Genomic DNA, 121,979 nt, shown 5'->3' with positions numbered 1-121,979 from the left:
CACACCCTTCTTCCCCTCGGGGCACATTCTGGACTTTCAGGTCTCCGGGCTGGTGGTGACTGGGGTGTCCTTGTTGTTAAATGAGCCATGGGGTGCAAGTTAGGAGAACAGGAGGCAGATGATGATCAGTCTCTCCTTTACTAATTAGATGGTGGGGTCACAGTACATGCATTAGGCACAATTCTGAAGTATTTCCCAGAGTAGGCTTTTTCCTCAAAGGCTGTATATAGGAGGTAGCTATCATAATGGTGGTCCAACCTGAGTTTTTCTATAAACACTGGCAATCTTCCATAGTGACTAAAAGCATGCGATTACTCCCAATAATTATCTGCAATGCCCATCGGCGGGGTGCAGTCCTAGATTGGAGGGCCAGTCTATCTCATTAGTGTGGCGGGCTCCAGAAGCAATATAATCCAAACCACTAGCAGTAAAGTCTGAAGCTGTATGCGTGTGTTACTTTTACTGACTCAGTCCAAGCACATCCCTCATGGTCCTCAACCTTCTGCAGTAATTCCATGCCTATTTCCCTCAGAAGTTAATCCGTAGCAAAGTTACCTTTTTGGCCACTTTCACCCACAGGAATAGTGTTTTCCTAAAGCAGGATTCTGTCTTGGCCTATTTGGCAGCGGCACACACTAGACACGTCCTCTCTCTTGCTTGATCACCAGCATACTTCCATTACATTACTTATCCTGTACTGATCCTGAGTTACATCCTGTATTATACTCCAGAGCTGCACTCACTATTCTGCTGGTGCAGTCACTGTGTATATACATTACATTACTTATCCTGTACTGATCCTCAGTTACATCCTGTATTATACTCCAGAGCTGCACTCACTATTCTGCTGGTGCAGTCACTGTGTACATACATTACTTATCCTGTACTGATCCTGAGTTTTACAGCAAGACACGGAGGCTCATATTGCTTTCTCCTTCTTTACTGTCCACCAATAGCAGCAAAGGGAAAAAATTTACATACAGGAAACAACCATAGTAACCAAGGTCCCCCCTCTATGGCCCCTATAATAGGCCGCTCTTCCTCTGGACCTTCCTCTTTCTTTGCTGCTGCCACCAGTTAAGTGCACCTATAGATTCTGTTATGTCTCTATTATGGTTTTGTATTTGTGATTACCTTGTGCGCTGCCCCATACCAGGGTGACTAACCCTTGCTGACAGCGCTCGCTTGTGGGTTTCGGCCCATTGATTGCCGTTTTGTGGTGTTTTATTTTTCCCTGATTTTTATTTTCCTTCCTGTGCGTTTTCCCCTGCGCTTTTGCTTACTCCGGTTACGGCGCTTCCCTTGCATTACCTTCTCGGTCCCCATGCTTCTGCGGTCGGAGGCGGGGCCTTCCTCTCCTCGCTGCTGCGGCGCCATCCCTGAGGGCGCTTCCAGTGGATCGACCGGCCGCGAGATCTCGGCGGCCATTTTACATGCTTATGTGCCGCGATTCTCGCGGGATTTTGACCTGCTTCCTTTCCCTCTGCGCTTCCGGCCTCTGCACATTACTCCGGTCTCCGGCTCCTGCGCTCTGCTCCGTCCTGCTGCCCGTTTTATGCGCTTGCATCGCTATTTAGCTGCGTTTTCTCAGGTTTGATTATAAGTTTAACTAGTTCCCAAATGTGCCCCCTATATTGGCCGGCCATTCTACAGGGATACTATGTCTAACCCTGCCCAGACTCCCACCAACAATGTTCCCCCCTCCTCTCCTGAGGGTCAGAGAACCACTGATGTGGATGCACAGGCGCTTGCCCTGCAGCGCTCTGTGTCTGATGCCATCATGGCGGCCATGGGCTCCATGTCTAGTATATTATCTCAGAGCATTACTCAGGCGCTATCTGCCCAGCCTTCTAGAGTAGCTCTGCAAGACTCTATTACTACACCAGAGCCTACCTTTACTGAACCTCCTGTACCACAGGAGACCTTGACTGGTGCGCATCCTGCCACCCAAGATTACGTGCATAGTTCACGAAAAAGGGCCTCATCACGCCAGGCAGAACGGGCGTGAACATGGAAGTGCGCTAGAGCACAATCCCCTTATGAGTCTGACTCGGACAGAGCATCGGACGAGGAGGCTTTTGCAGATGTGGATTATGTGTCAGAGGAGGATGTTGCTCCCCCAGTTCAGGGCCCCTCAGTCTCCGCTACTGCGGCCTCCTCTGCCAAGGACGTAGCATCCTCCTCCGCCATTAACCGATCTGATGCACTGCTAGATTCTGCGGGCGAACCTATATTCGATCCCGAGACCTTGCATCACCCTCGATCGGCGGAGTGGCTTCCCACTGAACATGTGGGTAGATATTTGGAGCACTGGGTGCGTCACCCTCTAGGCCACTAGTCCCCAACAAAGTATGTGACACTCCCGTTGTGGATCCAAAAATGTCACAATTCCTGGCCAAAACTGGTTGGAACCCCAAAAAGGGCCTGGACTCAGCTCTACGCAGCTGCCAGGATAAAGTATTAGATATTTTTGGCCCGCTGGCCAAGATTTTTGAACTAGCCGAGACTGCTAGGACTGAGGGCTCCCCGATAGACCCTGAAGAATTGCGGGGTTGGACCCAAAGGGCGATCTGCATAGCCGGGAACGCCAACACCTCTTTGGCAATTGAAAGGCGCAAAGCCATTTTATTCAAAATTGACCCCAAATTGTCTAACTTGGCGCTCACAGAAGCTGGTAAGGACGCCCAGGGGCTCCTATTCGGCGACTCCTTTATCAAGGATATGGGCCGATATGTCGGTACCTTCACCGCGCTAGACAAAGCCCAGTCATCTATGCGCAGGGTATTCCAGGGACGGGTCTCTAATCGGGCCGGCAGTAGCAGGGGCCGCCTGTCCGGCCGTACAAACTTTCAGGCCCGTGGCGCAGGTAGAGGTTCCTTTGGACAGCGACCTCCCTTCCAGGAACAGCGCAACCCCTCACCCTTCTTCTCGACCAGAGGAGGCCAGTGGCGATCTCGCTCTTTCAGAGGCAACCCCAACTCTCGCAGACCCTTGGGTAAGTCTTCCCCAGATTGGGGATTCTATGGTCCCTTGTGTAGGGGGCAGACTCCAACTTTTTTCTCATGCTTGGGGCCTCATCACATCAGATCCATGGGTACTGACCACGGTCAGGGGCTTCCACATAGAGCTCACGGGGTCCCCGTCCCTGGTTCCCTCCCCCCCCACCCATACCGCTTTCGCGCCCAGATTGCGCACTGGTAGACACAGAGCTATTCTCTCTCCTACAAAAACAGGCGATAGAGCGGGCCCCTTTTTCAGAATGGGGTGTCATCAGCAACATATTCCTCGTTCGGAAAAAAGGGGGTCAGATGAGACCGGTCTTCAACCTTCGCGCTCTGAATACGGTGGTACGCTACCGTCATTTCAAGATGGAGGGGATTCACCTTCTTCGGGACCTATTGACTCCTGGGGACTGGATGGTAAAGCTGGATCTAAAAGATGCTTACCTGACGGTCCCAGTGGCCACTCGTTCCAGGGATCTTCTCCGGTTCTGGTGGAGAGGAGAGATCTGGAGGTTCACCTGTCTCCCATTCGGGCTGTCTTCAGCTCCTTGGTGCTTCACCAAGCTTCTGCGTCCAGTCGTATCGTGGTTGAGAAGTCGTGGTGTACGCCTCATCGTTTACCTGGACGACATCCTCCTGTTGCACGAGTCCAGTGTGGGTCTGCTAGAACATCTGCAATGGACAGCGGACCTACTGACGGGCCTCGGTTTCCTCCTCAACACGGAGAAGTCATGCCTCCTCCCATCACAGCGGATGGAATTCCTGGGCTTCATGGTGGATTCGATCTCGGAATCCCTCAGTCTTCCGATGACGAAGTTGCGTGCGATCCGCAAGGAGTTGAAGCATGCTCTTCTCATTCCCCACCTCTCGTTGCGTCACCTGGCCCGATGTTAGCTTCATCGATTCAAGCTGTGTTTCCGGCCCCATTGCACTACCGTGCTCTCCAGCGACTGAAGATCGCGCATCTTCGGACTGGTGCCTCCTTTGCGGACGTGGTGGTCCTGGACTCGGAAGCCCGAGAGGAGTTGAGTTGGTGGATCGCCAATCTGGAAGCGTGGAACGGCAGGGCGATCTTCGGATTCCTTCCAGAGTTGACCATCAAGTCGGATGCGAGCCTCCAGGGTTGGGGCGCTCATTGCGACGGAGTTTCCACGGGAGGATCCTGGTCGGCAGAGGAGTCCCTCCTCCACATCAACGCCTTGGAGCTCCTAGCCGGTTCGTTTGCAGTCAGGAGCTTCTCCAACGGGATCGCCAATGCGTGCATCAGACTGCGGATGGACAATATCTCGGCAGTCCGATACGTCAACCGGTTGGGCGGTACTCACTCGGCAACCTTGGCCCGGTTAGCCAAGGAGTTTTGGTCATTTTGCCTCTCCAGGGACATCATGGTGCAGGCGGAATACTTGCCGGGCCTAAGCAATGTTCGTGCGGATTGGAACTCTCGCTACCTGTCGGACGGCAGCGATTGGCAGTTGGATCCGGAGGTGTTCTCAGCGATTTCGGACGTATGGGGCCCGATGTCCATCGACCTCTTCGCTTCTCGACTCAACAGGCAACTCATCCGGTTTTTCAGCTGGCGTCCGGATCCGGAGGCAGTGGCGGTGGATGCTTTCCTCCAAGATTGGTCTGTATCCCGCCTTTACGCTTTTCCTCCGTTCTCGATGATTCCGAGGACACTCCTTCAGGTTCAGCGACATCTGGCGGACTTGGTGTTGGTGGTTCCGTTCTGGGGGTCTCAGGTCTGGTTCCCTTCGTTGCTGAGGATCCTAGTGGAAGTACCTCTGCTTCTCCCGTCTCGTTCGGATCTCCTTTGCAACCCTCAGGGTCTACACCACCCACTTCTCCTCGACGGCTCTCTACGGCTGCTGGCATGCCGGATCTCCGGACAACTGGAGCTGTCGATGGCATTTCGGAAGCGACTCGACAGTTACTGGACAACGCATGGGCTCCCGGCACCAGAAAGTCTTATCGGGCAGCCTGGAGAAATTGGGCTAGCTGGTGCGTGGAACGGAACTTGGATCCCGTTTCGGCGCCTGTAGCTCACCTGTTGCAGTTTCTCACCTCACTTTTTGAGGCGGGAAAGGCATACCGGACCATCAACCTTTTCAGGTCAGCTATTTCCTCTACCCATCTAGGTTATGAGGGCGTCCCTGCAGGTCAACATCCTTCGGTCTCTCGTCTGTTGCGAGGTTCTCGGTTGGCGCGTCCTCCTCTGCCTCGTTTTTCTACTACCTGGGACGTCTCTCTGGTCCTTTCCTTTTTATCCTCTTGGCCGGATAATTCTGCCCTTTCATTGAGACAATTGTCCGCTAAATTGTTGGCTTTGTTTTGTCTTATTTCTTGCAAAAGGGTCTCTGATGTTCGGGCCCTTGATTATGACGCTCGCTCTTTCACCCCGGAGGGGGTCACTTTTAACATTTCGCGTCGCACCAAGACTAACATCAGGTTTGTCTCCTACCCCAGTTTCCCTTCATCTCCGATTTTGTGTCCTGTGGCTTGCCTTAGGGAATACGAATCCAGGACTAGGGCCCATCGGTCGTCCGCCATATCTCAACTGTTCCTTTCTATCCGACATCCTTCTGGGCCGGTTTCTAGCCCGACGTTGGCACGCTGGCTTAAATGGGTCATGTCGCTAGCTGGTATAGACACTTCCGTCTTCACTGCCCATTCTGCGCGGAGTGCTTCTGCCACCTCTTTGGCGGTTTCAGGGGCCAGATTGGAGGACGTTATGCACTTGGCTGATTGGTCTAATGTCACCACGTTTAGGGAATTCTATTTCCGTCCTCAGGCTCATTTGTTTGCTTCTATTATAGAGCGGCTTTGAACTTGCAATATGAGCCTCCGTGTCTTGCTGTAAAACTCAATGATTTTCCTAGTCTACAACGTAAAGTCATAGTTTTATTAAAGACACGGAGGCGAGTATTGCCCACCCTGTTCCCTCCCTTGGGTCTCCTCGCGATTTTATTACAGGGGTTTTTCACTTTTAGCCTCATTGTAGGATAGATCTTCTTAAGGCCTCATGCACACGACCGTTGTGTGCATCCGTGGACGTTGTGCCGTTTTCCGTTTTTTTTTCGCGGACCCGTTGACTTTGGGTCCGTGGAAAAATCGGAAAATGCACCGTTTTGCAGCCGAGACCGTGATCCGTGTATCCTGTCCGTCAAAAAAATATGACCTGTCCTATTTTTTTGACGGACAACGGTTAACAGACCCATTCAAGTCAATGGGTCCGTGAAAGAACGCGGATGCACACAAAATTGGCATCCGTGTCCGTTATCCGTGGCCGTAGGTTACTTTCATACAGACGGATCCGTCTGCATAAAAGCTTTTTCAGAGCTGAGTTTTCACTTCGTGAAAACTCAGATCCGACAGTATATTCTAACACAGAGGCGTTCCCATGGTGATGGGGACGCTTCAGGTTAGAATATACTAAAAGAACTGTGTACATGACTGCCCCCTGCTGCCTGGCAGGCCCGCCCCCTGTAGTTAACACATTGGTGGCCAGTGGGCCCCCCTCCCTCCCCTGTAGTTAACTCTTTGTTGTCCAGTGCGGCTGGCCCCCCCTCCCTCCCCTGTAGTTAACTCGTTGGTGGCCAGTGGGCCCCCCCTCCCTCCCCTGTAGTTAACTCTTTGTTGTCCAGTGCGGCCGGCCCCCCCTCCCTGCCCTGTAGTTAATTCGTTGGTGGCCAGTGGGCCCCCCTCCCTCCCCTGTAGTTAACTCTTTGTTGTCCAGTGCGGCCGGCCCCCCCCTCCCTCCCCTGTAGTTAACTCGTTGGTGGCCAGTGGGCCCTCCCCCTCCCTCCCCCTCCTAATTAAAATCCCCCCCCCTATCATTGGTGGCAGCGGAGAGTACCGATCGGAGTCCCAGTTTAATCGCAGGCCCGCCCCCTGTAGTTAACACATTGGTGGCCAGTGGGCCCCCCTCCCTCCCCTGTAGTTAACTCTTTGTTGTCCAGTGCGGCTGGCCCCCCCTCCCTCCCCTGTAGTTAACTCGTTGGTGGCCAGTGGGCCCCCCCTCCCTCCCCTGTAGTTAACTCTTTGTTGTCCAGTGCGGCCGGCCCCCCCTCCCTCCCCTGTAGTTAATTCGTTGGTGGCCAGTGGGCCCCCCTCCCTCCCCTGTAGTTAACTCTTTGTTGTCCAGTGCGGCTGGCCCCCCCCCCCCCTCCCTCCCCTGTAGTTAACTCGTTGGTGGCCAGTGGGCCCTCCCCCTCCCTCCCCCTCCTAATTAAAATCCCCCCCCCTATCATTGGTGGCAGCGGAGAGTACCGATCGGAGTCCCAGTTTAATCGCTGGGGTTCCGATCGGTAACCATGGCAACCAGGACGCTACTGCAGTCCCGGTTGCCATGGTTACTTAGCAATTTGTAGAAGCATTATACTTACCTGCGAGCTGCGATGTCTGTGTCCGGCCGGGAGCTCCTCCTACTGGTAAGTGACAGGTCTGTGCGGCGCATTTCTTAATGATCTGTCACTTACCAGTTGCCATGGTTACCGATCGGAGCCCCAGCGATTAAACTGGGACTCCGATCGGTACTCTCCGCTGCCACCAATGATAGGGGGGGGAGATTTTAATTAGGAGGGGGAGGGAGGGGGGAGTTAAAAAAGGGGGGGGGTCTGCCCCCTGCTGCCTGGCAGCACCTGCCAGGCAGCAGGGGGCAGTCATGTACACAGTTCTTTTAGTATATTCTAACCCGAAGCGTCCCCATCACCATGGGAACGCCTCTGTGTTAGAATATACTGTCGGATTTGAGTTTCACGATCTAACTCATATCCGACAGTATATTCTAACATAGAGGCGTTCCCATGGTGATGGGGACGCTTCAAGTTAAAATATACCATCGGATTGGAGAAAACTCCGATCCGATGGTATAAAAGTGACTCCTGACTTTACATTGAAAGTCAATGGGGGACGGATCCGTTTGCAATTGCACCATATTGTGTCAAAGTCAAACGGAATCCGTCCCTATTGACTTGCATTGTAATTCAGGACGGATCCGTTTGGCTCCGCACGGCCTGGCGGACACCAAAACGACTTTTTTTTCATGTCCGTGGATCTTTCAAAAATCAAGGAAGAGCCACGGACGAAAAAACGGTCACGGATCACAGACCTACGGACCCCGTTTTTGCGGACCGTAAAAAAAAACGTCGTGTGCATGAGGCCTAAGATTGTTATTATTATTATTGTCATTATTGTTATTATATTTATTTGAGTTATCATTATCTTTAATGTTATTTATTACGATTTATATTGTTTTCAGTCCTTCAATCCCAACTGTGTCTATTTGAGTACGGGGATTCCGGACGCGTTTAGTCCTGACGTATTTGTTTCACCTGGACCTATGGTCTGTTCTCTTTTTCAGGTTGAAGGTCGATCCAGTCTAAGATGCCGTACTTCCGGTTAATTTCTCTACCACAGTTGGGCCAGGTTGGCTAGTTAGATACGCTTCGTTGGCGTTGGACTTATCCGTTCCAGTTGCAGTTCGGAGTTTTCGTTGAGGTGTTCGTGATGTTGGCACCAGGATCTCAAAGAAAGAGGAAGGTCCAGAGGAAGAGCGGCCTATTATAGGGGCCATAGAGGAGGGACCTTGGTTACTATGGTTGTTTCCTGTATGTAAATTTTTTCCCTTTGCTGCTATTGGTGGACAGTAAAGAAGGAGAAAGCAATACTCGCCTCCGTGTCTTTAATAAAACTATGACTTTAGGAAAATCATTGAGTTATATCCTGTATTATACTCCAGAGCTGCACTCACTATTCTGCTGGTGGAGTCACTGTGTATATACATTACATTACTTATCCTGTACTGATCCTGAGTTATATCCTGTATTATACTCCAGAGCTGCACTCACTATTCTGCTGGTGGAGTCACTGTGTATATACATTACATTACTTATCCTGTACTGATCCTGAGTTACATCCTGTATTATACGCCAGAGCTGCACTCACTATTCTGCTGGTGCAGTCACTGTGTACATACATTACATTACTTATCCTGTACTGATCCTGAGATACATCCTGTATTACACTCCAGAGCTGCACTCACTATTCTGCTGTGGAGTCACTTTGTACATACATTACATTACTTATCCTGTACTGATCCTGAGTTACATCCTGTATTATACTCCAGAGCTGCACTCACTATTCTGCTGGTGGAGTCACTGTGTATATACATTACATTACTTATCCTGTACTGATACTGAGTTATATCCTGTATTATACTCCAGTGCTGCACTCACTAATTTGCTGGTGGAGTCACTGTGTATATACATTACATTACTTATCCTGTACTGATCCTGAGTTACATCCTGTATTATACTCCAGAGCTGTACTAACTATTCTGCTGGTGCAGTCACTGTGTAAATACATTACATTACTTATCCTGTACTGATCCTGAGATACATCCTGTATTACACTCCAGAGCTGCACTCACTATTCTGCTGTGGAGTCACTTTGTACATACATTACATTACTTATCCTGTACTGATCCTGAGTTACATCCTGTATTATACTCCAGAGCTGCACTCACTATTCTGCTGGTGGAGTCACTGTGTATATACATTACATTACTTATCTTGTACTGATCCTGAGTTATATCCTGTATTATACTCCAGAGCTGCACTCACTATTCTGCTGGTGGAGTCACTGTGTATATACATTACATTACTTATCCTGTACTGATCCTGAGTTACATCCTGTATTATACTCCAGAGCTGCACTCACTATTCTGCTGGTGCAGTCACTGTGTACATACATTACATTACTTATCCTGTACTGATCCTGAGATACATCCTGTATTACACTCCAGAGCTGCACTCACTATTCTGCTGTGGAGTCACTTTGTACATACATTACATTACTTATCCTGTACTGATCCTGAGTTACATCCTGTATTATACTTCAGAGCTAAACTCACTATTCTGCTGGTGGAGTCACTGTGTACATACAGCCAGGTCCATAAATATTGGGACACTGACACAATTATAACATTTTTGGCTCTATACACCACCACAATGGATTTGAAATAAAACGAACAAGATGTGCTTTACCTGCAGACTGTCAGCTTTAATTTGAGGTTATTTACATCCAAATCAGGTGAACGGTGTAGGAATTACAACAGTTTGCATATGTGCCTCCCACTTGTTAAGGGACCAAAAGTAATGGGACAATTGGCTTCTCAGCTGTTCCATGGCCAGGTGTGTGTTATTCCTTCATTATCCCAATTACAAAGAGCAGATAAAAGGTCCGGAGTTCATTTCCAGTCTGCTATTTGCATTTGGAATCTGTTGCTGTCAACTCTCAAGATGAGATACAAAGAGCTGTCACTATCAGTGAAGCAAGCCACCATTAGGCTGAAAAAACTAAACAAACCCATCAAAGAGATAGCAAAAACATTAGCCGTGGCCAAAACAACTGTTTGGAACATTCTTAAAAAGAAGGAACGCACCGGTGAGCTCAGCAACACCAAAAGACCCGGAAGACCACGGAAAACAACTGTGGTGGATGACTGAAGAATTCTATCCCTGGTGAAGAAAACCCTTCACAACAGTTGGCCAGATCAAGAACACTCTCCAGGAGCAGTGGCGTCGCCACGGCTCCCCCTACATCACGCTGTGCCCTCCCAACTGAGCGGCTGCTGCCAGGCACAGGGAGATGAGCGCTTCCATTGCGCTCATCTCCATAGTCATCTGCCTTTGCTGCGGCGGGGCAGGGGAGGGAGAGGCGTGTCCCTTCCCCTTCCTCTGATAGGCTGCCGGCACTAGGCGGCAGCCTATCAGAGGCCGGCGCAGGCGGCGCGATGACGTCATCACGCCGCCTGAGCCATACAGCGTGGGACACAGGCCGGAAGAGGCTGCATCGCTGACATGGAGGTAAGTGTGTTTTTTTTTTTTTTACAATAGTTTTACAGGCACATTAGGGGGGCTCTTGTTACTGGCACATTGGGGGGGCTTATTACTGGAACATGATAGGGGGAGCTTATTACTGGCACATGATGGGGGGCTTATTACTGGCACATGATGGGGGGCTTATTACTGGCACATGATGGGGGGCTTATTACTGGCACATGATGGTGGGCTTATTACTGGCACATGATGGGGGGCTTATTACTGGCACATGATGGGGGGCTTATTACTGGCACATGATGGGAGGCTTATTACTGGCACATGATGGGGGCACTTATTACTGGCACATGATGGGGGCACTTATTACTGGCACATGATGGGGGCACTTATTACTGGCACATGATGGGGGCACTTATTACTGGCACAATATGGGTGGGCACTATAGGGGCATCTACTGAGGCCACAAAGAAGGGGTATTTTATATGGGGGACACTGAGGGCATCTACTGGGGCATTTTATACTGGTACATGATGGGGGGGGCACTAGGAGGAAAGGGGGAGAGGAGCACTATGGGGGCATTTACTGGGGGCACTATATAGGGGTATTTAATACTGGGACATTAGCTCAACTGGAGGCATTACAAGGGGGTATTTTTTGCACTGTCACATTATAAGGAGAATTATTTCTACGGGGGGCATTATGGTGGGCTTTATTACTCCCACATGGTATGACCCCCTAGTAGCAGCACCAGCCTCTCCCTGCTCTGATATCCCTCTGCCCATTCTCCAAATCCTTATTATGAAATCTTTCTTATTAGGATAAAACACATCAGCTCCGCCGAGCCCCCCAGCCAAGTGTTGAAGTGGTGTCCGAGAACCCCAAGGGTCAAGCCAAGTAACTGTAAGTTTTCATGTGAAATATGTTTATTATACACATATAGTATACACTATGCCACACAATATACAGTATACCGCTACACTGTGCCCCACAATATACAGTATACCTCTACACTGTGCCACACAATATACAGTATACCTCTACACTGTGCCCCACAATATACAGTATACCTCTACACTGTGCCCCACAATATACAGTATACCTCTACACTGTGCCCCACAATATACAGTATACCGCTACACTGTGCCACACAATATACAGTATACCTCTACACTGTGACACACAATATACAGTATACCTCTACACTGTGCCACACAATGTACAGTATACCTCTACACTGTGCCAAACAATATACAGTATACCTCTACACTGTGCCAAACAATATACAGTATACTGCTACACTGTGCCCCACAATATACAGTATACCTCTACACTGTGCCACACAATGTACAGTATACCTCTACACTGTGCCGCACAATATACAGTATACCTCTACACTGTGCCACACAATATACAGTATACAGCTACACTGTCCCACACTATATACAGTATACTCCACAGCTGCACTCACTATTCTGCTGGTGCAGTCACTGTGTACATACATTAATTATCCTGTACTGATCCTGAGTTACATCCTGTATTATACTCTAGATCTGCTGCCACAATTCACCTGGTTTTAGAGTAGAAATCTTCCAGTACCGCCTGCTTGTTCAGTGTCTGCACTAAGTTTGCTCTGGTGATTTGCAGTCTAGGAAGTGTTAAGAAAGTTCACAGTTCAGACAGAAACCGTCTGTGGGTATAATATTGCAGAGGTGGTAAATAAACATCTCAGTAGTCACAGATTACCACCCTAAGGCCCCCTGCACACGAACGTGTGCGCCCCGTGATCGTGCTGCGGCCCTCAAAATGCGGGCCGCAATGCACGAACACAGTCCGTGGGACAGCCACAGCGGATCGCTGACCCATTCACTTGAATGGGTCCGCGATCCGGCCGTTCCGCAAAAAGATAAGACATGTTCTATCTTTTTGCGGAACGGAAGTACGGGACAAAACCCCACGGAAGCACCTGTGTATTGTGAATGGGTCCGCATCCGTGATGCGGAATGCCCACGGAACGGCACCTGTGTATTGCGGATCCGCAAATGCGGTCTGCAATACGGCAACGGGAAGCACAGTGTGCAGGGGGCCTAAAAGATAGCCTTTATTATATACCATTAAAACAAAAACTCCAATAAACTCAAATAATAATATTAAGAAAATGATGAAAAAGAAAAAAAAAGTATGATATAAGTGAGTAAATACTCAACACTTCAGGACAACAGTAGGCAGGTGTGGGCCAAGTATACAGTTGCAGGAAAAAGTATGTGAACCCTTTGGAATGATATGGATTTCTGCACAAATTGGTCATAAAATGTGATCTGATCTTCATCTAAGTCACAACAATAGACAATCACAGTCTGCTTAAACTAATAACACACAAAGAATTAAATGTTACCATGTTTTTATTGAACACACCATGTAAACATTCACAGTGCAGGTGGAAAAAGTATGAGAACCCTTAGATTTAATAACTGGTTGAACCTCCTTTGGCAGCAATAACTTCAACCAAACGTTTCCTGTAGTTGCAGATCAGACGTGCACAACGGTCAGGAGTAATTCTTGACCATTCCTCTTTACAGAACTGTTTCAGTTCAGCAATACTCTTGGGATGTCTGGTGTGAATTGCTTTCTTGAGGTCATGCCACAGCATCTCAATCGGATTCAGGTCAGGACTCTGACTGGGCCACTCCAGAAGGTGTATTTTCTGTTTAAGCCATTCTGTTGTTGATTTACTTCTATGCTTTGGGTCGTTGTCCTGTTGCAACACCCATCTTCTGTTGAGCTTCAGCTGGTGGACAGATGGCCTTAAGTTCTCCTGCAAAATGTCTTGATAAACTTGGGAATTCATTTTTCCTTTGATGATAGCAATCTGTCCAGGCCCTGACGCAGCAAAGCAGCCCCAAACCATGATGCCCCCACCACCATACTTCACAGTTGGGATGAGGTTTTGATGTTGGTGTGCTGTGCCTCTTTTTCTCCACACATAGTGTTGTGTGTTTCTTCCAAACAACTCAACTTTGGTTTCATCTGTTCACAGAATATTTTGCCAGTACTGCTGTGGAACAGAGTAGCAGCAGTAGCTAAACTTTCTCCATTTATAGACAGTTTGTCTTACCGTGGACTGATGAACAGCAAGGCTTTTGGAGATACTTTTATAACCCTTTCCAGCTTTATGCAAGTCAACAATTCTTAATCGTAGATCTTCTGAGAGCTCTTTTGTGCGAGGCATCATTCACATCAGGCAATGCTTCTTGTGAAAAGCAAACCCAGAACTGGTGTGTGTTTTTTATAGGGCAGGGCAGCTGTAACCAACACCTCCAATCTCATCTCATTGATTGGACTCCAGTTGGCTGACACCTCACTCCAATTAGGTCTTGGAGATGTCATTAGTCTAGGGTTTCACATACTTTTTCCACCTGCACTGTGAATGTTTACATGGTGTGTCCAATAAAAACATGGTAACATTTAATTCTTTGTGTGTTATTAGTTTAAGCAGACTGTGATTGTCTATGGTTGTGACTTAGATGAAGATCAGATCACATTTTATGACCAATTTGTGCAGAAATCCATATTATTCCAAAGGGTTCACATACTTTTTTTTGCAACTGTATTATACTGTGGGCTCTAACCTTAGAGCTGGCCCTATATCTCTTATGTCCTGCCTATAAACGGAATAGCTGCCCCGATAGGGGCGATCCCGTATCAGGAGCCTCCTGAAGGCCCTAGGATGGCCCTGAATGGGAGGAGATGCTACCAGCTAATATATGCTAACTCAGGATCACTTCTATGGGGCCTGCGTTGCGTGAAAAATGCAGAATATAGAACATGCTGCAATTTTCACGCAACGCACAAGTGATGCGTGAAAATCACCGCTCATCTGAACAGCCCCATTGAAGTGAATGGGTCCAGATTCAGTGTGGGTGCAATGCGTTCACCTCACGCATTGCATCCGCACAGAATTCACGCCCGTGTGAAAGGGGCCTAAAGGTTACAAGAACAGCGTAAAATCACAAAAAGTCACACAACTCTTGTGCAACAGTAGAGGGGCGTGCTTCAAAAAATTTCATTTTTTTGTAAGAGTTCTGGCCATAGAGAAAGCTGCCAAACTTTTCGGCTTTATCAACAGGAGACAGGACCCAAAATATAAAGAAGGAGACGGATCTTTGATGTTGGCTTCAATCCTCCTGGCAGACAAACGAAGATGACACCTGAGAAGCTGCGAGGATTCCAGACCCCGGCACTTTATATTCAGAATTTACCGGTAATATTTTATTATTATGATTTTAGAAGTATGCGCCCCGGGCTCTCACACGAGGGACGCGCAGAGCAGCACCTGGACCTGGGGGCTCCGTAGGAACATGTTCTCAGAACACAGCGTTTGTGGATATTACACAGAATAAAAGGTCATCGCAGAGCACACGTACAGTTGCAAAAAAAAGTATGTGAACCCTTTGGAATAATATGGATTTCTGCACAAATTGGTCATAAAATGTGATCTGATCTTCATCTAAGTCACAACAATAGACAATCACAGTCTGCTTAAACTAATAACACACAAAGAATTAAATGTTACCATGTTTTTATTGAACACACCATGTAAACATTCACAGTGCAGGTGGAAAAAGTATGTGAATCCCTAGACTAATGACATCTCCAAGAGCTAATTGGAGTGAGGTGTCAGCCAACTGGAGTCCAATCAATGAGATGAGATTGGAGGTGTTGGTTACAGCTGCCCTGACCTATAAAAAACACACACCAGTTCTGGGTTTGCTTTTCACAAGAAGCATTGCCTGATGTGAATGATGCCTCGCACAAAAGAGCTCTCAGAAGATCTACGATTAAGAATTGTTGACTTGCATAAAGCTGGAAAGGGTTATAAAAGTATCTCCAAAAGCCTTGCTGTTCATCAGTCCACGGTAAGACAAATTGTCTATAAATGGAGAAAGTTCAGCACTGCTGCTACTCTCCCTAGGAGTGGCCGTCCTGTAAAGATGACTGCAAGAGCACAGCGCAGACTGCTCAATGAGGGGAAGAAGAATCCTAGAGTGTCAGCTAAAGACTTACAAAAGTCTCTGGCATATGCTAACATCCCTGTTAGCGAATCTACGATACGTAAAACACTAAACAAGAATGGATTTCATGGGAGGATACCACAGAGGAAGCCACTGCTGTCCTAAAAAAACATTGCTGCACGTTTACAGTTTGCACAAGAGCACCTGGATGTTCCACAGCAGTACTGGCAAAATATTCTGTGGACAGATGAAACCAAAGTTGAGTTGTTTGGAAGAAACACACAACACTATGTGTGGAGAAAAAGAGGCACAGCACACCAACATCAAAACCTCATCCCAACTGTGAAGTATGGTGGTGGGGGCATCATGGTTTGGGGCTGCTTTGCTGCGTCAGGGCCTGGACAGATTGCTATCATCAAAGGAAAAACGAATTCCCAAGTTTATCAAGACATTTTGCAGGAGAACTTAAGGCCATCTGTCCACCAGCTGAAGCTCAACAGAAGATGGGTGTTGCAACAGGATAACGACCCAAAGCATAGAAGTAAATCAACAACAGAATGGCTTAAACAGAAGGAAATACGCCTTCTGGAGTGGCCCAGTCAGAGTCCTGACCTTAATCCGATTGAGATGCTGTGGCATGACCTCAAGAAAGCAATTCACACCAGACATCCCAAGATTATTGCTGAACTGAAACAGTTCTGTAAAGAGGAATGGTCAAGAATTACTCCTGACCGTTGTGCACGTCTGATCTGCAACTACAGGAAACGTTTGGTTGAAGTTATTGCTGCCAAAAGAGATTCAACCAGTTATTAAATCCAAGGGTTCACATACTTTTTCCACCTGCACTGTGAATGTTTACATGGTGTGTTCAATAAAAACATGGTAACATGTAATTCTTTGTGCACTATTAGTTTAAGCAGACTGTGATTGTCTATTGTTGTGACTTAGATGAAGATCAGATCCCATTTTATGACCAATTTGTGCAGAAATCCATATCATTCCAAAGGGTTCACATACTTTTTCCTGCAACTGTATGTTATCCTGAACCATGGCAGGGCCATCCTAAAAAATAACATAGACATAAATACAGCTTATGTTTAGGAGTGACCCCCATGTTCTAATTGTCACGACTCACCCTACTTTAGGGGCAACCATGGTAGCCTCTACCCCCAGCCCTGGGCGACTGCTCCCAGCCTCCACTACTCCTGTGAACGATACCTCAGAGCTCCCGTGTGCACTTAATTTCTGTGATTACAGGCCTCAGTGAAACATCAATGACATTTTGGAGGCGAGGGGGGCACAGCGGGGGGCTGTCACAACCTGTTTGCAGGCTCTTAGGCTTGTGCAACCTGCATCAAGATCAAAAGCAGTAAATTGGCCTTGAATGTGTGACAGGGTGTCAGCGTACGTCAGACGCAGCAGCGGATTACTGTGATGTCTCACTCAGCATTGCCAATCGTAAGCTGTCTCATGGAAGGGGGGGGGGGGGGGGTAACCTAGTGCCTCAATCACCCGGTAGCTCAGAATGATAAATATTGTTTAGGCTACCTTATATTGCTAAATGCCAAATAAAATTTGGATAAAAAAAAATCGGACTAATATATAATCAAAATAATATATGATACATTTGAGAGGTAAACAGAATTAGATCGTTTTCTAGAACTGACTTTTGCAATCACAAAGTACAGGGTTTCCCTTTACTATTTTGACGTGCATTTGCCCCAGAGCTCACCCTTTGCATTGCAAAGATGCAAAGAGTAAAATCTGCCCTGAAAATGCGCAGAAACATGTTGCAGATCTCAAAATCTATAATGCAGATAAATTTCCAAACCGTGTAGATGAGATTTTGAAAATCTCAATAGCTGGTTCTGTATTACACCACACGTAACACGCGCAGTGTGCATATACCCTTAGGCTACGTGCACATGACAGTGCAGTCCATGCAGATTTTCCACATGGATTTTCGTGCAGATTTGGCCTCATGCACACGACTGCTGTGTGTCTTGCGGTCCACAAAACACGATGATGTCCGTGTGCGTTCCGCAATTTTGCGGAACGGCACGGACAGCCTTCAATATAACTTGTCCGGACAAGAATAGGACAGGTGATTTTTATTTTTTTGCAGACCACGGAACGGAGCAACGGATGCGGATAGCACACGGAGTGCTGTCCGCATCTTTTGCGGCCCCATTAAAGTGAATGGGTCCGCACCCGAGCCGCCAAAACTGCGGCTCGGATGCGGACCAAACAACGGCCGTGTGCATGAGGCCTTTATCTGCATTTGTGCGCCAAATCCACATGTGTCACTTGCAGATTTTTATGCAGATTCACCCCAGGTTTCACCTTTTGCGATGCAAAGTATGAAATGTGCGCTGAAAATCTGCACAAACAATTGACATGCCGCAAATTAAAAAAATCTGCACCACAAGCTAATTACCTTGTAGAAAATTTTAAAAAATCTCATTAGCTGGTTCTGGGGTGAAATATGCACCGTGTGCATGTACCTTTACTGCAGCCAATCATTAATGCAGATTATTGGCACAATTCGTTACTGATCATAGCCCATCTATGCAGCAGATTTTTCCAATAGATAGTTACTTTTTTTCCTTTTAGTAATAAATGACAAAATATTATTCTGCTATTTTTTTTTTCAAAAAAATTCAATAATTAGAAAATTGTTTAAAACAAAAAAGTTTTTTAATTTTTTTTAAATCATCTGTAAATGATATAGATATTGTAACAAAAGAGAAATAAAGAAACAAATAAATATTTTTATTCCTTTTTTTATTATTTCACCTATTCTTTTCATCTTCTTTTAATTAGAATGCGAAGATGTGAGATACATGATTACATTAGCGTGATAACCTCGATAGAACTTGAAATACGCTGACTACATTCTGCATGCCTAAGGGATGTGTACAGCATAATCCACTGAGATCACAGGTTCCTTCTACCAATCCATGTGGTGCTCTGGGGTCAGGTGACCCAACGACGGCGGTAGGATATATGGACTATACGCTAGATTTTTACAGTGTATTATATATTATTCCATACAAAAAGTTCACTTGTGCTTGTGGGCCCAGGATGGGCTCTGGAAGACCGATCCCTCGCCCTGATAATTATGTGAAGGCGGCTGCGGGACCAACATGTATATGTAAGACACCCTTCATATTAATTATATTACAGCATTCGTAGCACCAGAGGTGGAAGCGTCAGTAAACGTTTCTCCATCCTCTACTGCTATACAATCACATCTACTAAGCGTGCAGTTGATGTGTAGACGTATGCCAATGTCTAAAGTCTCTTTGTGCTTTAGGTTAAAGTTGCAGTGTGGCGCAAAAGCTTCTGTATGTGTGAGTAGCAAGCGGCAGTTGTCCTGGACAGTTGCCCTAAGGACATTGTGGTTTCTACACAAGAGTCCATCACATTATCACCCTTCTAGACATGGTGGTGACATTGACGCTCAGTTATCAGAAGAAGTCCTCTGCTCTGGATGGAAGACTTGAGTTTAGCTGCCAAATCTCCGGATGGACCAGCAGCTCCTCTACATTATCTCACCTTCGGACTTCTGCGCCTGGGATAGACCAAACGCCAACCACTGAAGCCACCACAGATGACTCCGACTCACATGCTCCTCAGAGTCTCTCGTTCAGGCCGCAGGGTGAAACACAACTTGCTGTCAGGAAGGAAAATCAGAAATGAATGGTGAAGGAAGATACATGGGTCTAGAGGAGAGAATCACCTCCATAGAACACAACGGGGGAATTCTTACAGAGAAACTGTAAATCAATGCATCCAACGCATTGTAAGGACTGGAGAACAGGTGACAATGACTTCTAAACACCACCCAAGCAGCGGTGAATGACAGCAACAAACTGATAATATAATATTAAAGGGCAGATCTCCACACATCACACAATCTGCAGCAAATATCCTTCCTGGACTTTTTGGTCAAAACTTCAATTCAGATGTTGACTTGATTCATTGACTTGTCCTGTCCTGGAACAGAAGGGTCACTGCGTCACCTCTGGTGTGAAAGCTAGGGCTGTTGAATTTCGTCCGGGTGTGTCTGCAGCTGTGATTATGCAGGACTAGATCAGAATCCTAAGCGCTGATCGGTTTCTCCCGAATTGTGCACCTGTGAATGGCCAGGACGCGTCAGCTGGACCTTAGATGAGGAATGTGCTGGGGAGGGGGGTAAGAATGTGCTTCCATTATAGGATTTGGAAAGTGAATATTTAAATTCTCCCAATACAAAAGAGGAGTCAGAGTGCAAAGTGCACAGCCTACAATGTGGCCTCATCGCCGTCGAGAGGAACCCTGAAAAAAAGACCTCAAGTGCGTGGAAGAAAACGGCGGCAGAAAGAATAGGATTAGCGGGATAGTACCATTACTCCAATGCCGCGCTCAGCATTCCTGTATGCTGCGGAGCCTCTCACTGCCTCCATTGTCTGTCCAGGCCCTTCACATTTAATTTATGTTAATCTGTTTGTCCTAAAAGTGTCTATGAAAAGAGGAGACGAATCCTGTGAAAAGAGGAATCCCAACTAATGTGAAGGAAACCCCAACTAATGGGCAGCATGGTGGCTCAGTGGTTAGCAGCGCTGGGGGTCCTTGGTTTGAATCCGACTGAGGACAACATCTGCATGGAGCTTGTATGTTCTCCCCGTGTTTGCCTGGGTTTCCTCCGGGTGCTCTGGCTTCCTCCCACACTTAGATTGTTGACCCTATTGGGGACAGTGTGATGCTAATCTCTCTAAAGCGCTGCGGAATATAGTCACGCTATATAAATGTGTAAAATAAATTAAAAAATAATGACTATCGTTTCCATATTTACAGCTGGCACCTTTTATACATTGCTTTGTGATCCTTACAGCACGGCAGTGGCATAGCGGGAAAGGGAAGGGGGGGCGTTGCCCTGGGCGTCAGGCAGTATAATGAGGGTGATGGAAGTCTATGGCTCCCATCCCCTCCGTTCTGCCTCATAAGCTTCAGGCCAGGCCTGAAGCCTATGAAGCAGTAGAATGGCGCAGGAGATCGCGATTACATCACCCTGACCTCCTGCGCCGGGTGTCACGTGATGACGTGGCGCAGGAGGGCACGGTTCTGTGTTCCTAACCGCCTGCGCCGGGAAGCCCGAGCAAGACTACAAGAGGCGATGAAGAGATGTGAGTATTTTTTTTTATTTTTTATGTAAGTACTAGGGGCAATACTGGGGGCACTATGGAGGCAGAAGAGATACAAAGGAGGCCGCTATATTTAGAAAGAATGGGGACCGTTATATATTATACAGAGGGGCCATTATATATTATAATTATACAGAGGGGCCATTATATATTATACATAGGGGCCATTATATATTATAATTATACAGAGGGGCTATTATATATTATACATAGGGGCCATTATATATTATAATTATACAGAGGGGCCATTATATATTATACAGAGGGGCCATTATATATTATACATAGGGGCCATTATATATTATACATAGGAGCCATTATATATTATAATTATACATAGGGGCCATTATATATTATAATTATACAGAGGGGCCATTATATATTAGTTATACAGAGGGGGCCATTATATATAATAATTATACAGGGGGACCATTATATATTATAATTATACAGGGGGACCATTATATATTAAACATAGGGGCAATTATATATTATAATTATACAGAGGACCCATTATTAATGGACCCTCTGTATAATATATAATGCCTCCTGTATAATTATTATATATAATGGCCCCTCTGTATAACTAATATATAATGCCCCCCCTGTATAATTATTATATATAATGCCTCCCTGTATAATTATAATATATAATGGACCCTCTGTAATATTAGGATATATAATGGCCCATTATATATAATAATAATAATAATAATATTACAGAGGGGGCCATCAATTATAATAACTAATAATAATCAAACTCTGCAAAGACGACACGCGGCTGAAAGAAGGTGTCATGACGGTCCTATCTCCGAATGAAGATGTTGAGGCAAGTCTACATCACAGGAGATGTCACTGGATGGATGAGGTATGTGGTGCTGTATTCTCCTGTATATTTTGTAGTGATGTATGTAATGTCCAAACACATATTTGTTTCACGGTAGCGTTGGGGGGTGGATTGAGAATTTGGCCCACCCTGCCGCATCCTGGCCCCAGACTTCAGGTCACACTGTGCGTGTTCTGAATTCTGGGGTCTCACACCCATCTACCACATTATCTGTACTCCGAGAGTTATCACTGTGTTATCTGTGGTGTTACATAGGACTGCAGGTAACATCTACTGCATTATCTGTAAAAAGAGGCGTGTCCACAGGTTGGGGGGGGTGCAGGGGTGCAATACTTGGCTTGCCCCAGGTGCTGGCAACCCATGCTACGCCACTGCAGCACGGTATGAATTCCTTGTACATACTCTCCATCTAGCAAGCGCCATATACCCCTATTTATCCATCTTTTTATGAGATGCCCTTTAATTTGTTAAAAATGCAACACATAAAAATACATACAGTTGCAAGAAAAAATATGTGAACCCTTTGGAATGATATGGATTTCTGCACAAATTGGTCATAAAATGTGATCTGTTCTTCATCTAAGTCACAACAATAGACAATCACTGTCTGATTAAACTAATAACACAAATAATTAAACTAATAACACAAATAATTAAATGTTACCATGTTTTTATTGAACACACCATGTAAACATTCACAGTGCAGGTGGAAAAAGTATGTGAACCCCTAGACTAATGACATCTCCAAGAGCTAATTGGAGTGAGGTGTCAGCCAACTGGAGTCCAATCAATGAGATGAGATTGGAGGTGTTGGTTACAGCTGCCCTGCCCTATAAAAAACACACACCAGTTCTGGGTTTGCTTTTCACAAGAAGCATTGCCTGATGTGAATGATGCCTCGCACAAAAGAGCTCTCAGAAGACCTACGATTAAGAATTGTTGACTTGCATAAATCTGCAAAAGGGTTATAAAAGTATCTCCAAAAGCCTTGCTGTTCATCAGTCCACGGTTAGACAAATTGTCGATAAATGGAGAAAGTTCAGCACTGCTGCTACTCTCCCTAGGAGTGGCCGCCCTGTAAAGATGACTGCAAGAGCACAGCGCAGACTGCTCAATGAGGTGAAGAAGAATCCTAGAGTGTCAGCTAAAGACTTACAAAAGTCTCTGGCATATGCTAACATCCCTGTTAGCGAATCTACGATACGTAAAACACTAAACAAGAATGGATTTCATGGGAGGATACCACAGAGGAAGCCACTGCTGTCCAAAAAAAACATTGCTGCACGTTTACAGTTTGCACAAGAGCACCTGGATGTTCCACAGCAGTACTGGCAAAATATTCTGTGGACAGATGAAACCAAAGTTGAGTTGTTTGGAAGAAACACACAACACTATGTGTGGAGAAAAAGAGGCACAGCACACCAACATCAAAACCTCATCCCAACTGTGAAGTATGGTGGTGGGGGCATCATGGTTTGGGGCTGCTTTGCTGCGTCAGGGCCTGGACGGATTGCTATCATCAAAGGAAAAATGAATTCCCAAGTTTATCAAGACATTTTGCAGGAGAACTTAAGGCCATCTGTCCACCAGCTGAAGCTCAACAGAAGATGGGTGTTGCAACAGGACAACGACCCAAAGCATAGAAGTAAATCCACAACAGAATGGCTTAAACAGAAGAAAATACACCTTCTGGAGTGGCCCAGAGTCCTGACCTGAACCCGATTGAGATGCTGTGGCATGACCTCAAGAAAGAATTTCAAACCAAACATCCCAAGAATATTGCTGAACTGAAAGAGTTCTGTAAAGAGGAATGGTCAAGAATTACTCCTGACCGTTGTACGCGTCTGATCTGCAACTACAGGAAACGTTTGGTGGAAGTTATTGCTGCCAAAGGAGGTTCAACCAGTTATTAAATCCAAGGGTTCACATACTTTTTCCACCTGCACTGTGAATGTTTACATGGTGTGTTCAATAAAAACATGGTAACATTTAATTCTTTGTGTGTTATTAGTTTAAGCAGACTGTGATTGTCTATTGTTGTGACTTAGATGAAGATCAGATCACATTTTATGACCAATTTGTGCAGAAATCCATATCATTCCAAAGGGTTCACATACTTTTTCTTGCAACTGTATACTTAAATTCAGCAAATTGATAATTAAAGGGAATTTGTAGCCAGTTTTACGCTGCCCTAGTGAAAGAGACCCTGATTAAAATGCTGGGTTAGGCCTCATGCACACAACCGTGCCGTTTTTGCGATCCACAAACCGCGGATCTGCCAAAATCGGAAGACGCCCTTGTTGCCTTCCGCAATTTGCGGAACGGAACGGGCGCCGGCAATATAAATGCCTATTCTTGTCCACAAAGCACGGACAAGAATAGGACATGTTATATTTTTTTTGCAGACCACGGAACGGATCCACGGATGCAGACAGCACACCGAGTGCTGTCCGCATCTTTTGCGGCCCCATTGAAGTGAATGGGTCCGCATCCGAGCCGCCGTTTGCGGATCCAAACAACGGTCGTGTGCGTGAGGCCTTACAAATTATTTTTGGCTCAGGCATTTTCTTAAAATCTTTATGGGGTGACTCCCAAGCGACCCAAGTGTTGGAGTTCGTTCAGTGCAATGCCCAAGCTACGGAGTCCTCGTATTCATGAGCTCCCTGCGCTCCTCATCCCCAGAAACTGACTTGCAGCTCATGAATATTGGGACTCCAGGGCTTGGTTCATGCTGGGGCTTCTCGTCAGAGGTTTTAAGATATCGAGCTGGCCAAAAACAGTAAATGACCCAGCATTTCAATCACCATTTTATGCCGCCATCAGACAGAGCACCACAAATCCGGCGACAGATTACCTTTACTAAGTGTATAATGAAAAGTTCCACAATTTGCTAATAGACTTTAGGGGAGATTTATCATTCAGTGTGCGCCAGAAGTGGCTTTTTTACGCCGCCCTCAGCACATTTCCAAAAGGTGGAGAGGCAAGGGTGGGAAGGACGTGGCCAGCTGCTGCAACAAATTTATCTTCATTTACGCCAGTTTTCGGGCACAAATGAAGTCAGAAATATAAGGCCCCTTTCACACGGGCGAGTATTCCGCGCGGCTGCATTGCACCCGCACTGAATCCGGACCCATTCATTTCTATGGGGCTGTGCACACGAGCAGTGATTTTCACGCATCACTTGTGCGTTGCGTGAAAATCGCAGCATGCTCTATATTCTGCGTTTTTTCACGCAACGCAGGGCCCATAGAAGTGAATAGGGCCGCGTGAAAATCGCAAGCATCCGCAAGCAAGTGCGGATGCGGTGCGATTTTCACGCATGGAGCTAGGAGACGATCGGGATGGGGACCCGATCTGTATTATTTTCCCTTATAACCTGGTTATAAGGGAAAATAATAGCATTCTGAATACAGAATGCAAAGTAAAATAGTGATGGAGGGGTTAAAAATTAAAAAAAAATAACTCACCGAGTCCACTTGATCATGTAGTTGCGGATCTCTGTCTTCTTCTGTAATGTTGAGCTGCCAGCTAAGGACCTGTGGTGACGTCACATCACATGATCCAATCACATGGTCCCTCACCATGGTGATGAACCATGTGATTGGACCATGTGATGAGCACAGTGACATCATCAAAGGTCCAATTCCTGTGCACAGCAAAGAAGAAGACAGAAGAGATGCCGGCTATGCTATCAAGTGGATTAAGGTGAGTTAAATTATTATTTTTATTTTTTTTTAACCCCTCCAGCCTTATTGTACTATGCATTCTGTATTAAGAATGCTATTATTTTCCCTTATAACCATGTTATAAGGGAAAATAATACAATCTACAGAACACCGATCCCAAACCCGAACTTCTGTGAAGAAGTTCGGGTTTGGGTACCAAACATGCTGATTTTTCTCACGCGCGTGCAAAACGCATTACAATGTTTTGCACTTGCGCGGAAAAATCGCGCATTTTCCCGCAACGCACCAGCATCTTATCCGGGCAAAAAACATGACGCCCGTGTGAAAGAGGCCTAAGGCAGCTCTGACCTGCTGCAGATTTCTGTTTAGGTGCACAAACTGCTGGAGGATGCACATAATTTATGATGAGGCCTGTGCGTTATCATAAATTAGGTGCATCCTCTGGCAGCGCAGGGGATATCAAGACCTTTGTCTTTACACCTTACAATTTTTAAGATCTCTGCTTACTGTCAATGAATGGAAACATCGATGGTTTAATCTTATTGTATGGACTTGTTGCTACCACCTTTAGACTTCATTTATTTCAATACTGAACTGGAAAATGATCTTTATGGTGTATTGGATGTGCATTGGAATTATCGCATATAAAGATTTGGCATATCTAGAATAAGATGTGAGTGCTTTGCTACTTTCATAATACGTGATTTGAAAGAGGGGAGAGAACTTTCAGTAGTTGCTTTAATACCCTTGCAGTACGGTTTCTATTCCAAGTTTACAATCAGGAACTGTATATCTATCCTGACCCTAAAACCCGCTGGTATAGGGGACTGAAGGTCTGTTGCAATGTATCAGTGCAAGTAATAGCCATCAGTCTGGAGTCCAGGGCAGGAGACCGATATGTGCTGCTGAGGATTATATACGTTTTTACATACAATAAACTGGAGAAGTATTAGGTCAAGAAGTATTATCACTGACTGCAAGCAGAGATCTTGTCAATGGTGAGAAATTTAAACACAGTCTATTAGAAAGTGACAAAACATTTCATTTTAAACTAGTCAAACTTTCCATAAGACTACACTGGCCTTTTAAGAAACACAAATGGCAGAATTCACAAAAGTGGCGCTGTAACAACATTTAAAGAAACGTGTAATGGTCTGCAGGGGACCTCACTGACTTCTATGGGAGAGTTTTCTGGGCATGCTCTGTGGCATGTGCAGAGGTCATTGTACAAGGAAAGAATAAAGAAGATTTGTGAATGGTGGATCCTGTCTTATCTATACACAGAGGTGATATCATTACAGGCAGGTTTAGAATGACAGATAAGCAGATTACTGCAGTAAAGTGGATCTGCACAGACCAAGAAGTGGCGCCTATTATTAGGCTTAGAGGCCAGGGCGAAAATAGCAGGATTTTATAGCTTTTGTTTAACTATAGATTGGAGGTCACTGTGTGGGGCCTGGGCTTTTAAAATGTTTGTCCTTTCTTTTTCATATCCTTTCTCTTCATAAATAGCAGCCACAATCAGTTACACCTCTTTTGTGGACCCTTCACCACTACATTTACTGGTAGATACACAATTGTGGATTCCAGCTTTATGTCAGACATTTTATCGATGCGTCAGGGAAACGGAAATCCACAATGGAACTCACCTCGTTCCCAGGAGACGGTTCTGACCTCCGGTCAGAGGTAGAGAAGAGATTCCTAGAGAACAGCCACCACAACACAGCGATACAACCACAACACAGCGATACAACCACAACGTCATGGCAAAACCACAATGCCATGACACAACCACAACGCCATGACACAACCACAACGCCATGACACAACACCATGACACAACCACAACACCATGACACAACCACAACGCCATGACACAACCACAACACCATGACACAAACACAACATCATGACACAACCACAACACCATGACACAACCACAACACCGTGACACAACCATAACGCATATACTCAAGGCAGGCTTTAACTGCACAACACCGACACATGCACATTGTGCCGCTGACTGACCTGGGGAGCTGGAGGACGGACTCACCGTCAGGAGTACCTCCTGGTTATCTGCTAGCGCCTGCTTAGCCAAGTACCGTTCTCTCTTCACTTTAATCTCCACCGACACAGGAATATCAGGGACAATCCAGTCGATACAACGGAGACTGAAGAAGACCACATGCTAGAAGGACACACACAAAATGGAGTCAGAAGTTGCAAACACTTGAAGATCTCCCTTATACTGACTAACGGCGCCAAGAAATTAATTTAACGGATTATAAGTTCTCCTAGGATCAGATGTTACCAGAGACTGATTCAGTGGCAGCCATTTAATGGTAGAGCTGGTGCCCAACCAGTTAATGTCAAAAGGACCTCAACTATGGGACCTTGACTTTGAGATCAAAGTAGTAATGGAGACTCACCTCAAACGCAATGATGAATCCGAGCCTCACAGCGAGGAGCTTCCAGTAGAAGAGCGTGTATTTCCCATCTTCATCCCGGAAAGCTTTGTACCTGCAGAATAAAGGGCAGGATGCAGGAAGAGCCTATCAGGTTATATAAGGTATATTTATATATACAGAAAGAACGAGCCAGGACTTCTTCTCAGCAATACCTGTGAAGGATGTCACCTACCGGACTCACCTACACAAGGTGTGGTTTGCTGCAACGTAGCTGTGCGGAGAGTATGACAGACTGAAATTTAGGTATCCTTCCAGGTGACTGTCATACTCATACTGGTAGAGGAGACGTGGGAGAAAATCTGAGGTGAAGGCAATGAGAAAGGCCTGCAATAAGAAAAAAAAGGCGGGATGTCCTGATGAACTTCACCTTGGCGGCACACGTATCACTATGAAAGGCACCGGTTACTTACATTGACTATAACAGAAAGCTGAGAAAGTGCCTCCAGAATAAGAAACCAGACTCCTATATGTTGCGCCCGCTCTGCCACTGGACGCCGATATTCACACACAAACTTCTGGGCATCAAGACGAATCTCAACCCAGTTGTTGAGCAGGGCGAAAAGAGGAGCGAGCGGGAAGGCAGCCACGAAAATGGTGATAAAACCAAACTGTATGACTGGGACATAGAAATACCTAGGTGATCACTTGGCCCATACAATGACCGACGGCAGGGTATCTACAGTGCAGTGATGTCAGTGTAATAGTTATGCACACAATGACCTCTGAGCAAATGCCAACTTCATCATCAGTGCCTCTAATCCCCCTGGAAGACTGCATAAGACTCTGGTTCATCACTCACCCATCTCCAAGTACTCCTCAAAGAGACCCTCACATTCAATCAGCTCATAATCCTCTTCCCAGCGTTGAGGTTCCTCCAAGATCTGGGTTCCTCGCACCTTAGCCAACTGCCTTCGCTGCCGCCAGGATTTCACTTTTCTGTTCAGAAATATAATGGGGGTTAGTTTCGCTATGGCGTGGGAGGGTATGTTCATTAAAGTTGACAGCCTCTTTAAGTAATTTGAGACAACAGAAATGTTTCTCATGTTTACAGTTGATTTTTTTATTTTATTTTTCACAGGCAGGAAAGGATCACCTAGGGGTGGGCGATATGGCCTAAAATCTATATTGTGATATAATTTGAAGCATGTGCGATATACGATATATATCACAATATATTATTTTCTATATTGGGGGGTTAAACTTTTTTTTTTTTTTTACTTTTTATTTAATAACTATTAGCTCCTTAGGGGCTAGAACCCTTGTCATATTCACCCTAATAGAGCTCCATTAGGGTGAATAGGACTTTACACTCTGCCTGCTGCCCTGTGCATAGTGCACACAGCAGCAGGGAGTTTCCCTTGGCAGCCAGAGCTTCAGTAGCGTCCTGGCTGCCATGGTAACCAATCGGAGCCCCGCGATTACACTGCTGGGGCTCCAATCAGAAGCGGCCACTGCACCACCAATGGGTGAGGAGGGGGGACCCTGGGGCCACCGCCACCAATGATTTAATCGTGTGGAGGGGGGGCCGCAATTAATATAATACTTAGAAGAGGGGGAGTAGAAGGGAGGGGCTGTGGCCACTGCGCCACCAATAAATATAGTTAATGCCTGAATACAAACGTAGCCTGCGTGTGCCAGCCATATCCCATACCCGGCCTCTATGACTGCACGCTGCAATCCGCCGCAATTAACCCCTCAGGTTCTGAGGGTTTAATTGCGGAGGATTGCAGCGCGCAATCATAGAGGCCGGGTATGGGATATGTCTGGCATACGCAAGCTACGTTTGTATTCAGGAATTCATTGGTGGCACAGTGGCCACAGCCCCTCCCCTCCTCCTCCGTTCTCATTGGTGGCGCAGTGGCCACATTCCCTCCCCTCCTACTCCTACTCAGTTCTCATTGGTGATCAGCGGCAGCCGCACACAGTGGGTAGGGAGGGACTCATTCCTTCTCCACTGTGCCGAGTCAGGATCGCATGGTGCGTGCTGAGAGCGATACAAACGCATGCCATGTTCTACCGCGATATGGCGATACAAACGAAATCTCTATCGTTGGCCAAATTTATATACACTGCTCAAAAAAATAAAGGGAACACTTAAACAACACAATGTAACTCCAAGTCAATCACACTTCTGTGAAATCAAACTGTCCACTTAGGAAGCAACACTGAGTGACAATCAATTTCACATGCTGTTGTGCAAATGGGATAGACAACAGGTGGAAATTATAGGCAATTAGCAAGACACCCCCAATAAAGGAGTGGTTCTGCAGGTGGTGACCACAGACCACTTCTCAGTTCCTATGCTTCCTGGCTGATGTTTTGGTCCCTTTTGAATGCTGGCGGTGCTTTAACTCTAGTGGTAGCATGAGACGGAGTCTACAACCCACACAAGTGGCACACGCAGCTTATCCAGGATGCACATCAATGCGAGCTGTGGCAAGAAGGTTTGCTGTGTCTGTCAGAGTAGTGTCCAGAGCATGGAGGCGCTACCAGGAGACAGGCCAGTACATCAGGAGACGTGGAGGAGGCCGTAGGAGGGCAACAACCCAGCAGCAGGACCGCTACCTCCGTCTTTGTGCAAGGAGGAACAGGAGGAGCACTGCCAGAGCCCTGCAAAATTACCTCCAGCAGGCCACAAATGTGCATGTGTCTGCTCAAACGGTCAGAAACAGACTCCATGAGGGTGATATGAGGGCCCAACGTCCACAGGTGGGGGTTGTGCTTACAGCCCAACACCGTGCAGGACGTTTGGCATTTGCCAGAGAACACCAAGATTGGCAAATTCGCCACTGGCGCCCTGTGCTCTTCACAGATGAAAGCAGGTTCACACTGAGCACATGTGACAGACGTGACAGAGTCTGGAGATGCCGTGGAGAACATTCTGCTGCCTGCAACATCCTCCAGCATGACCGGTTTGGCATTGGGTCAGTAATGGTGTGGGGTGGCATTTCTTTGGAGGGTCGCACAGCCCTCCATGTGCTCGCCAGAGGTAGCCTGACTGCCATTAGGTACCGAGATCAGCGGCAGCCGCACACAGTGGGTAGGGAGGGACTCCTTCCTTCTCCACTGTGCCGACTCAGGATCGCATGGTGCGTGCTGAGAGCGATACAAACGCATGCCATGTTCTACCGCGATATGGCGATACAAACGAAATCTCTATCCTAATGCAAGACAATGCTAGACCTCATGTGGCTGGAGTGTGTCAGCAGTTCCTGCAAGACTAAGGCATTGATGCTGTGGACTGGCCCGCCCGTTCTCCAGACCTGAATCCAATTGAGCACATCTGGGACATCCTGTCTCGCTCTATCCACCAACGTCACGTTGCACCACAGACTGTCCAGGAGTTGGCAGATGCTTTAGTCCAGGTCTGGGAGGAGATCCCTCAGGAGACCGTCCGCCACCTCATCAGGAGCATGCACAGGCGTTGTAGGGAGGTCATACAGGCACGTGGAGGCCACACACACTACTGAGCCTCATTTTGACTTGTTTTAAGGACATTATATCAAAGTTGGATCAGCCTGTAGTGTGTTTTTCCACTTTAATTTTGAGTGTGACTCCAAATCCAGACTTCCATGGGTTGAAAAATTTGATTTCCATTTTAAAATTTTTGTGTGATTTTGTTGTCAGCACATTCAACTATGTAAAGAACAAAGTATTTCAGAAGAATATTTAATTAACTCAGATCTAGGATGTGTTATTTTTGTGTTCCCTTTATTTTTTTGATCAGTGTAGTTTATATCGCATATCGTCTATATCGCCCACCCCTAGGATCACCTTAACCCCTTCCTGATGAGCGATTTTCTTTTTTTTCCATTTTCCACTCCCTGCCTTCCCAGAATTTATTTTTCGGATCACATAGCCGTATGAGGGCTTGTTTTTTGTGGCACCATTTATTAATGCATTCAATGTAGTGGGAAGTGGGGGATTACTGTTCTGACGGATCAGAGGAAGGGCAAAATAATCAGTGACGTCAACAAACTTACTGCTGACACCCTCTCCACTCTGTCAGGGGGGCTCTACCTGTATAAGCGTTTAATAGAACAGGTTCTGTAGACATCTATGTGGAATCAGCTGACGACAGTACAGTAGGATCTTGGGCCTCTGCACGGTTCTTTATAACTGGCTCTAACATCGACCTGGAGTTTTTTGGTCAGTTTTGGCCCTGTAACTACCAAAACTTTGTGGGGTGAACTGTAGTTTTTATTGAAACCATTTTGGGATGTGCATGACTTTTTGAACACTTTAAAAAAAAAAAATTCAATGGCGTTTTAGGACGCAGGTATGCTAATGATGTTTATTTTTATATTTTTAATATGGGGAAAAGAGGCAATTTATTTTATTTTCTAGATTTTTTAAAACTTTTTTTCAGCTTTTTTTTAACTTATTTTAAGTCCCCCTAGGATACTTTAAAGGGGTTATCCAAGGTCTAACACATGTACCCCCAATGCCCGGACCCCTCATATAGATTATACTTACCTTGCTCCCCGACACCCACGTCGCTCATGATCCCCACATGGCTGCCGTTGCATCTCCCACTCGCATGGATCAAAACATCCAGCGAGCCTCCCTAGTAGAGATGAGCGACAAAGTGGAATTCGATCCAAATTTCTGGAAAAATTGGATTTGCACCGAATCCGAATTTCCTCACACTTCGTGGTAACGAATAAAATTTTTTCTTAAAATGGCTGCTGCACATGTTAGGACATGGAGCAAAGAACTCTGGGAACGAGGGATCACCCATAATGCCATTCATGCAGCCAATCAGCAGCTAGCCAGCCCTGTGATGTCACAGCCCTATAAATAGCCTCAGCCATCTTGGATTCAGCCATTTTCCAGTGTACTTAGTGCAGTGAGAGAGGCCAGAAGGCGCTAGGGAAAGTGCTAGGAAAGACTTGAAAACTTTTATTTTGCTGAATAGAAGTTCAGGGAAAGAGCATTAGAAATGTAGGGAAAAGATAGGGAGGAATTATTCCACAGTATTGAAGCAGAACAGGGTTCAATAGGGGAGTGTACAGCCTAGGTAATAGGAACAATCCTATTACACCTTGCTGCACTAACTGGGGATCCAAATTGCCATTATACTGCTGCTTTCAAGTTTGCAATAGATGATACCTCTGTAATTCCAGCAAACCTTTTTTTATTGGGGTGCAAGTGCTGTGTGATACAGCCATTAACAGGGTGTATTACTAGGAAATATTTATACGTCTTATTTAGGGCTGAAATGATTACTCGATTTAATCGAGTAATTTGACACAAAAAAATCCTCGATGCTAATTTTTTGCATCGAGGATTCGTTTGTGTCATGTGGCCACGTCGCGGCAGTGACGCGCTTGCTATTACTCACTGCTCCGTGGTCACCTGCTGGGGACATGGCTAGGAGGGGGCGATGGTGGCACTAGGGGTTAAGCTGGTAGCACTGGGGGAAAGCTAGTGGCACTGGGGGGCAGCTGTGGGGGCAAGCTGGTGGCTCTGGGGGGCAAGCTGGTGGCACTGGGGGAACCTGGTGGCACTGGGAGGCAGCTGGTGGCACTGGGGGCAGCTAGTGGCACTGGGAGGCAAGCTGGTGTCACTGGGGGCAAGCTGGTGGCACTGAGGGGCAGCTGGTGGCACTGGAGGGCAAGCTGGTGGCACTGAGGGGGCAACTGATGGCACTGGGGGGAGCCTGATGGTACTGGGTGGCAGCTGGTGGCACTGAGGGGGCAGTTTATGGCACTAAGAGGGCAGCTTATAGCACTGGGGGACAGCTGATGGCACTGGGGGACAGCTGATGGCACTGAGGGGACAGCTGATGGCACTGGGGGGCAGCTGATGGCACTGGGGGGGGTAGCTGATGGCACTAGGGGAGGAAGCTGATGGCACTGGTGGGGCTAATGAGTTTTTGTAAAGAAAAACATTCTTTTAATTAGTTTTTTGTCATTAGAGTGCTCGATTAATCGTTTGATTAATCGATAGAATACTCGATTACAAAAATAGTCGATAGTTGCAGCACTAGTCTTATTTGCCCTTGTGCGGTGTAGTTATATGTTCTAAAAATGGAAACTTTGCATGCACTTCAGCCACTCATACACCGCCAAGCACACCCTCCTTGAGCTGCAGTGGCAGAACAGGGTCCCCCAACATAGGCTGATATGTGACGTTTACACCCGTTGGAATTCCACCCTCCATATGTTGGACCGACTATACGAACAGAGAAAGGCCATAAACTATTTCTTAATGAACCAAGCGGACAGGAGTCCTCCCCTGTGTAACTTTGATGTCAGCCAGTGGCAGCTCATGCGTGACACCTGCCGGCCCTTTGAGGATGTCACATTATTTGTCAGTCACCAGGACTACAGGATGAATAACGTCATTCCACTGCTTCATATCCTGGAACAGATGCTGGTACATCTGGCTGGTCAGGGGACTGGAGACGTGGCATCTACATCTCACGGCCACATGAGCCCTGGGGGGCTGAACTGGAAGAGGAGGACATTGGAGCACAAGCAATGTGTAATGAAATCGGTGGTTTTTCTACACAGGTGACAGGAGAGGAGGAGCAGGAGCAGCCAGAGGAGCAAGAGGGAGATGAGGAAGACGAGCAGCGGACCCAGACACACCGTTGCAGTATGCAGTGGAGATGGAGGCAGGGAGTCCCTCCAAGTCACTTGCGCAAATGGCCTGCTGCATGCTTACTTGCTTGGGTAGTGACAGCCGAATTGTCACCATTCGGCAGAGGGATGACTTCTGGCTCTCCACCTTGTTGGGCCCTTGCTACTGGTCCAAAATGGGAGCCTTTGTTACACCCACTGAGAGGGAGGACAAACTGAACTACTATAGAGACATCCTATGTTGTCAGTTGGCTGCTGCATATCTGACCGGGGGGGGGGGGGGCGGCGTTCTCATTCCACTGCCATGGCTGCTGTGGCGGAGTGGAGGGGTAGGAGCAGTACCAGCTCCATCAGCAGCAGCTTGAGTCGATGATGAGCAACTTTCTTAACCCGTCTAGTGAAGAAACTACTCACCAGCATCAGCAGCTAGACCTAGTGCAGAACCTGAACCAGCAGGTGGTGACATACTTGGACAGCACCCTGCCACCCCACATTGAAGATCCGCTGGACTACTGGGCAGCCAAACTGGATTTGTGGCCGCAACTGGCTGAGTTTGCCCTGGAAAAGCTGTCCTGCCGGCCAGTACTGTGGCATCAGAGCAGGTGTTTTGTGCGGCGGGGGCCATAGTTACCCCAAGGAGAACTCGCCTCTCCACCCAAAATGTGGAAAGACAGAATTTTGTCAAGATGAATCACGCGTGGATCAGCCAGGATTTCTACCCACCAATGCCTGATGCATCAGATTCGATCATCCATGCTGCCTCACCCAAACCTTGACAAAAGAGACCGGTTTCTTCTGGCTACTTGCCTCAGCTACTATTCTGATGCTGCCACCCACCTGATGCCACACATCTGATGCTAAGTGCTCCTTCTTACACACACCATCGTCAGCGGGTACTGTTATTGCCACCCACTTCCCCACTCTGTCACAGGGTCACTGTGGTCTCCTGATGCTGCTGCCACCTCACCACTCAGGTCTCCTCATGCTGTTGCTGCTGCCACCGCCACATTTTGTCATTGTGCCACTCTGTGGCCTCCTCATGCTGCTGCTGCCACTTCCACACTATGTCACCTCGCCACTCTGTGGCCTCCTCATGATGCTGCCACCTCCACACTATGTCACCTTGCCACTCTGTGGTCTTCTCATGCTGCTGCTAAATCAACATTACGTCACTGGGTCACTCTGTGGCCTCCTCATGCTGCTTCCACCTCCACACTATGTCACCTTGCCATTCTGTGGTCTCCTCATGTTGCTGCCAACTCACATCTCTGTCTCTGGGCCACTAAGTGGTCTCCTTGTGATGCTGCCACCTCCACACTCTGTCATTGTGCCACTCCTTGGCATCCTCATTCTGCTGCTGCCACCTCCACACTATGTCACCTTGTCAGTCTGTGGCCTCCTCATGCTGCTGCCACCTTCACACTATGTCACCTTGCCACTCTGTGGCCTCCTAATGCTTCTGCTAAATCAACACTATTTCACTAGGCCACTCTGTGGCCTCCTCATGCTGCTGCTGCTGTTGCTGCCACCCCCACACTATGTCACCTTGCCACTCTGTGGTCTTCTCATGCTGCTGCTACCTCAACACTATGTCACTGGGTCACTCTGTGGCCTCTTCATGCTGCTTCCACCTCCACACTCTGTCATTGTGCCACTCTGTGGCCTCCTCATGCTTCTGCTATTGCCACCTCCACACTATGTCACCAGTCTGTGGCCTCCTTATGCTGCTAAAAAAAACAAGATGGCTGCTCACCATTATACATACAAACAATAGAGCTAAGAAATGGTGGTCATTCTAAATAAAAGTGGTACAATACCGACTATAAATGAGTCAATGGAAGCTCTTAGCGCACATATTTGCTCAAACATGTGTCGGGCAGATCTACCAGGCGTCAAGGTGGCTTCCGCAGATGGGTCCCTAACACTAAATATACTGCCTCTCTTTGGACTTACTTAAGCCTACAATATTCATGCTGCTGTCACCTCCACACTATGTACCCTTGCCACTCTGTGGCCTTCTCATGCTGCTGCTAAATCAACACTATGTCACTAGGCCACTCTGTGGCCTCCTCATGCTGCTGTTGCTGCCACCTCCACACTATGTCACCTTGCCACTCTGTGGCCTCCTCATGCTGCTGCCACCTCCACACTATGTCACCTTGCCACTCTGTGGCCTCCTCATGCTGCTGCTGCCACCTCCACACTAAGTCACCTTGCCACTCTGTGGTCTCCTCATGCTGCTCCTAAATCAACATTATGTCACTGGGCCACTCTGTGGCCTCCTCATGCTGCTGCTGCCACCTCCACACTATGTCACCTTAAAACTCTGTGGTCTCCTCATGCTGCTGCCAACTCACAACTCTGTCTCTGGGCCACTCTGTGGTCTCCTCATGCTGCTGCCACCTCCACACTGTCATTGTGAAACTCTGTGGTCTCCTCATGCTGCTGCTGCCACCTCCACACTATGTCCCTTTGCCAGTCTGTGGCCTCCTCGTGCTGCTGCTAACTCAACACTATGTCACTGGGCCACTCTGTGGTTTCCTCATACTGCTGCCACCTCAACACTATGTAAATGGACCATTCTGTGGTCTCATCATGCTGCTGCTGAATCAACACTATGTCACTGGTTCAGTCTATCCCCCTCATGCTGATGCTGCTGCCATGTCCACACTATGTCACCTTGCCACTCTGTGGTCTCCTCATGCGGCTGCCAACTCACAACTCTGTCTCTGAGCCACTCTGTGGTCTCCTCATGCTGCTGCCACCTCCACACTCTGTCATGGTGCCACTCTGTGGCCTACTCATGCTGCTGCTGCCACTCCCACACTATGTCACTTTGCCAGTCTGTGGCCTGCTGCCACCTCCACACTATGTCATCTTGCCACTCTGTGGCTTCCTCATGCTGCTGTTAAATCAACACTATGTCACTGGGTCACTCTGTGGCCTCCTCATGCTGCTGCTGCCACCTCCACACTATGTCACCATGTCACTCTGTGGTCTCCTCATGCTGCTGCCAACTCACATCTCTGTCTCTGGGCCACTATATGGTCTCGTCGTGATGCTGCCACCTCCACACTCTGTCATTGTGCCACTCTGTGGTATCCTCATTCTGCTGCTGCCACTTCCACACTATGTCATCTTGCCAGTCCGTGGCCTCCTCATGCTGCTGCCACCTCCAGACTATGTCACCTTGCCAGTCTGTGGCCTCCTCATGCTGCTGCTAACTCAACACTATGTAAATGGGCCACTCTATGTTCTCCTTATGCTGCTGCCACCTCCACACTATATCACCTTGCCACTCTGTGGTCTCCTCATGCTGCTGCTAAATCTACACTATGTCATATTGCCACTCTGTGGTCTCCTCATGCTGCTGCTAAATCAACACTATGTCACTGGGTCACTCTGTGGCCTCCTCTTGCTGCTGCCACCTCGCCACTCTGTGGTCTCCTCATGCTGCTGCCAACTCACAACTCTGTCTCTGGGCCACTCTGTGGTCTTCTCATGCTGATGCCACCTCCACACTCTGTCATTGTGCCACTCTGTTGCCTCCTCATGCTGCTGCTGCCACCTCCACACTATGTCACCTTGCCAGTCTGTGGCCTCCTCATGCTGCTGCTGCCACTTCCACACTATGTCACCTTGCCACTCTGTGGCCTCCTCATGCTGCTGCCACCTCCACACTATGTCAGTGGGTCACTCTGTGGCCTCCTTATGCTGCCACCTCCACACTATGTCAGTGGGTCACTCTGGCCTCCTCATGATGCTGCCACCTCCACACTCTGTCATTGTGCCACTCTGTGGCCTCCTCATGCTGCTATTGCTGCCACCTCCACACTATGTCACCTTGCCAGTCTGTGGCCTCCTCATGCTGCTTCCACCTTCACACTATGTCACCTTGCCAGTCTGTGGCCTCCTCATGCTGCTGCTGCCACTTCCACACTATGTCATCTTGCCACTCTGTGGCCTCCTCATGCTGCTGCCACCTCCACACTATGTCAGTGGGTCACTCTGTGGCCTCCTTATGCTGCCACCTCCATACTATGTCAGTGGGTCACTCTGTGTCCTCCTCATGATGCTGCCACCTCCACACTGTCATTGTGCCACTCTGTGGCCTCCTCATGATGCTGCCACCTCCACACTGTCATTGTGCCACTCTGTGGCCTCCTCATGCTGCTATTGCTGCCACCTCCACACTATGTCACCTTGCCAGTCTGTGGCCTCCTCATGCTGCTGCCACCTCCACACTATGTCACCTTGCCACTCTGTGGCCTTCTCATGCTGCTGCTAAATCAACACTGTCACTAGGCCACTTTGTGGCCTCCTCATGCTGCTGGCACCTCACACTACGTTACCTTGCCACTCTGTGAATGGTCAAAAATCTGGCAACGAATTTAAAAAAATCTGGCAACTAAAATGTAATGTTGATAAGTGCAAGATAATGCACCTGGGGCGTAAAAACCCAAGAGCAGAATATAAAATCAGTGATACAGTCCTAATCTCATTTTCTGAGGAAAGGGATTTAGGGGTCATTATTTCAGAAGACAATGTCATAGAGCAGCAGGAAATGCTAGCAGAATGCTTGGGTGTATAGGGAGAGGCATTAACAGTAGAAAGAGGGAGGTGCTCATGCCGCTCTACAGAGCACTAGTGAGACCTCATCTGGAGTATTGTGCTCAGTACTGGAGACCATATCTCCAGAAGGATATTGATACTTTGGAGAGAGTGCAGAGAAGAGCTACTAAACTAGTACATGGATTGCAGGATAAAACTTACCAGGAAAGATCAAAGGACCTTAACATGTATAGCTTGGAAGAAAGACGAGACAGAGGGGATATGATAGAAGCTTTTAAATACTTAAAGGGAATCAACAAGGTAAAAGAGGAGAAAATATTTAAAAGAAGAAAAACTGCTACAAGAGGACATATTTTAAATTCGAGGGGCAAAAGTTTAAAAGTAATATCAGGAAGTATTACTTTACTGAGAGAGTAGTGGATGCATGGAATAGCCTTCCTGCAGAAGTGGTAGCTGCAAATACAGTGAAGGAGTTTAAGCATGCATGGGATAGGCATAAGGCCATCCTTCATATAGGATAGGGCCAGGGGCTATTCATAGTATTTAGTATATTGGGCAGACTAGATGGGCCAAATAGTTCTATTTTTCTGTGGCCTCCTCATGCTGCTGCCACCTCCACACTATGTCACCTTGCCACTCTGTGGTCTATTCATGCTGCTGCTGCTGCCACCTCCACACTAAGTCACTTTGCCACTCTGTGGTCTCCTCATGCTGCTGCTAAATCAACATTATGTCACTGGGCCACTCTGTGGCCTCCTGATGCTGCTGCTGCCACCTCCACACTATGTCACCTTGCCAGTCTGTGGCCTTCTCATGCTGCTGCTAACTCAACACTATGTCACTGGGCTACTTTGTGGCTTCCTCATGCTGCTGCCACCTCAACACTATGTAAATGGGCCACTCTGTGGTCTCCTCATGATGTTGCTGCTGCTGCCACCTCCTCACTATGTCACTGGGCCACTCTGTGGTCTCCTCATGCTGCTGCTACCTCAACACTATGTCATTGGGCCACTCTGTGGACTTCTCAAGCTGTTCTCCCACCATCCCCACTCCATGACTGGGCCACTATTTTGCCTTTCTTGGCCTGGTTGACATCATCATTTATTTGACCCTTCTTCTGATCTATCAGAAGGAAGGAAAAATGAGACGCACAAGGGATCCTGTCTGTGTAGCAGCTATAAGGCCTGTATGGTCCATCAGAATTGGCTTATGATTTGGTAGCCAAAAGCATTAGTGCGTACAAAACACAGAAGACATGCAAATATTTCATTCAATATTCCATCTCTGTTTTGGATCCACTCCTGTTTTTTTTGGCTTTAGCAATACTGATGGATTACTGACCAAATGCTGACCGAGTGAAGGCGGATACTCAACAGACAGGATCCGTTTTTTGGGGTATTACTGTTCTGATGGATCAGAGGAAGGGCAAAATAATCAGTGACGTCGGGGGCTCTACTTGTATAAGCGTTTAATAGAACAGGTTCTGTAGACATCTATGTGGAATTAGCTGACGATGGTACAGTAGGATCTTGGGCCTCTGCACGGTTCTTTATAACTGGCTCTAACATCGACCTGTAAGGCTGAGTTCACACTGGAGTTTTTTCGTCAGTTTTGGCCCCGTAACTGCCCAAATAAGTGAAGTGTGCAGTTATTCTAAGAGCAACGACTGTCATACGTCATACTGACTCACAGTATTGTTTCACTACCACAGCAGACTCCCTATGCGTGTTAACCTACAAAAAACCTCTCTGTCTATAGTTGACAGCACAACGTTCCACCTGGAGTAACATACAATGTCATAACAAAAAAGCCAGTGGAAATATTATATCCAAATTAATATCACTTTATTATATATAAAATATGGAGAGAAAGGGCAAGATGAAAAAAGTTATACAGAGAAGCAAAGGGCATATATACCACTGGACTATCGTGTATCCCCACAAGGCTGATAAGCACTTATCGGGTACCAGGTTCGTACTGTGACACGCAAACATCCAATATACACCAAAGAGGTGTGTAGCATACCATATCCACACCCCGATGGGGAATTACACAATACACTGCAATTACCTAAAAAAAGACCTCGACGCGCGTTTCACCTCAGCGTCTTCGTCAGGAGGTATGAGGTGAATCCAGGTACCTTACCCACTTATGTTACCAGTATATATACCCTACTCTTTCATTTCTTCATACCTCCTGACGAAGCCGCTGAGGTGAAACGTGCGTCGAGGTCTTGCGCTTAGGGCTTGTATATCCATCTGGGCTTGGTCATGTCTTCAGGTACGTCCCAGGTTTTAAGTGTATATTGAGACATCAATTTAGACACTGCCATATACAGCTTCCATATTGGGCCTATGCTATTGATTAGGCGATACAGACACATAATTGTGTGCCTGTGTGTAAAATAGGCTGTTGATATTTTGGTACCAGGCACTATACACCCTGTACAGAATTATTAGGCAAATGAGTATTTTGACCACATCATCCTCTTTATGCATGTTGTCTTACTCCAAGCTGTATAGGCTCAAAAGCCTACTACCAATTAAGCATATTAGGTGATGTGCATCTCTGTAATGAGAAGGGGTGTGGTCTAATGACATCAACACCCTATATGAGGTGTACATAATTATTAGGCAACTTCCTTTCCTTTGGCAAAATGGGTCAAAAGAAGGACTTGACAGGCTCAGAAAAGTCAAAAATAGTGAGATATCTTGCAGAGGGATGCAGCACTCTTAAAATTACAAAGCTTCTGAAGCGTGATCATTGAACAATCAAGCGTTTCATTCAAAATAGTCAACAGGGTCGCAAGAAGCGTGTGGAAAAACCAAGGCGCAAAATAACTGCCCATGAACTGAGAAAAGTCAAGCGTGCAGCTGCCAAGATGCCACTTGCCACCAGTTTGGCCATATTTCAGAGCTGCAACATCACTGGAGTGCCCAAAAGCACAAGGTGTGCAATACTCAGAGACATGGCCAAGGTAAGAAAGGGTGAAAGATGACCACCACTGAACAAGACACACAAGCTGAAACGTCAAGACTGGGCCAAGAAATATCTCAAGACTGATTTTTCTAAGGTTTTATGGACTGATGAAATGAGAGTGAGTCTTGATGGGCCCATGGCTGGATTGGTAAAGGGCAGAGAGCTCCAGTCCGACTCAGACGCCAGCAAGGTGGAGGTGGAGTACTGGTTTGGGCTGGTATCATCAAAGATGAGCTTGTGGGGCTTTTTCGGGTTGAGGATGGAGTCAAGCTCAACTCCCAGTCCTACTGCCAGTTTCTGGAAGACACCTTCTTCAAGCAGTGGTACAGGAAGAAGTCTGCATCCTTCAAGAAAAACATGATTTTCATGCAGGACAATGCTCCATCACACGCGTCCAAGTACTCCACAGCGTGGCTGGCAAGAAAGGGTATAAAAGAAGAAAATCTAATGACATGGCCTCCTTGTTCACCTGATCTGAACCCCATTGAGAACCTGTGGTCCATCATCAAATGTGAGATTTACAAGGAGGGAAAACAGTACACCTCTCTGAACAGTGTCTGGGAGGCTGTGGTTGCTGCTGCACGCAATGTTGATGGTGAACAGATCAAAACACTGACAGAATCCATGGATGGCAGGCTTTTGAGTGTCCTTGCAAAGAAAGGTGGCTATATTGGTCACTGATTTGTTTTTGTTTTGTTTTTGAATGTCAGAAATGTATATTTGTGAATGTTGAGATGTTATATTGGTTTCACTGGTAAAAATAAATAATTGAAATGGGTATATATTTGTTTTTTGTTAAGTTGCGTAATAATTATGCACAGTAATATTCACCTGCACACACAGATATCCCCCTAAAATAGCTAAAACTAAAAACAAACTAAAAACTACTTCCAAAAATATTCAGCTTTGATATTAATGAGTTTTTTGGGTTCATTGAGAACATGGTTCTTGTTCAATAATAAAATTAATCCTCAAAAATACAACTTGCCTAATAATTCTGCACTCCCTGTACACTCACCTAAAGAATTATTAGGAACACCATACAAATACGGTGTTGGACCCCCTTTTGCCTTCAGAACTGCCTTAATTCTGGCATTGATTCCACAAGGTGCTGATAGCATTCTTTAGAAATGTTGGCCCATATTGATAGGATAGCATCTTGCAGTTGATGGAGATTTGAGGGATGCACATCCAGAGCACGAAGCTCCCGTTCCACCACATCCCAAAGATGCTCTATTGGGTTGAGATCTGGTGACTGTGGGGGCCATTTTAGTACAGTGAACTCATTGTCATGTTCAAGAAACCAATTTGAAATGATTGGAGCTTTGTGACATGGTGCATTATCCTGCTGGAAGTAGCCATCAGAGGATGGGTACATGTTCTCATTCTGTTTACGCCAAATTCGGACTCTACCATTTGAATGTCTCAACAGAAATCGAGACTCATCAGACCAGGCAACATTTTTCCAGTCTTCAACAGTCCAATTTTGGTGAGCTCGTGCAAATTGTAGCCTCTTTTTCCTATTTGTAGTGGAGATGAGTGGTACCCGGTGGGGTCTTCTGCTGTTGTAGCCCATCCGCCTCAAGGTTGTGCGTGTTGTGGCTTCACAAATGCTTTGCTGCATACCTCGGTTGTAACGAGTGGTTATTTCAGTCAACGTTGCTCTTCTATCAGCTTGAATCAGTCGGCCCATTCTCCTCTGACCTCTAGCATCCACAAGGCATTTTCGCCCACAGGACTGCCGCATACTGGATGTTTTTCCCTTTTCACACCATTCTTTGTAAACCCTAGAAATGGTTGTGCGTGAAAATCCCAGTAACTGAGCAGATTGTGAAATACTCAGACCGGCCCGTCTGGCACCAACAACCATGCCACGCTCAAAATGGCCTAAATCACCTTTCTTTCCCATTCTGACATTCAGTTTGGAGTTCAGGAGATTGTCTTGACCAGGACCACCCCCCTAAATGCATTGAAGCAACTGCCATGTGATTGGTTGACTAGATAATTGCATTAATGAGAAATAGAACAGGTGTTCCTAATAATTCTTTAGGTGAGTGTATATATTCATGTTGCTGATGGTTGCCATGGACGTTGGCTGTGGACCGCATTAACATCCATGATTTTTTTTTTAGGTAATTGCAGTGTATTGTGTAATTCCCCATCAGGGTGTGGATATGGTATGCTACACACCTCTTTGCTGTATATTGGATGTTTGCGTGTCACAGTACGAACCAGGTACCCGATAAGTGCTTATCAGCCTTGTGGGGATACACGATAGTCCAGTGGTATATATGCCCTTTGCTTCTCTGTATAACTTTTTCCATCTTGCCCTTTTTCTCCATATTTTATATATAATAAAGTGATATGAATTTGGATATATTATTTCCACTGGCTTTTTTGTTATCCCTATGTGTGTTACTGCAAGGCACAGTGTTCTACACCAATATACAGGCTCTTTGCAGCCAGGATGCGATTCGCCGCAAATAAATTCGGATCTAATCTTTTCCGAAAATTTGTCGAACCTGCCAAATCGAATTTTTGAGAAATTCGCTCATCTCTACTCCCTAGCGTCACTTGCGAAACTAGGGTGGCTCGCCCCCGTCATGGCCTGCTATTACCTGCTCAGCCCAGGGAGATGCAGCAGCGGCCATGAGGGGATAAGGAGCGACATGGGTGCTGGGGAGCAGGGTAAGTATAATCTATATAATGGGACCCGGGCATTGGGGGGCATGTGTTAGACTTTGGATAACCCCTTTAACATGCGATCATCTGATTTAACAATGCAGCCTAAGGGAGGTTCACTTATGCTCCATAGGAAGTTGGCTATGACAGGCCTCGGAGCCTTCAGAAGACCTGGATAGTTCATCAGTATCTGATCTGTGGGGGTTACAGATTATGAACTCCGCCAATCAGCTGTTTGAGAAGGCATCAGCACTCCTGTGAGCACCGCGGTCTTCTCTCAGCTCACCAAGCACAGTGTCGTACATTGTATAGCGGCCGTGCTTGGTATCGCAGCTCGACCCCATTCACTTCAATGGGGCTGAGCTGCGTCTAGGCCACGTGACAGATGAATGTGACTTTACATGGCCTAGGCAAAGCTATAGAAGGCGCAGCACCACAGCGAGCACTGGTGCCTTCTCAAAGAGCTGATCGGTGGGGGTCCCAGGTGTTGGACCACCACTGATCAGATACTGATGACCTATCCAAAAGATAGGTCATCATTAAAAATACTCTCAGAAAACTCCTTTAAAGGGCTTTTCCTAGAGTAATGATGTTTTAGCAAGTGCCTGCAGCCTGTCCTCTGAAACAGAAGATTCATGCTTCCCTGCTCCTTGCAACTCTGGTCCTCGGCATTGCCTCTGCAGTCTCCATCTTCCAGTCTGTTATCTTCCGGCAGTGTGAGGGCATGGTCACATGAACCGCTCCAGCCAATGACTGGCTTCATCGGTGATATGATGCATGTGACCGTTGAAGTCAGGCATTGCCTAGAGTGGTGCATGTGACCATGACCATGCACCGCCAGAACAAAGCATTGCAGGGACTGTGCCGAGGAACGAAGCGGCGTGGAGCACGTAAGTATGAATCTTCTGTTTCAAGAGGCAGGCTGAGGGCACTAGCTAAAAAATTTCATTATTCTTGAAAAACCCTTCAAGGATTCAATGGGTCCTGGAAAACCCCCTTAATGCAGTGGATGGATTATTGTGGAGCAAACTTACGGTACGAGAAATTCCTGCACATTGCTGACAATCTGCTTCCCAACCATTATAATGAAGAGCTGCTGAGCAAGTTCTATGAGACATCCGCCAGGACCGCACTGCCACAAGACAAATACATGTCAAGTTAAAGGAGAACTCTACCCATCATGTTTAATAACGTAACAATATACAGTATGGTATGTTGATGAGTCTGGCATTCAAGAGAATGGTCTGGAGAGAAAGCAGACCCTGCTCTTTAATCCCAAACAAATGATCTGTGAGGTCGGTTAATGGAACATCTACCAGATACAACAGGGAAATAAAATCAATGAAGAAGGGTCTGTTCCCTCTCTACTCACGTCTTCATTTCTCATGCCCATCAGTTTGCCGTACTCCCCGGGATATCCCACAAATCTGAAGAACACAAACAGACACATCTCAGGTTCGTCACACGTTACATCTACTCCATGTTACATTGATTGTTTTTGGAAATCCCATTCACACACTGCGGCAGAAACCCTCCAGGGGTATATTTGGCCTTCTAGAACCATCTCACCTGCCCTTGAAGAAAGCCACATAGAACGGGGATGAGTAGAAATTCACAAACTGGAAGATAAAAACTTTGAAGGTGAAGGCGTCTTCATGCAAGGACTGAGTGCGATGCATCTCTGTGAGGAGGAATCACATCAATGTGTCAGCCACATACCATTCATTGCAGTAAAACATTCAGCATGTATGGAGTGTCCCTTTAATATGACAGATGTGCAGCATGCCCTGTTATATGGCTCTGTCTCCTTCTGTGTGCAGGTGAAAACATCAGTGCGGTGGGGGCTGCCATGGGGCCTGAACAAAGGCAACCAACATAGGTCCAGGTCCTGGTGTTTGACCTGTTGGCCATCTGCGTCTTTTCTGATATTGACATTCGCTCTCCTGTATTTACAGAGTGCTAATAAAAGTACAACACATCAGCAGCAAAAATCTGACAGCAAACAGAGATCTTGACAATGGTAAAGAATTAAAAAAATAAATAAAAGCTGCAGATTGTCTCATTATGCTGGTGTTGATATTATTAAGTAGAAACAGGGCAAAAGAACGTCTGGGATTTGTAACATTCGTTGCAGTTTTAACAGATGTAAAGAATTTATTGGAGATTCTGCAGAGACGCATCCAAAATGCTGCCGGACGAGGGCCGGGTCCCCGCAGAGCAAAGCTATATAAAGGAACGCGGTCTACGGTAAATCTCACATTCCCAGCAGCTGCCACTGATGCAGTTATTGAGCCTCCAGCAACACCGCTCGTTACACATCCAGAGTATGTAGCGCCCTCTAGAGGTCTGTCAGCCTTGCACTGCACATAAATAATATGCAGCTCCCCCTACAGGTTAAGATGATGCGGGGACATTAGAATTGACATTTGGTTACAAGAAGGTGACACCGTGCTGTTACATATCACACACATGTGTAAGGGATGCAGTAGGCTCAATTCTCATAATTCTCATGTTTATCTGTCAATTTACGGGAAAGCTGATAACTTGTGGCACTACAATTACTCGACTGTTCTCCAGCATCCGTCCACAGCTCAGAAGGATTGTAAGAATATAGAGTGTAAGCTCCTGTGGTGCATGACTGATGTGTCAATGCCATTAATTTAAATATTAGGAATTCTACCAGATCCACATGTATACTACTCCCCCATTATCTATCACGTGTATATTACTCCCCATCATTTATCACATTTATATTACTCCGCATCATTTATCACATGTAAACTACTCTCCCATTATCTATCACTTGTATACTACTCCCCATTATCTATCACTTGTATACTACTCCCCATTATCTATCACTTGTATACTACTCCCCATTATCTATCACTTGTATACTACTCCCCATTATCTATCACACGTATACTACTTCTGATGATCTATTACAATTATACTACTCCCCCATCATTTATCACATAAACTCCCCCATCATCTATCAGGTGTATATTACTTCTCATCATCTATCACAGGTATACTGCTCTCAAATTATCTATCACATATACTACTCCCCATCATCTATGACAAGTATACTACTCCACATCATCTATCGCATGTATACTATTTTCCAATCATCTATCACATGTATACCACTGCACATCACCTATCACATATACTACTTCCCATCATTTATCACATGTATACTACTCCTCATGATCTATGACATGTATACTACTCCTCATGATCTATGACATGTATACTACTCCTCATGATCTATGACATGTATACTACTCCTCATGATCTATCACATGTATACTACTCCTCATGATCTATCACATGTATACTACTCCTCATGATCTATCACATGTATACTACTCCTCATGATCTATCACATGTATACTACTCCTCATGATCACGTATATACTGGTACTATTTCCTCATTCTCTACCACATGTATACTCCTTCCCATCATCTATCACATGTATTCTATTTCTACATGATCTATTACATGTATACTACTCCCCCACCATATAATACATGATTATGTACTAAATACATGTGTACTTCTCACCCCAGCGGGTTAGCTTCTCAGCCAGTGAGGTGTAGACCTGACTCATTAGAAGGATAAGGACTAAATTCACCATTGAGCTGCTGATATTTGCAATGTTTCCAGCCTGAAAATACAGAAAACAACAAAATACAAAAATCACTAAATGGAGCAGTATATAACCTAATTTTGATCAGTGAGGCCATATACAGATCTACTCATATCAACAGCACCATATACTCTGCCATCCATATCAACAGCACCATATACTCTGCCATCCATATCAACAGGACCATATACTCTACCACTCATATCAGCAGGGCCATGTACTCTGCCATTCGTAGCAATGTGGTCATATACAATACCACCAATTACAACAGCACCATATACAATGCAACTCATATCCATGGGGCAGTATATAACACCCACTTATCATTCAATTAAAGGGCCTAAACAGCTGATACTTGAGAACTTTGGTGAGTGGGGTCCCTGGTTGTGCCCAGGTCATACCTGTGTCATGAGGATGCTGTTTCCTGTGTGATACATCATCATACTGACTATCCCCCTATACATGATGACCGACACCAAGAAGATCATGACCACGCAGAGCTGTGAAGAGGAGAGAAGTTGACAATTTCTCCATAGACCCTCTATCTAGCTGAGGCCACCTCCTTCTTATCCTGGCAAATAAAATAACTGATGACATCACTACTGGAAATTTATGGGTGATGATGTCATATCCTGCGGGTTGTATATCTTAGAAGGGCACTTCAGATGCCTAAAAATTTAAATTTTGACACATATATACCAGTTTACACGTCATATAGTCTCACCATGATCACAATCACCATGGAACCAGTGAGGATCCTAGAGAGACGGTCCCTCTTTGGAAAATACGGTTCTTTGACCCCAGTAACTGGGTTCTGCTCCATTTGAGGTGCCATCGCAGCAAACTCTGGGCGGGGACGTTCCTTGTTAAAGAGAGAAAAGAAATTGATATGAACGTCAAAGAAAACATTGGGATAAGTGTGGTCCTTGAACATTGTGGCACCAAGTCCATGACATGCCAGTGAATAGAAATGTTACCCTACACCAGTCATGGATGACATGAAACCACACATCCACCGGTCAGCTACACAGAGGCTCATCAATTCTCAATTCACCTCATCTTCTTGGAAGTCCATGCAGTCCCAGTGATGAGCCAACGTGGCGTTCTTCCTCTTCCAGTATTCCAAGAAGGTGACTGCCCAGAAGGACATGAAGATGCTGAAGAACACAGTCCCAGGGTGATCAAACAGGTAACCGACCTGAAGAAGGCACACATATTATAATGCCAAACCCCAGGAATCAGATCACTGTTGGAAGTGACCAGAAGACGTACCTTGGCCATGGGACAGATCTCGGAGATGTACCAGTTTTTACAGGTGTCACATAAGGGACACATCAGGTACTTCTCCTCACTCTGACATATCTCCTGCCTGTGGAGCACAACATACAGTTTTCTGTTAATCTTCTGTCAGTATCACCCACTGGGTTCAAGGCTTGTTGATGCCCTCACACTCACGCTGCTCTGTTAGTACCCATGGTCAGGACACCAGAGATGAAGACACATGTCCCAATCACAGCAGCTGGAAGCAACCAGGCTGTGTAGAATCCTAGAAGACGAGGAGAAGGACAATTGTCGTTCATGCATCCGCAGGTTATTTATGGTTTTCCAGACTGCACCAACAAATGTTTTGGCGCGGTTTCCACACAGACACCACAGGACACCGCGGCAAGAGTCTGCTCCTGCTTTAGCGCTATTTAATGGGGCTGAACCAAAATCGGATCCTCGTAATGTGCGTCATACGCACATGCTAAGCAGATGAGATTTTTACACATGTGGAAATTGACTTGTTTTGATATCAGCAGCATGCTAATTGTTTGTGCGGATTTTCAGTGCAGAAGTGGGGCAAATACACATCAAAATCCGCAGACTTTGGTAGGGAAATGCAATGAACACCACACGAAAATCCACGCAAAAAATCTACATAAACTACAATGCTGTATGTTGACATGGCTAAAGACACGTCTAAAAAATACAACATGTATTGGCTGTGAAATCCATAACAGAAATTTGAGACTGACCCTCGAATTTCTGCAGCGGACTAGCAGCTTGTCGTGTAGTTTCTCTGACTGCGGATTAGCCAAATTCAATGGAGCTAGTCCACTTGTTAACACCTGGCACACTTTCCATGCAGAAACCAAGCCAAAAAGGACATCTTCCTTCGTATAAATGACATGCTAAAAAGTTTAAGATCTCCCTTCAGAATACTGAAAGAACAAAGTGAAGACAACAGAAAAATTCACATCCTGTGAATGTTATGTCTGGATCTGGTGCGGTTGTTCTGGAGATGTTAGCGCCACCCAGTGTGAGCTCCATGTCATTACAACAAAATAAACAGGATCTAATAAGGACTGGGAGCTCTTAGGGCTGTGTCCCCCGTGCCCATGCTAGCGTTCCGCAATGCACAGGCATCATTTGTGTTCACGCCATTTGAGGATGTAGACCCCCTGACTTCAATGGGTTCTCGATCCACAAGAGGCGGTCTGCATTGCAAAAATAGGACATGTTTTATTTTTTTGCCTTGCGAAGGCACAGACCAAAATCCCACTGAAGCAATTCGTAGTGCTTCCACGGGCTTCCGATCTGTGCCTCTCCACCGCGAAAGATAGGTGAAGTCCTATCTTCGGTCATATCTGGCAGATGTGGACCCATTCAAGTCAATGGGTCCACATCTGCACCACGGAGTGCACACGCTTACGCTTGTGTGCATGAGCCCTTAGTCTACAGAAATCTGTACTTAGAATATATTATACTTACCCAGCCAGGCGAAGTATATAGCCACCTTCTCCCCAAAATACTCCCGAATGTGGTCCAAGGGCTGATACTTATACCACTGAGACCAGTGGGACCAGTACTGGAAGAGGATCTGGCGCGGGTTGAGGCTTTCTGGGGCCACCTTATAGTCTGGTAGCTCATAAGGACCCTGTTAGAAGAAGATAATGGATTAGTTGCATCAAGGGATGTATATTTTTTTACATTGTATTTTCTACACTGCAATGAAGGAACGTTACAAATAGTCTTTGAAAATCTGAATTTGTCTACAGCTCCTATGCAGAGCTATGTGAGTCAATGTACCCTGCAGTCATACCGCCATCCATCTGTCCTCTTCTCCCTGCTATACTACCAAATGTACATACAGTAAGAAGTAGAGGACAGATGGAAGTATGCCTGGACAATCAGACTGCACAAGGTTGTTTTGTAGTTTGCTCCCATGTAGTAGATGCATAGCTCTGCCATGGAGCTGCTCACCTCATGAAGGGGGAACGCTGCTGTGTATATCCCTTCCTTTATCATCCGCTCAATGCCGACCTCTGCGTGCTTGCGTTTCCCATACAGAGTGCGTGAAAGGATCTCATAAAGCTGAAGAACAAAGGGGGGGATATGGGGAAAGTTACCAGCGAGTTCAACAGAGTCTGAACAATGCGGCACCGCATAGCTATCCACTCACAATCCGGCTTCTTTGGGTGTTCGTGAAATACGTTGCTTGACACTCACTGCCCAGAAACCTGAGGACAAAAAATGAAGGAAATTATTCAGAATCTGCCGAATATAGAGCCGGATAATAAACATAAAACAACTTCTAGAATCTTGTGCAATTGGGAATGTATGACCGATAATCTGAATGCCCTTTTAAAGGTGTATTTAAACCAAAGTCCACCAGCAGAATAGTGAGTACAGCTCTGGAGCATAATACAGGATGTAACTCAGGATCGGTACAGGATAAGTAATGTAATGTATGTACACAGTGACTGCACCAGCAGAATAGTGAGTGCAGCTCTGGAGTATAATACAGGATGTGACTCAGGATCAATATAGGATAAGCAATGTAATGTATGTACAGTCGTGGCCAAAAGTTTTGAGAATTACATAAATATTGGAAATTGGAAAAGTTGCTGCTTAAGTTTTTATAATAGCAATTTGCATATACTCCAGAATGTTATGAAGAGTGATCAGATGAATTGCATAGTCCTTCTTTGCCATAAAAATGAACTTAATCCCAAAAAAACCTTTCCACTGCTTTTCATTGCTGTCATTAAAGGACCTGCTGAGATCATTTCAGTAATTGTCTTGTTAGCTCAGGTGACAATGTTGACGAGCACAAGGCTGGAGATCATTATGTCAGGCTGATTGGGTTAAAATGGCAGACTTGACATGTTAAAAGGAGGGTGATGCTTGAAATCATTGTTCTTCCATTGTTAACCATGGTGACCTGCAAAGAAACGCGTGCAGCCATCATTGCGTTGCATAAAAATGGCTTCACACGCAAGGATATTGTGGCTACTAAGATTGCACCTCAATCAACAATTTATAGGATCATCAAGAACGTCAAGGAAAGAGGTTCAATTCTTGTTAAGAAGGCTTCAGGGCGTCCAAGAAAGTCCAGCAAGCGCCAGGATTGTCTCCTAAAGAGGATTCAGCTGCGGGATCGGAGTGCCACCAGTGCAGCGCTTGCTCAGGAATGGCAGCAGGCAGGTGTGAGCGCATCTGCACGCACAGTGAGGCGAAGACTTTTGGAAGATGGCCTGGTGTCAAGAAGGGCAGCAAAGAAGCCACTTCTCTCCAAAAAAAACATCAGGGACAGATTGATCTTCTGCAGAAAGTATGGTGAATGGACTGCTGAGGACTGGGGCAAAGTCATATTCTCCGATAAAGCCTCTTTCCGATTGTTTGGGGCATCTGGAAAAAGGCTTGTCCGGAGAAGAAAAGGTGAGCGCTACCATCAGTCCTGTGTCATGCCAACAGTAAAGCATCCTGAGACCATTCATGTGTGGGGTTGCTTCTCATCCAAGGGAGTGGGCTCAATCACAATTTTGCCCAAAAACACAGCCATGAATAAAAAATGGTACCAAAACAACCTCCAACAGCAACTTCTTCCAACAATCCAACAACAGTTTGGTGAAGAACAATGCATTTTCCAGCACGATGGAGCACCGTGCCATAAGGCAAAAGTGATAACTAAGTGGCTCGGGGACCAAAACATTGACATTTTGGGTCCATGGCCTGGAAACTCCCCAGATCTTAATCCCATTGAGAACTTGTGGTCAATCCTCAAGAGGCGGGTGGACAAACAAAAACCCACTAATTCTGACAAACTCCAAGAAGTGATTATGAAAGAATGGGTTGCTATCAGTCAGGAATTGGCCCAGAAGTTGATTGAGAGCTTGCCCAGTCGAATTGCAGAGGTCCTGAAAAAGAAAGGCCAACACTGCAAATACTGACTCTTTGCATAAATGTCATGTAATTGTCGATAAAAGCCTTTGAAACGTATGAAGTGCGTGTAATTATATTTCACTACATCACAGAAACAACTGAAACAAAGATCTAAAAGCAGTTTAGCAGCAAACTTTGTGAAAACTAATATTTGTGTCATTCTCAAAACTTTTGGCCACGACTGTACACAATGACTCCACCAGCACAACAGTGAATACAGCTCTGGAGTATTATACAGGATGTGACTCAGGATCAGTACAGGATAAGTAATGTATGTATGTACACAGTGACTGCACCAGCAGAATAGTGAGTGCAGCTCTGGAGTATAATACAGGATGTAAGTCAGGATCAGTACAGGGTAAGTAATGTAATGTTTGTACACAGTGACTGCACCAGCAGAATAGTGAGTGCAGCTCTGGAGTATAATACAGGATGTAACTCAGGATCAGTACAGGATAAGTAATCTATGTACACAGTGACTCCACCAGCAGAATAGTGAGTGCAGCTCTGGAGTATAATACAGGATGTAACTCAGGATCAGTACAGGGTAAGTAATGTAATGTATGTACACAGTGACTGCACCAGCAGAATAGTGAGTACAGCTCTGGTGTACAGGTTGTAACTCAGGGTCAGTACAGGATATGTAATGTATGTACGTAGTAATTCCACTTTTACAAGAACTTTATTTTCTCTATTATAGCAATGTGTATTGGAAGCAAGGACTGCAGGCTAATGTGATGATTTATAACAGTTTTAGTTTTTGCTGTGATCTTCGCCAGTCCCTATTCTTTTGATTATATTTGCAGTTGTCAGATTTTCTAAACATCACGCATATAGCATAATAAAAGTCAGATCCCCACTCACCTCTGCAACTTGGACTTGCGGAACGCACAGGTGTAATAATCCAGCGGTTTGTTTGGGACGTGCTGGTACATGGGGTTGGGAAGGTACAGCTTCTGGAGAAATCTGTCTGATGTGTTGTTATCTGGATTTGCCTGAGCCTGATGGAGAACACAAGAAATGGCTGGAAAAAAGTATCAACAGCTGCTCCAGTCTATTGAGAAGACAGGGGCAGAAGAGATTGTCTAGAGTCTCCCTGGATGGGAAACAGAGATTTAAGATCGAAATTTTACTACCGTGAAAACCCATTAGGGGCCACATTTAAAAAAATATATATATATATATTGTTTCTTGCTTATGAGGATTGGAAAGTTTTTACCGCATCATATATAAAGTATTTCCTGTTGTTTAAAAGAGCTGGATTTTCTCATCAATTTTTACAAGCCTGTCCGTGCTCGCAACAGGTGAGAGCTGCAATTTTCCCTTTTTTTCCATTCTATATATAATGATACCTTTCTTTTGTCTGCGTGTTAAACTGCTGCAAAGATATCAGCGTTTTTCTTCATATGCAAATGAACATGTTGGAGCACCAGGGGGTGAGGCTGAATCCTTGGAGCACTGCTTTTGTAATCCTGTGCTCTGCACACTGCCCCCTCCCTTGATTGACAGAACTAGACATCAGCATGCTGAGCGCAGAGCTGTGTCCTAGCATATACATATCATGTACACTAGTTACTATAGCTTTACCATGGTGAATAGAAAGCTAATCCATATTACTGGTTTGTTCACAATATCTCTTATATTATAAAAATGAGTTTCTGTCTGTCCCGACGTCTGTCTGTCTGTCTGTTCTTTATGCGCGACCAAACGACTGGACTGATCTTCACCAAATTTGGCACACAGGTACATCAGGTGTCCGGGAAAATTTTAGACCGGGTCTCAGCTCTCTAGGACTTACCGTTCCTGAGACATTCCCAAAAAATGACCTGCATTAGCCAATACAATCCTGCAAGTCTTTCTCTTCAAATCCCAACTGCCATACACACGGTTACATGTCCCTTATCAGCCAATAGAAGCTCGTAGTCTACACATACACACAGTTTTACTCCAGGTTTCCATAACAACCCAGCCATTTTTCTTCACTGCTGTAGGTCAGCTTTAGGCTAGGGCTACACGACAACACTAAGTTGCACGACACATAAGGCACAACTACACTGCTACATGGATCCATCTTGGATGGATTTTTTGTGACTGTCGTGCCGCAGTCGCAGCATGTTGCATGTCGCAGTGTGACACCATAGCCTATCATTATAAAAATTGTTGCACGACATTGGTACGACAAAATGCCACACGACACGTAGTCATGTAGCCTTAGCCTTAAAGAGGAGGTCACTGTTAAGGGGGCAGGGGCCACTATTAAAGGGGCAGCTACTGTGGAGGTCACTGTTAAGGGGGCAGGGGCCACTATTAAAGGGGCAGCTGCTGTGGAGGTCACTGTTAAAGGGGCGGGCACTGTGGAGGTCACTGTTGAAGGGGCGTTCACTGTGGATGTTACTGTTAAGGGGGCACACCGCTGTGGAGGTCACTGTTAAAGGGGTGGGCACTGTGGAGGTTACTGTTAATGGGGCAGGGGGCACTATTAAAGGGGCAGCTGCTGTGGAGGTCACTGTTAAGTCAGCAGGGTACTGTGGGGTCACTGTTAAGGGAGCTGGTTACTGTGGAGGTCACTGTTAAGGGAATGGGATACTGTAGCAGTCACTATTAAAGGGACAGGTGCTGTGGAGGTCTCTGTTAAGGGGCCAGGGAACAGTGGAGGTCACAGATAAGGAGACGGTCCCCTATGGAGGTCAGTGTTAAGGGGCGGGGTGCTGTATAGGTCACTGTTAAGGGGGTGGGCCCCTGAGGTCAATGTCAAGGGAGTGGGGTTGTCACGGTAGGTAAGATAAGTGAAGGAAACAGAACACGACAAGACAAAGAAAACAACTGACTAGGCCCCAAATGCTAGGGAACGAATGGGGTCACCTCCTAGCAATCCCTGCAGCAACTCTGACAGATCTCCTCAGAACACCCACAGGGCAGCGCGTGACAGTACCGCAACCCTGTACGGGTGACCTCCGGACACCCAGGTCCAACTTTATCTGGGTGTGCCCTGTGAAAGGCGTTGACAAGGCGGTTAGCATTAACATCGGTAGCTGGAACCCACATTCTTTCCTCGGGACCATATCCCCTCCAATGCACCAGGTACTGAAGGGAACCTCGAAGAACACAGGAGTTGAGAATTCTAGAGATCTGAAACTCCAGATTACCATCAACCAAAACAGGAGGAGGAGGCAATGTGTTTCTTCAACAAGGATCTCTGAAACACATTATGGATCTTCCAGGCCTGCGGAAGTTCCAGACGAAACGCCACCGGATTGACAATGGCCGAGATTTTCTAAGGGCCAATAAATATTGGACCCAATTTCCAAGAGGGCACCTTCAGCTTAATGTTTTTAGTGGACAACCACACCAAATCACCCACACACAGGTCCGGACCAGTCAAACATCTCTTGGCAGACTAGATGGGCCAAATGGTTCTTATCTGCCGACACATTCTATGTTTCTATGTTTGTCAGCCATCCGTTTATATCTTTCACCCATTAACTTAGTTGACTCCTGCCCACGGTTATTCAAGGCAAACTCAGCTAAAGACAAGAACGAGAACCACTCATCCTGATTCTCCGCAACAAAACACCTCAAATAGGTCTCCAGGTATTGGTTAGTACGCTCAGTTTGACCATTCGACTGAGGATAAAAAGCCGAAGAGAAAGACAACTAAATACCCAGACGAGAACAAAACGCCCTCCAAAACCTGGAAACAAATTGCGTCCCCCTATCAGACACCACATCAGAGGGAATGCCATGTAATTTCACAATGTTATCAATAAAAACCTGAGCGAGAGTTTTCGCATTGTGCAAACCTGATAATAGTACAAAGTGAGCCATCTTGCTGAAGCGGTCCACTACCACCAAAATCACAGTTTTCCCAGAGAAACTCTGCAAATCAGTAATGAAGTTCATGGAGTGTGAGCCACTTTCACGCGTGCACAGGTCTCACAAGCTGCTACATAGCCCTCAATACTTTTACGCAACCCCGGGCACCAGAATCTCCGGGAAATAAGATCTACTTCCAGGATGTCCCGCAAGGACAGTATCATGATGTGCCTTGAACACCTTGTATCGCAGTTCAGAAGGAACAAACAACTTGCCTGGAGGACAAGAATCAGGTGCCTCTTCTTGAGCCCCCAACACTTCCATCTCCAGCTCGGGGTAAAGAGTGGAAACCACCACCCCCTCAGCCAAAATCAGAGCGGGGACCTCCAAATCTCCACCCCCTTCCCCCCGGAAAGCTACGTGACAACGCATCCACTTTGACGTTTTTAATCCCAGGGCGATAGGTGACCACAAAATTGAACCTGATAAAAAACAATGACCATCTAGCCTGCCTAGTATTTAAACGCTTTGCAGATTGCAGGTAAGCCAGATTCTTATGGTCAGTAAATACCGTAATCGGATGGGTAGCCCCTTCTAGCCAATGACGCCACTCTTCAAAGGCCAATTTGATGGCCAACAACTCTCTATTCCCAACATCATAATTTCTTTTGGCGGCCGAGAGTTTCTTGGAGAAAAAAGCACATGGGCGCCATTTGCTAGGAGAGGGAATCTGCAACAAGACTGTTCCGACTCCCACTTCTGACGCGTCAACCTCCACAATGAAGGGTTGAGACACATCAGGTTGCATCAGAATGGGAGCAGAAGCAAAACATTTCTTAATAGCAGAAAAAGCCTGTAATGCCTCATCCGACCAGACAGAGAAGTCAGCGCCCTTCCTAGTCATATCTGTCAAATGTTTGACAATGGTGGAATAATTCAGGATGAATTTTCTGTAGTAATTAGTGAATCCTAAAAACCGCATCAGGGCTTTCTGATTCTCCGGCCGGTCCCATTCCAGTACCGCACGGACCTTTTTGGGATCCATACGAAAACCGGAGGCAGAAAGCAAGTACCCCAAAAACGGAAGCTCCTGAACCGCAAACACACATTTTTCCAACTTAGCATACAATTTATTCTCCCGAAGGATCAATAACACTTGTCTCAAATGATCCTGATGAGTCTTCATATCGGGTGAGTAAATTAGTATGTCATCGAGGTAAATAACAAGGAACCTCCCCACCAAATGATGAAAAATGTCATTGATAAAGCGCTGAAAGACTGCTAGAGCATTAGTTAAACCAAAGGGCATGACTAGGTTCTCGAAGTGACCCTCGGTGGTATTGAAGGCCATTTTCCATTCATTTCCTTCCCTGATTCTGATCAGATTATAAGCTTCTCTTAAGGGCTCTTTCACACCTGCGTTATTGTCTTCCGGCATAGAGTTCCGTCGTCGGGGCTCTATGCCGGAAGAATCCTGATCAGGATTATCCTAATGCATTCTGAATGGAGAGTAATCCGTTCAGGATGCATCAGGATGTCTTCAGTTCCGGTACGGAACGTTTGTTGGCCGGAGAAAATACCGCAGCATGCTGCGCTTTTTGCTCCGGCCAAAAATCCGGAACACTTGCCGCAAGGCCGGATCCGGGATTAATGCCCATTGGAAGGCATTGATCCGGATCCGGCCTTAAGCTAAACGTCGTTTCGGCGCATTGCCGGAGCCGACATTTAGCTTTTTCAGAGTGGTTACCATGGCTGCCGGGACGCTAAAGTCCTGACAGCCATGGTAAAGTGTAGCGGGGAGCGGGGGAGCAGCATACTTACCGTCCGTGCGGCTCCCCGGGCGCTCCAGAGTGACGTCAGGGCGCCCCAAGCGCATGGATCACGTGATCGCATGGATCACGTCATCCATGCGCATGGGGCGCTCTGACGTCATTCTGGAGCGCCCCGGGAGCCGCACGGACTGTAAGTATACCTCTCCCCCGCTCCCCGCTCCTACTATGGCAACCAGGACTTTAATAGCATCCTGGGTGCCATAGTAACACTGAAAGCATTTGGAAGACGGTTCCGTCTTCAAATGCTTTCAGTACACTTGCGTTTTTCCGGATCCGGCAGGCACCTCCGGCAACGGAAGTGCATGCCGGATCCCAACAACGCAAGTGTGAAAGAGGCCTTAATCCAATTTAGAAAACACCTTGGCACCAACAATCTGATCAAATAGATCCGGAATCAAGGGAAGGGGATAAGGATCACAGACAGTAATGATATTCAGTTCCCGGAAATCTAGGCACGGTCTAAGGGATCCGTCCTTCTTCTTTACGAGAAAGAAGCCAGCGGCCATAGGAGACTTAGGTGGTCTAATATGTCCCTTTGCCAAACTCTCGGCAATATACTCCCGCATAGCTACTCTTTCGGGTTGAGAAAGATTATATAACCGAGATTTTGGCAATTTTGCTCCGGGGATAAGATTGACCGGACAATCATACTCTCGGTGAGGGGGCAACTCCTGAGCTCCACCCTCCGAGAATACGTCCGAAAAAATGGAAATAAACTGAGGCAACACCTTAGTGGACACCCCCGAAATAGAGGCACTAACTAAGTTGTTCATACAAAATTCAAGTTGTTCATACAAAATTCACGCCAATTACTGATATGTCTTGTTTGCCAGTCAATGGTAGGGTTATGTTTTATCAACCATGGTAAACCCAGAACCTTTCATAACAAAGCAAGAAATGAACTCAACATGAGAATCACCCACTCTCAAATGAATATCCTGAACAATATGAGTTAGACATCATTGCGAGAGGGGGGCGGAATCTATAGCAAACACTGGTATCTCTTTGCTTAATGCGCTAGTTTGAAAACCATGACTCTGAAGAAATTGAAAATCAATAAGATTAACCCCTGCGCCACTGTCAACAAATACCTTTAACTCAAAATTTCCAGAGTCTAGCCCCACCATGGCAGGCAGGAAGAATTGGGTACTGCAGGTAGGATACGAATATGCCTGCTCCCCATTCACACTACCAAAAGTAAGGGAGTTTTTTTTTTCTTTGAAGGAATCCCCTATTTGTTTTTCATTACTACTTCAAGGTTTAATAAAAGGGCACACATTAACGAAATGACCATCTTGACCACAGAAGTAACACAGTCTATTCAGCTTCCTAAAATTCCTATTACCAGAGCAAGACGTAACCTGACCCAATTGCATAGGCTCCTCTCCAGCCCCTAGTTCAAGTGTCATAGTACCCCGAGGGACAGGAGGGACTGATTCTCCACCAGACAGCACCCCCTGCCCGAGACTGAGCGTCACCTTTTAGCAGAAAAATAATAATCCCTACTCTTTGGTTTTTGTCTCCAGATGAAATCGGACGCAGACGAAAATACAATTTACAGGACTCCCTGAACCGAACAAAGTTATCACCTCCCCCGGAAAACCTATCAGGGAGAGCGACCTTAGGTTCCAGGCAGACCTGGTTTCCCGGCAGCGCCAGACGCCAAAATACTCTGACACCGTGCAAGCGATTTGCGCAGGTCAGCTACCTCCAAAGACAATCCCTGCATGCGATCAACCAAAGCATCAATAGTTTCCATTTTGCAAACAGCAAGGGAAAAAATGACGGTAAGGCTGGTTATAATGTCACGGTAGGTAAGATAAGGGAAGGAAACAGAACACGGCAAAACTAGGGAAACAAAGGGGTCACCTCCTAGTAATCCCTAAAACACTTTCCCTAAGCTGCTATGCCCATGTGCATATCTCGATGGTATATATGCAAATGCCCATGTACCTAAGACTATAACACACTGAACCAAACCCTCAGCTGTAGGGAAAAGGGGAAGAGGCACCCAGCTCCTTCAACAACTGAAGGAGCTAGCGTCACCCTAGAGGCCTAGTAAAAACAGACACAGAAGGAAAAAGGACTTATCTAGAGATGTGTTGGAGCAGACGATCCACCAAACTTCCAGAGCTCACACAAGGCAGAACTATAACCCGCAAAGGCTATAGGGAGGAATAAATAGCCTCACCAATTATCTAAAGAGCAACACCTAGGAGGAGGTGGGATTCAGTTCAAACCCACAACAAAACAAACTGTCAGATCGAGTCACGTGCAGCAACTCTGACAGATCTCCTGAGAACACCCACAGGGCAGGGCGTGACAGGGGTGCTGTGAAACTCACTGTTAAAGGGGTGGGCTGCTGTAAAGGTCAAAGTTAAGGAGATGGGCTTCTGTGGAGGTCCCATTTTAAGGATGCGGAGCACTGTGAGGGGCCAGTGTTAAGGGATGAGGGGCTGTGGAGTTCACTGTTAAGGGAGCAGGGAGCTGTAGAGGTCACTGTTATGGGGAATACTGTCGATATCTTTTAACGACACACAGAAACACTAAATGAAATATACCCGTGCAAAGCCGGGTCCTTCTGCTAGTCTCTGATATATACAGGGAGTGCAGAATTATTAGGCAAGTTGTATTTTTGAGGATTAATTTTATTATTGAACAACAACCATGTTCTCAATGAACCCAAAAAACTCATTAATATCAAAGCTGAATATTTTTAGAAGTAGTTTTTAGTTTGTTTTTAGTTTTAGCTATTTTAGGGGTATATCTGTGTGTGCAGGTGACTATTACTGTGCATAATTATTAGGCAACTTAACAAAAAACAAATATATACCCATTTCAATTATTTATTTTTACCAGTGAAACCAATATAACATCTCAACATTCACAAATATACATTTCTGACATTCAAAAACAAAACAAAAACAAATCAGTGACCAATATAGCCACCTTTCTTTGCAAGGACACTCAAAAGCCTGCCATCCATGGATTCTGTCAGTGTTTTGATCTGTTCACCATCAACATTGCGTGCAGCAGCAACCACAGCCTCCCAGACACTGTTCAGAGAGGTGTACTGTTTTCCCTCCTTGTAAATCTCACATTTGATGATGGACCACAGGTTCTCAATGGGGTTCAGATCAGGTGAACAAGGAGGCCATGTCATTAGATTTTCTTCTTTTATACCCTTTCTTGCCAGCCACGCTGTGGAGTACTTGGACGCGTGTGATGGAGCATTGTCCTGCATGAAAATCATGTTTTTCTTGAAGGATGCAGACTTCTTCCTGTACCACTGCTTGAAGAAGGTGTCTTCCAGAAACTGGCAGTAGGACTGGGAGTTGAGCTTGACTCCATCCTCAACCCGAAAAGGCCCCACAAGCTCATCTTTGATGATACCAGCCCAAACCAGTACTCCACCTCCACCTTGCTGGCGTCTGAGTCGGACTGGAGCTCTCTGCCCTTTACCAATCCAGCCACGGGCCCATCCATCTGGCCCATCAAGACTCACTCTCATTTCATCAGTCCATAAAACATTAGAAAAATCAGTCTTGAGATATTTCTTGGCCCAGTCTTGATGTTTCAGCTTGTGTGTCTTGTTCAGTGGTGGTCGTCTTTCAGCCTTTCTTACCTTGGCCATGTCTCTGAGTATTGCACACCTTGTGCTTTTGGGCACTCCAGTGATGTTGCAGCTCTGAAATATGGCCAAACTGGTGGCAAGTGGCATCTTGGCAGCTGCACGCTTGACTTTTCTCAGTTCATGGGCAGTTATTTTGCGCCTTGGTTTTTCCACACGCTTCTTGCGACCCTGTTGACTATTTTGAATGAAACGCTTGATTGTTCGATGATCACGCTTCAGAAGCTTTGCAATTTTAAGAGTGCTGCATCCCTCTGCAAGATATCTCACTATTTTTGACTTTTCTGAGCCTGTCAAGTCCTTCTTTTGACCCATTTTGCCAAAGGAAAGGAAGTTGCCTAATAATTATGCACACCTGATATAGGGTGTTGATGTCATTAGACCACACCCCTTCTCATTACAGAGATGCACATCACCTAATATGCTTAATTGGTAGTAGGCTTTCGAGCCTATACAGCTTGGAGTAAGACAACATGCATAAAGAGGATGATGTGGTCAAAATACTCATTTGCCTAATAATTCTGTACAGCGTGTATAAAAATGAGTTTCGGTCTGTCCCAACGTCTGTCTGTTCTTTATGCGCGACCAAACGACTGAACCGATCTCCACTCAGCTCTCTAGGACGTACCGTTCCTGAGATATTCCCAAAAAGCGACCTGCATTAGCCAATACAAGCCTGCAAGTCTTTCTTTTTAAATCCCAACTGCCATGCACATGGTCACATGCCCCTTATCAGCCAATAGAAGCTTGTAGGCTCTTAGTCTACACATACACACAGTTTTACTCCAGGTTTCTATAGCAACCCAGCCATTTTTCTTCACTGCTGTAGGTCAGGTTTAGGCTAGGGCTACACGACAACATGTGTTGCTTGGCAATATGTCTCACGACACATAGGGCACAACTACACTGCGACATTAATGTCGCATGACAATTTTTATAATGATAGTCTATGGTGTTGCACTGCTACATGCTGCAACTGTGATGCGACAGTCACAGAAAAATCCATCTTGGATGGATTTTTTGCGACTGTCGTGTTGCAGTCGCAGCATGTCGCAGTGCGACACCATTGCCAATCATTATAAAAATTGTTGCGCGACATTGGTGCAACAAAATGTTGCGCAACACATGTCGTGTAGCCCTAGCCTTAAAGAGGCAGGGCGCTGTGGAGGTCACTGTTAAGGGGGCAGGGGCCACTATTAAAAGGGCAGCTGCTGTGGAGCTCACTGTTAAAGGGGCTGGCACTGTGGAGGTCACTGTTAAAGGGGCGTTCACTGTGGATGTTACTGTTATGGGGGCAAGCCGCTGTGGAAGTCACTGTTAAGGGGGCAGGGTACTGTGAGGTCACTGTTAAGGGAGCGGGGTGCTGTGGAGGTCACTGTTAAGGGGGCAGGGGCCACTATTAAAAGGGCAGCTGCTGTGGAGCTCACTGTTAAAGGGGCTGGCACTGTGGAGGTCACTGTTAAAGGGGCGTTCACTGTGGATGTTACTGTTATGGGGGCAAGCCGCTGTGGAAGTCACTGTTAAGGGGGCAGGGTACTGTGAGGTCACTGTTAAGGGAGCGGGGTACTGTGGAGGTCACTGTTAAGGGAACGGGGTGCTGTGGAGGTCACTGTTAAGGGAACGGGGTACTGTGGCAGTCACTGTTAAAGGTTCAGGTGCTGTGGAGGTCTCTGCTAAGGGGGCAGGGAACAGTGGAGGTCACAGATAAGGGGATGGTCCCCTATGGAGGTCAGTGTTAAGGGGATGGGGCTGTATAGGTCACTGTTAAGGAAGCAGACCCCTGAGGAGGTCACTGTCAAGGGAGTGGGGTGCTGCGAAGGTCAAAGTTAAGGAGATGGGCTGCTGTGGAGATCCCATTTTAAGGAGGTGGAGGAGAAAAATGAAGAAAGGATCCCGGAGACAAATAGATTCCTCTTTCAGCTCTTCTTTTTTATTTTGAACAGTAGACAGACATAACCATCGTATACACGGCAGGATGACGCGTTTCGGGTGAGTACCCTTAGTCGTAACAAATTGCTAAATGTGGCCCCTCAATATATAGGAGTAGAAATCACCCCTCCTCAAGTGGGAGGAACTGATTTCAAGCAACATCCATTGCGCCACACCTAGACACACTTTTTTTCAATTTGTATCAATCAGTTTGTGATTGTTAGAACACTTGTGTTCTAACAATCACAAACTGATTGATACAAATTGAAAAAAAAGTGTGTCTAGGTGTGGCGCAACGGATGTTGCTTGAAATCAGTTCCTCCCACTTGAGGAGGGGTGATTTCTACTCCTATATATTGAGGGGCCACATTTAGCAACACTTGTGTTCTAACAATCACAAACTGATTGATACAAATTGAAAAAAAAGTGTGTCTAGGTGTGGCGCAACGGATGTTGCTTGAAATCAGTTCCTCCCACTTGAGGAGGGGTGATTTCTACTCCTATATATTGAGGGGCCACATTTAGCAATTTGTTACGACTAAGGGTACTCACCCGAAACGCGTCATCCTGCCGTGTATACGATGGTTATGTCTGTCTACTGTTCAAAATAAAAAAGAAGAGCTGAAAGAGGAATCTATTTGTCTCCGGGATCCTTTCTTCATTTTTCTCTGCCTGTTACGGGAACACTCCCCCAGGGCCCTGGAGCCGGGACTATACACAAACCAGATAGGTGAGCTGGATTTTCTCCGTTTTCTTTCTTATAAGGAGGTGGAGCACTGTGGGGGGGGGGGGGGGTCAGTGTTAGGGGTGAGGGCTGTGGAGTTAACTGTTAAGGAGGCGGGTGCTGTAGAGGTCACTCTTATGGGGGATACTGTCGATATCTTTTAACGACACACAGAAACATTAAATGAAATAGATGAAATATACCCGTGCGAAGCCGGGTCCTTCTGCTAGTATGATTATAAAGATACCAGTAATATGTATTAGCTTTCTAAGTAGAGAAAACTAGTCTTCTCAATGTGATAAAGCTGTATCTGGAGGTAGGTGGTCAGCCTTGCATGTAGGTGTCCAATGTTCAAATCTCAGAAGAGAGTTCTAGTTTTTTTTCTTTTTGTTACTAGCAGAAGGACCCGGTTTCACACGGGTATATTTTATCTATTTCATTTAATGTTTGTGTGTGTCGTTAAAAGATATAGACAGTATCCCCCATAACAGTGACATTTAAAGCACCCCGCCCCTTTAACAGTGAACTCCACAGTCCCCCACCCCTTAACACTGACCCCCCCCCCCCCACAGTGCACCACCACTTTAAACTGGGACCTCCACAGCAGCCCATCCCCTTAACTTTGACCTTCACAGCAGCCCGCCCATTTAGCAGTGAGTTTCACAGCACCCCACTCCCTTGACAGTGACCTCCTCAGGGGACCGCCCCCTTAACAGTGACCTCACAGTACCCTGCTGCCTTAACAGTGACCTCAACAGCAGTTGCCCCTTTAAAAGTGGCCCCTGCCCCCTTAACAGTGACCTCCACAGTGTATGTGGAGACTAAGGGCCTGCGAGCTTCTATTGACTGATAAGGGGCATGTGACCGTGTGTATGGCAGTTGGGATATGAAGAGAAAGACTTGCAAGCTTGTATTGGCTAATGCAGGTCATTTTGATGTACCTGTGTTCCAAATTTGTACCTGTGTTCCAAATTTGGTGAAGATCGGTCCAGTTGTTTGGTCACGCATAAAGAACAAACAGACATCAGGACAGACAGAAACTCATTGTGTACCGGCATGTTACCACCACAGTATTCTTTCCCAGATAGTAAGTGATATGTGTACCAAGTTTAGTAGAAATTGATCGATGAGTTACAGAGCAATATGTGTGTAGCAAAAACAGTTGGAGCATACAAACTCCATGCAGCTGCTGTGTAGGGGCGTATGACTCCCACAAGATTTCTTTCCAGGTAGCAAGGGATGTATATACCAAGTTTCGTTGAAATCGATGGTTGCATTTTTTAGTGATTGCGGAACATACATACATACACACACACACACACATATATACAGTAAGTCCTTATTTATATGGAGAGAGATTTTTTTCTCTGCTTTATTTAATGTGTGATAAAAGGCTATACTCCAACTATATTGAGAATAGAGGTATTCTATACTTAGAAAGCTAATACATATTACTGGTGTCCTCATAATCGTATATTGTGCCTGTAAATAAACCAGTAATATGTACTAGCTTTCTAAGCATAGAAAACCCCTATTCTGATTTTCGTAGGGGTTTTACAAAATCAGCACTCCAAGGATTCAGTCCCTCCCTCTGGTGCTCCAATGTGCTAATTTGTATATGAAAAAAATGCAGAAAACTCTGCAGCTGTTTAACATACAGACAAAAGAACGGCACTGTTTTAAGCAGCATGATCAACCCTACCAGGCAGTATGCGTAGTTTAATAGGTTTGATCATGCTGACAGAGGCTCCAGATCCGCCTAGATTAGTAGACAGCAGAGTAACAGTTAAAGGAGATGATACAGAGTCCAGTAACTGGAAGTTAGGGTGACCATAAGTTCTCTTTTTCTGCACATGTTCTCTTTCTGGGACCTTTAAATATTGCTCAGCTTTATAAATTACCAAAAATGTCTGGAAATGTACTCTGGCACAGTGCTAGAGCGGAATTACCTTTGATGACATCACCATCTTGTGATCAGTGCAGGCTGGGGTTAGGGTTGCCACCTTTCTCAACAAAAAATACCGGCCAAGTTAAGCCACACCCCAAAGGGGGTGTGGTTGTGGGGCATGGTTTAACACGGAGTGTTAAGTCGCTATCATACTGTGGCTCCCAATAATATTAATGCCCCCATTAGTTCCCCCAGTAATAGTAATGCCCCTCATTAGTTCCCCCCAGTAATAGTAATGGGCCCATTAGCGCCCCCAGTAAAAATAATGCCCCCATTAGTGCCCCCAGTAAAAATAATGCCCCCATTAGTGCACCCCAGAATTAATGCCCCCCATTAGTGCCCCCCAGGAAGAATAATGCCCCTATTTGTGCCCATCAGGAAGAATAATGCCCCCATTAGTGCCCCCCAGAAAGGATAATGCCCCCATTAGTGCCCCCCAGAAAGAATAATGCCCCCATTAGTTCCCCCCAGGAAGAATAATGCCCCCATTAGTGCCCCCAGGAAGAATAATGCCCCCATTAGTGCCCCCCAGGAAGAATAAGGCCACACATTAGTGCCCCCCAGTAATAATAATGCCCCCATTAGAATAATGCCCCCATTAGTGCCCAAGTTAAAATAATGCCCCCCATTAGTGTCCCCCAGTTAGAATAATGTCCCCATTAAGAATAATGTCCCCTATTAGTGCCCCCCCAGTAAGAATAATGTCCCCCATTAGTGCCCTCAGTTAGAATAATGTCCCCCATTAGTGCCCCCAGTTCAAATAATTTCCCCCATTAGTGTCCCCCAGTAAAAATAATGCCCCCATTAGTGCCCCCTTCTCTGCTTCTGCAAAAAAACAAAAACCAATGATGTCCTCCTTATGGGGTTTATGAAAGTGGTCACCCTACTGGAAGTGGGACCTCAGACGTGAGGAGCACTACTAAGCCCTGTAGATAATGGTATCAGAGAGGTAAGTGTAAGAAGAAGAAGAGGCCAAGGAAGTCAGGAGAACTGGAGTAGTCAAGACTGTAATATTCACAACCTTCTCTGAACTTGTTTACTAGTGATAGTGCTCACAGCAAAGTGGGAAACCATCCAAATTTAGCATTTGGGGCCCATGGGTACTTGTTAGGCCCCTGGGTAGGATATAATGCAGTACCATGAGGCAATGCAAGGATGTGAAAGGTGCAGACCTGAAGCGGAGCCCTCATACACAGCTCTTCCGCGTAGTACACCAGGACGTCCCAGGGAGCGTTGAGTTTCAGGTAGTGCAGAGATCTTCGCTCGCTGAGAGTCTGCTCCTGTGGAAGGACAGAAGGACATTCACATTGCTACAGCATACATAATCCAAATAACCAGGGGTTATATACACAGTACTGGATATCATCACATTTACATCATCTAGATCTTTCTGTGTGATTTCTGTGACAGTGTAACTCCCACATACTACAGACCTAGAGGGAGATGTCCATTATCCCACGAGGCCTCATTCACACTATGCAGAATGAGAAGAAATTGCTTACAATCCGCACTCAGGACTGATGCGAAATATACGAATCATGTCTGCAGAGTGCAAATGATACCTCATGTACCGGTCACAGACGGGAGCACCACAATTCTATGGGGTACATTGGGGACCCCCCATGTGACAATTTCAGGTATCCTACCTTCTCACACAGGAGGCCGGCTTTCAGCAGGTTTCGGTGGAAGCGTTTACGGTAATTTTCATAAGCGGCCTTGCCCCTCGCTCTGCCCCCCTGTCCGCGCTGATCAGACCCCTTGGAGGAGCTCTGTGTCTTGTGCTTCTTGGAAGGAATCTTCTCCTCCCAAACCAGGATGAAGTCTACAAAGAGCCAACAATGTCACCTACACCTTCTCATAGAATGGAAAAACCTCTGTGTCTGTAATAATGATGGCATAAACAGTATCACTGCCTCAGGCTAGTATCCTGAATGTTGTTTTATTCATATTCTGTATGTGGGGTGTAATCCTCAGTATATGCTTTTATTCTGTATATACGAACACTGCACAGTACCACTTCTCCTGTCCTGTATACTGGGTGTAATCCTCAGTATCTGCTCTTATCCTGTATATATGGACACTGCACAGTACCACTTCTCCTGTCCTGTATACTGGGTGTAATCCTCAGTATCTCCTCTTATTCTGTATATATGGACACTACACAGTACCACTTCTCCTGTCCTGTATACTGGGTGTAATCCTCAGTATCTGCTCTTATTCTGTATATATGGACACTGCACAGTACCACTTCTCCTGTCCTGTATACTGGGTGTAATCCTCAGTATCTCCTCTTATTCTGTATATACGGACACTGCACGGTACCACTTCTCCTGTCCTGTATACTGGGTGTAATCCTCAGTATCTGCTCTTATTCTGTATATAAGGACACTGCACAGTACCACTTATCCTGTCCTGTATACTGGGTGTAATCCTCAGCATCTGCTCTTATTCTGTATATATGGACACTGCACAGTACCACTTCTCCTGTCCTGTATACTGGGTGTAATCATCAGTGTGCAGGAGCCAGTGGACGGGTGTGGTCGTGTGTGCAGGAGTCAGTGGACGGGTGTGGTCGTGTTTGGAGGAGCTCCTGCTGATTGTCCAGCCGCTTACAGGGATTTTTCCATCTATCCCAGCCCAGGCCCTGCCTCTCTCCCCAGGGAGGTGGTGGGGTCCTGGGCAATGAAGCGACTGAAGACCCAGGATCCTACTTCCCGGGGTAGGCCGGCGGGAGGTAGGGGAGGTGAGCTACCGGCCTCAGTTCCATCTTCCGCCTCGGGGGTCAGAAGATCCAGCAGGAGTCATGGTGCAGCGGCCCCTGCAGCCCCCAGAGGTGAAGCCGTGTCCATCGCCGGCAGTTCCAGGAGGGCGGACAGTAGCCCTCCAAGAGGTACGCGGAGTGCTCCTGGGGATGGGACGGTTCCGGTTGAGGCTGACTGGGGCAACATGAAGCCCCGGGAACTAATCGCTGTTTACAGGTCCCGTATCACAGCCTATCTCCGGGATTACGAGGAAGCGAATAGGACCCTCAAGAAGGTGAGGGAGAACCTGAAGCTTGAGAGGGGGAAGGTGGACAAAGCAGCCAGAAAAAACAGGCCAGAAATATCGAGAAAAATAAAAGTCTTAAAAGAAGTGATTAAAGAGCTGCAGGAAAGAATGGGGGCCATTCTGGATAACAGTGGTCCCTTCAAGGAAAAGCTCATGAACGATCAAAGGTTTAATGAAATGGCTGGAAACCAAAAGCAGCAGGAAGATGACTCCTCTAGTGAGGAGGAAGAGTCGGACATGGGGGGGCAGCCTGCGGAAACTGGCATCACCGCAGAGCAGGTATGCCTGCCCCCCACTAGTTCTGACGAGGAAGGCGAGTACAGTGAGAACAGCGGAGTTGGGGGGCAGCTTATGGCCGAAATACGCCACCTGGAGTCCCCCAAAATTCGTGAGGACATTTGCTTTGGTGACGAATTGCCTGAAGATGAGCCGATGGGAAAGAAGAGAAAGACAAAGACATTAAAGACATTAAAGCCAGAGGTGAGGTATGTCTATGTGACCCACCCTGCGTGCCCTGGGCCAGCTGAAAAGCCAGCTCAGGGCACGAACCCCACCATCCTCCCTGGCCCGGTCTCTGCTGTGGGATCGGTGCGTAGGAGTGGGGAGACAGATGTGGCAAAGATGGCGCAGGACGCCGTCCCTGTTTGCGGTAACAGGGGCGGTGAGGAAAAGCTGGAGGGGCCAGACAGGAAGGCTCCCGGGGCGGGCGGCGAGGGGGACATGGTTGGTGGTCGGATGGCTCCGCCCGCCTCTGCTGGGGCACTGGACAAGTGCCGGGTGGAGGTGCGGCGGGGCGGTGTGGCTGCCACTGCCCCCCTTGCAGAGGTTGTTGCCGGGATCCCTGTCCTGGGGTCTGCCTCCTCTGCCCCGGTCTGCTTCGCCGCTCCCGTGCGCCCTGCAGCCCCCCCTGCCGGTTTTGGCATGGCGGTGGGGGACAGGGGGGCGGGGGTGGTGGGGACGGCTGTGGGTGGAGGGGGTGGGACCGCGGGTACAGCGGTGTCCCGATCTGGAGTTGCAGGGGGAGGGTGCAAGGTGGCTGCCTCCGCCCCTTCGAGTTTGGATGCCCAAGTCCTTGCCGGGGTTCCAGTCTCCTCTGCCCCGGTCTGCTCCACCTCAGTCCCTTCTGCTGGTATTGTCGTGGCGGCAGGGAGTGGAGGCGCAGTGGGAGTGGTCAGGGGTGGAGGGGGTGGGGCTTCGGATGTCCAGAAAAGAGCTCAGAGCAGTGTGTGTGTAGGCAGAGAGGGAGGGGGCGGTCCTGATGAGAGTGTGGTGCGCACCGCCCCTCCCTCCTGCACTGTCCGTCAAGTGGATAAGGCCGGCGTGGCTGGGACCAGTGGTTCTACAGCCCGCCGGCCCGAAAAATCAGGAAAGACTGAAAAATCAGGAAAGACTGTTAAAGATGTGTCCAGCAAGGAGATGCTGGACAAAACAAATAATGTGACCTCGGTCCCCTCTGGCCCAGCAGTGTGTGTGGGGGGAGGGGAGAGTGTGGTAGTGGCCACTGAAGAAGTGGTCACTTGTGTAAATACAGTTTTTGTTAGTGGTGTTGGTGTTGCCCTGGGCCCTGATGGAGGGGTGAGTGTTGGAGGTCGGCCGCCCACTGTACAAGTGGCCGGTGCGCCTCATGTAGCCCCTTCAGAGGGGTCTGGAGTGGCACCTGCTGTAGATAGGTCTGGGGGGGATGGGGGTGGGCCCGGTCCGGCTGCCCCTCCTGCGTCGGTTACGCCTGGCAGAAGTTATGCTGGTGTGGTTGCCGGCGCGGGGGGGGAGGGGCGGTCCCCATTGTCCTCCCCATTACCAATGTCTGGTGACGGTAACTTGCAGCGGCAACTTCTAGAGGCTCTTAGGAGAGGGGAGAATTCCATTACAGTAGGGGGGCAGCAGGTGGATCTATCCTTCTGGATAGACAGGCATGGCCTGCGTGCCTTCCGAGAGCAAGGCGGGGGCGAGACCACCTGGTCCTCACCCACAACCGGCCCCGGGTCAACCAGGCGGAATGTTGTCTGTCTGAAGTGGAGAGGCAATGAAGCGTGCCCTACCAGAAAGAGGGTGGCAGAGCTTCTCTTTCGGATGGGCATCAGGGCATGTGACATCTTTGCCCTTATACATCCGTATGGCACCCGGGAGTTTGATGTCAGTTTTGCCCGGCCAGAGGGTCTTGAACTTTTTTGGTCTGGGTATGAACTGGCAAAAGACCAGCCGGACTGGCAGGGGTTTTTTGTGCAAGCGATAACCCGCCAGAATGAGGTCAAGAAGGTGACCGTTCTCACCCGTAACGAGTCACTTTCTTGTGTTGACATCTTGACCTGGTTGAGCAGGTACGGGGACGTCCAGGGTCTTCCTAGCAAGAACCTGGATGAGTTTGGCATCTGGTCGGGTGCCTGGACGTTTCAGATTAAGTTGAAACATTCAGGGGGGTCGGTTTCCCACATACCATCATCTGCTTTCCTTGGTCGGGATAGGATCATGGTGTTCTACAGGGGGCAGCCTAAGCTGTGTTACAAGTGCGGCAGCCCTTCGCACTTCAGCGCCAGCTGCCAAGTGCAGAGGTGCGCATTGTGCGGGGGTGAAGGCCATCTAGCTGCATCTTGTGGGCAGATTAGATGCAACCTGTGTGGTGAGCTAGGGCATCCGTTCAGTCGTTGCCCTCGCTCTGTCGCCAACGTGGCTCGTGCACGCGCGGAGGCGAGCCGGGAGGCCCCCACCGCCGAGGCGAGTGCTGGCGAAGGCGACAGGGCAGTGGGGTCGATGAAGAGAAAAGACGGCCCGTCCCAGCAGAGAGGAGGGAGAGGCGTCAAATGGAGAGGGGGCAGGTGGAACCCCGTCCTGGGGGATATCGATAGCTGAGACCCTGGGGGATATCGAGGGGAATGAGGAACTCAGGAGACTAGACCGTTCCGAGGTGACTCTGTCCTCTTGCTACGAGAGTGCAACAGAGGGGAGTGAGACAGAGTCTAAAAGAATAAGAAGGAAACGTCTGACCAAAAAAAGATCTAGCCCGACTAGAGTGCCTGTGGAAGGCAAAGCCAGCTCCCCCCTGGACCTCTCTAATCCTGACTCTCTTCCCCTGGATCTTTCCAACCGGTACCTCACCTTGGATGAGATCTCCGCCTCCTCTTCTTCCGGGGAGGAGGTTCAAGGTGGGGGGCCGGAGGGGCAAGAGAAGGAGCCTCTGGAAGGGCCCGCGCCTCCCTCCGGTGAGGATGCAAGGTCCTCGGGAGGTGGGGCGGGTCCAGACACTGGGAATGGGAATGACAAGGGTGGTGCGAAGGGGGAGGCGGTGGTGACTAATGAGATGGACACCACTGTCTCTCTCAAAAGAGATCGTGCCACCTTAGGGGGTAGCCCCAAGAGGGGTAAGAAGAAGAACAAGAAGGGGAAGGGAAGGAAGAAGGCCGTCTAACTTAATCACTCTGTATGGCGGCACTCACTCCGTTGACGCTGGCGACCATTAATGTCGCCAGTATTAAATCGGATGCGGCTAGGTTTGCAGCCTTTGATTTTCTCAGCCGGGTTGAAGCTGACATTTTATTTTTGCAAGAGATCAGGCTGCCAGATTTGGCGGCTGTGTATAAAGCAAAAAAGGAGTGGAGGTGTGGTCCATCATATTGGTCTCTTGCGGCTGAGCCGTATAGCGGAGTGGCGGTTCTTTTTACCGCACCAGTAGAAAGCCGACGAGTGATTGAGTTAGAAATGGGGAGGTGTTTGATTTTAGATGTCCTCATGAAGGGTCAAGAGCTTCGCCTGATAAACATCTATGGTCCCCAAACCAGGTGGGATCGGAAGCGTCTCTTTATGGGGATCAAATCTTTCCTTTTTACGAGTCGGCAGGTGGTCTTTGGCGGGGACTTTAATACAGTCACAAGGTCCCAAGACCGGGGAGGCGCCAGAAACCGGCTGGCTTATGATAGTGTATCCCTGAATAGCATAGCTAGCGAGGCTCGCCTGGTGGATGTCCACATTAGGCATACCCCAGGCCACGGTGGTTTCACTTATTATAGAGATAGTCAGATTAGGTCTAGAATAGACAGGTTTTATTTAAAGGAGGAGACTACCTTTTCACCTTTAGAGGTGGTAGAGGTGGAATTCTCCGATCACTGTATGATTATGTTCTCTTTGAATGTTGCAGAATCCCCCCAAATGGGAAGAGGCTATTGGAAGCTAAATTCGGCCCTCCTGGAGGAAGCAGAGGTGAGACAATCCTTTAAGGACTTCCTTCAGAGTCAGGTAGAGTTGCTGGATCTTTGTGACACTAAGTCTGAGTGGTGGGAGATATTCAAAGATCGGGTGGCAAAATTCTTCCGCCAGCTCTCGAGCCTCAGGTCCCTGGACAGGTACCGCTTGTATCAGGGTCTGAGGAGGAAACTCGAACAACTGGTCTCGACTGGAGGTAGCCGAGAGGATATCTCCAGGGTGAAATCTTTGCTTAAGAGGTGCCAGTACGATAGGCACACATCTTTGGTTTTTGAGAGGGATTTCGGGAAGTACCGCTCGCCCGACCCTTACAGAAACTGTAAGATGTCAGTGAAAAGTAAGTTGGTGACGGGACTGGTCGATGGTACGGGATCTCTGGATAGGTCCAGATCAGGGATCTTGGAAATCGTCAAGTCCTTCTACTCGTGCCTCTTGAGGAAGAAGGATCTGAATCGGGACAGGATTTCGGCTTTCCTGGCTGAAACCATCCCTGAGTCAAGAGTAGACCTCTCTCTTGGCGTTTTGATAGAAGAAATCAGAGAAGAGGAAGTCAGCCTGGCGATCGAAGGGCTTGCCCTAAAGAAGTCGCCAGGCCCGGATGGCTTAACATCCGAGTTTTATAAGACCTTTAAGGACTCCTTGGTTCCCCTCTTGACTAAGGTATTCAATGAGTGCCTTTCCTCGGGTGCTCTGCCGAAGTCAATGAGGAGGTCAGCTCTGATCCTTATATCAAAGGGTAAAGATCCGAGCCGTATTGAGAATTGGCGTCCCATAGCGCTTCTCAATACGGACAGAAAGATCCTGGCCAAGATACTGTTTAAACGGTTGGTGCAGTTTGCACCCCGGCTCCTTTCGGAGACCCAACATTGCTCAGTTCCAGGCCGAAGCACGTTTAGTGCTGTGCTCGGTGTCCGAGAGGCAGTGGAGCAGAGTAGGGCGGGTAGCTGGAAGGGGTACATGCTGGCTTTAGATCAGGCAAAGGCTTTTGATCGGGTTAACCACGAGTACCTCTGGGCAGTCCTTCTGAAATATGGCCTGCCGGGAGGGTTTGTCGATTGGCTAAAGATCTTGTATGCAGGGGCAGAGAGTTTCCCGCTGGTGAACGGTTGGTCTGGCAGCCCTTTTGAGGTCGGGTCTGGAGTCCGCCAGGGTTGTCCATTGAGCCTGCTCTTATACGTGTTTGCGATTGATCCTTTTATTAGGAGGATTGATCGGGGACCGTTAGCGGGAGTCAGGATGAGTCTGGAGGAGCCAGAAGCCACTCTGAGGGTGGTGGCGTATGCCGATGACGTCACTGTTTTCGTGTCCTCGGGAGGGGGGGCGGAATACGTGATGTCGGAGGTAGAACGCTACTCGGAAGTCTCCGGGTCCATGATTAACCGGGATAAGTGTGAGAGTCTCTGGCTGGGAGGGGGTGATCCATCTTTCGGTCTCCCGGACACACTCCCAGAGCCCCAGTCGTCAGCCAAAGTCCTAGGCGTTCAATTCGGCCATGGGGATTATCCCACCCAAAATTGGGACAGCAGGCTCACGATCGCCGCTCAGAAGGTTGACCAGTGGAAGGGTTGGTCTTTGACCCTCAGGGAAAGGGTGAACCTGATCAAGACTTACCTTCTCCCTTTGCTTATCTATTTGGCCAGTGTATGTGTCTTGCCAGAACCTCTCTGGACTCGGGTTTACAGTCTGTTCTTTCAACTGTTATGGGGGAATAGGCTGAACCTAGTCAAGAGAGAGGTGACATACCGTACGAGGAGATTAGGGGGGTTGGGTATGGTCAACCCAGTGGTGTTCCTTGTGAACACCTTTGTTAAGATCAACCTGGCAAACCTCTGGAAAGAGAGGGCTCCTCCGTGGGTAGTCTCTTGCAGGGGTTGGTTTCGGCCTTTCTTCCAGGAGTGGGAGACAGGAGGGCAAGTGAAGGATTTGCGTACACCTGACGGATATCTTCCGGCTTATGTCACCCCGATTCTGAAGGTGATCCGCCAGTGGGGTTTGGGAGTGAGGGAAATCAAGACCCAGTCAAGGAGATCCCTTGACGAGAGGGTCTTGTTGACCCACTTCTGGAAGCCCCTGGCCCTTAGGGATTGCCCAAGCCGGGATCTAGACAAGGGGTTACAGTTGTTAAATTCGGCAAGGATCCCCTTGAAGTTTTGGGACTTGGCTTGGCGCTGCTTTCACGGGAAGCTGTATGTAAGGGACAACTTGAAGTACAGGAACTCTGATGAAAGGGGTTGTCCCTGGGAGGAGTGTGGCGACATACTGGAAAGTATGGAGCACTTCCTGCTTCAGTGTCCCTTTAATACAGAGGTATACAAACGGGTGGGTGCATCCATTGGCTGGCCTAGGCTAGCCAACCTCTCCTATGCGGAATGGGCTTATGGAGAATTCAAAGGTTTGGGAAGAAGGGACCCATGCACAGCTTTTATAGTTAGCATAGTGATCAGGTACTTCACATGGAACGCACAGTGTTTAGTTTCAACCCAGCAGAAAGTCCTCCCTGTGGAAGAGGTGTGTAGGAACATTCTAAGTGACCTGGCGAAGGTTCGCTCTCTCGAGTGCGAGAAGGTGGGTACGGATGGGGTCTCTTACCTCTGGAGAGGCTTCACCTTTGATGTGCCTTAGCCTCAGTAGCACTTTTCCTGGTGTTGGGCTGAGGCTTTCACATTAGGTTTTTGTTTTGTATTTAAGATGAGTTTTTGAAGAAAGGTTTGCAAATGACTGAACTTGGGCCTTCGGGTGGATTTTAATATTGGTTTGTATAGATTGATATGGTTGTTATAAGATGTATATATTGTATGATAGGGTAAGTGGGGTGTAGTTAGGTTGGGTGGGATGGGGTGGGGGGTTCATATTTTTGTATGGGGAGACCTGCATCCAGCCCTGGACTATGCGGACATAGGAGGACATGAGGCGAGGGGCTGGGTGTGGGTGGTGGTGGAAGGGCTGGCCTCATGGAGGGACAAGAGGCGGAGGTTGGCCCTGGGTGAAGATGATGGGATAGATAGATTGGTAGGGTTAGTATAGGTTTGTTTTCTCATATATGTGTGTAAAAAAAAATTAAAATAAAAAAAAAATTAAAATTAAAAAAAAAAAAAATTAATAATAATAAAAAAAAAAATTATTATAGTTATTTGATATTTCTGTTATGATTATTTTATGTTTATTATTTTTTATTGTAAGAAGTTGTAATTTAGTTTCTGTTCTGATTAATTTGTATAAATTTGTATATAGTCGGGGCTCAGCCGGATCGGATGTTTACGTTAGGCTAAGTTTCATTTTCTCCATTTTTTTTAGTAGGTATGAATGAGATAGTATGCATGTAGCTGGGCCAGTAGGGTAAGTGTATATACTTTATACCTTGTTTGGAAAATTTTATGGCAACGTTTTTGTATTTTTGTATAAAATTAAAAAAGAGTTCCTCAGTATCTGCTGTTATTCTGTATGTTTGGAGACTGCACAGTACCACTTCTCTTGTCCTGTATACGGGGTGTAATCCTCAGTGTGCAGGAGCCAGTCGACGGGTGTGGTTGTGTGTGGAGGAGCTCCTGCTGATTGCTGACAGACTTCCAGGGATTTTTCCACCTTTGTATAGAAAATAGAATAGGCACTCTTATATCTGGTTCAGTAGGTAAGCAATGCGACTCAAGCAATATGATAATACTGGGTAGATTTATTGGTAGCAATATATGACAATATGCAATTGGAAATGAAAACCTAATACCTCAATTCTCTAAATAAATGGATAAAACACACATAAAATTGATATATAAAATACACATAAAACCATCCACTGTTATAGCTAGTGGAAAGCCAGAGGTCCAGTCCAACTTGGATAGGAGGGACACGATGTTAGTCCACTATCTAGAACAGCGGCTAGCAGCAAGTATACTTCCAGAGAGCTGTGTGAATAAATATATGTTCAAATAAATGTTCAAATAACTGAAAAATTTCTTTGAAAATATTCAAAAAGTGACGTGTTAAAACTGGTGACTAAGTGGCCAATATATAAGGTGACAAGGTATATAGAATCAAACATATAGTGCAAACACTAAAAGTGAATTGATATATATATATAAATGAATATAAATAAATAGGTAAGTATCTCTGGTAAATCAATATAATTGCTGACTCCCGCTTATAATGGTGTTCCACAAGAATATCACTATCAATTAGAAAGCGTGTGGTCTGGATCGCTGTTTAATCCACACAATTGTCCGCAAATAGAATCTATTAGAGCAGGTAGGCTGTATCTATGAACAGCCACGGCAATAGTATGGATGTATCCAATAGTATGGCAATTCAATAAAGCAATAGTATCAATGTGGCAAACAATGTATCGGAGTGCCTGGACAGCAGTGCATATGTATCCAGCTATATTGTATCAGTCCACATATGTCGGAGCTGCTAGCTTTTACTCACATATATTCCCACCGTGGCGTCCCACGAGGTGTAAGTTCGGGCAAGCTTGTTTCTCTATAGCGCAACTGCGCTTAGACGCTTGTAGTGCTGTCTCTCTCCGGCTGTGAATACAAATGCTGGCTATGTCGTAATATCAGTCCACGTCCGGTTTCCTTAGTTGGAATCAGTGTTCCACCTGTCTAGGTCAATGCTAGTGCCGGAACATCAGATGCATCAGTCAATTTTAATGGCTCCAAGTAGCTCCGCAGCTCAATTTTCTTTCAGAGCTGCAGTCCTGGCATCCTTAAGAAAGCGTTTTCTCAATATCGTATAAGATTATTGCCGGTGTATTGTCAGGTCCAAATGTCCTTTGCCAGACGCGTTTCAAAGGCTTCCTGCCTTCTTCCTCAGTGGCTAATTTGGAACTGACTCGCTGACCGGCTTTTTATCCTCCATCAGGTTCTTTAGTAAACCTGCAATGGACCCAAATGGATCTGGGTTTCACAGGCGCATTTAGTTGGTATTGCGATAATCATGCGGTATATATGCGGTTTCTTGTACAGCCATGCGTTTTTTTATACAGCTTTGCGTTTTTTTGTCTTCTGTGTCCCTATATTCACCTGCATCATTCCACATAACAGATATTTTATTTTTCTAATTGTGGTTAGATCTTATATGAATAAAATCCTATTATATAATACATTGTGTATAATACATTGAATGTATTATATAATAGGATTTTATTCATATAAGATCTAACCACAATTAGAAAAATAAAATATCTGTTATGTGGAATGATGCAGGTGAATATAGGGACACAGAAGACAAAAAAACGCAAAGCTGTATAAAAAAACGCATGGCTGTACAAGAAACCGCATATATACCGCATGATTATCGCAATACCAACTAAATGCGCCTGTGAAACCCAGATCCATTTGGGTCCATTGCAGGTTTACTAAAGAACCTGATGGAGGATAAAAAGCCGGTCAGCGAGTCAGTTCCAAATTAGCCACTGAGGAAGAAGGCAGGAAGCCTTTGAAACGCGTCTGGCAAAGGACATTTGGACCTGACAATACACCGGCAATAATCTTATACGATATTGAGAAAGCGCTTTCTTAAGGATGCCAGGACTGCAGCTCTGAAAGAAAATTGAGCTGCGGAGCTACTTGGAGCCATTAAAATTGACTGATGCATCTGATGTTCCGGCACTAGCATTGACCTAGACAGGTGGAACACTGATTCCAACTAAGGAAACCGGACGTGGACTGATATTACGACATAGCCAGCATTTGTATTCACAGCCGGAGAGAGACAGCACTACAAGCGTCTAAGCGCAGTTGCGCTATAGAGAAACAAGCTTGCCCGAACTTACACCTCGTGGGACGCCACGGTGGGAATATATGTGAGTAAAAGCTAGCAGCTCCGACATATGTGGACTGATACAATATAGCTGGATACATATGCACTGCTGTCCAGGCACTCCGATACATTGTTTGCCACATTGACACTATTGCTTTATTGAATTGCCATACTATTGGATACATCCATACTATTGCCGTGGCCGTTCATAGATACAGCCTACCTGCTCTAATAGATTCTATTTGCGGACAATTGTGTGGATTAAACAGCGATCCAGACCACACGCTTTCTAATTGATAGTGATATTCTTGTGGAACACCATTATAAGCGGGAGTCAGCAATTATATTGATTTACCAGAGATACTTACCTATTTATTTATGTTCATTTATATATATATATCAATTCACTTTTAGTGTTTGCACTATATGTTTGATTCTATATACCTTGTCACCTTATATATTGGCCACTTAGTCACCAGTTTTAACACGTCACTTTTTGAATATTTTCAAAGAAATTTTTCAGTTATTTGAACATTTATTTGAACATATATTTATTCACACAGCTCTCTGGAAGTATACTTGCTGCTAGCCGCTGTTCTAGATAGTGGACTAACATCGTGTCCCTCCTATCCAAGTTGGACTGGACCTCTGGCTTTCCACTAGCTATAACAGTGGATGGTTTTATGTGTATTTTATATATCAATTTTATGTGTGTTTTATCCATTTATTTAGAGAATTGAGGTATTAGGTTTTCATTTCCAATTGCATATTGTCATATATTGCTACCAATAAATCTACCCAGTATTATCATATTGCTTGAGTCGCATTGCTTACCTACTGAACCAGATATAAGAGTGCCTATTCTATTTTCTATACAATTGTTTTTTGGTGATTGGGTACAACATCAGTTTGGTGCACCTTACCATCATAAAATCAGACGTGAGCCGTCCCCTATCTCTCTTTTACATTTTTCCACCTTTCCCAGCCCAGGCCCTGCCTCTCTCCCCAGGGAGCTGGTAGGGTCCTGGGCCATGAAGCGACTGAAGACCCAGGATCCTACTTCCCGGGGTAGGCCGGCGGGAGGTAGGGGAGGTGAGCTACCGGCCTCAGTTCCATCTTCCGCCTCGGGGATCAGAAGATCCAGCAGGAGTCGTGGTGCAGCGGCCCCTGCAGCCCCCGGAGGTGAAGCCGTGACCATCGCCGGCAGTTCCAGGAGGGCGGACAGTAGCCCTCCAAGAGGTACACGGAGTGCTCCTGGGGATGGGCCGATTCCGGTTGAGGCTGACTGGGGCAGCATGAAGCCCCAGGAACTAATCGCCGTTTACAGCTCCCGGATCACGGCCTACCTCCGGGAGTATGAGGAAGCGAATAGGACCCTCAGGAAGATTAGGGAGAACTTAAAGCTTGAGAGGGTGAAGGTGGACAAAGCGGCAAAAAAAAACAGGCCAGAAATATAAAAAAAAATAAAAGGCTTAAAAGAAATTATTAAAGGAGAGAAGGGCGGCCATTCTGGAAAACAGTGGTCCCTTTAAAGAAAAGCTCATGAACGATGAAAGGTTCAATGAAATGGCTGGAAACCAAAAACAGCAAGAAGATGACTCCTCTAGTGAGGAGGAAGAGTCGGACATGGGGGGGCAACCTGCGGAAACTGGTATCACCACAGGTATCACCGCAGAGCAGGTATGCCTGCCCCCCTAGTTCTGACGAGGAAGGCGAGTACAGTGAGAACAGCGGAGTTGGGGGACAGCTTATGGCCGAGATACGCCACCTGGAGTCCCCCAAAATTCGTGAGGACATTTGCTTTGGCAATGAATTACCTGAAGATGAGCCAATAGGAAAGAAGAGAAAGGCAAAGACATTAAAGCCAGAGGTGAGGTATGTCTATATGACCCACCCTGCGTGCCCTGGGCCAGCTGCAAAGCCAGCTCAGGGCACGAACCCCACCATCCTCCCTGGCCCGGTCTCTGCTGTGGGACCGGTACGTAGGAGTGGGGAGACAGACGTGGCAAAGATGGTGCAGGACGCCGTCCCTGTTTGCGGTAACAGGGGCGGTGGGGAGAAGCGGGAGGGGCCAGATAGGAAGGCTCCCGGGGCAGGCGGCGAGGGGGACATTGTTGGTGGTCGGATGGCTCCGTCCGCCTCTGCTGGGGCACTGGACAAGTACCAGGTGGAGGTGCGGCGGGGCGGTGTGGCTGCCACCGCCCCCCTTGCAGAGGTCGTTGCCGGGATCCCTGTCCTGGGGTCTGCCTCCTCTGCCCCGGTCTGCTTCGCCGCTCCCGTGCGCCCTGCAGTCCCCCCTGCCGGTTTTGGCATGGCGGCGGGGGACGCGGGGGTGGTGGGGGTGGTTGTGGGTGGAGGGAGTGGGGCCGCAGGTACAGCGGTGTCCCGATCCGGAGTTGCAGGGGGAGGGTGCGAGGTGGCTGCCTCCGCCCCTCCCAATTTGTATGCCCAAGTCCTTGGGTTCCGGTCTCCTCTGCCCCGGTCTGCTCCGCTGTGCCGATGCGCTCTTCAGTCCCTTCCATTGGTATTGTTGTGGCGGCGGGGAGTGGAGGCGCAGTGGGAGTGGTCGAGGGTGGAGGGGGTGGGGCTTCGGATGTCCAGAAAAGAGCTCAAAGCAGTGTGTCTGTAGGCAGAGAGGGAGGGGGCGGTCCTGATGCGAGTGTGGTGCGCACCGCCCCTCCCTCCTGCATTGTTCGTCAAGTAAATAAGGCCGGCGTGGCTGGTACCAGTGGCTCTACAGCCCGCCGGCCCGAAAAATCAGGAAAGACTGGTAAAAATGTGTCCAGCAAGGAGATGCTGGACAAAACGAATAATGTGACCTCTGTCCCCTCTGGCCCAGCAGTGTGTGTGGGGGGAGGGGAGAGTGTGGTAGTGGCCACTGAAAGTGTAAATACAGTTTTTGTTAGTGGTGTTGCCCTGGGCCCTGATGGAGGGGTGAATGTTGGAGGTCGGCCGCCACTGTACAAGTGGCCGGTGCGCCTCATGTAGCCCCTTCAGAGGGGTCTGGAGCGGCACCTGCTGTAAATAGGTCTGGGGGGGGGTGTGGGTGGGCACGGTCCGGCTGCCCCTCCTGCGTCCCCATTGTCCTCCCCATTACCAATGTCTGGTGACGGTAACTTGCAGCAGCAACTTCTAGAGGCTCTTAGGAGAGGGGAGAATTCCATTACAGTAGGGGGGCAGCAGGTGGATCTATCCTTCTGGATAGACAGGCATAGCCTGCGTGCCTTCCGAGATCAAGGCGGGGGCAAGACCACCTGGTCCTCACCCACAACCGGCCCCGGGTCAACCAGGCGGAATGTTGTCTGTCTGAAATGGAGAGGCAATGAAGCGTGCCCTACCAGGAAGAGGGTGGCAGAGCTTCTCTTTCGAATGGGCATCAGGGCATGTGACATCTTTGCCCTGATACATCCGTATGACACCCGGGAGTTTGATGTCAGTTTTGCCCGGCCAGAGGGTCTTGAACTTTTCTGGTCTGGGTATGAACTGGCAAAAGACCAGCCGGACTGGCAGGGTTTTTTTGTGCAAGCGATAACCCGCCAGAATGAGGTCAAGAAGGTGACCGTTCTCACCCGCAATGAGTCACTTTCTTGTGTTGACATCTTGACCTGGTTGAGCAGGTACGGGGACGTCCAGGGTCTTCCTAGCAAGAACCTGGATGAGTTTGGCATCTGGTCGGGTGCCTGGACGTTTCAGATTAAGTTGAAACATTCAGGGGGGTCGGTTTCCCACATACCATCATCTGCTTTCCTTGGTCGGGATAGGATCATGGTGTTCTACAGGGGGCAGCCTAAGCTGTGTTACAAGTGCGGCAGCCCTTCGCACCTCAGCGCCAGCTGCCAAGTGCAGAGGTGCGCGTTGTGCGGGGGTGAGCTAGGGCACCCGTTCAGTCGTTGCCCTCGCCCTGTCGCCAACGTGGCTCATGCACGCGCGGAGGCAAACCGGGAGGCTCCCACCGCTGAGGCGAGTGCTGGCGAAGGCGACAGGGCAGTGGGGTCGATGAAGAGAAAAGACGGCCCGTCCCAGCAGAGACGGAGGGAGAGGCGTCAAATGGAGAGGGGGCAGGTGGAACCCCGTCCTGGGGTGATGCCTGTGCCCTCCCAAGAGAATGCCTCTCCTAGAGCTGAGACCCTGGGGGATATCGAGGGGAATGAGGAACTCAGGAGACTAGACCGTTCCGAGGTGACTCTGTCCTCTTGCTACGAGAGTGCAACAGAGGGGAGTGAGACAGAGTCTAAAAGAATAAGAAGGAAACGTCTGACCAAAAAAAGATCTAGCCCGACTAGAGTTCCTGTGGAAGGCAAAGCCAGCTCCCCCCTGGACCTCTCTAATCCTGACTCTCTTCCCCTGGATCTTTCCAACCGGTACCTCACCTTGGATGAGATCTCCGCCTCCTCTTCTTCCGGGGAGGAGGTTGAAGGTGGGGAGCCGGAGGGGCAAGAGAAGGAGCCTCTGGAAGGGCCCACACCTCCCTCCGGTGAGGATGCAAGGTCCTCGGGAGGTGGGGCGGGTCCAGACACTGGGAATGGGAATGACAAGGGTGGTGCGAAGGGGGAGGCAGTGGTGACTAATGAGATGGACACCACTGTCTCTCTCAAGAGAAATCGGGCCACCTTAGGGGGTAGCCCCAAGAGGGGTAAGAAGAAGAAGAAGAAGGGGAAGGAAGAAGGCCGTCTAACTTAATCACTCTGTTTGGCGGCCCTCACTCCGTTGACGCTGGCGACCATTAATGTCGCCAGTATTAAATCGGATGCGGCTAGGTTTGCAGCCTTTGATTTTCTCAGCCGGGTTGAAGCTGACATTTTATTTTTGCAAGAGACCAGGCTGCCAGATATGGCGGCTGTGTATAAAGCAAAAAAGGAGTGGAGGTGCGGTCCATCATATTGGTCTCTTGCGGCTGAGCCGTATAGCGGAGTGGCGGTTCTTTTTACCGCACCAGTAGAAAGCCGACGAGTGATTGAGTTAGAAATGGGGAGGTGTTTGATTTTAGATGTCCTCATGAAGGGTCAAGAGCTTCGCCTGATAAACATCTATGGTCCCCAAACCAGGTGGGATCGGAAGCGTCTCTTTATGAGGATCAAACCTTTCCTTTTTACGAGTCGGCAGGTGGTCTTTGGCGGGGACTTTAATACAGTCACAAGGTTCCAAGATCGGGGAGGCGCCAGAAACCGGCTGGCTTATGATAGTGTATCCCTGAATAGCATAGCTAGCGAGGCTCGCCTGGTGGATGTCCACATTAGGTACACCCCAGGCCACGGTGGTTTCACTTATTATAGAGGTAGTCAGATTAGGTCTAGAATAGACAGGTTTTATTTAAAGGAGGAGACTACTTTTTCACCTTTAGAGGTGGAATTCTCTGATCACTGTCTAATTATGTTCTCTTTGAATGTTGCAGAATCCCCCCAAATGGGAAGAGGCTATTGGAAGCTAAATTCGGCCCTCCTGGAGGAAACAGAGGTGAGACAATCCTTTAAGGACTTCCTTCAGAGTCAGGTAGAGTTGCTTGATCTTTGTGACACTAAGTCTGAGTGGTGGGAGATATTCAAAGATCGGGTGGCAAAATTCTTCCGCCAGCTCTCGAGCCTCAGGTCCCTGAACAAGTACCGCTTGTATCAGGGTCTGAGGAGGAAACTCGAACAACTGGTCTCGACTGGAGGTAGCCGAGAGGATATCTCCAGGGTGAAATCTTTGCTTAAGAGGTGCCAGTACGATAGGCACACATCTTTGGTTTTTGAGAGGGATTTCGGGAAGTACCGCTCGCCCGACCCTTACAGAAACTGTAAGATGTCAGTGAAAAGTAAGTTGGTGACGGGACTGGTCGATGGTACGGGATCTCTGGATAGGTCCAGATCAGGGATCTTGGAAATCGTCAAGTCCTTCTACTCGTGCCTCTTGAGGAAGAAGGATCTTAATCGGGACAGGATTTCGGCTTTCCTGGCTGAAACCATCCCTGAGTCAAGAGTAGACCTCTCTCTTGGCGTTTTGATAGAAGAAATCAGAGAAGAGGAAGTCAGCCTGGCGATCGAAGTGCTTGCCCTAAAGAAGTCGCCAGGCCCGGATGGCTTAACATCCGAGTTTTATAAGACCTTTAAGGACTCCTTGGTTCCCCTCTTGACTAAGGTATTCAATGAGTGCCTTTCCTCGGGTGCTCTGCCGAAGTCAATGAGGAGGTCAGCTCTGATCCTTATATCAAAGGGTAAAGATCCGAGCCGTGTTGAGAATTGGCGTCCCATAGCGCTTCTCAATACGGACAGAAAGATCCTGGCCAAGATACTGTTTAAACGGTTGGTGCAGTTTGTGCCCTGGCTCCTTTCGGAGACCCAACATTGCTCAGTTCCAGGCCGAAGCACGTTTAGTGCTGTGCTCGGTGTCCGAGAGGCAGTGGAGCAGAGTAGGGCGGGTAACTGGAAGGGGTACATGCTGGCTTTAGATCAGGCAAAGGCTTTTGATCGGGTTAACCACGAGTACCTCTGGACAGTCCTTCTGAAATATGGCCTGCCGGGAGGGTTTGTCGATTGGTTAAAGATCTTGTATGCGGGGGCAGAGAGTTTCCCGCTGGTGAACGGTTGGTCTGGCAGCCCTTTTGAGGTCGGGTCTGGAGTCCGCCAGGGTTGTCCATTGAGCCCGCTCTTATACGTGTTTGCAATTGATCCTTTTATTAGGAGGATTGATCGGGGACCGTTAGCGGGAGTCAGGATGAGTCTGGAGGAGCCTGTCACGGAACCATGAACCAGACGTACAACAAGGGATAAGTGAAAATAAGAAGGCTTTATTGAAAATAAAGCTGTAAAGCAAAAGTCCAAACGGATGGCGAAACCGAAGCAGAGTCTTTGCGAAGCCAGAGGTCAGGAACCAGAAGGGTAGTCAGACGAAGCCAGGATCAGGAACCAGCAGGGTAGTCAGACGAAGCCAGGATCAGGAACCAGCAGGGTAGTCGGACGAAACCAGGATCAGGAACCAGCAGGGTAGTCGGACGAAACCAGGATCAGGAACCAGAAGCAGCAGCAGTCTAGAAGCATGTGAACACAGGAGGACCAAGCGAGGAACTGAAGCCACAGACCTCCTATATATATGAGCTAGGCATCCAGCTCCTCCCAGTGGGAAGGAGGAGCCGCAGGGTGGGAGGCTACAAGAAACCCAGAAACCAAGATGGCCGCCAGCACATGTCAAACGGAGGAGAACAGCAAGAAGGTAAGACCATGACAGTACCTCCCCCTCAAGGGCCCCTCCTCCGCGGAGTAAAGAACGGTTTCTGAGGGAAGCGTGCGTGGAAGGCTCGGAGCAAGGCAGGAGCATGGACATCTGCGGAGGGAACCCAGGAACGCTCCTCTGGACCATAACCACGCCAATGGACCAAAAACTGCACCCGACCGCGGACCAGGCGTGAGTCCAGGATATTGCTCACCTCATACTCCTCACGATTACCCACTTGGACCGGACGAGGCCGAGGAACCGAGGAAGTGAAACGATTACACACCAGTGGCTTCAACAGGGAGACATGAAACACGTTGGAGATCCGCATGCCAGGAGGAAGCGCAAGGGCATAGGCTACCGGGTTTACCCTGCGAAGCACTCGGAAGGGACCAACAAAGCGAGGCGCCAGCTTGGGAGTGGGCACTCGAAGGTTGAGGTTGCGGGTGAACAACCATACACGGTCTCCGACCTGGTACGAAAGAGCAGGCGCTCGTCTGCGATCAGCCTGGAGTCTCTGGCGCTGCGCAGAGACCTCAAGGGACTTCTGGATCAGTACCCAAGAAGCATGTAGGACGGAAAGGTGATCCTCCACAGCCGGAATATCCTGGGGAGAGAATACCTCCGGTAACACGGCAGGTTGGAACCCATAATTGGCCATGAAGGGAGACGTCCCAGAGGAAGAGTTCACCGCCGTGTTCCTGGCAAACTCAGCCCAAGGCAGGAGGTCAACCCAATTGTCTTGGTGATCGGAGACATAGCAACGAAGGAATTGCTCCAAGGCCTGATTGGATCGTTCTGCGGCCCCATTGGACTGAGGGTGGTAGGCCGAGGAGAAGGAGAGATGAATCCCCAACTGGGAGCAAAAGGCGCGCCAGAACCTGGACACAAACTGACTCCCCCGATCCGACACAATCTCCTTGGGCAAACCGTGCAACCGGAAGACCTCCCTGGCAAAAATCGTGGCCAACTCTTGTGCAGAGGGTAACTTCTTGAGAGGAACACAGTGGCACATTTTGGAAAACCGATCCACAATCATGAGAATGACCGTATGGCCTCGGGATGCAGGGAGGTCCACAATGAAATCCATCCCCAGGTGTGACCATGGGCGCTCCCCGGTGGCTATGGGTTGCAGAAGGCCCAACGGAAGGTGCCGAGGGGACTTACTCTGGGCACAAACGGAGCATGCCGCTACATATGCGGCGATGTCGGAACGTAGGGAAGGCCACCAGAACAGACGTGAAACAGCCCAGGACAGCTGATTCTTTCCAGGATGCCCCGCGGTCTTGGAGTTATGGTAGGTTCGCAACAACCGAGTGCGCAACTCCTCAGGCACAAAACATCTGCCGTTGGGTCTCCCAGAGGGAGCACCAGATTGAGCCGCCAAAATCTGCTCACCCAGGGGAGAGGTCAGGCTGGTGCGAATGGCGGCCAAGATCTGATTCGGAGGTATGACCGAAGTCGGAATCGACTCCTCCCTGGACAGCTCGGAGTACTGCCGTGATAAGGCATCCGCCCTGATGTTCTTGGAACCGGGTAGGTAGGAGACCACGTAATTAAAACGTGACAAGAACAGAGCCCATCTGGCCTGACGTGGTGTCAATCTCTTGGCCTCAGAAAGGTAGGTCAGATTCTTGTGGTCCGTCAGGATGAGGACCGGAACCACCGAACCCTCGAGCAAGTGCCTCCATTCTTTAAGGGCCTGCACGATGGCCAATAACTCCCTGTCACCAATCTGATAGTTGCACTCCGCGGAAGACAGTTTCCGGAAGTAAAACCCACAAGGAAGCAGAGGACCCTCTGGTGTTCTACGCTGAGACAGAAGGGCGCCTACTCCCGTCTCAGACGCGTCCACCTCGAGGACAAAGGGCAACCCAGGGTTGGGATGCGACAGAATCGGAGCCGACACAAAGGCGGACTTTAGAGCCTCAAAAGCTCGGATGGCCTCGAGCGGCCAGACCTGGGAATTACTGCCCTTCCTGGTCAGATCCGTGAGAGGCTTGGCTAGCATGGAAAAGTCCCTGATGAACTTCCGATAATAATTGGCGAAGCCCAAAAAGCGCTGCAGGGAACGAAGACCACTGGGCTGGGGCCACTGTAAGACAGCCGAAACCTTCTCAGGATCCATGGAGAACCCCTCAGCGGAAATGATGTAACCTAAGAAGGTTACCTGGGATCGGTGAAATTCGCATTTCTCAAGCTTACCGAACAGCTTGTTCTCTCGTAACCGTTGCAACACTCGTCTGACATCCAGAATGTGGGCCTCCATGGATTCAGAATATACCAAGATGTCATCCAAATAGACCACCACACACTGCTGCAACAGGTCACGGAAAACATCGTTGATGAATTCCTGAAAGACTGCGGGCGCATTGCACAACCCAAAGGGCATAACCAAGGATTCATAATGACCGGTCCTGGTGTTAAACGCGGTCTTCCACTCATCGCCCGCCTTGATCCTTACCAGGTTATATGCCACCCTCAGGTCGAGTTTGGTAAAGACCGTGGCCCCTTTAAGGCGATCGAACAGCTCGGAAATCAAGGGTATCGGGTAAGCGTTCTTGATCGTGATGCGATTGAGACCCCTGTAATCGATGCAAGGCCTCAACTCACCGCCCTTCTTTTTCACAAAGAAAAATCCAGCCCCTGCCGGGGACGAGGATTTGCAAATGTGTCCGCGTGAAAGCGCCTCCCTCACGTACTCCTCCATGGCCTCATTCTCCGCTACCGACAGTGGATAGACTTTGCCACGAGGAGGAACGGCACCAGATTGTAACTCTATGGCACAATCGTATGGGCGGTGCGGAGGTAGGGCAACCGCGCGCACCTTATCGAATACATCCCGGTACTCCTCGTATTCAGGAGGCAACAGAGAGTCCGAGGAAGTACACAGCAACTTGACAGACCCATGGATGCAACTAGCCCCACACTGCGGTGACCACGAGAGGATCTCGGCCGATCTCCAATCGAAAGTCGGATTATGCTTCCGGAGCCAGGGGTACCCCAAGACCACCGAGTAGTGTGGAGACGAAATAACCTGGAGGCAGACCGACTCTCTGTGAACGGCACCAATGGCTATCCCCACTGGAAGGGTCTCATGAGTCACGTGTGGCGGCAGAAGGGGTCTGCCGTCTATCGCCTCAAGAGCCAGTGGGGAACCTCGAGCCTGCAGAGGAATGGAATTGGCGGCAGCGAACACATTATCAATGAACAAACCACCAGCACCAGAGTCCACCAACGCCTGGGTCGTCACCGAGCCCCCGACCCAGGAGAGGACAACAGTGATCAGTGGTTTGTCAACACGGGAAACCGGGGACGAGGAGACTCCACCCAAGATCTGCCCCCGACAGGATCTCAGGTGCGAGCGTTTCCCGGACGGTTCGGACATGCCAACCGAAAATGCCCACCGAGACCACAGTACATGCATCGGCCCTCGCGTCTCCGGAGTACCCTCTCCCCCTCGGACAGGCGAGCAAACCCCAGCTGCATGGGTTCACCCCCAGACAAGTCATCCCCAGGAGGCGTGGGAGGAGAGGGAGGCACGGGTGGGACAGCAAACGTAGGCACCAATCTGTTAGAAAACCTCCGCAGGCTCTCCTTAAAGGAAGGTCTCTCCCTGAGTCTGGTGTCAATCAAAATCAGGAAAGAAATAAGAGACTCGAGCTCCACTGGTAGGTCCTTAGCTGCAACCTCATCCTTCAAGGCATCCGAGAGACCATGAGAGAAAGCAGCGACCAGAGCCTCATTATTCCAGCCCACCTCTGCTGCCAGGGTACGAAACTCAATGGCGTATTCAGCTACGGATCGTGAACCCTGTCTGATGGACATAAGGAGCTTCGCAGCAGAGGCAGCACGAGCCGGCACATCGAATACCTTCCGAAGAGAAGCAACAAAACCGGAAAACTCGGCAACCACCGGATTGTTGTTCTCCCATAAAGGGCTGGCCCAGGCCAAGGCCTTGTCCGAGAGCAGCGAGATCAAGAAGCCCACCTTTGATCTCTCAGTAGGAAAGGCATGTGGCAGCAACTCGAAATAAATGCCCACCTGGTTAAGGAAACCTCGGCACTGAGTTGGCTCTCCCCCAAAGCGCTGTGGAAGAGGGGCAGAACCGGTCATACCCCGAAACACCGCAGGTGCAACAACAGGTGTCGGGGTAGACACTGGCGCAACAACCGGAGCGGCAGTAGGAGCGGGCCCAGGAGCGACAACCGACCCATCGGCAACGGGAGCGAAATGAGCTGTGCGTTCAAGCAGGGTTTGCAACGCCACAGCGAACCGACCCAACAGGTGATCCTGCTGATCAAGTCTGGCAACCAGCGTGGGTAGCGAGGATGGCCCTGTACCGTCAGAATTCATGGCTTGGTCCTAATGTCACGGAACCATGAACCAGACGTACAACAAGGGATAAGTGAAAATAAGAAGGCTTTATTGAAAATAAAGCTGTAAAGCAAAAGTCCAAACGGATGGCGAAACCGAAGCAGAGTCTTTGCGAAGCCAGAGGTCAGGAACCAGAAGGGTAGTCAGACGAAGCCAGGATCAGGAACCAGCAGGGTAGTCAGACGAGGCCAGGATCAGGAACCAGCAGGGTAGTCGGACGAAACCAGGATCAGGAACCAGCAGGGTAGTCGGACGAAACCAGGATCAGGAACCAGAAGCAGCAGCAGTCTAGAAGCATGTGAACACAGGAGGACCAAGCGAGGAACTGAAGCCACAGACCTCCTATATATATGAGCTAGGCATCCAGCTCCTCCCAGTGGGAAGGAGGAGCCGCAGGGTGGGAGGCTACAAGAAACCCAGAAACCAAGATGGCCGCCAGCACATGTCAAACGGAGGAGAACAGCAAGAAGGTAAGACCATGACAGAGCCAGAAGCCACTCTGAGGGTGGTGGCGTATGCCGATGATGTCACTGTTTTCGTGTCCTCGGGGGGGGAGGCGGAATACGTGATGTCGGAGGTAGAACGCTACTCGGAAGTCTCCGGTTCCGTGATTAACCGGGATAAGTGTGAGAGTCTCTGGCTGGGAGGGGGTGATCCATCTTTCGGTCTCCCGGACACCCTCCCAGAGCCCCAGTCGTCAGCCAAAGTCCTAGGCGTTCAATTCAGCCATGGGGATTATCCCACCCAAAATTGGGACAGCAGGCTCACGATCGCCGCTCAGAAGGTTGACCAGTGGAAGGGTTGGTCTTTGACCCTCAGGGAAAGGGTGAACCTGATCAAGACTTACCTTCTCCCTTTGCTTATCTATTTGGCCAGTGTATGTGTCTTGCCAGAACCTCTCTGGACTCGGGTTTACAGTCTGTTCTTTCAACTGTTATGGGGGAATAGGCTGAACCTAGTCAAGAGAGAGGTGACATACCGTACGAGGAGATTAGGGGGGTTGGGTATGGTCAACCCAGTGGTGTTCCTTGTGAACACCTTTGTTAAGATCAACCTGGCAAACCTCTGGAAAGAGAGGGCTCCTCCGTGGGTAGTCTCTTGCAGGGGTTGGTTTCGGCCTTTCTTCCAGGAGTGGGAGACAGGAGGGCAAGTGAAGGATTTGCGTATACCTCACGGATATCTTCCGGCTTATGTCACCCCGATTCTGAAGGTGATCCGCCAGTGGGGTTTGGGAGTGAGGGAAATCAAGACCCAGTCAAGGAGATCCCTTAACGAGAGGGTCTTGTTGACCCACTTCCGGAAGCCCCTGGCCCTTAAGGATTGCCCAAGCCGGGATCTAGACAAGGGGTTGCAGTTGTTAAATTCGGCAAGGATCCCCTTGACGTTTTGGGACTTGGCTTGGCGCTGCTTTCACGGGAAGCTGTATGTAAGGGACAACTTGAAGTACAGGAACTCTGATGAAAGGGGTTGTCCCCGGGAGGAGTGTGGCGACATACTAGAAAGTATGGAGCACTTCCTGCTTCAGTGTCCCTTTAATACAGAGGTATACAAACGGGTGGGTGCATCCATTGGCTGGCCTAGGCTAGCCAACCTCTCCTATGCGGAATGGGCTTATGGAGCATTCAAAGGTTTGGGAGGAAGGGACCCATGCACAGCTTTTATAGTTAGCATAGTGATTAGGTACTTCACATGGAACGCACGGTGTTTAGTTTCAACCCAGCAGAAAGTCCTCCCTGTGGAAGAGGTGTGTAGGAACATTCTAGGTGACCTGGCGAAGGTTCGTTCTCTTGAGTGCGAGAGGTGGGTACGGATGGGGTCTCTTACCTCTGGAGAGGCTTCACCTTTGATGTGCCTTAGCCTCAGTAGCACTTTTCCTGGTGTTGGGCTGAGGCTTTCACATTAGGTTTTTGTTTTGTATTTAAGATGAGTTTTTGAAGAAAGGTTTGCAAATGACTGAACTTGGGCCTTCGGGTGGATTTTAATATTGGTTTGTATAGATTCATATGGTTGTTATAAGATGTATATATCGTATGATAGGGTAAGTGGGGTGTAGTTAGGTTGGGTGGGGGGGGGTTCATATTTTTGTGTGGGGAGGCCTGCATCCAGCCCTGGACTATGCGGACATAGGAGGACATTAGGCGAGGGGCTGGGTGTGGGTGGTGGTGGAAGGGCTGGCCTCATGGAGGGACAAGAGGCGGAGGTTGGCCCTGGGTGAAGGTGATGGGATAGATAGATTGGTAGGGATAGTATAGGTTTTCTCATAAATGTGTGTGTGTGTGTGTGTATATATTAAATAAATAAATAAATAAATTATAATAATATAAAATAAAAAATAATTATAAAAATAATAATAATAATTATTGTTATTTGATATTTCTATTATGATTTCTATTATGATTATTTAATTTGTGTTGATTATTTATTGTGATAAGTTGTCATTTATTTTCGGTTATAAACAACTTGTATAAATTTGTATATAGTCAGGGTTCAGCCGGATCGGATGTTTAGGTTAGGCTAGGTTTCTTTTTCTCTTTTCATTTTCTCTATTTAGTAGGTATGAATGAGATAGTATGCATGTAGCTGGGCCAGTAGGGTAAGTGTATATACTTTATACCTTGTTTTATATCTTGTTTGGAAATTTTATGGCAAAGTTTTTGTATAAAATTAAAAGAGTTCCTCAGTATCTGCTCTTATTCTGTATATATGGACACTACACAGTACCACTTCTCTCCTGTCCTGTATACTGGGTGTAATCCTCAGTATCTGCTCTTATTCTGTATATGGACACTGCACAGTACCACTTCTCCTGTCCTGTACACTTCCATTCTTCTCTATGTTGGGTACATCTCACATAGATGCTCTCAGTTCCATTACTTTACTCACCAATTGGCGTTTCCCCATCTTTGAAGAAGTTTCCGCTCTGCTGAGGCCTGTAGAAGTCTGTACATGGGATGTATATTGGATCTTCGTCATCCTCTCCATACTGCACACAGAAAAAGTCATGATATATTACTGAACGCTCCCCTGCACAGCATCAGTGTGCATCCCCATGCTCCAGCTGCTCACGTTTCCACCTTTTATCACATATATATATATGTATATCTGCTTACATAGTCACCACCTCCATTATGCGCGGTTCCTGGGGACTCGCCAAGTATTTCTTCACCGTCTCTCTCCAGGTCAACCAGTGAACTGGTGTCCAGATCCGACCAGTCCGACAGCTTTCTCCTAAACATGTCTGCCTCTTAGCTACGTGCCCGGGATATTTAGGCTGGAGGTAAAGATGAGGTGAGGTGACTGCACATACTCTGCATATACTTGTAGCCAGCACTGTTTGGGGGTCCTGTAACCAGTATTGTCTGGGGGTGCTTGTAGTCAGCACTATATGGGGGTCCTGTAACCAGTACTGTATAGGGGCCCTGTAATCAGTACTGTCTGGGGGTCCTTGTAGTCAGCACTATATGGGGGTCCTGTAGCCAGTACTGTATGGAGCCCTGTAACCAGTACTGTATGGGGGCCCTGTAACTAGTACTGTATTGGGGGCCCTGTAACTAGTACTGTATTGGGGGCCCTGTAACTAGTACTGTATTGGGGGCCCTGTAACTAGTACTGTATTGGGGGCCCTGTAACTGTTACTGTATTGGGGGCCCTGTAACTAGTACTGTATGGAGCCCTGTAACCAGTACTGTTTGGGGGCCCTGTATTGTGGGCCCTGTAACCGGTACTGTATTGTGGGCCCTGTATTGTAACCGGTACTGTATTGTGGGCCCAGTAACCGGTACTGTATTGTGGGCCCTGTAACGGTACCGGTACTGTATTGTGGGCCCTGTAACCGGTACTGTTTGGGGGCCCTTGTAGTCAGCACTATACGGGGGTCCTTGTAGTCAGCACTGTATGGGGCCCTGTAACCGGTACTGTATGGGGCCCTGTAACCGGTACTGTATGGGGCCCTGTAACCGGTACTGTATGGGGCCCTGTAACTGGTACTGTATGGGGCCCTGTAACCGGTACTGTATGGGGCCCTGTAACTGGTACTGTATGGGGCCCTGTAACCGGTACTGTATCGGACAAGAAGAGAAGTCCGGGGAAGGTCACTGATGAGATGCAGAGGACAGTTATGCTGGGTGAAGGAGATAGAAGATACAGGGTGAGAGGGTGAGAGGGTGACCCGGCGGGTGTGGGGTGTCAGGGTGTGCTCCTTACCTGAGCTCCGGCCTGGATGGCTGTGAGGTGCGGCTGCCGCAGTCCGGTCTCCCGGGGAGAGCGCAGTAATTGCAGATACTGGCAGCGGAGAATTCCCAGCTCAGCTGTAGGAGGAGAGAGGCGGCCATCACCCCCTCCTCCCTCCCAGCGCTGAGGATGCTGAGCCGCTCTGTGCAGTGCTGTGTGACTGAGGACTGTACCGACACTGCTATCTATACAGTTACCAATGCTGAGATCCCAAAATCATCTGATACTGTCTGCTGAGTCACTGTATCTAAGCCTATAATGTGTGATACTGTCTGCTGAACCTGTGTATCTAATCCTATCATGTGTGATACTGTCTGCTGAACCTGTGTATCTAATCCTATCATGTGTGATACTGTCTGCTGAACCTGTGTATCTCATCCTGTCATGTGCGATACTGTCTACTGAACCTGTGTATCTAATCCTATCATGTGTGATACTGTCTGCTGAACCTGTGTATCGTAGCGTCATGTGTGATACTGTCTGCTGAGCTGCTGTATCTGATTCTATGTGTGAACCGCTGTATCTAAGTGTCATGTGTGATACTGTCTGCTGAGCTGCTGTATCTAAGCCTATTGTGTGATACTGTCTGTGTCTGCTGAGGGGTGTACCTCTGTGATACTACATGTAGAGCCGATGTATCCAGTTCTATCACATGTCTTACTATCTGGTGAGCCACTGTATCTAATTCTATTTTTTGTGATTGGTTGAGCTGCTGCTGTATCCAATTCTGTCATGTGTGATACTGTCTGGTGAGCCACTGTATCTAAGCTTGTCGTGTGTGATACTGTCTGCTGAATTTAAACCTGCGTGATACTGCTTCCTGTTCCACAGTATCTAAACCTGCCTTTTATGAGTTACTGAATGTCATGAAATAAATGGTAAAATTCCGTTCATCCAGAAATAATGGTCCTGGATATTCTGGATTATTGGAGCCCATAATCTGCTATTTCTGTATTGCTTCTCTCTCTGCAGTTCTGTCCTTGATTAGCAGACTTTCTGGAGTAGCAGATGACAGATTAGAGGTGTAATGAGATGACAGCCATATCACCGTCTCCTCTGTATACACAGTGTCACTTATAGCAGAGGAGGCTTGTGGGTAATGAGGATTCCCGCTCTGTGGCTCAGCGCCTCCATTGTCCCAGTGACTGACGTGTGACTACTACACCCATCACTGGATTGTCAACCCTCCCGCTGTAATATTCAGGAATCTGATGGCAGGAATGTCTGCTTTGTCTTCTTGTCACCTCTTATCACAGCGATATCTAAGGGAAACGTGACGGAGGCGACATTTCCACCCTCGGCGCTCCTAGACGGTAATGAGGTTGTCAGTTGCAGAGTTTTTCCAGTTTGGGAAGTTTATGTTTTGCCTGCACAATGTAACACTCCCATCCTCCATGTCCTCAGGCGCTCACAGTCCAGTCTCCCTTTCTCACACAATGGAGCAAATTTACTAAGCCTGCAGATGACACAAACTTTAGGGGGTACTCCTTGCTGCAAAAGGGAGCTACACCCCTTTTCGGACTATGTCTCGAAACCTAGATGCGCCAAATTGCCCCACTTGTTGCTGCAATTTACCCCAAAGTCTGGGTGCACTCACATGAGTAAATAGAGACTCATGTATCACTCCTCTCATTCCTGTTCCTCATATCCTGTGTATATAGAGGGTGAAAGTGTCGACTGGATAGCTGAAGCAGAGAAGTGGACCTGATGACGACCCAGTAAGTGAAGCTACATGGGAGCTGAATATGGAAGCTGGACCTTAGAAATGGAGCTGAGGAGTGGACCAGAAGAGTGGACCTGAAGATAAGGCCTGCGGACTGGAGCTGAGGAGTGGAGCTGAAGTTGGGAGCTGAGCTTTGGACCTGAGGGTTAGAACAGAGGAATCAAACTAAGGAATAGGGCTGAAGAAGGAAGCTGAGCACTGGACCTTAAGACTGGAAATTACGGTTGGAACTAAGAACTGGAGCTGAAGATGGGAGCAGAGCACTGGACTCGAGGAATGTAGTTTAGGACTGGAACTAAGAAGTGGACCAGAGGAATGTAGCTCAGGACTGGACCCAAGGAATGGAGATCAAGACGATGTGGGAACTGGAGCTGAGGACTGGACCTAAGGAATGGAGCTGAGGACTGGACCTAAGGAATGAAACTGAGGACTGGACCAAAGGAATGGAGCTATGAACTGGAACTCAGTACTAGACATGTGGACTGGATATAAGGACGAGATCTGAAGACTGGACACGAGGACAGGAGCTTGTGGATTGGACCAGAGGATTAGACGTAAGGACTGGACATGAAGACTGGACCAAAGGAATGGAGTTCAGGACTGGAGCTGAGGACTGGACCAGAAGATTGGGTTTGAGCACTAGAGCTGAAGACTGGACCTGGGAATTGGACTTGGGGACTAAAGCTAAGGACTGGACCCAAGGAATGGAACTTAGGGTTTGACTTGAGGATGTAGCTGAGGACGAGAATTGAGAACTGGAACTCAGGAATGGAGCTCAGGACTGAACTCAAGGAATGTACCTCAGAACAGGACCAAAGGACTGAATATGAGGATTGGACTTAACGACTAGACCTGACGACAGGATCAGAGATCTGGACTTGAGGACTAGAGCTGAATACTTGACCTGATGACTTGGTTTGACAGCTGGGGCTGAGGACAGGTGTTGAAGACTGGACCTAAGGACAATTGATCTACGAGGTTGAGGTTTCAGGTGGTCGACTCAGCAAAGCTTCACTACAATCATCAGCTTCCATTATTCTGTTTCTTCAGAATCCCTTGATATGTTTATGAGGTTCCCGCCCTGTGTCACCTGAAGGAAATTCCTGAAATTAGTAACTCTTGAAGAACTGAAAACAAAGACATGAATAACAGTGAAGACTTTTTGGCCCCAGCACAGGTGGGCTAGGTCCTGTTTTTGGCCCCATCACAGGTGAGTTAGTAAGTTGTGGTGCCCCGCGGGTTCTCTCTAATGATTGTCTCCATCCCTGCATCTTGTGGCTCCCATTGTCTGAGATAATTGGTGTCCTCATTCTGTGGTGTAGTCATCCTCTTGTCATTCCTTTCATTGTTTCCTGCACGTGACCCAATGAATAAATGTGTGTCCCTGGATGGGACAAGTTCAGTCGTCTGCAGGTCGTGCTCTGTAGTTTCTTTGGGAGAATCTCCTACCTGACAGCCATGATCTTCTGCCTGGTCCATATTATTGGCCTCATCTTCGGGACCATTGGTATGATCCTCACCTGGATCGTCACCATCATGCCTTACTGGAGGTTGGTTGTATTGGCTGAGAACAACGGTCTAGTCATTGAAGGTGGCCGCATTGACGGGGAGTGGATCAGCCGCTGGGATGGTCTGTGGCTCACATGTCTGAAGCAGCTTCGGCTAAATATGGAGTGTAACGACTACGGCTCCATGGTGTCCCTCACCGCTGACCTGAAGGCTGCCAGAATCTTAATGAGCTTCGCTGTCGCCCTGTCCGTCATCGCCTTCATATTCTCTTTGATTGGCTTCATTGTCAGCCAGTGCTGCCGATGTTGTGACGACAGAGATAGTGAAAACCACTGCCTCACCCTGACTGCCGGACTCATGTACTTCCTCAGCGCCATCCTCGTCATCATCCCTGTCGTCTGGACCACGGTCAACATTTCTCGTCGTGCCTATGACGCCGCATTCACCAAGGGGGCTGTGCGCATCGAGATAGGACAGGCACTGCTGCTGGCGTGGCCCAATATCGCCTTCCTCCTCATAGGGGGGACAATACTGACCTTCCTCTGCTGCTTCTGCTCCATCAGCACGTGCTGTACCAGGGAGCCCTGCAAACAGGCCGTGTACAAGGAGCACCCGGTGAAAGAGGAGCGATCGAACTGCAGCCCCCGCATGGAGTATCTATGAGGACAGACACACTCTTCAGGACAGACTTACTTGCTGCTGTGAATACAGATGGAGCAGAATGTATTGTAGCTAAGCCAGGTGAATGCACTGGCTGGACACAAATTTCTGGTCGCGCCCCATGATGTCACAGTGTGCACTCCAGGGTGCAGCCGCAGCTCCCCCAATAGCAGCATCACTATATGGCGGCATAATGTGTAAGTGTAGGAAGCTGTATAATATGTAGTGGAGCAGAATGGCGCTGCTGACCTTGCCAAATCTTACTGTAAAGTCCTATGATGTTATTATTTACTGTGTGCTATACCGTTATTTATCTTTATTACATTTCTGTGTAGACTTAAACATCTGCTGCGTGGAAACCATCAGCAAGTAGGTCAGCAGATTCCAATTGACTTTTGTGGCTTCAGTTTTATTCTAGATGTGTACTTAACAGAGCTCAGTACAGTAGCTATGGCCCATAATCCCTATGTTCATCTGTCCATGGTTTATAATAGTCAGGAGCGTTATAAGAGAAGCGGCTGATATGGATGGATATGTCTCTGGAGGTTCTCAGCACTGCAGATATGTGACTTGTGGAGACATGTGAAAGTAGTGATCATGGGGGTCAGGGTCGTGAGTATACTTCATGTCACTTATCCCACTGAAGAACATGACAGTCAGCTGTTCCCCGGCTCGAAATGGCTGATAACAACAGAGTGCATCCTCTCACACAGAGACAGACCTGTGTCCTCATCTTGAACACTTTCCCTGTGCCGTGCGTGTTTCGTGAATGGAGATTGTGCAATACTTTATTTATTATCATAACTGGATGTAATAAACTGCAATGTAATGTTATTAAAGATGATGGGAGAGGTAGTCCCGTGGAGTTGTGTTCTTATTTTCATAAATTTTCTGACCACTTGAAAGGGTTTTTCTGGTAACGACAAGGGTGGGTGGGGTGGGGTGGGGGGGGGGGGCAGAAGCCCACCGATCTAGCCTAGGGAGTGGCCATCAAATTTAAAGGTGAACCCCGCTCTAGCAGCCTCCGCTCCTGTCTGGGTATGGCCCCAGGATCAGGCCTCCGCACTTATACACAATAGCTCTACAGGGGGCAGAAGGTGACAAGTCATGCAGAATCACACAGGACATGACGCATACAGTCGTGTGCAGGAGGCCTAACATAAAATGAGATGTCCGAGTTAAAAAAGACTTGGGCACCAACAACAAATGTGATAAAATAAGAAAATAGGTCACTTTCATAAACTCTGATGTGGCCATCAATGGCATACAATAGTGAGTAATGATGGCTGCATCACTGGAGAGCGCCCACTGCCATCGTGCATCGTGCGGAGACACAGAGGACCAACACCAGGTGTCATGGTGTGGGGGCGACATTAGCTACCATTGACATTGACCAGCCTTTGGTATATCCAAGACATCATGGGACCAGTCCTACTGCCTTTTCGGCTCAGTTAGGAGACGTGGTGTCCAACAAGATAATGTCCTAACATCCGGGCACACACTGCCCACACTACTACACAATGTGATCCCCCGGCAGCCTGATCGCCAGATCTCTCCCCCATCAGGAATGTCCGGGACTGGATGGGGCGATGGATCTCTCATGCACATCTATCAGGTGAACTATGGTTTCAAGATGAAAGCACTCAGGGTACGACCACACGGCGTGGTCATGAGACAATTAGACCTCAGCAGCCTAGTATTTATTGAAGTCTTCATTGTTAATGGCTGCACTGCACCTTCAATACCCGCTATACAGTGCAGTCTTCATCAGTTCAATAAGGTGGGGGTTCACATAAGCGTGTTAAATTCCGTTATAGCATTCCATTATAACGCGTATAAAGGAAAATAACGGAAACCAAAAGGAACGCTGTCCGATTTAATCTGTCCTAATATAGTTGAATGGAGAATAAATAATGGAAAACAGCATTCCGCCTGATTTCTGTTATTTTGAACTGAAAAAAAGTCCTGCAGGCACCTGAGGTCTAATTAGTAGTGCAGCTCTCGAACGCAGCTGGCCACACCCTGAACAGCTCGCGACCACGCTGTGTGGTCATGCCCTTAGGCCTCTTGCACACGACCGTTTTGTTCCCATTGCCGTATTGCGGCCCGCATACGGCGGGTCCGCAATACACGGGCACCGGCCTGTGTGCACACCGCATCACGGATGCGGACCCATTCACTTGAATGGGTCCACAATCACGGAGATGCGGAACGGAAGCACGGATCGGAAACCCAACGGAAGCACTACGGAGTGCTTACATGGTGTTTCTGGCCGTGCCTCCGCACCGCAACAAAAATCGAACTTGCTGTATTTTTTTTGCGGTGCGGACGGATCACGAACCCATTCAAGTTGACCGCAGATTGCTGTCCCCAATGCACGGAATGGACCCACAACGGCTGTGTGCAAGAGGTCTTATAATGGCATAACACAGGAGGATATCCAGGATCTGTATGACCGCACCATGCCAGAGTGGCCGCCTGTATCGCAGCAAGGGGAGATGCCACCCAGTATTAATGGGACCTCATCGTACACCCTGCTGCAGAACCCAAAATAAAGGGGGCACCGCCTTGGTTATGTGGTCATTGACCGAGCACCACGAGCAGGTTATACTTTGTCAGTCTCAGCTCAATCTCATTAAAGGGGTTATCCCATGATTATTGTACAAAATGAAAATCAGACATCATATAGTACATGACAATCTCTTTCTTTCTCTTCATGACCCCTAACAAAGCTAGAACCAGCCCTGTACCTCGCATGGATCCAGAGATCTTCCCTTTCACTGCTCCGATTGCTCTGCTAGATTTATATGAAACTGGAGCTCTTTCCTTATCACCACTCAGGAGGCAGTGAGGATGAAACCGAGCATGTGCGACCATCTCAGTAAACCGGACAGAGAAATAAGAAAAAGAACAAACAGCAGGTGGCACTATACAGATAGATTTCAGTGAATAACTCGGTGTCTATATACTGCACAGTACCACTTCTCCTGTATACTGGGTGTAATTCTCAGTATCTGCTCTTATTCTGTATATATGGACACTGCACAGTACCACTTCTCCTGTATACTGGGTGTAATTCTCAGTATCTGCTCTTATTCTGTATATATGGACACAATTCTAACATTTTTGGCTCTATCCACCACCACAATGGATTTGAAATGAAACAAACAAGATGTGCTTCACCTGCAGACTGTCAGCTTTAATTTGAGGGTATTTACATCCAAATCAGGTGAACGGTGCAGGAATTACAACAGTTTGCATATGTGCCTCCCACCTTTTAAGAGACCAAAAGTAATTGGACAGAATAATAATCATAAATCAAACTTTCACTTCTTAATACTTTGTTTCAAATCCTTTGCAGTCAATTACAGCCTGAAGTCTGGAACACATAGACATCACCAGACGCTGGGTTTCATCCCTGGTGATGCTCTGCCAGGCCTCTACTGCAACTGTCTTCAGTTCCTGCTTGTTCTTGGGGCATTTTCCCTTCAGTTTTGTCTTCACCAAGTAAAATGCATGCTCAATCGGATTCAGGTCAGGGGATTGACTTGGCCATTGCAGAATATTCCACTACTTTCCCTTAAAAAACTCTTTGGTTGCTTTTGCAGTATGCTTTGGGTCATTGTCCATCTGCACTGTGAAGCGCCGTCCAATGAGTTCTGAAGCATTTGGCTGAATATGAGCAGATAATATTGCCCGAAACACTTCAGAATTCATCCTGCTGCTTTTCTCAGTAGTCACATCATCAATAAATACAAGAGAACCAGTTCCATCGGCAGCCATACATGCCCACACCATGACACTACCACCACCATGCTTCACTGATGAGGTGGTATGCTTAGGATCATGAGCAGTTCCTTTCCTTCTCCATACTCTTCTCTTCCCATCACTCTGGTACAAGTTGATCTTGGTCTCATCTGTCCATAGGATGTTCTACCAGAACTGTCAAGGCTTTTTTTAGATGTTGTTTGGCAAACTCTAATCTGGCCTTCCTGTTTTTGAGGCTCACCAATGGTTTACATCTTGTGGTGAACCCTCTGTATTCACTCTGGTGAAGTCTTCTCTTGATTGTTGACTTTGACACACATACACCTACCTCCTGGAGAGTGTTCTTTTTAAGAATGTTCCAAACAGTTGTTTTGGCCACGCCTAATGTTTTTGCTATCTCTCTGATGGGTTTGTTGTGTTTTTTCAGCCTAATGATGGCTTGCTTCACTGATAGTGACAGCTCTTTGGATCTCATCTTGAGAGTTGACAGCAACAGATTCCAAATGCAGATAGCAGACTGGAAATGAACTCTGGACCTTTTATCTGCTCATTGTAATTGGGATAATGAGGGAATAACACACACCTGGCCATGGAACAGCTGAGCAGCCAATTGTCCCATTACTTTTGGCCCCTTAACAAGTGGGAGGCACATATGCAAACTGTTGTAATTCCTGCACCGTTCACCTGATTTGGATGTAAATACCCTCAAATTAAAGCTGACCGTCTGCAGTTAGAGCACATCTTGTTCGTTTCATTTCAAATCCATTGTGGTGGTGTATAGATCCAAAAATGTTAGAATTGTGTCGATGTCCCAATATTTATGGACCTGACTGTATGTACACTGCACAGTACCACTTCTCCTGTCCTGTATACTGGGTGTAATCCTCAGTATCTGCTCTTATTCTGTATATATGGACACTGCACAGTACCACCTCTGTATACTGGGTGTAATCCTCAGTATCTGCTCTTATTCTGTATATATGGACACTGCACAGTACCACTTCTCTCCTGTCCTGTATACTGGATGTAATCCTCAGTATCTGCTCTTATTCTGTATATATGGACACTGCACAGTACCACTTCTCCTGTCCTGTATACTGGGTGTAATCCTCAGTATCTCTTCTTATTCTGTATATATATATACACTGCACAGTACCACTTCTCTCCTGTCCTGTATACTGGGTGTTATCCTCAGTATCTGCTCTTATTCTGTATATCTGGGTGTAATCCTCAGTATCTGCTCTTATTCTGTATATATGGACACTGCACAGTACCACTTCTCCTGTCCTGTGTACTGGGTGTAATCCTCAGTATCTGCTCCTATTCTGTATATATATATACACTGCACAGTACTACTTCTCCGGTCCTGTATGTTTGTTGTCAGGCTGTGTGTGACACACTTACCCATATATAGATTTATAACATATATTATTATTGTTGTGTGCACATTCCTGGCTGGATGTCTGAGATGTGATGTCACCTGACAGATGAGGTATACGGTAATCACTCTGCATATAATGGGACGCTTAATGTTGTTGTCTGTGCTGCTCGGCCTGATACAGAACTCTCCCTGGACCCTGAGTCACCCCATAAATGGCTGAATCACATGCGATATGATTGCTGGGACACATCACAGGGAGAGGTCGAGTAGTAATACTGTATATATCATTATTTCACACATGTCACAGTAGCTGAAGGCACGTTCCAAAAAAATATCTGAATATTTACAGCAGCACAGAGTATTTCTGGATGATGATGTCAGGAAGGGTATTGTTTATTGATGACACCAGGTCAAAGCAGCGCAGATCTCCTCACCCACATATGTCCGGATGCCTGTCATATATCGCATTTACAATGTGGGTCACAGGAAGGGTTAATGATGTGTTACTGACAATATGTCACCCAAGAGGGATGCAGGAGGAATGCTGAGGCGAAGAAATGAGATCCCATAATCCCTTACTCTGCAGTTCTTTACTACCTGGCACATGCAACTCCACTCATCCTGAGCCCCTGGTTCATGAAGAAAATGCTAAATTGACAGTGAAGACTGACACTAAGAAGTAGTCAAGAAGATCTCTACTGAATGCAGATTCGCGCGACTTCGCTGTGTGTGGAAAGCTTCTGGACGCAGTAATGGAAGTTGGGATCCGCTAGGTTTTTATATACAATGATTTAAAGAATATGATTCTGTGATTCTGAATACGATGACAGAACTGGAGTCTGAAGGGCAGGTCCATAAAAATGGTGGGGAGGGGGTGAGAACAGAACAAGCTGAGGCCGGTATCTGGGCGGGGGTTCGTTAACCTCAAGATATCTGAGCCTCCTAATCTCCCCAGATGCGGCTCAGTTTTATGGCAGATTTATGTTTAGCGCTCGGGATAGAGAGGAGGATGTAAAGACTGCCACAAATCTTATGATGGAGGGCGGCAGGCGGACCCGTGTTTTATAAAAAGACGCATAGTTTCGTCTGGGTGTCATTTATACCTGTGGGGTAGGGCAAGGCGATGGCACGAGAGAGAAAACAATGGAGGGTGGCAAAGAAAATCCAACTCAGCTGCCCCAAACCGCCTGATGGCGCCAACAGATATAAAATTGTCACCCCAGCCCTAGTGCAAGTAGAGGGTCTCCGATCAGCCATGACAGTGTGAGGAGACCCTTCACCCCAGTGCTGGTCCCAGAGAGCCCTCACCCCAGTGCTGGTCCCAGAGAGCCCTCACCCCAGTGCTGGCCCCAGAGAGCCCTCACCCCAGTGCTGGCCCCAGAGAGCCCTCACCCCAGTGCTGGCCCCAGAGAGCCCTCACCCCAGTGCTGGCCCCAGAGAGCCCTCACCCCAGTGCTGGCCCCAGAGAGCCCTCACCCCAGTGCTGGCCCCAGAGAGCCCTCACCCCAGTGCTGGCCCCAGAGAGCCCTCACCCCAGTGCTGGCCCCAGAGAGCCCTCACCCCAGTGCTGGCCCCAGAGAGCCCTCACCCCAGTGCTGGCCCCAGAGAGCCCTCACCCCAGTGCTGGCCCCAGAGAGCCCTCACCCCAGTGCTGGCCCCAGAGAGCCCTCACCCCAGTGCTGGTCCCAGAGAGCCCTCACCCCAGTGCTTGTCCCAGTGCACATGTTGAAATAATGATTAGGTAGCAGAAAATGACCACAAGGGGATAAGGGATGCAAATGAGCTCTTAACAAGCTCCGCCTCAAATGCTACTCGATGTGAGGCAGTCATCCTAGAAGACAGTTGTTTCAGGGTGATTGCCCCTCATCAGTGCAGAGCAGTTATTACCGGGTGAGAAGCCTAGGTCAGGATTTGGGGGTTACTATTCTCTCGTTGGGGAGAGCACCTTAATCGGCATGAGGAGACTTATAGGCCATACATGCTCCTCTGGATTTCTGGGAAGAAAGGGATGCAAATGAGCTCTTAGCAAGCTCCGCCTCTTATGCCACCAGATGTGAGGAAGCTATCCTACAAGTCAATGTACGACCCTTTAAATAAGCCTTGAGACATGACTTGGATAATAAATAAGCCAGCACCTCATCTGCAGACAGCTGTTTCGGGGGTGACTGCCCCTCATCAGTGCAGAGAGTACCGGCTTAACTGGATGAGAGGCCTAGGTGAGGATTTCAGAGATACTATCTCTCCTTACGGAGAGAGCCTTAATCAGTGTGCGGAGACTTGTAGGTCATACATGCTCCCTGAAACAGCTGTCTGCAGATGAGATGCTGACTTATTTATTATCCAAGTCATGTCTCAAGGCCTATTTAATGGGTCGTACATTGACATCTTGTGACATTAAAGGAAGATCTTGCTAAGAGCTCATTTCCATCCACTTCTTCACAGTATTCCAGAGGATCACGTATGGCCTATAAGTCTCCTCATACTGATTAAGACGCTCTTTGTAAGGAGAGCTAGTACCCCACAAGGGGATATTCACAATAGGGATCGACCGAAGTACCGATATTATCGGCCAATATTAAGGATTTTGCACATTATTGGTATCGGCATCTAACCTTGCCGATATGCCGATAATGCGTATAAAGCGAATACTAGTGAGCGCTTACATTATGGAAGCGCTCACTAGTATGCATCGGGTGCCGGAAGCAGGGAAGAAGCGCAGCAAGCGCTTCCGATACTCACCCTCCCTGGTCTTCTTTGATGGGGCACGCGCTGCACTGTCCTGACCCCGTACAGCGTCAGGACGTAGTGCGCGCACTATGACCTGACGCTGCACGTTGTCAGGTGACAGTGCACCGCGGGCCGGAGAAGGCAGGGGAGTGAGACTCCGGACCCGGAGATTAAGAGCCGCGGCGCAGGAGAGGTGAGTAGTTTTTATTTTATTCATCTGAGGTCTAATAGGGGTTAATAAAGTCAGTGAGGAGGGGGGATGGTGTGGAAATTGGCATTTGGCACTAGTATATTATAAATGTAAATTATAAATTGACTACAAACTAAGGGCTTTATTAATTTATAATATACTAGTGCCAAATGCAAATTTCCACACCTCAGTGACTACCAACTAATATAAAATCAATTATAATATATAAAATATCGGTATAAATTATCGGCTATCGGCCTGAAAGTTCACTGATTATCTGTATCGACTCTAAAAAATCTATATCGGTCGATCTCTAATTCACAAGCAGCGGATTTTTAAGACTGAAAATCAGCTCCAATTCGTATAAATCTGCCAGGTGTGAATTCACCACAAGATGGAGCAAGAAATGGAGGCGACATAAAGAAGCAAAGTGCTTCTGGGAATTTATATTGAGGACCTTTCCTCTGGATCGATGGGGACCAACGCCGATCAGTTGTTAGAAGAGGCGGCCTCTTCCTAGGCCGTATGACGTCACTGCACATCGGTCGCTGCAGCTCAGCCCCAGTCAGGTCAATCGGTCTGACCTGTGCTTGGAAAGCTTTCGGGGGCCCACAGCCTTCACCAACGCTCCATTGATTGCAGAGGTCTCTGAAACTGCTGATTAGCTGGGGTGCCGGCACCCGGATCCCAGCCGATGTGATAATGATGGCCTATCCTGGGAACAGGTCATCATTACGAATTCCTGGATAACCCCTTCAAGGGGGACACTACCTGAATGTTTATTGTAAACAGGTGCAGGGCAGGAGACTGGGACGCACGCCAATTCCAAAATCAAGGCAGTAAAGCTCTGAGGCTTCTGACACGGACAAGTCCTTGTCATGTGGAGACCGTAAAATCAATGGGGTCAGGGGCGGCGTACATTGCTGCAGAGTGTATGGACCGAGGTGATATCAGCCACTGCGACTACCTGGCACCGCGTCACACGTCAGAAGACGCACTCAGGTGAGAGCGAGGAACCCAGCCAGGTAAATATTCTCTACATTATCAGACAATAATAATTCTCAAGAATACGTAAAATAAATGAATCTATTAAATACCAATAAATTAATGATAGGTCATCTTGCAGGGGTCACATGACCTGGGCGATCATGACCGCTGGTCACTAGTCTCCTCCTGTGATCTACACTCTCCGATGTCAACCAGTCCGGCAGTGATTTGGTCTCTGTGCCAAAGGACCTCAGCCAACCCGTTCAGCACCGGAGCAGCATCCGCCAGTTCTGCCCCTCCGTCCAGGCTGCGACCATCACTGAGCCGTGGACCGTTGACGCTCCTCACCCGCATGACTGGCAGCTGCCACGTCTGCTGGAAGTCCCTGATGTCCTGCTCTGTGACGTCTGTGTGCATGAACTGGTCCAATCTGGTGGTGGGTTAAGGAATGAACTGGATCGATGCCCTCCGGATAGGTCCCTAAAGGGGAAGCAATAAATATACACACCCACTGGCGAGAATGAATTATGTCTGTGCCCGCACCTGATTCTGTCCAAGGATACTTGGTGCCAATCACCACGCGTGCCGCGTTCTCTTCTTGGTTCATGGTCCGGGATATCAGGGCTGGTACATCCTCGAATGAGGAGCGATCAGTGAAGGAGAAGAGGAAGAGGATGGCATCGGCTTTTTCCTTACAGGCCTGTGGAGACAGAATTCACATCATCCAAATGCCAGCGCAGGAGCAGAACCCAATCATCTCCTAATCAGTCATTTCCAAAGACTCAACCAGCATGGACGGTACCTACAGGCAAAATGTGATCAAACTTCTTCAGCGCCGACTCCCCACAATCCCAGAACTGGAAGGCGAAAATAATGGGGCGGTCACTGTCCCTGGGGCGCACCGGCCAAAACACGCAGGACGTCTGGATTCCTGAGTGGAGAGAAAATAACTGACAGTTTATAATATTCCTGTTCTCCCCACCACAATGCACTGATACACAGCAACCAGGTGAACGAGCTATGCTGCGGTATAAAGCATGGTGGCAGTAGCCTAAGCCTCTGGTGAGTCAGGGGAGGAGACGGATATCACTCTCCAAAGGACACCAGCTGAACTAGAGTCACCAAGTACTGATAAAGACGGAGAATCTCCTATCTGACGGGGGGTCTATAATCCAGTATTATCAGTCACCTTCTGCATCCTCTGGACCTCACCTGTGGTTTCATGGTGCATGGTGGGCACCTCCAAGCCGCACAGTTTAGCGATAAGGGACGTCTTTCCTACACCGCTTTTACCACAGACAAAGACTTTGTAGCTGGCAAGATCTGCGGGAAGCTGTGGGGGGAGAGCCGGCCTTTCGAGCAGCCCTGTGGAGGGTACGGGACAGTACAGCAAAATGAGGGTCACTAAATGCAGCCATAATATAATATATGAGAGATGTAATATCAGATGGACCAGAAGAGGGCAGTATAGCTATACTAGACCTGAGGTATAATTTTACACAGACCAGCAGAGGGCAGTGTCGCTACATTAGACCTGAGGTGTAATATCACACAGACCAGCAGAGGGCAGTATAGCTATACTAGACCTGAGGTATAATTTCACACAGACCAGCAGAGGGCAGTGTGGCTACACTAGACCTGAGGTGTAATATCACACAGACAAGCAGAGGGCAGTGTAGCTATACTAGACCTGAGGTATAATTTCACACAGACCAGCAGAGGGCAGTGTAGCTACACTAGACCTGAGGTGTAATATCACACACACACCAGCAGATGGCAGTGTGGCTACATTAGACCGGAGACGGAGAGTAATATCAGATAAACCAGCAAGAAGGCGGTGTTCTTGATTTACCGAACGTCCTCCTCTTCTTCTTACGCAGGATGCAGGTGAGATAGTCCCGGCCGTCACTTGACTGCAGCCAGTCCGGTATGATCAGTGTCCCCGGTCTGGGGACAGGGACCGAATACATAGCCGATCGAACATCCGGAAACCGACTGCAACCAGGGAACTGTCGCAGCGTCCTGACGTCAAGGGTGCATCAGATCACGTGATTGTGGAGAACCGTCCAGTTAATCATGTGACGCACAGGTGGTCATGGCCGCCACCCCGATTTATTAAGACGTCTTTGTGTTTAATACTGATGTGCGCGAGACCTGTACACAGCGTATGAGGTGCATGTATGTGACCTGTATATAGTGTGTATGAGGTGTATATATAACCTGTACAGTGTATGAGGTGTATATATGTGACCTGTATATAGTGTGTATGAGATGTATATATAACCTGTGCATAGTGTGAGGTGTATATATGTGACCTGTATATAGTGTGTATGAGATGTATATATAACCTGTGCATAGTGTGAGGTGTATATATGTGACCTGTATATAGTGTGTATGAGGTGTATATATAAACTGTACACAGTGTATGAGGTGCATGTATGTGACCTGTATATAGTGTGTCTGAGGTGTATATATAACCTGTACACAGCGTATGAGGTGTATATATAACCTGTACACAGCGTATGAGGTGCATGTATGTGACCTGTATATAGTGTGTATGAGGTGTATATATAAACTGTACACAGTGTGTGAGGTGCATGTATGTGACCTGTATATAGTGTGTATGAGGTGTATATATAACCTGTACACAGCGTATGAGGTGCATGTATGTGACCTGTATATAGTGTGTATGAGGTGTATATATAAACTGTACACAGTGTATGAGGTGCATGTATGTGACCTGTATATAGTGTGTCTGAGGTGTATATATAACCTGTACAGTGTGTGAGGTGCATGTATGTGACCTGTATATAGTGTGTATGAGGTGTATATATAACCTGTACACAGTGTGTGAGGTGCATGTATGTGACCTGTATATAGTGTGTATGAGGTGTATATATAAACTGTACACAGTGTATGAGGTGCATGTATGTGACCTGTATATAGTGTGTCTGAGGTGTATATATAACCTGTACACAGCGTATGAGGTGTATATATAACCTGTACACAGCGTATGAGGTGCATGTATGTGACCTGTATATAGTGTGTATGAGGTGTATATATAAACTGTACACAGTGTGTGAGGTGCATGTATGTGACCTGTATATAGTGTGTATGAGGTGTATATATAACCTGTACACAGTGTGTGAGGTGCATGTATGTGACCTGTATATAGTGTGTATGAGGTGTATATATAACCTGTACACAGCGTATGAGGTGCATGTATGTGACCTGTATATAGTGTGTATGAGGTGTATATATAACCTGTACAGTGTATGAGGTGCATTATGTGACCTGTACACAGTGTGTGAGGTGCATTATGTGACCTGTATATAGTGTGTATATATAACCTGTGCATAGTGTGAGGTGCATGTATGTGATCTGTATATAGGGTGTATATATAACCTGTGCAGTGTCTATGAGGTGCATGTATGTGACCTGTATATAGGGTGTATATATAACCTGTGCATCGCGTATGAGGTGCATGTATGTGACCTGTACACAGCGTATGAGGTGCATGTATGTGACCTGTACACAGCATATGAGGTGCATGTATGTGACCTGTATATAGCGTCTGAGGTGCATGTATGTGACCTGTATATAGGGTGCATATATAACCTGTGTATAGCGTATGAGGTGCATGTATGTGACCTTTATATAGGGTGTATATATAACCTGTGCATAGTGTGAGGTGCATGTATGTGACCTGTATATAGGGTGCATATATAACCTGTGTATAGCGTATGAGGTGCATGTATGTGACCTGTATATAGGGTGTATATATAACCTGTGCATAGCGTATGAGGTGCATGTATGTGACCTGTACACAGCGTATGAGGTGCATGTATAACCTGTACATAGTGTGTATGAGATGTACAATATATAACCTGTACACAGTGTATGAGGTGCATGTATATGAACCTGTATATAGCGTCTATGAGGTGTATATATAACCTGTAGAGGTGTATATATAACCTGTACACAGTGTATGAGGTGCATGTATATGAACCTGTATATAGCGTCTATGAGGTGTATATATAACCTGTAGAGGTGTATATATAACCTGTACACAGTGTATGAGGTGTATATATAACCTGTACACAGTGTATGAGGTGTATATATAACCTGTACACAGTGTATAAGGTGTATATATAACCTGTACACAGTGTATGAGGTGCATGTATATGAACCTGTATATAGCGTCTGAGGTGTATATATAACCTGTAGTGTATGAGGTGTGTATATATAACCTGTACATGGTGTATATATGTGACCTGTATATAGTGTGTATGAGATGTGTATATATAACCTGCACACAGCGTATGAGGTGCATGTATGTATCTGACCTGTGCATATGTATAACGTGCATGTGACCTGATCTGTATATACGTATAACCACGTGCATGTGGCCTGTATAGTGTATATGATGTGCAAATATGTGACCTGTGTATACGTATGACATCCATGTATGTATCTGACCTGTATACAGGGTCTATGTTGTGTACATTTCCCATCTTTCGGTTGCTTTGCTGCCATCAAGTTGTAAATGAGTTCATTTTTTAATGACCTGGTAGAATGTCTGACTTTCAGCACCGGATATGAGTTCTATGATCTCCTGTGAATAAATCTGGATCTATGAGATTTACAAATCACTGCCTGGTTTTATTTACATTTTACACAAAAACCAACTTTTCTGGCATTGGGATTGTATGTGCAGTATGTCACCTGTATACAGTCTACGTACGGATGGGTGTATGTATGTGACCTGTATACGGTCTCTACGTATGGATGGGTGTAGGCACGTGACCTGTATACGGTCTCTACGTACGGATGGGTGTATGTATGTGACCTGTATACGGTCTCTACGTACGGATGGGTGTAGGCACATGACCTGTATAGTCTCTACATACGGGATGGGTGTAGGCACGTGACCTGTATACGGTCTCTACGTACGGATGGGTGTAGGCACATGACCTGTATACGGTCTCTACGTACGGATGGGTGTAGGCACATGACCTGTATACAGTCTATGTATGGATGGGTGTAGGCACGTGACCTGTATACGGTCTCTACGTACGGATGGGTGTAGGCACGTGACCTGTATATAGTCTACGTATGGATGGGTGTAGGCACGTGACCTGTATACGGTCTCTACGTACGGATGGGTGTAGGCACGTGACCTGTATACAGTCTATGTATGGATGGGTGTAGGCACGTGACCTGTATACGGTCTCTACGTACGGATGGGTGTAGGCACATGACCTGTATACAGTCTCTACGTACGGATGGGTGTAGGCACGTGACCTGTATACAGTCTATGTATGGATGGGTGTAGGCACGTGACCTGTATACGGTCTCTACGTACGGATGGGTGTAGGCACATGACCTGTATACGGTCTCTACGTACGGATGGGTGTAGGCACGTGACCTGTATACGGTCTCTACGTACGGATGGGTGTAGGCACATGACCTGTATACGGTCTCTACGTACGGATGGGTGTAGGCACGTGACCTGTATACAGTCTATGTATGGATGGGTGTAGGCACATGACCTGTATACGGTCTCTACGTACGGATGGGTGTAGGCACATGACCTGTATACGGTCTCTACGTACGGATGGGTGTAGGCACATGACCTGTATACGGTCTCTACGTACGGATGGGTGTAGGCACATGACCTGTATACAGTCAATGTATGCTGTGTACATGCATCTGATCGGTATACAGTCTATATGTACAATGTACATGTATCTGAGTTATAGACAGTATACGTATCTGATCTGTATGGTGTATATATCCTGCATGAAACAAGCCCTCATATGGCTATGTGAACGGAAAAATAAAGAAAGCTATGGCTCCAGAAAGACAGGGAGCGAAAAATGAAACCACTTGGGGGCTGAAATGTGGCAGTCATACATTTGAAATTCAGAGGAAAAATAAATAAATCAATAGACACTTCTGTGTAAAGCGTGTATTAGACGGTAAGACTTTCTGCCCGATGATTGCTCGCTTGTTAGCGATCATCTTGCGGTGTAATACTGCCGCTGATTGCACAATGAACGAGCAAACGGTCAGGATTTGTCAGCGGCAGATTGTGCTGTCTAATTACAGCCTGCCGGCGGCAAACCACTGGGGACGAGCGATGGCACAGCAATCTCCCCTTCTAGCGGGCAGAACGCTTCCCTCCCGACAATAGCTTGCGTGTTCGGGCTATGTTATACACTTCCTGTTAGGCCTCTTTCACACGACCGTATGGCTTTTTCAGTGTTTTGCGGGCCGTTTTTACTGGATTCGTTTTTTGTTTCTGTTCCATTTTTCCATATGGCATATACAGTAAATACATAGAAAAAATTGGGCTGGTTAAAAATTTTTCAATAGATGGTTCCGCAAAAACGGAAAGGATACGGAAGACATACGGATTCATTTCCGTATGTGTTCAGTTTTTTTTTTTGCGAACCCATTGACTTGAATAGAGCCACGGAACGTGATTTGCTGGCAATAATAGGACATTCTATATTTTAACGGAACGAAAATACGGAATGCATACGGAGTACATTCCATATTTTTTTTTTGCGGAACCATTCAAATGAATGGTTTAGTATACAGAAAAAAAACAACAGTCGTGTGAAAGAAGCCTTAGTAAAGAAACAATGGGCCAGATTTATCATTAGCTCAGGTCAGAATAATGGAGTGAAAAAGTCCCAAACGCTAAAACTGCGCACAAATTTGCGACTTTTTTCTGCTCTGCACTATGGTCGCCAGTTTTCTGAAAGTGGGCGTGTTTTCTTATGTAAATGAATCTCTAGACAGATTTACTATTGGGATTATTTAAAAAGTCGCAATTTCACTCCAGTGAGGACCATGCTTATCTTATGAGACTTTTTAATAGAACATGCGACTTTTTCGTAAAGATGTGCGACTTTTGTAAAGCTGCTTACTGACAGATAAACTGCTACCGTCAAACCACATTTATTTCAGTCTTAAAGGGCCGATCATAAATCTGACTTGGCTAAAACGGACTTTAGCCATATGTGAAAGTGGAGTGAGCTGTCAGAGTCATGATAAATCTGGCCCAATGACTCTCCTGAACAGAACAAAGAAAGTCACCAATTATGCCCAACTGCCATTTTTGCATTTATTTAACCCCTGTTGTGCATTTTCATAAGTATACAATATTATCTAATGATATTATAGCATAAATGAATGCTCATTGCCTTTAAGAGGAAATCAGCTTGAACCAAAGTTCTGTTATGTGACTGAAAAGGCCAAGATGAGTTCATGGCAAGTTCAGTTTATATAAGAACAATTGTGAATATGAACGGACATTGTATTTTAAAAATTATTGCTAAAGATATGGGTTTATCTATGAGGAGTATACTGGCTTCTTCAGACATGTCTGTCTGAAGGGAACAATGTTGTTTCATGGATAAGCCATGACGTGATAAGGATTTATATCCTTGAGGCACACCTGCTGTATGGGGTTCAATTCACATTCATAATTAAATTCTATATATTTCTGTATGGTATATTTAGTTTTACAACATATTTTAACCAATAATTCGTATAATGTGTTATTTATGTGTAACAATGTATAGGTATATATATATTATACCATGTATGTGTCATTTAGAATGAATCCTGTAGAAGATACAGAAACACTGATGTAAGTTTCTGGTAATTGGATTTCTGAGAAGAATGTTATATCAGACGATAGTTATTCATCCATGTAGATAAGTAAAATATACAAGTCCCGATGCCGAGTATCAAGGCCATTATATATATCGTTATCAAGCTAACATATATTCAAGTCTAGGTTATAATTAATTAAAAGTGTCAGGAAAAGACCTTCCTCAATGATGTATATTAAAAAGGTGAAGAAGGTCATGTGAACATATTATTAGGTATTTAGAATTAATGTTTAAGGTTGTGATATTCATCTGCAGTGGAGTGCACAATATTATATTATTTTATAATTCTTTTTTTACCATGTCAAGGGTTAATATGACATCATTGTGTTATTAGCATGCAAATACACCCACCTTACCCGATTGGAAATCCCTAATCTAGAAGGGGATGATTCTTAGATAAGGTGGGGAATAATTACTCGTGTGCAGAGCATCAAAGGATAGATCCATTCAATAAAAAAAAAAAAGAAAAGAAAACTTTACCAGAAGAAACTTGGATTATTTTTTGGAATTACTAGGAAAGTTCTTGAGAACTGGTTCAATCTGAACTCTGTCTACCTCTTACCCGGTAACGTATATTTTGTTTACTACTCGTGATATTAATAAGATATTTCTCTCGGTATATAGCCAAGAGTTCCCATACTGTGGGAATATATAGTGTTCGGCGCCTCCATAATGCTGATTATTCTCTTAGCAAAGATGCATATTGTTAATGGAAGATCTGACATTATTTGAAAAGAGGACTAAATCCTTGGAAAGTTATTTTCCATAGTCTGATTGCCGAGCTGAATATTTTATCATATTAATATCATATATTTTTGATTTGGTCATAAGGAAACAGAGTCAAGGGATAACAGTTATTTTCCTGTATAATCCGTGTTTTATTGTTATAGCCTGTTTGATAAACAGAGGATCCTAAGTTTCTCTTGGTATATAAATTATTGGTTTGTTTGTTAAAGGTAGGACACTGGTTGTCATATAATTAAGTTATACTGTGCTAGTGAGATAGGGGTGTGTTAGCACCACCGTGTGGCATATTTTAGGTATTATTTTGTAACTTCATAGTTTGTTTTGCAATTGTATTGATTTTATATTCTTTGTTTTATAATAAATATATTTTGCATATATAATTGTCCCTTTGTTTCACTGCTTGCACAAATTAAGATACTTGATAAAAGAACTTAAAGGCGTTTATGTCCGCCTGAAGGATTTTATATTATATATATATATATATATAAAAATTTTTATTTTTTTTTTTATCCTTTTAGGGCTCATTCACACGACCATATGGCTTTGCGGATCCGCAAAACACGGACACCGGCCATGTGTGTTCCGCAATTTGCGGACCGCACATGGCCGCAACCATAATAGAAAATGCCTATTCTTGTCTGCGATTGCGGATAAGAATAGGACATGTTCTATGTTTTCTGCAGAGCCGCGGTACGGAATAACAGATGCGGACGGCACACAGTGTGCTGTCCGCATCTTTTGAGGGCCCATAGAAATTAATGGATCAGCAGACCTTCCGCAAAATTGCAGAACAGCTACGGATCCGTACATACGGTTGTGTGAATGGGCCCTTATATGAAGATTCTTTTTATATATAAGATATAACACCCCTTCTACCCCCGGCAATTCTCCGCTTTTTTCGTTTTTCTCTCCTTGCCTACCCGGACCAATACCTTTTTTATTTCTCTATTCACATAGTCAGACGATTGAGGGCTTGTTTTTTTGCGGGACAAGTTGTACTTTCTAATGGCACCATTTATTATTTCATACAACAAAGTGGGAAGCTGGGAAAAAAAAATAATTCCAAATTGGGTGAAATTAGTAAAAAAATAAATAAAATTCCACCAGTTTTGTTTTTATGGCGTTCACTATATGGTAAAACCAACCTGTGCCCTTCATTCTCTGGGTCAGTACAATTACATATACCACACACTGTTGTTTTTCTTGTATTTTAATACTTAAAAAAAAAAATATATATATATATTATATACACTGCTCAAAAAATAAAGGGAACACTTAAACAACACAATGTAACTCCAAGTCAATCACACTTCTGTGAACTCAAACTGTCCACTTAGGAAGCAACACTGAGTGACAATCAATTTCACATGCTGTTGTGCAAATGGGATAGACAACAGGTGGAAATGATAGGCAATTAGCAAGACACCCCCAATAAAGGAGTGGTTCTGCAGGTGGTGACCACAGACCACTTCTCAGTTCCTATGCTTCCTGGCTGATGTTTTGGTCACTTTTGAATGCTGGCGGTGCTTTCACTCTAGTGGTAGCATGAGACGGAGTCTAGAACCCACACAAGTGGCTCAGGTAGTGCAGCTTATCCAGGATGGCACATCAATGCGAGCTGTGGCAAGAAGGTTTGCTGTGTCTGTCAGCGTAGTGTCCAGAGCATGGAGGCGCTACCAGGAGACAGGCCAGTACATCAGGAGACGTGAAGGAGGCCGTAGGAGGGCAACAACCCAGCAGCAGGACCGCTACCTCCGCCTTTGTGCAAGGAGGAACAGGAGGAGCACTGCCAGAGCCCTGCAAAATGACCTCCAGCAGGCCACAAATGTGCATGTGTCTGCTCAAACGGTCAGAAACAGACTCCATGAGGGCCCGACGTCCACAGGTGGGGGTTGTGCTTACAGCCAAACACCGTGCAGGACGTTTGTCATTTGCCAGAGAACACAAAGATTGGCAAATTCGCCACTGGCGCCCTGTGCTCTTCACAGATGAAAGCAGGTTCACACTGAGCACATGTGACAGAGTCTGGAGACGCCGTGGAGAACGTTCTGCTGCCTGCAACATCCTCCAGCATGACCGGTTTGGCATTGGGTCAGTAATGGTGTGGGGTGGCATTTCTTTGGAGGGCCGCACAGCCCTCCATGTGCTCGCCAGAGGTAGCCTGACTGCCATTAGGTACCGAGATGAGATCCTCAGACCCCTTGTGAGACCATTGCTGGTGCGGTTGGCCCTGGGTTCCTCCTAATGACAATGCTAGACCTCATGTGGCTGTAGTGTGTCAGCAGTTCCTGCAAGACGAAGGCATTGATGCTATGGACTGGCCCGCCCATTCCCCAGACCTGAATCCAATTGAGCACATCTGGGACATCATGTCTCGCTCTATCCACCAACGTCACGTTGCACCACAGACTGTCCAGGAGTTGGCAGATGCTTAAGTCCAGGTCTGGGAGGAGATCCCTCAGGAGACCGTCCGCCACCTCATCAGGAGCATGCACAGGCGTTGTAGGGAGGTCATACAGGCACGTGGAGGCCACACTCACTACTGAGCCTCATTTTGACTTGTCTTAAGGACATTACATCAAAGTTGGATCAGCCTGTAGTGTGTTTTTACACTTTAATTTTGAGGGTGACTCCAAATCCAGACCTCCATGGGTTGAAAAATTAGATTTCCATTTTTGTGTGATTTTGTTGTCAGCACATTCAACTATGTAAAGAACAAAGTATTTTAGAAGAATATTTCATTAACTCAGATCTAGGATGTGTTATTTTTGTGTTCCCTTTATTTTTTTGAGCAGTGTATATATATATTTTTTTTATCACCATAGTTTGACCCCCATAACTTTTTTTTATAGTCATGTCTACGGGGCTGAGTGAGGGCTAATTTTTTGCGGGATGGTCGGTGGTTTTTATTAATACCATTTTGGGGGTGTAACTTTTTATAAAAATTTTTGGGGAGTTGAAGTGAGAAAAAATGGCAACTTTTTTTTATTTATTTTTTCTGTTGCACTGAATATTTTATATTTTAATGGTAGGGGTGTTTTTACACATGTTGCTATGCCAGTTTGTTTTTTTATTATTATTTTTGTAGCTTTTTTTTTCTACTTTTTTTGTAGGCGCCCAAACATCATACAATCGCTTCTAAGTGTCAATGGAAATAAATCCATTGACAAATAGCAGATTCAGTATATTGCAATGTAGTGCTGCCACCTGCAGGCCTACATTGGAATATTCTTGAGAAAAGCATCAGAGCCTCAGCCGGCCCTTGCCTTTCACTGGCAATAAACAGCTCCCCCAATCGCCACATTGGGGAGCTGTTCCAAGGTCGGAATTGCAGCACTTCTGGGTTTTGTGCTCAGATTCCGTTGGCACATTTGATCACAGCATCTGAAGTGTTAAATTCCTGTGATCGGCTTTACCGCCGATGGCAGACATCAGTCCTGGATATTTGCTGTATGGCACCCATGACCCCCAGTCAGGCCAGGATTGTAGCCGCCATACAGTTTCAGAAAATGGGGAGGTGGTTTTAGGAATACCATTAAAATATAACAAATACGGACATATACGTCCTAAAATAAACTCTGCATTAAATGGATCCAAATAAATGTGGCGCAAGGTTTGGTACGTACATGTCCGTATTTGTTATATAGGTCAGTTTTATATTGCTTTTATTGTGTATGCCTTGCAGAGAATAAATATTATTACTTTATTACCTTATATATGCAGTATTCCAGTATTTGAGTGCTCAGCCCAATCTTTAACTTCCTGGTTTTAGGAATATCCCCTAAAGACCTTTCCTTAGGCCAGTCAGATGGAGGTGCATCCAACCAAGTCCATAATGCTGCAGTAGCGGACACAACCATCCGTGCCAATGCACCGCTGCTTCTGGAAACACCCGTCGCTGCGCATCAGGCTGGACACTTAAATCCTCCCCTACCAATCAGGGGGTCTGCCGCTCATGCCACCATTAACCCTAATGACAAAAAGAAAGCCAGTGTGGCAAGGAAAGCTGAGAATCGGGGAACTTTATTGCAATCCATCCCCCCCATCAGGGGCAAGTGTCAAAAAGATGCCCATGTATAGTGCCAATCCGTGTGAGAACAATGACGGAAACCTCAGGAGGTATACATTTAAAGGGGCCATCACCATTTAACCCTTGGGAATAAAGAACTAGTAAGTACTTACCTGACAGATCAGATGGGCTGTTTACCTGGCTG

General features: G+C 47.1%; 3 protein-coding genes and 1 long non-coding RNA gene across 6 annotated transcripts; 2 read left to right on the top strand and 2 right to left on the bottom strand.

Moving 5' to 3' along the window:
• Positions 1–24,579: 24,579 nt before the first annotated feature.
• ANO7 (anoctamin 7) lies at positions 24,580–96,393 on the bottom strand. The gene is made up of 24 exons (XM_040415610.1): positions 96,359–96,393; positions 95,274–95,426; positions 95,039–95,167; positions 69,238–69,413; positions 68,764–68,871; positions 54,579–54,715; positions 51,952–52,009; positions 51,753–51,863; positions 51,261–51,426; positions 49,962–50,052; positions 49,779–49,875; positions 49,561–49,704; positions 49,231–49,368; positions 48,908–49,006; positions 48,422–48,524; positions 46,426–46,537; positions 46,229–46,283; positions 45,891–45,988; positions 28,836–28,972; positions 28,447–28,652; positions 28,218–28,360; positions 27,998–28,088; positions 27,571–27,756; positions 24,580–24,648 (listed from the first exon to the last, which is right to left on the bottom strand). Exons 2-24 carry the CDS (start codon positions 95,389–95,391, stop codon positions 24,580–24,582), a joined length of 2,772 nt encoding a protein of 923 aa, XP_040271544.1. The 5' UTR covers positions 95,392–95,426; positions 96,359–96,393.
• A 3,173-nt stretch (positions 96,394–99,566) lies between these two features.
• On the top strand, positions 99,567–100,280 carry LOC120986807 (claudin-8-like). Its single transcript, XM_040415538.1, has one exon. The coding sequence runs from the start codon at positions 99,567–99,569 to the stop codon at positions 100,278–100,280; it is 714 nt and encodes a 237-aa protein (XP_040271472.1).
• A 9,131-nt stretch (positions 100,281–109,411) lies between these two features.
• On the bottom strand, positions 109,412–111,533 carry CPLANE2 (ciliogenesis and planar polarity effector 2). 2 transcript variants are annotated; one of them, XM_040423217.1, is made up of 5 exons: positions 111,183–111,524; positions 110,543–110,695; positions 110,137–110,261; positions 109,894–110,030; positions 109,412–109,760 (listed from the first exon to the last, which is right to left on the bottom strand). In XM_040423217.1, exons 1-5 carry the CDS (start codon positions 111,298–111,300, stop codon positions 109,490–109,492), a joined length of 804 nt encoding a protein of 267 aa, XP_040279151.1. In that variant the 5' UTR covers positions 111,301–111,524; the 3' UTR covers positions 109,412–109,489. The 2 variants fall into 2 exon arrangements, with proteins under 2 accessions (XP_040279151.1, XP_040279159.1); XM_040423225.1 differs by lacking the exon at positions 110,543–110,695 and having other exon boundaries at positions 111,183–111,533.
• Positions 111,534–111,838: 305 nt separating this feature from the next.
• Positions 111,839–112,771, top strand: LOC120994572. Of its 2 annotated transcripts, XR_005777434.1 has the most exons (5): positions 112,052–112,154; positions 112,186–112,220; positions 112,349–112,383; positions 112,415–112,581; positions 112,754–112,771. It is a non-coding gene; the product is annotated as an uncharacterized LOC120994572 (long non-coding RNA). The 2 variants fall into 2 exon arrangements; XR_005777435.1 differs by lacking the exons at positions 112,349–112,383; positions 112,415–112,581; positions 112,754–112,771 and adding exons at positions 111,839–111,892; positions 111,924–111,958; positions 112,252–112,280 and having other exon boundaries at positions 111,990–112,220.
• Positions 112,772–121,979: the final 9,208 nt, after the last annotated feature.

Source organism: Bufo bufo, chromosome 1 (assembly GCF_905171765.1).
Source record: "Bufo bufo chromosome 1, aBufBuf1.1, whole genome shotgun sequence".
In the NCBI taxonomy this organism is placed as follows: domain Eukaryota; kingdom Metazoa; phylum Chordata; class Amphibia; order Anura; family Bufonidae; genus Bufo; species Bufo bufo.
The sequence above is the reverse complement of the archived record's forward strand: the minus strand, read 5'-3'. Positions and strand labels throughout refer to the sequence as shown.

Bases quoted from the DNA above. Each gene is read 5' to 3' on its own strand.
- CPLANE2 (XM_040423217.1), bottom strand. From the start codon at position 111,300: ATGTATTCGGTCCCTGTCCCCAGACCGGGGACACTGATCATACCGGAC. The intron at 110,696-111,182 runs GTAAATCAAGAA...TACCCTCCACAG, and splicing joins GAAGAAGAGGAGGACGTTCG to GGCTGCTCGAAAGGCCGGCT. The intron at 110,262-110,542 runs GTGAGGTCCAGA...CTCTCCACTCAG, and splicing joins CATGCACCATGAAACCACAG to GAATCCAGACGTCCTGCGTG.
- ANO7 (XM_040415610.1), bottom strand. From the start codon at position 95,391: ATGTTTAGGAGAAAGCTGTCGGACTGGTCGGATCTGGACACCAGTTCA. The intron at 69,414-95,038 runs GTGAGTAAAGTA...GGCTCTTTGTAG, and splicing joins AGATGGGGAAACGCCAATTG to ACTTCATCCTGGTTTGGGAG. The intron at 49,369-49,560 runs GTGAATTGAGAA...CTCTTTAACAAG, and splicing joins TGGACTTCCAAGAAGATGAG to GAACGTCCCCGCCCAGAGTT.
- LOC120986807 (XM_040415538.1), top strand. From the start codon at position 99,567: ATGATCTTCTGCCTGGTCCATATTATTGGCCTCATCTTCGGGACCATT.